Source organism: Strix uralensis, chromosome 6 (assembly GCF_047716275.1).
Source record: "Strix uralensis isolate ZFMK-TIS-50842 chromosome 6, bStrUra1, whole genome shotgun sequence".
Taxonomy (NCBI): Eukaryota; Metazoa; Chordata; class Aves; order Strigiformes; family Strigidae; genus Strix; species Strix uralensis.
This window is the reverse complement of record NC_133977.1, coordinates 10,844,446-10,988,624: the sequence shown is the minus strand read 5'-3', so window position 1 is coordinate 10,988,624 and position 144,179 is coordinate 10,844,446. Positions and strand designations below refer to the sequence as shown.

Here is a 144,179-nt window from a genome sequence, read left to right as displayed (position 1 = left end):
ATAAGCAAGAAGGCGAGAGCACGGTGCAGTCAGTTACACCACAGACATGACCTATCCAAGCACTTGAAATAAGAGTTACTGGCATGTTTTCACACTTCTGGGCAGCCTTCCTGTGTGCAGGACTGACACGCTCATTGCGAGCTCATGCAGCTATTTGGCTCTAAACCCTAAGGATTAAAACAGACCCATGCAAGGCTTCCCCTCAACGTTCTCAGGTGTGCATAACCATGGTCCCTGTACCTGTGCTGCCTGCCCACCTCCTCCTCACCAAAAAACATCCTTCCTAACTGCTGCCAGAAAATAGTGCTGCAGTCGCCCTCACCTCGCAGCCATCTTTTGCAGCCTGGCTGATGACTGTCAGCACTTCTAAGGAGCTGAAGATAAATGAAGCGAGGGCTTTCAGCAATGCAATAGTGCCACAACTGCCCAAAGCAAGCTTTCCTTGCCCCACTAAAGGTGTGTGATAAAAGAGGCCATAACGCTATAGCCGTAGCAACACAAATCCAATGTCTTGTGTCTGGAAAGCGTTTGCAATAATATGGATGGTGTCATTAACCGCTTGCATTTTTGGACATGCTAAATCATCCCAAGAGCTCTGAGACAGGGCAAGTAGAAGAGATCCTTTTTTTGTTCATCTGGAGGTGAACACACACACACACCCCCCCAACACATGTGTTTATTTCACTACTGGAGCCCTGCTGTGAGGATTATCTGTGGTCAATTGCTTCATCAGCTGCTTGGGGACATGCAGGCTACATCAGCCACAGCATTGAAGAGACTGCATGACAATAAGAAAGAAAGCACAAGTTATCTTGAGTGAGCTAGTCCGTGCTCTCCAGCTGGTTCCAAGCCCCAGCTCAGAAGGTCACATAGCTGACATATCAGCCTGTGAGTCATCCCCCGATACTGCGCGTGTCCAGCATAACTCATGTGCTTTGGCAGCATCGAGGAAGGTTCCTTCTCCTTTCTTGCTGCTCAGAGTCAGTGTTGCCCTATGGAGCATACAAGATGGTAAAGCCACCAAAAAACACATGCATGGCAACTTGACCATCTTTGTACTTGTCATCACCTCCTGGAGTGGCAGCACCAGACAACATTCATACGGCAAACATTACTTGCAAAGCCGTCTAGATGGAGACATATGTATCAACACAGCCAAAATACACCTACCTACACCAGAAATAAAAGGTTTACAGCCCAGGTCAACTAATTGACCTACACTTTCTGAATTCACTGCTTAAATACCAGAATGTGTACAGATCTTAGCCAGGCTTAAACAACAGACATATTCATGAAACACTTGGATCTCTGGTCTACACAGCACTGTGGAGTCAGGCCCATCAGGTAATACAGATTTCATTCACAGTCTGCACCATGACACCCTCTGAATCTACTCCCTAACCAGACAGTCAAAGGACTGGAGACATGACTGGCACCCTGACAGCACTAAGATATTGCCAAGTGTCACTCCATCAGATGGGTGCTCAGTCAAAGCCACCATTCTCCTTCAAAACAACCATTTCTGCTCAGGCTGGCAGGTACAAGAGCTAAAGCCACAGCCTGCAGCAGCTGGCTGGAGTCCGCTGGGAAAGCAGGCACTGAAGACGCACAGAAAAGTGACAGGGTACATTAATCACAGAGAAAGGCAGCCAGAAGGCTTGGATGCAGTAGATCTTCTGGCGGGAGATAGAGCAGAGGAGTTCATGAGCAGGGGAAGAAGAAAAGAACAAAAAAGAGACCATGCAAGTACATGTGAAAATTAGAGCCTTCAGACTAAAGTCAGGCCTGAGCCCCCTTAGTTTTGGCTAAACTTAAACATGAAAAAAATGCATACATCAGAAGGAAGACATGTTGTTTCAGGAACAAGGACGTGGAACCGATAGATGAGAGAAGCAGAAGCGAGGTGAGACAGGAGTGCTCCTAGCTTGCCAGGCATGACTCCATCCTTTCCAGACAGGCACTGCCTGTGGAGGAACCTGGAGGAACAAATGCCACATCTGGAAGGAAAGCTGCCTCGCTGGAGTGTGCAACAGCACCCGGCATGTAATTTGTCAATATAATGACGATGAAAGGATTATGTTAATAGGCAGGTAGCTATAGCGAGAACAGAGTGACACAGATCATGCACAATACATCTTTCCAGATGCAAGAAGGAATGGCCATGGTGGTTGAGCTGTTTGTTGACCATACAGACAGATGTTTAAGAAAAACATTTTTTTTTCCATGAAGAGCAGAGCAAGCAATACTCTTACATTTTTTCTGTCAGGGTAAGGTATTGGTTTTCCACAGCATTAGGTTCTGGTGACCACCAGCTCAAGCAGAGCTGGGATTTTTCTTCTGCAGTGAAAGAAAATATATCATACATTTCAACTTTTAGCTAAAAGCTGTCATCCTGTAACACTGGATAAAGTGCTGCAAAATGCCGAGGCTGTTTCGTACCATTGCAGAGGTGACTCATGCCTATGAAGGCTGTGCCAAGCCAAGAGAGATGCTAAGCCGTGAGGCTACTGGACATAGTGCTCAGTACGTGCCCCACCGACTTGGGTCGGTTTTGAGGCCTGTTGCAGGAGCAGTGCTACCAGCAGGACGTCAGCAGCTGCTTCTGGCCATCCTGGCTATCAGGTTAGCACTGTGGCCAGTGCAGCAGCTGCCCTGGGCCTGCTGCAAGCAGCAGCACTACCTGCTGAGCACTTTCCAAGTGTTTAGAGACCACCATGCCAAGGAGCTTGCAGCCCAAAGTGTTTAGCATCTCTGGTGGACACCAGAGGTGCATCAGCTGTTTCTTTTCACCAGCAACACAGGTAGCAGCTCCCAGCCTGCATAGCCACGATGGTCAAGAGGACAGCGCAAGTGGCCACCACCATCACCCCAACAGACACTGCTGTTTGAAAGAGCATGAGTTGAGTGGAAAAAATCAGCCCAGACGAGCCTGTGAGTCAAAGGCAAATCATACTGTATGCCTGAAACAACACATCTGTATGATTGTCCACTCCAAAAAACTACACATTATGTATTTAGGGATAGATGCCATGTGGAGAAGAGTGGTTAGGAAAAGCACACACAAGAATCACACGTTAGAAAAAAGATGCTCAAGAATACTTTTTTGGATACTGCAATACTTTCAAGAGGCAAAGCTGAGGGTTTTAACCAAGGCGCATACAAAGGAGCTTATACCCTGTTTCCTGTACTATGCGCTAAAGTTACTCATTAGCAGTTCACTTTCAGACATGAGGACATTTGTGCAGGGCAGGAATGTATGCTTGTTTTTATTTTCTCAGTAGCATGTAGCTTACCTCTGAGGAAGATCAATTATTAACTCCAGCCCGCGATGGAAGTGTACAGGTTTAACCTTCCCAAGGGACAGGTACCTGATTGTGTTTCTAGAACTGACAGGTTGTGGTGTGGCTCGCTCCCATGCAGGAGGTTAAATACCGGCACGCAGTGAAGCACTCCCACTGGGAGAAAGAACACCGCACTAAGTACTGATGGGGATAAGATAGGGATTGATTTAATTTAAATTCAGATTTTTACAGTGTTAATAGAAACAGTGTTGTGAAAAAGAATTTATTATTCCTAATTATTCCTAGGGCTTAGGTTTTGCTAAAACTGTTAAGTGTTTTTGGCAGGGTGCAATGTTCCTGCACCTGTGCTCAGTGGGTGATGTTTCAGACCTCTAAAGAGCCACTTACGTACATACGTATTTAACGTGGGGAAACATCCTTGCACTTTGGAAGACTGCTCTTGAAGTGTAACTTTAGGCTCATTCATCAGACCTAATTGAGCTCTGGGATATCAGAGGTTTCTGCACAAATAAAGTTTTTCCACGCAGAGCAGTATATATATATATGTACCGTTTTATAGTGTCCATCTTTCAGTGAGGGGAGCTGTGGCTGTCATTTAGTAACACCAGCTTTTTATCATTACCACATAAAAATTATCCCAGCTTTACGGTTATGTGACAGAGTAACATCACCCATACCTAGTAACAGCAGCGGCAGCAGATGGTACATGAGTGCTCTCATAAGCAGGTTTCACATGTTACACAACCACTTGCTCTCAAGGTCTATTCTGGAGCTGAACCTGCTACCCCAAAAGTCATAACCAGGTTCAGAGGCCCTCTGACAATCTGCACTAAACACCTTCCTCAGAGGTACCTCTCCCCTTCAGGGAGGATCCGTTTAACTCCAAAGCAGGGGGGCTGATCAAGCGCTAAATTCCTGAAGCATTGGAGGTCTCTGCGCGGTGCTGCGGCCTTCAAAGTTGGGCTCAACACCAGGTAAGATCAGGTGAAGCTCTTCTGTTGGGTGACCGACGACATACAGCAATCTGGCAGTGGTTGCTCAGTTTTGGCCCTTCTTTTCTAAAACAAGCAAGGGAACTTCCCTACATCTGCTCATTTGCAAATTCAGTTTCTGTCTGACAGTACATTTTACTAGCCTGAGATTACAGCACCAAAGGGAGCATAAGCAGAGCTGGGGGCTGGAGTATTGCCACGATGCTCTGATTTGGGAGGCTGCTTTCCATACAAAAAAGACTTTATACTCTCCCACCAAGGCTGCATTTCATCCCACCCCATCCCAGCAAGCCCTCTGCAACCACTGCCTCACAGCTGAGATGCTGAAACCCAGGGGAGTCACATGGCTGCATGACAGACATTAGCAGATCTATTCAAATTGATTATGCTTCAAACAAAAATGGTGCTATCGATGTCTATTTACATTCAGGTTTCAGGAACATTTCATAACCATTTACCCTGTTAATTAAAAAATGTATTGCCTTCATTGCTGAGCCAGCAGTCTTTGCAAAGTGTCTTTGCTGTCTCTCTAACATCTCAGGAAGGGACCTGTGGCACAAGAAAAGGAGCTATTGGCCCGATTTCCCCTCTCAAAACCATTGGGCTGCTTGGGCATGTCTGCAGGTGGTTGAGGCTCTTATGGACCGCAACATGACTGGTCTGTCCCAGGAGTCAGAGAGGACAGCTCAGCCTGGGGGATGGGATTACAACCAGGAGCTACAGCCAGGAATGTTTTCTAAACCAGGGGAAGGAGCTCTCTCCATGCAGCTGAAAGTGCCTGGTAGTCCAGAAGGTGTTTATAGCTTCCAGCTGAGAAGAAGTTAGCTAAAGTACCAGTCTGCAATAGAGGCTCTGCACTGGCTGTTAGAAAGGAGGCTCCTGTTCAGGCAAACTTGTAGATGTTTCTTTGGCATGACTGCACATACTCCTCTTCAGAAGAAAGCTGGTGGCCTCCTTCACACTGAAGTTTTGCAAAGTTATTTAAAGGAGTGTAGTTTTTCTGGCCATCTCTGCAGACTCCTTTCTGACACATCACCGCGTTGCTTTATGGATTTCTCTGCCGAGGAGAGGCTCGCCAGAGAACTGCACTTTCTGGCAGCTCCCTTATAAGGCAAAGCTCCAGGCTCAGCTGGGTTTAGCTATTCCCTTAGTCTTTAGTCTTCATTGCAAAAATAGACCTGCGCTCTCGTATCCATTGTACCAGTGTCAAACGGGAAAGAAGAAAACAGAATTCCTCTTTTTTTCTTTGCTAAATGCCAGCTGACTTCACCATTTACAAAAAAAAAAAAAATCACCCCACCCCCCAAAAACAAACAGTGCAGAGAATGTGTAATGTTTGTACTATTAGCTTTGCCCACCAACAATAGCTTGCAAACTCTTCGGCGCTTGTCTCTCTATCACATGTTCATACAGTGCTTAACTCGACAGAGCTCTGCCCCTCATCCCTGATCCCTGGGCATTACAGTCATGTAAGCATTACAGAAAATAGGGAAAGTCCCATCAAACAATGCCCTGCAATGACTGGAGTTACCAGGAGACTGGGATGGGTCCTTACTCATCCCTCCCAGGAGCCCTCTCACAAAGGGTACCAGAGAATCAGTAATAACACACACGCCAGCCCAGCTAACTCCCTTTTCAGCCTTTAGCCAGAAACAACTATTGTCTCAAATCCAGGGACTGCAAAGAATTCAAAGACAACAAGCACTTCAGTTACTGCAGTAGCAATCCCGAGAAGCGAAAGGAAGGGACAGAAGAATGTTCAGACAGTGAGTACATATATAAATATACTACACTCAAGTTGGAAGCCAGGTTTAAGCCTGACTGTGGTTGTGCTTGAACTGATAAGGCTCAGCCCAGATCTCTTGAGTCCTAAATTTTCAAAGGAGCTGCAGAGATGTATGTTTGTACTTGGTTCTGCACATGATTATGTTGCTCTGGGTGAAGTTATTCATGTCAACTATCCCAGTGTGTTTTTCTTAAAGAAAACCTATTGCCCAGATCCAGTTTTGGGCACAGATTCAATGAATGATTGGAGCAAGGTGACAGAGAAGAGGATAATCTGCAGCAGGCAGGGCAGCTGAGGACAGCAAGCCGGTGGCCAAGAGTATCTTTAGCCTTCAGCCTTCTCTGCCTAAGCAATGGGCAGAGATTACTTTGAGACAGCAAAATAAAAGAATTTATCATTTATTTGTAAATGATTAGCAATATCCCTACTGATTTTTCTATATGCCTGCCATTGGTCTGCTTAAAGGTTGACAACTGGAGCTACAAATGCAAGTCACCCTGCTCTGCAAGGCAATTGAAAGCAGTCATTGTGTGCTCCTTAGCTTGCAGATGACTCACTTCCAAAGCTGAAATGCCATTAGTTATGTGGTGGTTTCTCAAACCCCAAGAGCATTCAGTTGGAATATGTCACAGGAAAAGTAGCCATTTTAACTGGAGGGACGAGCTGAAATCCCTCACCTTGCAGATGCTGCCTGCTTTATTTGTTACCTGCCTGGTAGAACATCACCTTACTAAGCATCGTTTCCTTTTTGAAGAGACACTGATGAGCACTTTGCAAAACCAACGCCTAATAGACTGTCCCTCCAGAGTCCTGTGATCCTTTTTCCTCCCCAGCCACACAGCTGTGCAGCACGGAGGCCACGCTGCCCACGTGGGGCTGGAGGAGAAGGGCTGCCTTCGTGCGCTCTGGTGGCAGCGACACGTGAGCCCTGCTGAATGAGTGCCTAGACATGTGCAGAGTCAATGGGGGATTTACCACTCCACCCAAAATTAATCTCATTATAATCAAAGGTATTTGTACATCAGCATGCGCTTCACTGTAGATAACAGCCAGGGCTACTGTGTTACGGGAGGCTTGTCTATCAAGGCAGGCAGCGTAGTATTTCCCATCGCTTTCATGGCTTATCTTATAAATACTATTGCAGCAATCAGAATGAAGGCCAGGAGATCATAAAAGCTACTGGAAGACAACATAAATATTTTTGAATGGTAGGTTTGTAGTGTGAAGAGAAGAGTTGTGGTGCACTTTTTTCTGTTTACTTCCTTGAGAAGTACCACCATGCATACCACAGTGACGGCTTAATCCAAAATAACGTTTTTTTGTGCGTGCGAGAGGAGGAGGAGGAGAACTGAGAAAGGAGCATGCTGTAAAAACAGCGCAAATGGGATATGCAGAAACAAGGGATATTTGTGGTTCTTCCACAAAGTCATTAAGCAAAACAAAATAAAACCTGTTGGAACTAAATTCAACTTGTTCTGAGCCAATCTCCCTATTTCCTCCTGCGCCTGCCATATCCAAGTTACTTCTCCATTTAGCAGCACAAGGCATAGCCCTTCCCTACTCTGACAGCCCAGGCTTTTCACCACATTTCACGAAGTTTGAGAACTGGCACGTTACCAGTCATGGCCACTGACAGGGATCTTCCATCATGAAAAACCAACCAACCAAAAAAACCCATCAACCATAGAAAATGTATCAGTCCCAGCATTTTCCTCATGCCACTGATGTTAATTATGCAAGCAATAACACTACTGCTCAAACATCCCAACTATATCAGGCACTTCCTTGCTGCCCTTCCCCTGAATGGCTGTTTACTTTGCAAGTGCTGGAGGGCAAAGATCTGTCTTCCAAGGCTTTGAAGTGCTTAGCACACTGTTGGCATCGTATAAAAGTATTGTAGAATATACACAAGCATATACCCGCGTAGATTATTAAAGTTGTTGCTGTATTTGCTGGTTATTTTCCCGTGCAGCAGTTATCTCACTCTGATTTATTATAAGCTCATTATAGGTTTATAAAAATGCAGAGGTGATCTAGCAAACATAAGCAATTAATAATTTCCCCGATAAATATAATCTGAGAGAAGAGAGAAAGTGCTTCATTTTACAGGACGGGTCTAGGAGAGCAATTAGAGCTGATGAGAAAAGCTGTCCAGAAGCACAACCTGCAGGTGTAAGCTGATACTGCACTCCAGGCTTCAGGGCTCAAACTGAGCTTATGCTTATGGAAAACCAGTTTGTTCATGAAGGTAAAGCTCTCCTTACAGGATAAAAATGGGTTACAGATGTGAAAGGGATACAAGGTCCACAGTTCCCGGGGCGTAGCATACAAATGCACCCTCGCAAGAGCAAAGGCCTGCTGCTTATGCTTTCTGGGGAAGGGGCTGAAGGACGATTTTTCAAACCAGTTATGAACACAAGCACCAGTACTGGGGAAAAGGGCAAATGAAGGTTGAATCGTCATATTAATGATTTTTCCTTTAAGTTCTTTCCTTGAAGTGAATTAGGCACCATAATTTGTAATACCACCTCCTTCTCCCACAAGTTTTAGAGTCCAAGCAAGCATTATTGATGCCAGATACAGAGAGGATAAATGGCAAAAGGAAACGTGGCTTACCTCCAGGTGAGGCTCCTGGTTTTCAGGGAGCTTTCTGAGTAGCTCTGCACGCAGCCTGCTCACCCTGCTGGCTACCCCTTCTGTCTCCATCCCCTTTCCCACAGTGATTTCACATGAAGAAGTCCAAACTACATATTCCTGCATCCCCAGGATATGACATTTATTACCAAGCAACACCAAGAACACCCCAATGGCTTCCTCCATTCCTACCAGCATTCCCAGGGTAGGTGAGCTTGGGCACGACCCCTGCAAGCTGCTGCAGCCAGGGAAACCAGGGGCTGTAGGGCACCCACCCATCACGGGCAGGGCTGTGGCACCAGGTTGCCATGGTTATCCAAATCAGGGATGGGGGAAGAAGAGGATAGATCCTGGCGGTTGCTAATGCTCAGACAGCTGTGCTCTCAGCTGTGCTCCCTGGGGGTCATACACCAGAAACGAGGGGTCCTTTCAATTCCCCCCTCCCTGGGCAGATTATCTCCATCAGTTTTCTGACTCCCAAATATATGAAAATTGCAGTATCTGTCTTGAAAAATGCAGGCGTTCCGCCACTCCAGAACTAATGAACAAGGGTGTCGCTGGTCTGACATCTCTAAAAAAGCATGATTTTCAGCTGCATAGCAATTTTTCAAAATTGGCTCCACTTGAGAGGTTTCAAATGGGATGGGCAATGATCGCCTACACCTCTTCAAAATATCATCCTTAATATTTGCCCTGTGAAGACCAGATTCAATTTGCAGACACTTATTGCTCCCAGGTAATTCAGTCATGTTGTTAGCAGCAGGTCTGTGTGCTGAAATCGACTGGAATAACTATTTCCGAATCACTGCAGACATTTTGTTTGGGTATAAAGGGAGCATTATTTCCCTGATTCTTTTTTTTTTTTTTTTTTGGGTGGAAAGTCATATGGAGGCAATCATCACGCAGGCATCTGGGAGAGATTCCAGCACAGAATCAAAGAACGGGTTTTTTTTGTCTGTTGCTATTCCGGTAATTTTCTTCATGTGGAAAAATCCTGACAACAGTCAAGCTTGCAGTGTTGCTTACCTCTTAGGGTAATGGAGAGGTGTCACATACAACCTATTTTAGATCTTAGTCGTTTCAGCTACACACACGATAAAGTCATTCTGGTAGGCACACAGATCTGGTAGAGATTTCCAAAAGCACTGGGATCTCCTGTGGGAGTCCTCCCGGTCAGGCAACCTCCCTGACTTCTGCAGATCCCTCCTTAGCAGCTCATGCATCACTGCTCCTGTTTTCAGAAATGAAAACCAAGATAAAGATACCATGGGAAAAAAATTAATGAAGATTATAAAAAGACAGGAAAGCTGCCTTTTTATAAAGTATATATATATATATTTCCTTTGCACTCTCCCTACAAACCAGCAGGGTGTGCCTGCAGACCAGCTTTCTTACACATACACTTTTTTTTTGCCTTAAATGATGCAAATTCTCTTCTTTATGCATCATAGCTTTCTTCAGTCAAAAAAAAAGAGGCTATGCACGCAATTCAACTAAGAAAAAAGGATCATCCTTGCTGACACTACACTACCTCTCTGTAGTTTGTCACTAAGAGCACAACTAAACTTCATCAATATGTAAAATGAGCAGTAAGCTGAGAAACGGAAATCACCTTTGGTTTTCTAATAAATGTAAAATACTCTCAACCTCCTCTTTACGCTGCCTGCTCTTAGGCAGCTCAGCTTGGCAGCCTTCCCACCAGAACCTCTAAAACTAGATTTCCTGGGAAGGCAAACGAGGGCATCACAGCTCCTTCTTCTGCCGTGGTCCCCCCAGACCCTGCTTAGCACAACTAAATTTAGCGAGTTCTCTGGCTCACGGGGTTGAGAAGGGACTGGGCCTCTGTGAAGTGCCCCATCAGCAGCACAGCCAAAGCTGCCTCCAAGAACCGATGCAAACATTGAATTGCACCCCACTGAAAGCTAAATCTACGCAGAATAATACTTTTATAGTATCAGGCAATTTAGTTTACTGCTGAGTGAGATGCACAAGGAATTGAGCTGTCCAAAAAGACACAAGAAATAGCATTTTAAGCCATTTAGAAGCACTTTGTGCAGCTAAAAGGAACGTCTGATTTTTCCCTGCTGCTGCACATTGCAGTATTGTGCACATCACTCTGTGAATTCACCTCCACTGACCCAAAAGAGCTACAGCTGGCATTTGATCTATTTTTGACACTAATGCAAAAAAGCTGTCCTGGATCACTAGTGAATACCATCTGCTCTTTGCAACTGAAATGCCATCAATTCACACACCAGGGCCAGGAGCTGCAAAAATAGCTAGTCTAAAGTGAGATGCCTCAACCCATATTTAGGCACCTGCCTGACTTCCAGGGAGAGCTGAACATGCTGCAGCTCCCATTAACCTGAACCTGAATTCAGTGTCTCCTGCCATTGCAGCCTTGGCAGTGTCCTCTGAGTTTCTCCAGCCTGGGGACTAGCAGAAAAGGACTGGTTTGTACTAAATACTGATTTAACAGTCTCGCAGATGAGTGAAATTCTCCGAAGACTCCAGACAACTAAAGTTTGAAGTGACCAGATTGCTACTGACTTTCCATTTCTTAAGCCAGAACTACCTTTTAGCTCAGTCACTTAAAAAAAAAATAAAATCCTCATCTTATGGCAGATAATAAAAGACAAACTCTGGTTTTAACATTTAAAAGGTGGAAAATGCTTTGCAGAAGCGATGGGAATGCTATGTTAAATTTGCAGCTACAGTCCATTGCACCCTATTTCCATAAAGTACCTTCAGCAATGTCCTTGTACCTACCACACTGATGCACCATATTCATTTTCTTCTGAAGCGGACCAGAGAAATGCAGTCTCATACCTACCATGTAGGTCCAGGAAGACATTTCTGTACCAGTGGAGATTTGGCATTTATTCAATGCAACATAAAAATCCTGAAGCTATAAAAGATGTTTTCGCTGTATTAGTGACTATCATTTTGATGTGAAACCCGCTTTAATGAATACCTGACAACTAAACCTTTTAAAGGAATGATTTCATTTGACATGAATGCATTCAACTGCTGTTTGTTGAAAGATATTCTTCTTAAACAGCCAGCCAAAGAATAGTGACACTGTAAATCAAGGGTTTGCAACCTTTGTAGCACTCAGGACCATGTTTGAAACACGTCAGTGCACTCAGGGCAATACTGGATTTAAGAATAAGCTTAGGGGGGTTTGTATAAGCAGAGAGACGCCTTCAGCAAGTCAGTATTTGCTATGTAGCCAGAGAGCAGTCCTCACCACAAACATTATCAAGTACTGTACACAGAATATTTTTTTTCAGCCAGCATTTTTTTTTTTTCCATCAAATGCAGACTGACAAGTCAGTCTCCATGGGCCAGGTGCTCACCGCTGTCAGGTCAGGTCTGGCAGCCTATAATTCCTGCTCAACTTCAGCCTCACAGAAGGATGGAGGAGAAAACCAGCATGTAAATATGCCTTGCAGCTCTGTGGCCCTTCCAGGCTCTGCAAAATGTCATTCAAGCACACTCTGACTGAGTGGGTCCCTCCTACACCAGAGCTGTCCACCAGATTTTTGTTGGGACCCATGGAGGTTAGCAAGCTTGCAGTCATGGGGGTCTCCACACTCCTACTCTCCACCACTACTGCCTTCCTCCCGCAAACGCAGCAGGCAGTTAAGGTAACATAGAGGGCAGAGGTTGCACAAAGCTGATAACATCTTTACAGCAAGATGATAAAGCATAAAATAAAATTTGGTCATGTTCAAGAGCTGTTTCGATGTGAAAATACGGTCACTTTTCTTTATGGTAATGGCATTGAACTATGTTGCATTGGTTCACATTCAGAGCAGTTTCTGTTGCCAGTGAAATAATCCGAAGTTTAATTAGTTTAGGGCTGGGTTTTTTTGAAAGCTCATCTTCTGCAGAATCAAGGAAATCTAACATCTAGAGAGATACGTCCTGTACACAGAAGTGCCTCGGACAAGTACTTTCCAACCTGCCAAAATGAGTCAAGAGTACTGAGTATATCAACTCGGAGCACCGAGAAACCCCGTACGGGCAAGCGGTAAGAGATGCATGCTTTTCAGAAAAATAAAAAGCCACAAAGCACATCTTGTTTCTAAAGGGCAGCCATGCCTTTTTTTTACCAGCAGGTGTCATATGGAAATAAGATGTCGTCTCAGCTGACACTGCATCCCCTGCCGGGGGGGCAACAAGCCTGTCTCCGCGGTTCAGGGTGTCTGGGGTACATGGTCCTATCGAGGAGATAAAAGGAGTTATCTTCCAGCTGGGCAAGGACCGTGATCATTCACAGATACGTTACATCCCACCGAGGGGACCTGGGTAGCGTTTCAGAAGCTGCCCTCACTAGGCAGTTCCCTAACAGGACACACCACCCTTCTTTCTCATATGAATAATTACTGATATAGGGCAAAGATGTCTGACAGCTGGCACTTAGCTGCTTCGTTAGGGGCATTAACATTACCTTACAGATGCCTTGTAAATATTTTCCAGGAAATATTGCTATTTTGTGCCACTTCATCCTGCATTGCTCTTTGCACTGGGTCACAGTCAGGTCCTACAAGCTGCCTGGTGCCAGGCTGCCCCACTGCCCAGCCCAGCATAAATACATGGACAGGGGATTTTAGCAGGACATGTGAGAGTGAGGGTTTGAGTGGTCTTTCTCTTTGGAAGCACTGATATTCCCAAAGCATCCCTTCCCAAGATGTGAGCTGTGAACGGTGAGCAAAAAAATACAGGCAAATAATGATATATCATGGCAATTTCTAAACTTTGAGTAAACACTATCTAGGTCATTTTTAAAAATACTTCAACAGCTGCTCTCACTCAGTGAGATCCTATGGAGCCCAAATCTCTTCTCAATCACCCCTTCAGAAACACTGTGGACCTCAGCATGGTTGCAGAGCAGCTACACTAATCCCCACCACTTTCAGAGCATCATCTCCTGGGCGGAAACCCTCGTGGGTGTGTGCCAGGAACTCGCCCAAGCCTCTACCACCACCTGCACTGCAGATTCCCCTGCTCCCGAGGACTTTGCACAGGGGGCCTGCAAAAGGTGCCCCCAGGTGCACCACGAGCTGGGGCACCTCAGTGACAGCCACGCTGTGGAACCTCAGCTCTGCGGGGGAAATCTTCTGTTGGACAGCAGCACCAGGACAAAGGGAATTTGGCCCTGAGTAAGTGCCTTCAGCTCTCCTGGACCAAGGAGTGACAACCATTGCTTTGCCCAAAAGGAGAGACCTGAGCTTTAGTTCATTAATACCCAGAAAGCAGGCATCACCTGAGGGAACATGTAAGCAGCTGCTGGACCACAATGTCTCATCTGCTGAGTGACTAGGAGTGAAGCAAATCAATACAATTATAACTCTATTAAATATAAACATTATAAGTTCATAAAGGCAGGAGTCTTCTTGAATTATGCCATGTTATCTTGCTTTGAAGATAGGTTTTGCTTCTAACTGTGCTGCCAGAAATCTGGGCATCCTTTCCAGAATCCATACAGCCTTGTATTTTGTTCCCCTCCTGGAAAAAATACAAAGGAGGGGATAGGTGCTTCATAGAAATCAATTTTCAACAGCCCTGTGAAAGTGTGGGAGTACAAATGTCTGACATCCCCCTGCATAGCTTGAAGCATTCTCAGGCCCATCTACCTCTCGCAGGCTCCATCAGCCTATGCTAACCTGAAATACCTTGAAATAGAAATGATTCATTTGTAAGAACCAGTGGCTAGCATTTCTTCCATCAACCTTCTTTGAGCAAGAGAAGAGACTTTCAATAAAATAAAAAAAGACCGAGAAAATCATGAGTTTTAGTGAAATGAAATGCTCCAGCAAAGCTTTAAAACTTGAAAAGCATGAGTTTTACTGAAATGAAATGTTCCAGCAAAGCTTTAAAACTTGAAAAACATGGCTTCTACTGAAATAAAATGCTCCATCAAAGCTTTAAAACTTAAGAATAAAATAGTAGGGTGACCAACACGCTCACTACAGCTGGTGGAAGGAAAAGATGATAAAAAGGAGATGTAAATTTCTGGCCAATTCTCTACTCATTGGTCACAGAATTTGTTTTCCTTTCACAGTCCTCACTAGACATTGCCGACACTTCACCCGGACTTTCCAAGCATTTTCATTGCTGGATTATGGCACCTCTTCCTCACGGCTGAGCCATTCTTCAGTGCAGGAGTAGCAGTGCTGGTTCAGGCATGACCCAGCACTTGCTTCAGCTGAGGTTTAGGTTGCCAGCCCTCCTGTGGCCATCACCTCCTCTTCTCTGTGTGAGGCCAGCCTGACAGGAGCTGGTCCTTCGCTCTGTGTTTCTACTACAGGACAGCTTTTTCTCCCTCCCTCCCTCCCTCCCTCCCTCCCTCCCTCCCTCCCTCCCTCCCTCCCTCCCCTTCTCCGTTTGGTGGGTGGGTTACCAGTACAGACTTCAGGAAAGCAAAACACAAGAGATTTGTGCTTTGCTGGCTCTGAGCAAGCAAACAGCCCAGCTTGAGTAGCATAAGCAGCACAGAAATGTGCGTGGCCCTAGCACTGCTCTGCAGCACTGGGACTGAAATGACCCACACTCATTTTTGCTGGAAAAGAAACAAGCTCACAACTGAAGTCATCATCTCAGGATGGAGATGCTCTATAAGGGATGCAGGGTGGGATTTCCCATGTGCACTCACAACACACCACAGGGGAGAGGAGCAGACAGAAAACACTCACACAGATGCGTTTGCATGACCCTGGTGGCTTTGCTAGAGTGCTGCATGGCCACATCATTCACATCATCTCACCATCCATCTACTTCCCCACCAACTATTTCCAGCTCTCCCTTTCCAGCCCTCATTCATCCTGGGTCCAACACCTCCAGGAGGCTCATGCTAGGGAACACATCCTCGTGCAAGTCCACTGCAGTGACTACAGGCAGCAAGCAAAAACCATCTTCCTCTCCCAAGCATAACTGACTTTGAAACTCCAATATCTACCAATGCTCAAGAAGAGAGAAAATAAGAAACTTATTTAAATAAATGAGTTCACTCTGTAAATGCAATGTGTGGCCAAACCGGATCTCACAAGGCACACGGAGCTGCTCCTCAGCCAGTACTAAGCATATCAGTAGAGGATATTTGTTCAGAGATAACAACCCTGGGGAGCAAAAGCCAAGCCTTGTGACAGGGCAGAGATAAAAGTGATTGGAACTGAAAAAAAAAAAAAAAGAGAAGGAGGAAAAAGGAAAAATTGGAAGAAATTAAATGTCATCTTTTTCAACCACATATTAATGGACATTGAACAGAGGCCAAAGTTACACTGAAAAGCAAACTGGGTTTGCCTTGAAGCTGTCATTTACACTGTACTCTGACATATTTTTGCAATGACTGAATATTTTCCTGTGCTTTTTTCAAGTGTGACACCATCAGTGAAGGGACTGGCATTTACCCCTTTGCAGGGCCCTGAGGACCCCTCTCCGCTTGCTCAGAGGGTGACAGAGTGAGAAGGGAGGCAGAGAAGAGGCCCACAAGGCCAGGGCAACTCAAGTGCCCCTCTCTCTGAAGCCAAAGAAGCAGGACAGGCGGTGGGACCAGTGGACTCTGGTAAAGTGTTGCACCAGATGAACTCTGTTCTGCCATTGTCATCCTTATGAATCGTGGATGGAAAGGCACCAGGAGGAACATGGCTGTGTTTTGCTCCTCAAATTTCAATTTTCTTGCAGAAAGACCAGACTACTGGTGTGCTGATCATGATTTTCTCCATTTGAGTCTTTCCTGACCAAAACCCAAACTGCCAGAAATGTGGCCCTGGCTGCTGCATATAAAATGACTTACCTCTCTTTCCCTTACAGGAGGGAAAGTGTTATCATTTAAAGCATTTATTTTTTTTTTTTGTACACTTAGGTGAAAAAACCCTTGTTATTCTTACGGTTTTAGCTGCATGTGTCAGAGCTTCTCTTGTCTTGGCCAAGCTAATCTTCCTGCAGTCAGTTTGCTCCCACAGTCGCTTGGGTCCCAGTGCTGCAAAGCCCCTATGCATTAAACACTTATTACAGACCATTAGCTGCACTGACCTCTTCACATGCTCAGTGTTTGCTGCAAGCCCAGGGCAGCTGCAGCCAAATTGCTTGGCTCTATCAGAGCTCTGCTGGGGCAGGGACAGTGCCTGGTGGGAACGAATTCACCTTCCACATCCATGGTGTGTCACCCCTCCTGTTTCCACCCATATTCATCTCAATGCTCCCTTCAATTATAAACGTTTAAATTGGAATTATTTATTTTTTCCCTAACCCAAAGTTCCCTTTGCCTGTGTGGCACAGGGAGTGAGGGGTGATCCGAGTTTTGCCACCATCAGGTCCTTCTGCAGCTACTTGGCAGGATAGCACCAGGGAAGCCCCGGCAGGAGACCCTTCGATCTAGGAAAAGAGATGAGAGGGATGGTTTGCTATCAACAATTTCCGAAACATTAAAAGTCGAATGCTTCAACAATTATGCAATTATGACATTTAGCAGAAGCAGCATAAAAATAATACTTGCTTACATTTTCTTAAACAGAAGAAAAAGGAAATCAGTGTATTTTTTACTGGAAAATAATTCGTGCAAGTTCACAGAGGAAAAGCACTTTCTTCTTGCTCCTCCCCAATTGCTGACTGTAGCTGGTCCACTGCTGGGTGGTGGTGGGGGGACAGCAGGAGCAGCCCCTTCCCCTGCTCCCTCGGGAGGCGTCCCCCTGCCTGTTTGTCTGCACGGGGGTCTGTGCCCCCACACTGCACCCCATTACAGGGAACCACCAGGCTGAGACAATACTCCCCACTGCCCTTTTTTGTGGCTTAAAATAGACACAAAACTCACTGCCATTGAGCTCTGCTGCCTTGGAGAGCCCGTCAGGCTTCTACCTGGTGTCCCACCACCTTCTTCCGGAAAATGAAAGTCAAGGGAGGTGCTGACCCTGCTGGGCTGTGGGATCCCAGTACTAAGGGAGCCTGAATTTTTAAAGATCTCAGGGATCTTGACACCATCCCCTGAAGCACCTGGACAGATCCACAAGCTGGTCAACATTTTGACCAAACCACATGCAGTATGAGGTGAAAAACCAGCATGGCGAGAGGCTGCCATTCACTGTCATCCCACGTGGCTAAGGGGAATGGCGAGAAAAATTATTTTCGATTTTTAACCGATTCAAGAGCCTTAAAGACAAAAAAGACAGACAGAGGCAGGGAGTGGAGAAGCAGCCAACAGCGGCGTGTGGAGGTGCTGCGGCGGGGGATGAGTCAGGGTGAGCAGGCCGGGGCGAGGGCCACGTGTGGGAGTTGGGGAGCAGGGACGCGGGCAGGCACAGCCCGGCGCCAGCACCGGCACGGCCCGCGGGCCAGGGAGGCTGCCTGCCCGGCCCGGCGAGCTCTCGTGCAGGGTCCTTGCCAAACACATCTTCTTCAGTTGCCATAAGGAAAAAAAAAAAGTATCATAATAATAAAACCTGATTTTACACAGAACTAGAAAGCAGAAAACACCGCTGGTTAATGGCTCCAGGCTCCATCCCATGACCTGGACCTTGGGCAGTTTTGCAGTCATCTCAATCTGGTTTTAAACCTACACCACTTCTCCCATGAGATGCAAAACCTTCCTGCCCGGGTGCATGGCCACCACAGCCCAGCCCCTGGGACAAAGACTTGGGAGAGCAGCCCTGGCTCCGGGGAGAGCCTCCAAGCAGGAGAGGGCTCAAAACACACAGCCCTCAGCCCCTTTCAAGTAGCTTTCCAGATTGAGCGATCATTGTAATTAAAACAGAGTCAAGTGTCATGGCAGAGCAGCAGCTAAATTACAGGTCTGAGAGGTGGAGAAAGGCGCGCATCTGACTGCCTGACAATCAAAGATGGTAAATGAAACTCTGAGCCCTGATACGCTGTAATTGCACCCCAATCCAAGAACAGACAGGCATAGAAATTTGCCTCCAAAAAAACCCCATGTTTCAATTTAATGTCTCTCCCTTTTTAATGCATAGTTTGAAATATAAGTATCTTAAATTATGATGGGTGATACCTCTGTAGACCAGAGATTGTTGAAAATTAAAGGGAAAATAAAAATTCATATTCCATGAAATTGCTTGCAGGCAATGTCCCAGAAATTGCAGCAAGTAAGGTGAGCACCAGGGTGGCTGAAACTGCCAGAGTTTCAGCTCACCTCCGTACAGGACATCCGTCACCCAGCCTGAAAGTCTCCCAGCTCAACACCGGGTGTCTGTCCTTCCTGCTGGCAGGGCTAACCAGCTGTCAAGGTATTGGGCTGGGCAGTTGTTTTAGTGAGACCTTGTTCAGCTGCAAAAAGCAGATTGTTTCACCCAGGACTTCTCTAGAAACGAAGTGAGAATCGGGCGCCGGCGGTGGCCGTGCACAGCTCTGACGACACTCAGCAGAGGACAGTGTTGCTCACACGCGCTGGGAAATGCTGCAACTGCGTGGGCAGCGTATGCTACAGTGGACGCATTTAGAAGCACTTATACTGACACTTTTAAAAATACATTAATTTTACACATCTACTACTTCAAGAGGTTGGGGTTTTTTTAAAAATTATTCAAAATAACACCCTTTCTCCCTGCTAAAATGTGCTCTGCGTAGCAATCAGAGTGAAGAGCAATCCTTTGGTCCCTCGTCTCTGCAGAACATCTCAAAAAAAAAAAAAAAAAATCAATAAATTATAAATCCTCCCTTCCACGGAACAGCCATCTGCTTGGAGAAGGAAATCCCCACTATACATGTCTCCTTGCAGGGCCAGCTGATGGGGGTGCAGGGCAATAATAAGTATTTACCAAGCAATATCTTAAAAAGGACCCATAGATGTTCTCTATTAAAATACCACTGATAGACACAGATGGTTTCCACCTGAAGTTAAGAGGTTTTCTGAAGCACGCAGGTAATCCCAAACTAGCAGATCTGCACAGTCTGGAAATGTGCAGGAACCCACTTGTAGGGCCCAGGAGAACACCTCTTCTGGGAGCTGTGTTTTGGAACATGAGATCCTGAGCCATTTGCCCCCGTTGGCAGCAAATCTGATTGCAATTCATCATTAAATGCAGCAGCACTTAGGGAAATATTTCGCTCTCATCTCATTTTAACAGAATGGCAAAGCTGGGCTTGCGGGATGACTTTTAAAATTTTTTCCCCCCAAACCACTCAAAAATTGCTAACAGACTCGAGTGAGTTGGTACTATCAATTAAGTCAGTGGCACTGTAACATAGACCAGAAGCTTAACCATCAAAAGCACAGATGTCAATCCAAAACAGGTATCTGGTACTGTCGCTCTCTCACCCAGTTGATGTGTGGAGATTTAGCTGGGTGCACAGGTTTGTGGCTGCAAGCTTTGTGTTTCCTTCATCACTTATTGAATGAGGCTTTATTAATTTCTTTATTTTAATCAGATTTCTCTCATGCCACGCCGACTTATCAGCTCTGAGTGGCAGGGCATGAAATAGCAATACCTAAAAATAGCAGCGAGGAAGAGTCTTGCTCCACTTCCCGCCCAAAAGCTCACATAGGGGGCTGCCGAGAGGTGGGGTCCTGCGGGACGGAGTGGGCCAGCTGGTGTAGTACGGGCCCTATTGCCATCGCAGGGGCAGCAAAACCAATAGCGAAGGAGCCAAATCCAGGTCCTTTGGAGGCTCTTAATTGCAAGCAGTTTGCATTCACTGCAAATGCAGATATACAGCCCAGGAGCAGGCTTTCTAGACTGGATTACCAGGGTCACATCACAAGTGGGATCCAGCGCCAGTATTTAGAAGCGATAGCAATGGGCACCATAAAAAAAAAACCACACCAACTTCAGCTTTTCTGTGAGCTCTGGGCATGATCCTAGTCCCACAGAAGTATGTGGGCGTTTTGCAACCATTCGCAGTAAATGTAGATCTGTTCTCCTCTCCTTGTTCCCTTACCAGCTCTGCTTGGCATCTCTTCCTCCTCCCGGCTTTCCTTCCCCAGCAGGAGTTCGCTGGGGTCAGTGCCCGTGGCCCCGGGCAGGGCTCCACCACCGGTCCTGTGCCCTCCTCAGGGTGTGCACGGTAGCTGGAAATGAACCAGTTTCCAGCAAGCAGCCACCCAACTTGCCTCCTCCATCAGCAGGGGTAACTGGCTCCCGGAGTGGAGCATCCAACGGGAAACACCTGCCGGCCCCCAAGCTGCCGGGAAGGAACTATTAGGGAGCGCTACATTTGCAACCTGCGCCTTTAAATTCATTTTACTATTACAGTCATTTCGCTAACTACTTAATTGCAGCCATCTATCTGCGTCTGTCTCGGTCCGACACCCACAGATGCCGCCGCCCGCGCAGCCGCCCACGCCAGCCCACGCTCTGACTCATGCTCCGAGCCGTTGTCAAAAAAACCCCGCTCCCTGCCGAACGCAAACGCTCTCTTCAAACGTGTGCTGCTACTTTGATCTATTTCCATAGATTCCTGTGAGTCATCTGATCTGTCTCTGATCTAAACCCAGTAGACTAGAGCCTACATGTATGTTGTTTTGCATGAATTTGACTTGCACGGAGGGCTGACCCTGCTGTAATGCACAGGCATGCGAGAGCTGGAAGTTCCTAGGAACTTCTTCCAGGAGTCAATTGCTTACTTATCCAAAAACAAAAGCAATTATTTCCTATTAAAAAGTCCTATTGTGTTCTAAAAAAAAAAAATAATATATATATGCATCAGGGCTAGCATTATTCTGAGATATGAGGTCACAGTGATGCTCAGAAACCCTTCTCATCGGAATGCCTTGCAGTGCCTTATCATGCAGCCTTTTCCCACCCCTACCAGCTTGATACCCTCTCCCTCACTTTGCAGATGGCGACATGGTGGTGCCAAACCTTAACGTGCCCGTTTCAGCAGGAGTGGGAGCCAGCCTGCCACTAGCAGCACAGCTTAATTAAGGCAGCGGGGATGATCAGTCCTGGGCACCTCAGGGGTTGTGCAATTTGGCTGCTGCCACAGAGGAAGGCAGTAATGACACCCAGGCTACCACCGAGAGGCCACGCTTGTCAAGGATTTCACACCTACTATCTGGCAGATTTGTGGTCCCTCATTATCCCAAATCCTGAGACCTGTGCTCCAGGGGTACCCAAATTCCTCCCGAGTGGGTATTTTCACCTAGTGACCTATCCACACATATCACTTGTGGCTGAATCCGCGAAAGCCATTGGGGAACATTTCTAAGCCTACAATCTCTTCAAGCCATGACATGGTTTGGGGGGACACCGACAGGGGTAAGTGTGGATACTCAGGGGATGCCTATTCCCACCTGGAGGTTGTTTGCCAGGTGATGCCAGCCTGTGCCTGAGCTAACCCCCTTGCCCCTCTGCTCGCAGCGGGAAAGACTGCTGGCCATGCCTGCACTTGACCTTGCAGATGTACCCTCTGCAAAAATTGCTGCTAAATCCACCGTTATTATTCTCATTGTCACAACCTCCCTGTGTGCAGCAGGCAGGCAGGATCCCTTCCTGAATGCTTCACAGGCATGTAGCAGATGGTGCCTGTCACTAAAAGCAAATAAATGCTTTGGTGCCCTGATTTATCTGCACAAATACCACCTGAATTATCAAGGACAGGAGGCCCAGTTAGAAATGCCTTTCTTAGTGGATTTGCACTCAGTGGTAATAAGAACCAAGCACACAGAGTTCACGCTTTTACAGGGTGTATGTTATATCACTATCAATAGCTTATTTAGATTTGCACAGATGCATTTGAAAAAAAAAAAGAGAAGCCAGATGGGTTTCATGAAGTTGTCACAAGGATCATTACAAGACATGCCTAAAATGCTAAATATTAAGAAGAAAACTAAAGATGTGAATCTTGGAGCCTACACCTGAGCTTCCTGAACTTGGTGACAAAGCTCCCATCATATCCCTGCAAGAAGAGGGCTGCAGGCATGCAATTAGGGATGGGAAACCCAGGGCCAAATTGCTTCCTTTTGCTCCCTGATATAAATCCAGATTAACTCCCTTCTGCACATCAGATTAGTAACTGAAAGCTGAATCTTGCTGCTAGATTCAAAGCTCCCCAGTGGCTGAAGCTTAGGCTCACCCTTTTATTTTCTCCATCCATCCATCCATCCATCCATCCATCCATCCATCCATCCATCCTCCTAATGGATCTCAGCATTGCCATGAGACCTGGCACCAGCAGGGTAGGGGGGTACCTGTGCACATCCATCTCCCCCTGCAAAGTGCAGCCCAGTTGTAAAGGAGCCCTGGGAGCCAGAGGTTTATTTAAATAAAATCATCAAGGCCGGGCACCCACTGCACCCGGCATGTCTGATCTCAGCTCTCCCTGGCAGCCGGCAAGAAAGGTAGCACCATATCTGCCAGCCGTGCATCACGGCAAGCACTGCGTGGTGCATCACGGGGAATGCTCTGCTGGGGTGGAGTGGGATGATTATTATTTTAAACATCTTGGACTAGTGAAGCATGAATTTCAATCAGAGAATTTGTCACAGGAATAACATCCACATCAGGTGGGTGACCAGTGCTTACCACAAAATACAGCTGTGCCCCAGTTCTGGACACCCCAAAAAGTGACAAAAATAGGCTGAGCGGCCCGAGGAGCACAGCAGGACTCAGCAGCCAACGGTAACACCCCACTGGGCGTTTTTTCCAGGAAACCTATAATTATGTAGCACTTCCGTACTGAACAACCACTTCTCACTTTTTTCCCTGCTTGTTTTTGTTCATTTTCTTTCATTTTGTTTTTGTTTGTTTTCAGGAGAACCGGGGGAGGAGGAAGAGAGAAGGGTAGAAAAAACATTGCGTGATTTGATTTCAATTGCATTGCACTTTCCCCGTGCTTTTTTAAGCTCGATGGGAGCAATGCGTGCAAGTCAGAGAGAACAGCACATTTCACCAACCTGAAAAATATTGCCTTGGGCCTAACCCAAATTTTCACCAGCTTCACTGGAAGTTGAATCAAGTCTTTTGAATAGCCAGAGCTGCAATCTGTGATACCAGGGTTTTTTAAGAAAAAGGTATTATATGGCAACTTACATCTCAACAGTCTTAAATATTTTTAGTGCGTTGATGGCCATCAGCACTGCTGAGCATCACGCTCAGAAAGCAGCACGCAGCCCTTGCTGGTCCCTTGCAGTGCTTCCGAGAGGGAAGCAGTAAAGCAATCAAAGCTCAAGAGGGAGACTTTTTGTCTTCCAGGTCTATACATTATATGCAATGTATTACTAGAATCAAAAAGAATCATAAAAACACATGGCAACTGCCCGTTTTCCCTTCTTACTCCTAACACATCAGCTCTAAATGATATACCCTAGAGGAGCTGCAATTAAACCATGGCTGTTTATTCAATTATTTCCATATGCGTCTTATTTATTTAAGATCAAGACAAATACTACTCGCATGCCTGCTCAGCCGGCATTAATCATCTCCCGCATCCCGGGCTGCTGGGGATGCGGGAGGTGGAAGGAGCATGAGAGCCACGCACGTGGGTGGGCACGGAGGTGGGTGTTTGCCTGTTGGAGCAGGGGTTTGGATCAAGCCAGAGTGAATGTTAAAATTCAGAGCCTTCCCAGGGTCTTGCACAACAATCCCTGTTTGATTTTTTTTTTTTTTTTAATATCTTTTCTTTGCAATCAAGATGGTTATTGTTGGGGTTTTGGGCTGAACCTCTCTTGGGATGAGATGAGATGTCTGTTTCTCTTTGGTGGAGGCTCACACATCTGTGGTCTTTGAACACCTATTTTCAGGCTTGCCTCTGCGCCACGGCTGTAGCATCTTGGCACTCGACTGCTCTCACCACGAGCCCTCCCCCTCCATTCAGAGCCGCTGAAAGCGCCTTGGCCATGTCTGAACGGGGGAACATTTCTTCCCACACACTACGGTGCAGGGAGAAAGCTGTATGTCAAGAAACAACATCGGTACTGCGTGCAAAAATCCAATCAATGTAGCCTTTAACAACGCAGGCTCGTAAACTTGGGCAAGGCTGGCACAGCTCACGGCAGGAATTAAATCAATTCGGAGGAGTGAAAATACACTTGTTGGGAAGCGTCATGCCGTAAAAGCCACTGCATCACTCCACAGAGGGGAGGCAGCCCACAGACACCTGATGCAGGGACAGGGGTTATGGTTTTCCCTCCACTGCTAGCTCTCTGTGTTCCCCCCAGCCACTGACTCTTAAATCAGCTCAAACCCTTTCTTGAACATTTATTGAGTTTGAGAGCAACTAATTTCACTTTGAATGTGGTCCTAGTCTACTTAATTAACATTGATAAATCCCATTTCTAAACACAGGCAGCCAGAAAGGTTTTTTTCACCAACACTAGTAAACCTGATTACAGTAAACCTGATTAAACACTCCTAAATTAAGCACCTCTGTTAATCTGTGTGTAGCCACACCCAAGAGTCAGTCCTTTAGATTAAACCCCAGTGGCAGCGTACACCTTATGGAGTATTAGCCCACCTCTTTAATATCTGAATGCTACTTCTTATTTATCTTAGAATCATAGAATCATTTAGGTTGGAAAAGACCCTTATGGCCATTGTGTCCAACTGTAAACCTAACACCATCAAGTCCCCCACAAAACCATGTCCCTAGGTGCCACATATCTTCTTACTTCCCACCTAGTTACAACAGCAAGGAAACCCATAACATCTCCTACTGATGTGATACATGACCCAGCTGTGCCCACAATGAATTAGGTGGCTTTTTAGCTTGGCCAGCAGAACACTCCCTTTGCTGCGTACCCTCTGCCATACTCAGAGTGTGAATTGGTATTACAGGACTGCTGATGTCCTGCTGACATGAAGATCAGCCTCACACAGGACAAGCCGACAACAGGCAAAGCTCACACAAGCAGCAAAGCAAAAGCCAGTCTCACCCACCTTTACCTTCTGCTAAGGACAGCTAGTAACAGCAAGGAAGGCTTTAATCTCTCCAAAGCCTTAGGCAGTATGATAGCATCCATCCTCTTGCATCCTCCCTTCTCCATCCTTCCCAAGGAAAGTCCTCAACATAGTAAAGAAGAAAACAGTTCAAAATGTAGCAACTGCTTAAATATGCTTTTTGCCTTCTTTTCAGAAGGGAAATTTTAGCAAAGACCCTGAGGTGGGAGCCCAAAGAGGGACAGGCTGCATCCCACCCTGCCCAGAGGAAATTTAATCAGCAAAGCCCCCGGAGGACAGGGGCCAGCTGCTGTCCCTCTCCCAGCTGTACCAGCACCACCACTTTGATTTCAGCTGAGGAGCTAAATGTAAAAAAAAAAAGGAAGAAAATGGATGCATTTGGTTCCATTCACCAAGCAACAAAAGAGTGGTGTAGGTATGGCAAATGGGCATCCAAGGTGATGTGCAGAGGAAAAAGGGCCTAGTGCCTTGTCTTTCTTATTTGAAATACATATAAAGAATAGCTTTAAAGGATTGTTCTTCTGTTTTCTATTTAACAATGGAAAGAAAAATATAAACTCGGCGTTTTTGCCCTCAACCACAAAGACTGCAAATTTATTTTGGGAGAAAGCAAAATGGCATCTCAGAGCCTAACACATTCAAGACTCCAAGTGCTCCAAAAATAAACCTGAGCATCACAAGACAGGCAGCACTGTAAGAAGGCTCTGTGTGGGGATCGCCTGCCCCTGTCAGAGCAGATTTCGTGAGGCTTTATAGCAAAGTCGTGTGGTGAGGACTCTGCTGTCTAATCCGCAAAGCACACCTGATATTGTAGGAAGAAATCTTGGATGTACTCAATATTCACACTGTCAGACAGGGGCTCCAAATAACATCCGGAGCCTTTTCTAAAGAGCTTAAGAAAAAGTGAGTGACTGGGGAAAGAAGGGAAAAAAAGGAAATAAAATACAGGATGACACTTAGACGTTAGATGTAACAGCTAACAAATGGCTTACTTGCTACCTGTAGAAACACGTCTGTTGAAAAATACCGGATCAGTTGTCTCCCACTATTGGAGGCTCTGCTGGACACCTTGTTCTTAAACAAAGCACAAAGTAAACATGGTCCCTATGGCGGAAAATTGATGGGGATTTGTTCCAACAACGGAAATGGATCATTTCTGGAATTAATAGTCAAAATCAATATAATGCTATATTGGGCTATAAAATATGCATTGGGTTTCCTGAGTAAATCAGTGTTTACACAATGTGAACAAAGGGTGAAAATTCTCTAAACACCACTGAGGAATCAGCTCATTGGAAAAGCCCTGTTTTACAAAGTTAATTTGTCATTATCAAGTTGGTCTTGATAGAAACTCTTTGATGTATTTCCTGCACTCCTGGAAGTTACCACCATTTTACAGGGACTGAGTGTCTACCAGCCCCAGGTGCAATGTATCACGGTAGACAGTCCCAACAAAGAGCTGTCACTCCTGTGGGGAAGAGTCAGAGCATCCCACTCCCTACTCCTCCTCACAGCCCATTCGTCAGCATGACATCCCTACCCCTGACAAAAATACAGAGGCGAGGATCTCTGCTGAGTCCCAGTACAAGGCCGAACCGCAGAGCCTCTGACCCTCACAGTTTACTCTTTTTGCACTACTGAAGAAAAGGAGGAGGGTTTGGGTTGCAGGGTTTGGCTCCGGCGGAGCAGCTGGCTCACGAGCCAGCAATTTTTACCGCAGGGTCTCCTCTGCCTTTTCTCTGTTGAAGTAGATTTGTGTAGAAATGATGATGCTATTGTTATGGGCAGATGTTAATAGCAATATCTACGCAAACAATGTAATTTCAGATGCTATGTTAAGCCTGGATCCCACAAACTTCTATGCTTCTGAGTAGGGTGAATAAATATGCCTACGACTCTGTGGGATCACTCCCCTGACTTGCATTTTATCCTAAACCCTGGTGAAATAAAAGGTACTGTCACTTCCACTGCAACTCAATATTTAGGCTTTGTGGAAAACCAACAGTAAATCTTTAGATTCAGTGGAATGGCTTGACAGGGGGCATTATCCAGCATCCCCTGTCCCCGGGCACAGCCTCTGCTCCTGGCCCCGCTGTGGTGAGGAGCCCAGGGGTCCCCGGCCTCCAGTCGGCCATGTCAAACATGGCAGGCTCTGTGTGGGCACCCGGGGTGGTCGCTGCTCCTGCTCTGCTTTTCACCTGAGCTTTTCTGTTTGGGAACACTGTATGCTCATTAATTACTACTCTGAGCAGCGTGATAGATTGGGACGGGTTTAGGCTTTGGTAGAGGGGTGAGGGAGGAACAGCGGTTCGGTGCGATCCAGCTTTTGCGATGTCTGCATCTCTTCCCCCTCGCTCTGGCGGAAAACAACAGCCGTGACAAGCGGGGGTGCAGCATCGCCCGCTGCCTGCTCCCACTCGCTTCAGGAAGAAAACAGCCTGCTCTCAGTTCCTCCTCGCTTGTGTCGGCTTCCAGCAGCACACCGGGCTTCCAGCGAGGTAGGGAAGTCCTGTCAGCCGAGCAGGTACACCTCTATATACGTGAGGAGGTCATAGATTAAACATCAATTCATTTCCAAGGACGGGTGTTACAGGAGTGCTTGAAGGGGTTGCAAATTATCATCGTTGCGGGATGATGAAGTTCACCTGCAAGGAGTAACTAGTCGTGAGCAGAGACTGCGTGTCAGAGTCACTTATTTGCTATTTGTTTCTCTGGATTTCCACAATACTAAGGCGGCGCCCATCCAAAAAGCTCTGGGCTCAGCGCCATTATTTAAAACACATACATCCGAAGTTATCCACCCCCCAGCAGCCTCACCCCCAGCAACACCCAGCTGTGAGCTTCAAGGAGAAAAAAAAGAAAAGAAAAAAGAAAGAGAGAAAAGCAAGAAGCAATCCCGGTGCCTGAGGTCACCCTCGGCCATCACACCCTTCTCTGGGGGGAGCAGGACCTCCCTATAATGCCCAGCTCCTCCTATTCTCTCTGACTGCAACTGGGCACCGAGTCAGGACACAAGGCAGACCCCAGAACCTGGCATCAGCTAACCGCACCACCACGGCCTTATCCTGCAGCTGGACTTAGCTAAGACCTCCTCAAGTCCCCTCAGGTCACAGGGATGCGGGTGGTGATGCCAAGAACAAGGATTGGAAACAATCCTGGTTTCTGAGCAGTTAAATCAGGACGAGAGACCGTCTGCAAAGAAAGGGAGAGCTTTTTCTCAAGCCAGGAAAGGGAACAGTGCCTCTTAATATAGCAAGGGGAGTAATATAAAAAGAGTTTTCCCTATCTCCCACCTCCCATCCCTCCTACAGACTGATTTATTTTAGTGCCTGGCTACACCCCGGCATGCAGAAAACCATTAGGGTTGCCAAATGCCTGTTTCAGGAGACAATTTACATACACAAAATAATTAAGGTTTTATTTGCTGCTCCCCACCGGAGCACCTGAGGCTAAGGCTGGCCAGAAACCCTGCTGTCAGCTCCTGAAGTTTCAGCTAACTTCATCAGCTGGCTGGGAGCAGACTGTGACTTTTGGTTCCTTCCCCAAATCCTGGGAAGCTTCTCTGGTCCTGCCTATGTCTCTGAGCATGCTGGTGGTGAGGCTGAAGGACCAGGATGCTGCGGGACACAGGGAAGGGCCACGTCGAGTCCCTGTCTGTCCTGGCAGCCTGCGAGGGGATGAGTGGGGACGTCCAATGGGCCGTGGCTACACGATGCCACGGCTATCTGCAACCTGGACTCGTTGATTTTGGAGTGAGGAAAGCGAGACCCCAGCTCCAGTGGGCCAAGGAATCCTCCCTCCTACACCAGCTTTCTTCAGCATGGAGAGACATTAGACAAAGCCGTAAAGACCACGAAGTCATGTATTAAGACCACAAAAGCTGTCTGCATGCAGTTTTGGAAAAAGCCTGAGTAAGTAAGTCTCTCTTGGGAAGAAATCCTGCAGCTTCCCCGCTTTTTAATGATCACTGGCATCCCCCTCCTAGTCCCAACTAGGGGGAAGCTCTCACGTTGTCCCCTGACACAGAGCACATCTGCAAGAGCATCTCTGCATCCCAGGTGGCTGCGTGCCAAGGACTCCAAGCTAACAAGAGCCGTTTCTTAATTTTTGGTCAAACTAAGTATTTTTCATCACAAAGGCACTTGCAACAGAATTCACTTGTTGATGAAACATGCGTATTGATGAAAATTGTCACTTTATAAATGCAGGATCCTCCATTAAAAAAAAATCATTCTTATTTTATGGAGTTTCCTTCTAATAATATTATTTTTACCTATTAAATTACATGTCAGAGGTAGTTATTGTATCATGTCATATTATGACAAGAATAATAGTTGAAATATTCTCATTTTATTTTCCATTACAATCACAAAGAACAGCTGTTATCTGGTACTATTTGAGACATCTTTTCTTTGTTCTAGATCAAAGTGGCTCCTGTTTGTGCCCTAGCAAAGCCGTCAAACCGTTTTGTTACAACACGAACAAGAGCCACTTTGATCTAGAAACAAAGGCAAGGTGGTTTAATCAGTATCAAGCCCAAACCACTCTTAATTAAAAAATAAAAAATAAAAATTGTTGAAGCTCTTATGTCATCTTATGATGCATCAGTAATTGTAAGGCACGTAATGTGCTGCCTTCACAGGTATGACATGAAAAGTTGGAGTGGAAAAGGATCCCAAGGCACTAATCAAATTTGGAGATACCCAAACAAATTTTCCTCAAAATTCTATAAAAAATCAGATTTTTCCAAAATTCCAATTTGTGGAAAACTGAAAATATTTGGGTTTGTTCTAATTCATCAACTATAGATTATTTCCTTTTGTGACATTTCATAAGAATCCTGAAATCTGATTTATACCTCTAACACTTGCTGATTTTCAAAAACATCATCTTCAAATAGCTTCTGCTAAAGCCTGATTTGTTTAGCAATGTGTTATCACATGAATTCGCTGAATTCTTTCTGAACCAGCAGATCTCCATGGGCCCAAAAGGCAGATTTAGTGAATCCTGAATATTTCAAAGGCACGTTTCAGTTTCATCAGGAAGGTCCCAAGATAAATAACCTAAGATTTTTCCTTATATTTATGATACATTTAGACTAAAATAGCAAAATAAAATTATTTTTATATCAGAATAAAGTCTTTTTATATGAATTGCATAAAATAAACTTTTAAGAAGTCAAAAGACATTTCAGAATCCTTCATTTTTAGATTATAAAATTACAAGATTAGAGATGAAGTAATATTCCCTTGGTTTTCTCATCAGCTTTACTGGCCATCTCTTTCACTGAATAGGGAAAGAAAAAGCCCCATCAAGGCCGCTGTGCGGAAACGTTTCCTCGCTGGAGGCTGCAGTGGCAGCAGGAGAGGTAGGAAGGACCATGGGTTTAGGTTTTCCTCTGGAGAACAAAGGTCCTGCCCTTGTCCTGCAGGGCATCTCTGCTTTCCCTTTTGTTTGCCACCCATCAGCCTTGATCATTACTTTTATTTATGCAGACTTAAAGCTGTATATTTTAAAGGACTATTTCAGCACTTCAGCAGATGCAAAGCATAACAGCTGGATATTAATGCAACTTGGCATCACAACAATTCTGGAGCTTTTTTTTTTTTTTTTTTTAATTAACACTTTACCATATTACAACAAGGAAACAGTTTCTCTTCTTTTATCACCATCATAACCCTGAGCCAAGTATTAAATAAGATTTAATTTAATTAGTTCTTATATTCTCTTCTCTTGCAGGATTATTCAGGGTTCTTACCAAGCTCCCTTTCTCGCAGGGAGATAAAAATCCTGCTGATGGTGGTGGGAACACATCAGACACCTAATTTACATGCGAGACGTGTTATTGGGTTATGAAAAGCAGAGATATTTTCAACCAGTCCTGCGGTTCACCTTTTGCTCTGCCATGCATTCACAAGCTGCTCATCTCTACATGCTCTTCCGCAGTCCATGGGGATGTCACCAGCATCAGACCCCATGCTCAGCACCACGGGGCTCATCCCACCTTTGTGTTGCTCTTGAGAAACTAAAGCTTTGAGCTGTAGATTCAAGGTTTATATGCTGGCATCCCCTTATCCCGCTGGCATCACTCTTCTCCCTTATCCCCAGCTTTTCTCTGCAGACTAGATGAGCCAGTTTTCCTTACCCTTGTGTTTTGGAGGAAGGATCAGTGGTCCTAGGGAATGCCCCCAGTCTTCTCTTTAAGCACTCTCCTACTTGGATGTGGACCTCTGGCATTTTCAGCCCCACTGGTCATTTGCATCCAGAAGGCATCCTCCCAGCTTGTCCATGAGACTGCCAAGTAGGACCCCACCAAAAGCCTTGCTGAAGACAAGGACTAGAGCATCTATTGCATCCTCACACTTCACCATTAAAAAACCTGAATTAATTGTGTGGCTGATGTGCCCCAGCAGAGCTACAATCCATCTATCAAGGGCAGGCTTCCACTGGGGTTTGAAGACACGGAGTCACTGCTACATGTGCTCAAGGTAGAAACCGACAAGGCAGGACCTCAAGGGATGGAGCTGCCGGAATGGAACTGCCTGAGGGACACGGCTGCATGAACATGGGTTGGAGCAGGAGCGAGCTTGAGTCTCATCCCAAGCGGGAACAGCTGTGAAACGCCGGCTGTGCCTCCAACGCAGCCTCCGACGGTCCCGGTGCTCACTCGAGCAGTAACAGCAACTGCGAAGGATGCTGCTGAAGGGTTTGACACCACTGATGTTTTGGCACTGCTAACTATGGCTCGTCACCTTGATCTGTCCCCTGGGTGACTGGGAGCAGCAACACACATTGGGCAGCCCAGACTGGACCAGGCTTTAGAAATCTTGTAGATGTTTTTGTTTTGGAGTGGGCGTCTCATCCTTTTGAGGCAGTAATAAATAACCTAAATGTTGTGATTAGTCATTTAAAATCAATTGACATTGACAGCCACAGCCTGGATGGAGCACAGAAAGTGAAGCCTCTGCAAGGAGCCCTTGGGAAGGGGAGGCACAGCCTTATGTCACACAGATTATCTTTGGGAGTAAAAAACTGTGCCCTAAGCTTATTAGCTAGGCAGTGACTGCTCCACAAAGTACATGGTTCCAGCCAAAAATGGAGAGCATCACCTTGAAGCAGCAAATTAGAGCAAAACCCAGAGCCTCAGGACAAATGCACCCAAGAGGATGAGCAGTACCCAACTCTGAAGGTTTTGTTCAGTCCAGAGCAGAAAACCCATAAACTGAGTCAGGCTGCTCTGCCATGAGTCACATCCGCCGATATCACGATAATCCTGCCAGCAGGCTTGCCTGGGTGGGGGCTAAACCCTGCTCGCTGCCGGCTGCCCTCCGCGCCCACTGCTGGCTCTGCCCTCAGCATCTGAACTGCCTGTGACTCCGAGCGCACTGCCTGTGGCAAAACCAATAGTGATGCTCCAAAAGTAGAGCGAGGAGAAGTTTTGGCCACAAGCAGTATCTGGAGGAGACATCGAACGGCAGCAGCATCTCTGTGAGGGGAAGGGAGAGATTGATGGGAAGAGCAAGGAGGGGGAAGAAGCCTGGGCAGGAGTGGGTGTCTGGTCCAGGTACTGGCGACAGCGTGCCGGGAGGCTTTCGAGTCTGCGAAAAGCACTCTGTGAAAGAAAAAAAAATCATTCGAGCAACAAGGTGAAAGGTCTGGAAAAAGCGGCGAGCGAGAGGGAAGGAGGAGGAGGAAACGTGGGCACAGAAGTAGGTGGTGCCACATAGCAAGTTTCTGATGTAGCCGGGAAAGGCATCCAGAGCTCCCGATTCCCAGTCCCACGCCTTCACTGGGAGACCATCTGTCCTCTCCCGGGGGGAAGGAGCCCCCGGGTCAGGCGAGAGCGCTTTCCTCATCCCGTGAAAAATAGCAGGCGGCACCAAGCCTCGGCACGGCACTGCTTCATGGGGTTCCTGCCCTGGCAGCTCCGCTCCAAGCTGGGGCTGTGTCTGCTGGTACCCACTCTACGGGAGAGCAGCATCCCTCCTCTGGGACCTGTCATGCTTACCTGCCTCCTAAAATGGTGGCTCAGCAGATGCTTTAAAAGCATCAGATGATAGCTCTCATTTTTTTTTCCCCGGTGCACAGCCATAGCTAATCCAATTCCTCCTTCTGGAACATTTTCAAGGGGGTTTTGGGTTGGGCTTTTGTCTGATGAAAGATTGTCTTTCAGGAAGACAGACATTCCCCCAGATTCTGTTGAATACAGACTGTAGAGCAAAGCAACTAAACAGCTCAGTGGTGGTCACTTTTTTTTTTTTTTTTTCCCCTCCAGCCTTCATTCAAAGCAAAATTTTAACAATTCTGAATAGTGATTCTTTTTTCCTGGTATAGTTTGTGGTTGTGAGAACAGGCACAATATTCCCATTTCCCTAAGTCCTGATGCTCAGGCACCACTGGAGGAGGGCTCACAAGCAGTGTTGGGAATGCCTTCGGGCCTGTCTGTGCTGCTCAGCTGCAGCAAGGGCATGTCCCCATTGCACTGACTTCATCCCCTGGAGCTACCAACGCCCCGCAGATCACCTGCCCTCGCCCTGCCTGCGCTCGCCACGGCAGGTACCGGTGCACCGAGCCATGGGGGTGACCTGCAGCAGCTCCCGAGCAGGGAGGACACGGTCCAGACAGGCCCTTCAGGAGAGTGCCAACCTACTGGCATGATCAAGGGGAAGCATGCTGGTGGCCTGCGTGTCTCCGGTCTTGCACACCATGTTGCCCAGCATGATCCAGGAGACTTCTCATCTTGAGCTTTAAAAAAGCAGCGAGCTGTAGGGGATGCCTACACAGATACTGGAAGACTTGGATGCACGCACTGTTAGGTGCACATGGCTTCTCATCATCAGCTCCCTCTAGGTATATGAGGTTAAGTGTCCAAGATCAGGAGACTGAAATATTGCTCAACAGTTCTGAAAATCAAGGTGTAGCTTGTCCACAAAGAACAAAGCATCTCTGATAGGTAGTTTAGGAGCACCCCGTGGGGTCAGGAGCAGGGTAAGCAGTGGCAGGTAACACATTCTCCCTCTTCCCCAACGTGGCTGCAAAACTGCCCAGAAGCCCTTGGCAACAATGCATGTTTCAAAGTGCTTTGCAAATGTCACAACCTGTGAGGAGCAAACTATTTAACAAACAGGGTGTATAGCAGAGGGGTGGATGGCTAAGCCCAGCCTTACTGCCAGTCAGGGAAAGGCCACAGGGAAACCCGGGGGCCTTGGACCCCCGTCCCCCTGTGTCCCCTGCCAGTAGCACACACCTCCTGGGCGCACAGGGGTGCCAGCAGCTCCTTGCACAGCTGCAGTGAGGAGCAAACCAAATCACTCTCCATCCCATGGGAATGCAAACTTTTGACATTGTTCAAGAGGCCCCATCAATGTAAGCCATGCATTTACATGTCTCTGCTTTCTGCCTGTGAAACGCTGGTGCCAATTTTGCTGTGTTACCAGTAATAAACTTTTAATGCCACGTATTCAGGATCCCTTGTTTGCCCTGCAGAAAGTTTCTCTTCATGCATCAGACTCAGAGAACAAAGCATGGGCTGTTTAGCCGCAGGATTTAACCACCTGTTGTAATACTTCGTTGATCTAATCTTTTGTTTTAATTAAAAGCCTTTCAGTTTGGTTTGCAGGTTTTTTTTCTCCCTGCACCAAACACAGGCTTGCCACCTGCTTCACCGGCTCCATCTCAGCCATGGAGTTCACATCAAACCTCTTTGATTGCCCCCAAATGCATGGAAATGCCTCAAAAAAAAGCCAAGGCCACCCCAACAAGCATCCAACCTGAGACCCAGCACTGTCCAGCCACTGCTTGGTGCAGCAAAGGGTGAAATTAAATGGCTGCAGTTAAGCGGGGAGCCAGCAAGGTGTTTTGCACAGTGTCCACTGCTCTTCAAGCCTGCTAATCTCTATTTGAAGAAACTAACTGCCTTTGGGAAACGAGATGGGATCCCACTCTGTGGGCACCCAGGGGATTGTTTTGGACACCAAGAGAAAGTCATTTGCATTAGGATGAGATTTAAACTTGGTTTCAAGCACAGACATGAATTCTTCTCTATCTCATAATTAAAACATCTACAGTTACATCAGAGATCTCCTGCAATGGATGCATACTTTAAAATGGCCACTTTGAATAGCATTCCAACTTTTTTCATCCACAAATTTAAATAAAACCCAGACTCCACCAGCCAGAAGTAATTTTTGGCCTTTTGAGCAGGTCACTCCAGAAAAGGAAAATCAGCAAATATGAAAATGAGATTTCAGAAGATGCAGAAAAGAGAAAAATCCAGCTGCACAGATGCCACCCCTGATGAAGCCATTCCCCAGCCACTCATGACAGCTCCTCGGCAAGAAAATACGATCTGCTCTCCCTCCCATTTGCAATTCATTGTTTCTATCAAGCTTTAAAAGCTTTTCTTACCTCTCTGAGAAGTACAGTGATAGCCCCTTAAAACTGGCCACATGCTTAACACACAAAAATCATTTGAAAGCTCTGTGTTCACACTATTTCTGGCATTTCACCTTTCAATGCTAGCAATACAGCAGGGAATCCTACGCGGCCCCAACCAGTCCTGTGGAGTCATCTTCAGTTAATGTGGCCACCACCGCCCACAAGAAAGAAAAGCCAAAATATTATCTAAGACTGCAGCAAGGCTTTGGGCATACCAAACGGCTGCAGTTCTCCATGCCTTTCTCCCTGCTTTGGCAAGAGGTGTATATTAAAAGCCAAGACACCTCTGGTGCCACCACCATCCACGGTATCCAATGCTCTCCTCCGCTTCCCCAAAGGCGGGCTGCTGCCGAGAGCTGGTGGGCCTGGCCGGCGAGGCAGCCGGGGCACAGCGGAGACAGCTGCTCCGTGCCATGCCACGCTGTGCCGTGCCGCCAAGACCTGTCAGGATGCGTCACAACACGCGGCGTGTCGTGCCTCACCGCTCCGTCGAGCAACAAGCCAAAAAAAAAAAAGAAAAAAAAAAAAAGATTCGGATCTAATATGTGAGTGGGCCGGTATGTGCAAAAGAGATGAATATGAAGTAAAACATGCTGGATGCTACAGTAATAACCGGGCGCACGCGGGAGAGGCTGGAAATGAGCCAGGGAGGGGAGATACGAGAGGGATGCTGCTGAGATCAGTCAATGCGTGGCGGCGAAGCTGAAGCTCCTGAATGAGCGTGAGGTGGATCCCGAGGCTGCTGTGCGGGTGTGAGGCTGACACCGCTCCACCGAAACCAGCGGGAGCCCTCAGCCACGTCACCCCCAGGCCGGGACTGTGCCTCCTCCCGGGCTCAGCCAGGGAGTCACCAGGCACCCGGGGACTTTCATTTTGTGTATGGGGAAAAGGCTGGGTTTTGTCCCTTAGGAATAAGGCGGTTCTTATACACACACTGGGTCCAGTAAACTGCGCTGCCCAGCACAGAGATGAGTGACTTCAACAGGTCCTCGAGAAACATAAGAAAGTGTCTCCCATTATTTCTGTGTTAAGGTGGGGGACCCAGCTCGCACCTATTTTTACAGCACAGCGATGCTGAACCTAAGGGCCCCTCGGGTAGCAACTTGGTGTCCATGTACATCCCCTTTTGGGGACAAGAGGGAGGAGGGCTGAGGTCACAGGCAGGTCCCTGCCACCGAGCAGCATCCCAGTGCCTGTGGCCCCGTGTCCTGGCCGTCGGAGGTGGCAGCGGGAGGAAGGGCTGTCTTCCCGAGATCCTGTGGGTGTTTGACACGGCCCCTTTTCAGCAGTCACACATTTACAAAGCACAAACTTTTAAAGGCATATGGATGAGTCATTACGGGGTTTCAAAATGCGTAAATATGATCACGTCCTAATTCGGTGTGTCACCAATGAGCTACCCTGAATCTGTGGGGTTACTCGGCTCTGCAGAAACCTCGGAAATTCCTGCCCAACCTTGTGATGAAAAAATTCATTTGCATTTGTGTCACTGCAAGCAAAGAGTTAATTTTTTTTTTTTTTTTTAAATTTTGGCACTGGATTTCAATGGAGGCTTATGTGCAGTTTTACAACCCAGTACTGCTATGTTTTGCACCACCAATTTACAACTGAATAATAAGTAAACACAAGATTTTTTGGCTACATAGGATTTTCCAAGGTGATTAAATAATTTTCCAAATAGCTCTGAGAATTAAGCTGTCTCAAATCCCCAAGGTAATAGGAAATTAACTGCATACACACACGCTCTAAAGATATAGGAGGAATTCAAATTTACTGAGAAGTAATATAAAATATTTAAAAAAGCAAACAAAATTGAATAAACCCCCTTGCAATGTAAATTAAATCTACCCGAACCAGGAGCAACTACCTTCACTGCAATGGCTCCTCCGGGGCACTCCACATGTGCACCAGGCTCTGCACAGCCCCTGCTCCACCAGAGACCAGCACAGATGGTGCACGTCTCAGATGAACATGCTTTAAAGACCTCTGAGTATTTTGCTGAATGGGCAAAAGCATTCAGCAACCCTTTCAGCATCTCCAACTGCAGCCACCCATACCAAGAGCGGTATTTTTTGTGGACTTACCCAAAGCACAGGGAGTCAGGAGCATCACAGATTTGGCTGGGGGGTGGTTTTGGGGTCAGCAGTTGTCTGGGACACCATCTGATGACCCAAGAACTCAGCAGTAGCCTACATTAGGGCTTCCCAAGCTTGTCCATAGTGGGAGCCACCTCCACCCGCCTCCCTCAGCCCTGAGGCTGCTGCCTGCTGGAGTTACACAGGAGTGGGCAGCCAGCCTTGACCCATCTCCTTGGGTGGGAATGCAGCCCAAAACCATGTGAGAAGGGGACTCGCCCTTCACGAAGGCTGCAGGTGCAAGCAATAGGGCAGGGTGAGCAGTCCCTGGGTAGGGACAGACCTTCATCCCAGCACAGCTGGGTGGCCAGGCAGGGGGAGCACAGAGCAGCCGGAGGACGGGCTCTGGAAAGCCATCCCTCCTGAGCAGCTCGAGGAAATTCATATTTCATGTTCTGCTCCTTCTCTGCCCACGGAGTTCTTTCTCGTGGTGGTGCGTAGGTGTATGTGAGGGATTTATCCTTTCCCCACTGAATCACTGCAGCACAACATCTTTTCAACCCTTCTGTACAGCAGAAAAGAGCCTCATGGCATTTCTCCTCATTTTCCTGCTTAAGGAGACAGTCAGCAAGCTCCACAGTGTGACCCAGCTGCACCCCAGCTCAAGGCTGGGAAGCAGCCTGACCCCTCCTAGCCCCAGCAGAGGCATGTCTGGGGAGCAGACAACCCCCCCTCCTGTCAGCTGGCACCCCGAAACAGCAGCCCAGCCCGCCAGCAGCCAGCATGAAGGTGCTAGGGATGCTGCTGCTTCTTCAGCTGGAAAATGGCTCCACACTCAAGGAAAAGAGCAGAGCAAGGGGGCCTGAGCATGGTGTGCTCTCCCCACCACCTGAGGAACCCAGATCCAAGCCAAAGCATTACCAAATCCTAATTACTGCAGTAATGAGCGTTCGTGCTTTAACTAGAGGCCGCTGGAAGACATTTCATCACAATGCCTGAACCTGGTGCTTGTGTATGAGTTTTCTGTATTTCAAAAAGAAAATGTGGAGGAAATGAGTTCTGCAGCTGTTTTGTGGGCAAAGCCATCACCATGAGTAAAGACACGGCCATGAGCAGATGCTTTCCCTGCTGACCCTCATATAAATTGCTTATTTAGAAAAAGACACAGGAGCTTTAGGCAGGTAGCCAGCAATAAAAATTTAAACCACGACAAGTTTTTTTGGCTGCATGAGAAATAAGTACCTCCTAAAATTTCAAATTACGATTAATGACCCTTCTATAGTAGTTGTTTAATCCACCAGTGCTTTCCAACTTGGGAATTCACAGCATTACAGTTCACAGCACCTTGACAAGACACTGAATGTCGTGGGCCTGACACAAGCCTGTGGGCCCTAGTAGGACCCTGTCTGCCCAGCATCACTGTGTTTTACTGAGTATCAGTCAGTCACTGCTCAGCCCAGGTCAAGTTAGAAAAAATAAATATCTAAAGAGTTTTCCAATTATACCTGTGTGCAGTCTGGAAGATCAGTAACTTGTGGCATATTCTGTCCCATCCTTGAATTTTCAAGACAACAGTGCCTAGCTCCTTCTTTCCTCCTCCTATTTCCTCTCCCAGAATAGGGCAAGATCACCCTGGAAGCGCAGAGAAAAAACAGCAAACATGAAAAGCCATTGGTTCTGATTTCCCACATTTAACCTCCTCTGGGCTGGGAGAAGGCAGGAGGATCGCACCCTCCTCTGACCCCATCGGGCTGAGTAGATTCTCCCCTCTGCTTTGAATCACACCTGACTTCTATTGCCATCTCTGCAACATGGATGTTTTTAAAGGGTTTTGGTGCGGTTCCCCCCCACATCTCTTTGGTAGTTTTGCTCCCTGGTCTGTTACACCCCATCTCCCATTCAGTTTCTCTCCTCCAACAATACCTTAGCACTTGACTACCGAGATGTGGGCTACCATTTAGAAAGTGAGTTGACCAACACAACTGTGGAGGGCAGCCATAGGGCTGGGCAGCGATGCTTTGTCTCCTGAATTCCCGAAGACCACTTACAACTGCCTAGTATTACCTCCTAGCAGATCTACTGTTTGCATTCCTGTGCAAATACAAGCACGCACAAAAGCAAGAGCACAGGAGATGGAGAGGGCATTAAATAAGACTGCCAAGCTGCAGACCCTTCCTGGGTTTCAGTTCCTCCCTCTTTGCCTTGGCCCACTAAATCCCCGTAGGCTGTGCACATAACAAGGCCACCCATAAATGAGGATTCAACCACAAGAGCAGGAAAAGGCTTCCTCCAGTGAGAGCTGCCGTTCAAGCTACTCCCTCCTCCCCTATTTCCAGAAAATTAACATCTCCATTTAGAAAACACCAAAAAAAAGGAAAAACCCTGGGGAAACTAGAGTTCTCACGGTGAATTTTATTTTGTAAGCAACAATATAAACATGTGAATAAGAACAGGCATCATTTGCAGGGCTGGCCTTTGATCCAGAGTACCCTGAATCTAGCAACCCTTCAAGAGCAGATGAGGGCAAGCCTTCACCTGCAACTCCAGAGGCTAGCCAAGTTGCAGTCCACCAAGACCTTTGTCATGGAAAGACCAATCCTTGAATATTTGCTATTACCAAATGTATGTGCAATCTTGGAATGTACCTCCCACCTCCCCCCACCCCCCCCCCCCAGGTTAAAAAAAAAAAAATCATACAGCTGCAAACCAGTAAAAAAAATTGCTTCCAGCTTATTGAGACTGAAATGGCCTGTTGGACTATAAACTGAAATATCATTCTAGAGATAACCAACTGGTCGTGACACAAAGTACTGTATTTACAACTCAAAAATATAACTGTTATATACTTTAATTTATAGCAAATTTAATACATTAGTGTTTACAAAATAAATTCTGGACTCAACTGAAACAGCGTGCTGCTTAGCAAGTTCTTTTTCCCTCCTCTCACTTCAACCGTAGAGACCAGCAAGCTTAAGAGCTTCTTCTGTGATCCACGCACAACTTTTTTGATCATGCCAGATGTTGAAAAACCAGAACATTTCCTGCATCTCTAAAGTATTGTTGCTTGGTACCTTCTACCACTCAAGCTGTACAGTTCAAACTTTAAGCTGTCCTTTAACAAGTTCCATACACATCTCATGAAAGCTACTCAGATACTAACCAGGGCACTGGCTAACGTTACAAACTGAAGAAATATCTTATCCATATTACTAGCTCACACAACAGGAAAGAGGAAATAACACTACACATTCAATCTCTTATTTCTAACAGCAAAGCTGCGAACTCCATTGCTTAAAGTAAGATACTTCAGTAAGTGAAACAGTACCATACAGTTCAAGAAACATTTTTTTAAAAAACAAACATTTTAATAGTATAAAAAGTTGTTTACTGGTGTTTCTACTATAAAGCTTTGTTCCACAAATCAAAAGTGATAAAATAATTAGATATGTTTACAGTGATAAGAGACTGCAGTGTAGACATTTCAGCTCACATTTTGCTGACCATTTCAGTACAACATAGACTGTGACTGAATCGTTAATACACATCTATGACACAGAGCAAACTGCAGACATGAAGTGCACACCTGAATATGGAAGTTTACCCACTGGCATGGTAACTTACTTTCTTCAGCCCTCTCTTTCCCCTCCAGAACATGTTGTAGGCAAAAACTGTATTCAGAAACTGAGGCATATAACTATTTTGACTGCAGGAAAGCAACTCTTATTGAGGGAGTTGCACAGCGGAAAAATGGATGCACACAAACACACCATGGTAAATTCCAAAGTTATATGCCGACTAATTCTCCTTAGATAAAATGACATCTGCAAAAGTGAAAATGTACAAAAAATAAAAACCGTCAAATAAATAAAGAATACAGATGTTAATTAATCACATATATAAAGAAACGTATTGGCATACTGTATGCAGTATACGGTATATTCATAGAATCATGTGGGCTGGACAGCACTTAATAAGGAGTCACATGCTAAAGACATAACTCCTTGTCTCTCTCCTCCAAAAGATCTTATGGTTTCTGGATATCAAGTGCAACCTTTTACACCGATGCATAAATCCTGCATCATATTTCATCTTTGCCACCCCTAGGATTCTTCTTTTTTTTTTTTTTTTTTTTTTTAAAAAGATCCACAGAGAAGTCCAAAAAGTTATAATGGTCTGAATCACAATTTTTGCAGCCCTGTCCATGCTACTTGGTCTCTTGGGTTTCCTACCAAATGAGATTTTAGTAATTGTACAGTGTATCAAACCATAGTTTTTCCCAATGAAATGGGAGCCAATCATATGGACTCTTCCATACGCTAATGGGCATTTTCTACACTCCGGAACTGTAGGTAGGTATTATGCTATAAGTGTGTTACACAAAGGCTGCTGAAACCATTGAAAGTGATGTAACAATAGTTAAGTGTCAAGTACGTCCGCTATAATACAGAATCAGGGTCTAGGTCTATCAAATGCTATATCCACATAACATTTTAAACCATGAAATATTTTATGCATTTTCCTTTTTTCTACAAATATTGTTGCAAACTTGCTGTTAATTGTGTCACGAGGTTCGCATTCCTAATTCTCCAAGGATTTTTAATTCAAATGTTTAACAACCATATCTACGCTAGGTACACTTAAAGTAGACATTGAAATTTCAAGTAAAATGAACTGTAGCCACATCTACTGGACTCAATACACGTCCCGACATCTAGATTTACTTTGATAAGTTATACAAATACATAATACATTCTTAAATAATGAAGACCCACAATATTAATTTGTGAGTCTTCCCACGTTATAAAACCACTTTTACAGGAATGTTTATCCACCTGTATTACTGTTTTAGTTTGCAGTGTCTCTTGCTTCCCTGTTTCCACAGATTACTGTACCAGTTCTTAGGCTTTGGCTATTGAAATCTCTTATTTGAATGAGGCAACACTGGTTATTAAGGCTGGTTTTTTTCTCTTGTGAAGTTTCATTCTTTACTATGACACCGTTTTCCAGAGCAGAATGACTATCTTGTGTCTTCAGGTTCTGTTTTTATGACCTTCCTTTCTATGTTGTTAAAAGCCGAATGAGGAAAATCCTTTAATATACCAAGGCCTTCTGCAATAAGAAAAGAAAGGTAAAAAAAAAAAAGATGTTAAAAACACTGCTTGGAAATAAATATATTCTGTTCTTAATTCAAGAAAAAGGTTCATGAAACATACTGAACACTAACAGTCGAAGCAATAAATTCTGTCTCCTCCTACGGGGCTTTAACCCAACTGGGTTACAATCACCTCAGTTACATTGCAGTGATGACAGAGTAATCATCACTGATTTATTTCAATTCTCTCCAGGAGCAGGGCTTAAAGGAGATGCACTCTTCACTTGCATTTTGAAAGGGAACTGGTAAAAATCCCCAACTAGAAATTTCACTAAGTGAATTATCACTGGGATTGGGACAGACTGCAAAAAAGGTGAGCTAAGGTAGCAATATACCAAAGTGAAAGATGCAAGATACCGCCTAGTCTTCAAAACAACTACTCTGCATCTTGTCTTTCAAATAACCTCTTTCTCACTGCATCTTCCAAACTCAGGTGGGATTTTCTTATTATTCCTAAAGTTGCAAGAGTCTCAATAATTCCTGGCTTTATCTCAGTGCACCAAGTATTAAACTGAAACGACCCATATAGATTTCACAAAGGATTCTTGCTGTCTTCTGTCAAACTTAGGAGGAGTCTCTCCCATGCAGAGTCTCTGCATGACAAGACTGCCAGTGAGCAGAAGTCAGTGAATGGGAAACCCAGTTCAAGAGACTTACAGCATGACTTGGTTCACAGTACAGAAACAGTGCTAGGTCCTTATAAACCAGAATAAAAAGTCTTTCTAGAAAAAGTCTGATTCCTTTATATAGTGAAGTCATGTTATAATCAGACTGCATTACAATGACAGCAACAGAAGTATTTAACAGCAGTAGTTCAGGTCAATACTGCTCTCTGAGGAGAGACACATGTCACAACTTGTTTATCTGAACCTAGTTACTGCATCCTCTAAGATTTTCCCAAATAGTATTTAATTTGATTCTAGATTAGCAAGTAACACTCCTCTTGAAGTTTTGTCCAAAGCCTTGATTAAAAGGTTACACACAAAGCATGCCAGACTGAGCTACTAATACACGATGTCTCTGAGTGAAGAAGCTAGTAAGTTCATCACAGGCTTTGTAAGAAATGGCGGGTAATTTCCAAGGGACAGCACTAACCCGAGGACTGGGACTTTGCCTCACCACTGGGGTAAAGCCGGATCAAATCACTGCACAGGGGTTTTCCAACATGCTGCTCTCCATCAAGTGAAATGTGCTGCAACTGTCTACTTGGCAGATTTGACATTCGGAGATTCAGTGGTCTTTCACCTGGAAGTTGTTCACAGTGAAACATTGATTCATTAAAAGCAAAGCAATATTAAAAAACATGTAGAGACTTAAAGACATACTAATTCTATCAGCAAAAATGCATCCTAAATTCCAGCTGCTCAGGGAAAATTCCTAGCAAAACAATGCTTAAGTAAATATGCTGCTTTGCAGACTATTCCACAGGCACTGCTAGAAAGGGACACTCAGCCATACAGAAAAAAAAAAATTATCTCTCATTCTGCTCAGAAAACCCTCTGAGATCCTAAAAATTCCCACTCCCACTGCACAATGGATAAATAGCATATAGAAGCTTGCACTATCAAGAAGAGATGGATCCACACACCTAATTCTTCGTGTATACTTGTGTACCGCATCACTTGACCAATACACACAAATTAAAGCCTATGTTTTAACGCTTACTTACACTGATTCCCTCAGTTTCTCCCTCTGCTGCTTCTCTTCCCCCCCCTTAAACAAACTAGCTCTTAAACAGATACAAGAATTTCTGGTTGTATTTCTTGTGTTTATAACATTTTGTCTCATTTCACAACAGTAAAAAAAAGAAATCCAAACAGAAAGTGCTGAAACAAAACAAACACTCCTAAAATTAATTCAAGCTAAGGAATAGCCAGTTGGTAAATCAAAGATAACCACAAAATGGTAAGCTTTCTGAAGAATAACAACCTCCTAAGAACATCATTAGAATCTGCTTAGTTCTAAGTAATTTACATAGCCAGCTCCTCAGGTTTTGTTTCTCAGCTGCACAAACAGGTAAACAAAAAGGGGTACCAACTACATTATCTGCTTTACTTAAAATTTCCACAAAGCAAGAACACATAAAAAATGCAACATTCTGCTCTATTTCCAAAGTTAGGATAAAGCTAGAGCCGAGTTCTGGCCTCAATAATAGTGCACCCTACCTTCTGCCCTGCCCACGTTATCCATAGGGAAAGCAGTTTGCCCAGACACATTAGAGTAACAGAGCAGAATCTGACTGTACATCTGATTATATTATTTACACTGTATGCACTTCAGGGCAGAGATCTTGTCTTGTCCATTCAGTGCTCAGTGTTCTATCCTAGATAAATAGCACCACTGACAAAGGTTGCATAATATCAAATGCATTTGCTGGCAGCAATGCCATGCCTGCAAGCTACCATACCTTGTCCATCAGCATTGTCTAATGACATGCCATTGGGGCTGTGCTCTTCTGAGTTTTGTCTGTAACACCCTGTGGAAAGACGTCTCTCTAATGCAGCCTGGTTGCAAAGAAACTCCATCTGTTTCGCCATCACCTTTTCCGACTGCAAATAAAGCAAAAAAAATTTCTCTCTATATACATACATACAGCGAGTCAAAACACGGGGGAAAAAACAATATCAGATGATAAGACTAACAGCCTAGATATAGTTTTTGTTGACTCATATGTACAGATGTGTGCTTTACAGTTTCTTCAAAACTATCAAACAAAATATTTTTGCACCCATAAAAGATTTTCATACTGTACATCTGAGTCACTCAAGAATACTTAAAATGCTAGCTGCTGTAGTTCATCCACGCACAAATGCAACATTAAATTCTGTGCTTCAAAAACACACAAAAACTGCTTTCTGCACTTTAGGACTGCAGGTTATTTGAAAAGAATCTCAAGCAAAGCAAAAAATAATGTCTTAATTATCCAGTTAGGTCTGTTCAAATACACGTCTTCAGAAAGTATTCCAAAAAGTATTCCAAGAGCAATGGCAACATCTGATAAAAACTTATGCCAAGATTTCACCAGACATCTTGGAATCTTTATTTTAGGAAACATCACTACACAAGCTTAAAAATCTGCCATTCTGAAAGTGTAGGATGACAGTATGTTTGTGGGGGATAAAGGTGTGAAATGTCTGTCTAGAAGAAGAACAAGACCTATACACCTCTAGAGAGTGAAACTAAACAATGCAGTGCAACGTGGGAGGAAATGGCGTCTGAATGTTTGTCATTGACTTTAATGCCAAGAGAATTCTAACTTTCAGTATAATCTTGTTCTTGAGAATGTAAATAAGCATCTTGTAAAAATAAAATCACAAGTCAAGAAAGTTGATTTAAAAGAGCCACAATGAACATAAGAACAGAAAATGTACAAACTTAACATCTACGACTGACAGGAAAAAATTCATTTCTCTTTCAGGTAATGACGTAAAAATGTTTCAGCTAGTACAGAGGCCTATTGATTGCAGAGGACTTAACTTTTCTCGGGAGATGATGAAAGCTCTGACTTCCCACAGAACTCTGCTTACTCAGCACAGTTCAACAATTTACAAATACAACGACAGCATAACAGACCAGCAAAATCTGAGCTTCTCCAGCACAGTGATAACCCTGACGGCAGCATAATGACATGACTGATATTCACTTACCCTGGCTTAGAGCTCACCAGCTTCTGCAGAAGAACACTGATAGCTCAAAGCTTGGTCTTGGGAGGTAGGTAAAAAAAGAAACTATTTTCAAATAGTTTACTTTCAAGTGTGCTTTCACTTTGCTATTCTGTCACTCCTGTTACAACTTTTGAACTGTAAAATAATTTTTAAAAAGAATAAAACATTTCTCACTCATGCCATCTTTGTTGTTTAATTGGGATAAACCCATAATTTTACACTGCGATGATGCTTCTGATCACCATAGAAAAACCTGTACAGTTGCAGATAGATTTAAGCTTAAAATAAATCTCTAGTCCATTGTTATGTAGCAGTGACCAATGAAAACTTTAAAGCATATACAAGATGAAAATAAGCTTGCCAAAATCAAGTTAATTTAATCATTATATGACATCAGAACATGTAGCATAATTGCTTTTTGATGTATCACAATGAACAGATTTGTATGACTGTACACTACTTTGTAATAGAAGAAGGTAAAAGACAGGGTAACACATCTAGTCTCAGAAAACAGGAGTGTAACTCCTAAACGTAATCTTACGTGAAAATTCGGTGACTACATTTGCGCAAATCAGCTATACAAAATAAATTTGTTGCAACTTAGCATGAAATCCCTCTTTGGCAACAACTGGCAGTAGAAGATGCGTATTTTGCCTCAAGGCTGGGATACACTACAGAAAAGACAAAGAAAGAATTGGAAACCTATCTTCATTTATAAAAAACTTTCTGGATACTCGAAAACACTGCACTTCCACCAGGCTAGATGTTATTTAGAAAGGCAATTTATCCTCTCGGATCCAGAGGTTCACTACTTCCTAAATATATTGGCCTTTCTTCTTACAAGAAACGTCAGAACTGAGGACTCCAAGATCGCCTACTCTATTTCTCTAGACTCAGCAACTTGAACTTTCCATTTATAGCTAATAACGCAAGTAACACAGCACATACTGTACCAATAGTACCCTACTTGCTCCCAACAGGCAATCACGTATTTTCAAGCCTACTACACTAGATCTTACCTCCTTGGAGCTAAGAAGGGTAAAGCTGTAGCACTGTGTCAGAACAGTTTCAGAAGGTAAACCCAAATTAAGAGTGATGCAATCACAGTTAAGCTAGATAGCTTTTGAAAACTGACAGTAATTACTTTAGTCATCAAAACAATACATTGAAATCGATGTACAAAGACATGGCCTGTGTTATTCACAGTGTAGCTGGTTTACCTGGGAATTAAGAGCTGTTGAGTCTTCACTCTTTCCTTTAGCCAAAGCAAGTGGCATTTTGTCTTGCTGATAGAGCGTCTGGACTGCATCCTGGAAATCAGGATAACCATCCTATTGAGCACAAGAAGAAACCAAACACCAAGAGGGACATATTACTGATTTTTCTTCACCCTCTCTGTATACTCAAAAGAAAAAAACCCACATTCCTGAACTTCTGTGAAAATTCTGAACTGCAATTTACATGACTGTGTTACCCACCTCATTTAAGTTTGTGCATAAAACAAACACAGCCCCTCTACAACTGCTATATATCTAAAATGGCATACACAGACAATCACATCTCATCTCTCACAGTTTCAGGTGAATCCAGACTCCAGTTTAATGTCACTGAGATTAAACTAGCTTACATTCAGCCCTGCCAGGCAGATTTAGGCCCATGGCTTCTGCCACTTGTTACATACAGCAGCTTTGAAGATTCTTCAGAAATCAAGTTTATATGTAGTCGAGAGTAAGACACAGCAGGTGGATATACTAACCTTGAGAAACTGAGCAAAACCTCCAGAAATTCAATGTATTTCACACAGAACCTATGCTAGTATCACAGAATGAAATACCACCATTTTAAAAGTAGGGTAGCAAAGATTTTCTATACTATGGAAAACCATGATTCAATAATTCTTTCAGTCTCAAATGCTTATGACATGCAAATCTCTTTTGCAGCTTGCATATGTACCAATAAAGCAAATAAAGTTCCTGTGAAAGCCTGCCAGACTCCATTAAAATAAATTAATCATCGAAGCAAAGGTTCAAGATGAGGAATTTATCCTGCTCGGCATTATAGAATAGAAGAACATCCAGAAATGTTTACAAAAGCACAGAATAGGTGAGTCTGTTAAAATGTGAGAGAAAGCTAGAGATCTCAAGACAGATTCAAACCTGAAAACAGTGACATCTGTCACTGAGGATCCGTAGACCCAGGTACCAAAACGTACACCAAATTATGTATATTTTCCTTGTGGATTCTAAAGGCACATGCATGTAAACAATAACATTTTTGACAATAGCTAGATAAATGGGTTACAGCCAAGAACAAGAAAAGCGATCTTTCAGAAAAAAACACAGGGGAAGGACTACAAGGTTCATGCCATTGGCAGGCTGCCCACTGACCTGCAGAGCAGTGGTCAGACTCACCTCAGTTGGCCAGACCCTCAGTGCAACGTAATGCCAATAATGCTATTCCTTATGCTCAGGAAAAAAAATATAAATCTGTCTGAACACTGCATATTGCTTTTATCCACCCAACATACTCCCTGAGGGAAAAAAATAAACATGATAGGTATGCAAAATTTCATAACCAGGTAAATCGCCACAAAACCTCATCCTCTAGAAACAAAGGCTTTCCAGCACATTTCCATAAGCACTGACCATTTTCATAGTTAAAGCTGAATTTGGGAGAGGAGAACGATTATGTGTAGGAAGATGAGAAACTGAATACACAAAAACCTATCGCTCATGATCCTATTTTTGCAACAAAACAGGTAACACGGCTCTTTACAACATATCTGTGATTGTTTGCCAATACAAAACCAAAGGCTGTCTGGCTGTTTCCTGAAAGAGGGGCTGGCTGCCCATTGCTGCCTGTTGCCGTGACTGTCACCCGTCAGTCACGCCGATAACTCTCGGATGGTGATGCAGCTCTGGATCGCCTTCCCGGCACCCTTCCCCACCGCTGGCTGTTGTCCTCCCCGCTGCCTGGCCAGTAAGGGCTGAGGAGAAGCAGGCTGGGCCAGGCAGGACCTGCTCTGCACCAGCTTTGCCTGGAGACTCCTTTTCCCTCTGTGGTCAGGAGGGCCTGCTGCATGCAATGCAGCATTTTTGTTTTGCCATGCTGCTGCTCAGTTGTTTTTCAAGCAGCTTCATGCAGCAGATGTTCTCAGTCCCACATGTGCTTTTTCGCTCCCTCTAATGACATTTTTCCTATGCAAACAGTAGCTTCTACTGCTTTTGCTGGTTTTGTGAAAAACACAAATCCCACACTTCAACTGGCTTTCTTTTCAACCGTCTCAGCAATGGTGGAGGTGGGCCTTTTCTCTCCCTCCACCCATACCAGCACCAAGGGAAGATGCTTCCTCGCAGCCTCCGCTCAGGTCTTCCTGCCTGTGCCCCCTGACTCCCACTGAGTTTTGTGAAATCAGCTTTTGCAAGCTTTCCCCACCCCTCTCCTTCAGCAGAATGGAGACACTGACGCACGGAAGAATTCCTTTATACCACAGGAAGCAAGAATATTTTTAAAACTCTCTTTCTTTGCTCTCTTGGCTGTTTGCACTGACTCTGAAGGGGATCCTTGTCAACACCAACACAAAGCAGCAGCGATGAGTAGCCTCTCCCTCCATGTTTTCTGCGTGATATACCTGTGACTTATTTTCTTTCTAAGCTGGTGCTGCAACAGCTCATTGTTTTGAGCGGCGCTGGTACCGAGTCATGAAAGATGACAAAATAAGGGGTGCCCCCGCCCCGCAACACCTGTGCAGGAGAGATCCTTGCTCTGCAGGAGGATGCACCATTTCCATCCCTATTCGCCTGTCTTGCTCTTTGTCCAGAGCAGATTTAGGAACTACAACCCCTTTTTTACAATCTGCTTCCAAATCCCAATTCACTCCATTCCCTTTTTCACTCCCTCCACACCTTTAGTCTGTCATTTGCCTGGAGTTTTTTCCCTTCTCCTCTCTACACTTCACTCCCACAGCTCGCCCACCCACTCTACGAATAAGAGGGGGAGAGCTCGCAGGGGAAGAGAAAGGCTTTTACAGGTAATTTGATGTAATTCATGGCATATTGTTTCTTTGTAATGCTTGTGCGAGTTTCATATTCATGAAGAGGATAAATTTACAATGGTGGCTGTAACCTGGCAATGTTGAAGCTTGCACACACAGCTCTGCTAGCTCTGCTCAAGGATGACCTTCAGAGTCTCTCTGAAGGTTTTTTTTAAGTATTATTATGTTTCAGGAAATTAACTCATCTTTTTTTTAAGTAATCTTTTACACTATGCAAACAGGGTGTGAAGTCTTTCCAAATTCAAGCACTAGTATTTTAGACCACACTTTGCAGACACATTAATGTCTAATGGGTAAAGGAATGGTGAATCAAAATACAGAGTTCAGCCATAAAACTGAAAGGCAAAATGACCTTTAAAAAAAAAAAAAAAAAGACAGGTAGTTACAATAACAAAAAAATCACCCATGTTCAGATCCTCTGCATGGTATTAGCATGACAGTGAGCTAATAGAGCCACAATGAAGCATTACAACTTTAAAAACAGGATAAGGAATTCTTATCCAGAACAGAATGAAAAATCTGCAGCTTTTTTCTACCATTTTCATTTTTACCTCCATCTTTCTAAAAACACACACCCCCAGTCCCCAAACTACTAAAAAAAGGACTTTTTTTTTTTTCAAAAAGCAAGCCCCAAGAACCCAAAACACCACATGTAAAAGTGATCTACTATGTAATACTACATCTTTTAAAAATTTCTTTAAAGAAAAGTCCGGGAGTTACAGCATACCTTAGAATCCTAATGTACTGAAGTAATGGCTTACTCCTTAGAAGACTCCCAAACTTGTAAGGAAAGAGACATTTATGCTGATAACAACAATGGCTATTTCATAATTAATAATGCTATGCTATCAAATGAAAGATTATTTTATTTAGTTTAATTTTCAATTTCTTATTCTGAGAAAAAGTCCTGTCTGCAACAGTCATTTGTATAGTTAGGACATTAAATTTTCACAAGCATTTTAAAATATGATTGGTAATTTTAGAGAAAAAGAAAACCAAGTAAACATCCTTTCTCAGAACTACTGAACTAAAAACTGTCTAGAGAAAGCAGACCTTCCAGACTCTTTAACATTTCACCATGCAGAAACTAGGAGAATGTACATCTCCTAAGGCTGTCCAGATTTCCTGCTCTCCAAAAAACCTAAAGTTTCAGCCTGTATTTTTCAGAATTTTCATTTCACTTTTTCTTTCAATGAAGATCCTGTGGAAAAAAAGTACCTCCCTTGCAGTGTGTCATTTTAGACACTTGCTCATCATCAATTATTACTGAATGAAGAAGAAACTTCCTAATGTTGAAATCTAATAGTCAGTGAAATACTATTTCAAGCAGACAAGCAGCAGCTCCCTTCCAGCTCTTACAAATTATGACTAGACTGGACAAAAGAGGGGAGACTCAAGCGACCATCCTGCAATGTGTTGGTCAAGGCAGATAATGGTGAAGGTGGATTAAATGCAGCTTTCCCCTGTTCTTTTTTTGTGGATCAAAGAACTAGCATAGGTCAAAGCAAATCCCAACACATGTAAATTACTGACGTATCAAAGCTACTAGTAAATTCTCAATGCACGTGTATATTTTGTATTATATAAACTCAAACTACAACTGTACGCAGACTGATGGAACTTAATAAATTAAAAATACTAACCCCTCTATACCTATTAAATATGGCCTTTTCAAAACTTAACTGCTCTCACTGGGGTTTACCTCAAAGGAAAAGCCTTTGTAGAGGTAACAAAGCATGGCACTCCTGAAAAAATGAAAGCCTTACATTTGGTGCATCATTCATCACAACAATAAATGAGCTACATATGAGAAGTGCATTCCAGAGTATGCTGCTACTTTCCTCTACAGTGAAAGAATATATCATCTGTGTCACATACAAACCTAGCTCAGGCCTAGCTGACGTTCTAATGCACATTTAACCTACAGCTTTTGGAGTAGACAGTACAATAAAAAAACCCCACAACACGAAGGACGAGTTAGATACCCACATAACAGTGAAACAGCGATTTGTTGAACAAATAAATAAAATAGGAAGATCTGCTATTCTTATGAGGTACATAGGTGTATATATATTTTTTTAAGTTATTTTTTTTTATTAAAAGTTACTTTTCAAAAGGCCTCAAATTTACCTTCCAGCAGTGGTAGCTGAAGAAAAAGGTAAACTACATATAAGTTGCACCTGCACTCCTAACAAGAAACTCTCAGCATCTCCCTAAGCAGCAGCATCTTGTGCAGGTGTATACATTAGCCATGTATACATGTGCTTTTTACACAAAAATAATTACAAAAACCTGTAAATTAGTAACTACAGGCACAACCATTTGTGTTGACATATATAGCTTTTAGTTAGCTTTTGACTTTTCAATATGATCAGTCTTATACTTTATAGCACAGTCAGAGACGGCTAGTATTCCACCATCAAACCTTATCCAGAAGTCTGGATTCTGGACATGATCAAAAGTTGACTCAGGTGAATCAAGCAAACCCCACCTCACACTGACTTAAAAGCAGGAGGCCTTATGGGAAGACACTTCCTATAGCACTTGAGCTTATTCTACCACAGGAAGTCAGTCAGTCCCATTCCTCCCCCTCCTACTCACTCAGAGTGCAAAACACTGAGTGTAACTTCACCATTAAGCAAATCCTACTCTTGACCCCTGCTCCTACAGGTTTCTCCATCAAGCATGTACATTTGCAGAGACAGTGGTGATGTTCTCCCCCTCTCTCTCTCTCACACCCATCAACTGTCTGTCAAATGTTTTTCTGACAAATTTCCTTAAGACAGATCCCTTCAAAACAGAAGTGAATTTTAGCATGCATAGGTCAAAATACAAGAGCCGCAATACTGTACCTCTATCTTGATTCTCTTTGGTGACAGCTCATCTCTTTCTCCACATTTAGATCTAGAAGAGAAGACAGTAAACAGCACATTAACCCTGACCATCAGAAATAATAACGAAAAACAGAGTCAAGGAAAAAATATAAATCAGGCAAGAACAAGTGAGATGCACAGAAAAAGCCTCCAATTCACTTGGACATGGCAGTAAATGTCACTCAAGTATAGAGGAATACAAGTGCCTTGTGTTGTTTTTCAAAAGTGTCAAAAGACTCATGCACTCTTCTGAACAGAAAGGAAAGCTACCTGAGCACACAGAATTACAGAAATGCCTCTGGCACTGATCACCCAGAATGGATGTATAATTACATTAATCACTGTGGAAGAAAGGGGAGCAAAGGAAAACCATAAAAAGCTTCTAGAAGTGTAGGAAAATGTATTTTGAAAGAATACTGCATTACATATGAGGGAGTTAACATTTAAAAACAATATATAGAAAGTATCAAGACTTTCAATCTTATTTATTAATTCCAAAGTTTTAATTGTATTTAAAAGCTGTTAAGCCTTTGTTACTGTTTCATAACAGCAGTTCATTTAACAGAACAGTAACGACTGAAATGAGGACTCAGCTTTGGTTCCTTTAAAGCAAGTCTGTGAGCCACTCCCTATGACCTTATCTTTTTCCTTCCCTGCAAACTAACAAGTCAAATCTGTATATGGAAAAAAAATAATTGATACATTAAGCAGCTTTGGCTACTCTGCCTATTTACATTAACCTTGAAATACACACATGCCTCAAATACTTGAAATGTCAGCCTCTCAGATGCCTCTCAACATGCACTATCATCACAAAATCCGGAAAACTAGGGAGCAAATAAAAAGGTAATTCAAGACAGCTAAATCTTAGCAGTTTGAAAGCTTCACGACTTAAATAGCATTTTCCTACTCTCCTCAGAAGAGCCCTTTGCTAGCTAGAGCAAGAAGGAAGCGTCTCTAATGCTTCAAAAGAAATGCTATCAGACTGATTAGTTCCCTGAAAGCAAAGGTCCTCTGAGTTAATTAAAACCTTACTTGGTGGTCCTGTAAGTATACTTGTATGTGACTTCTCGAGAGATTTGCCGAGCTAGTGCGAAGAGTTCATCTCTCCTGGTCAACAACGCGTTATCTTTTACACACAGCTGAGCGGCTGCTTCATTAACTGTTAGCTGGAAATCAAACACAAAAACAGGGATTCATGATTTTGCATACTTTCACCCACTGTGCTTGTAAAAGTACCTGTTATTCTGAAATAATAAAAAATTTCAATTGCAAGTAAAATTACCTATAATCGTATACTAAACCCTGGAGGGTTTCTTCAGTTTATTTATACCCTTACTAAGCCAGGTAAGCTCCTGGGAAGAGAAAAGATATAAATGTGGTTGGTGAATTTAATGTCCTTTAAAAGTAAAACGTTATTGTAAGACTCCCTCAATGTGCACTGCTTGTGCCTCATCCCAGCATTAATTAAATCTCAGCATAAAACAGTAGCTCTGAACGTTCACAGTGTTTGGCTCCCAAAGCCTGGTTTACAGGGAATACTATTTTTATAAACGCAATATGCCCAGGACTTGGGGAAAAAAAAAAAAAAAAAAAAAAAAGAAAAAACCTGACAGTGTGGGTACAGATGGCTTTCCCTGGTGAATACAGCATAAATTCTATAGAAGGTGATGGTTTAAGAAACGATTAAACTTTTTTTAGCTATGTTTCTCACCCTCGTGTTTGTGAAGACTATCTTCAGACATGAATCAAATGTAACTTGTTTCAAGGATGTTTTCCTGAGCCTGCCGGGACACATTTCTAGTGCCTCTGCTGCTGGCAATAGCTTCATAAAGACGGGGAAATAAAAGAAAGCCTTAAGTTAAGGCTCAAAATGGTTTCACAATGCTCTTCAGAAGCCTACAGGAAGTGGTGATACTGTCATGAATTACACCAATAGCGCTGTCTGAAAAGCCTGTAGTCAACAGTATGGCCAAACAACAAAATTATTAATGCAATGAGAGACACTGAAACTAAGATGCTGGACAGAAGATTCCCTGCTCCCTCCACAGTAAGCAGGGGCTGAAGAGACATTTTCACTTCTTCCTCAGCTGAAGAACAGCCAGCACTTGTAACGAGGTGTAACAGCAAGAGGCCAACAGAACACTACAGGTGTTTCTTCCAAAGTGCCCACAACTCCTCTACTCTTTATTTCTAGAAATTAAGCTGCTTTGAATGGGCTTGGCTTCTTGCAAATGAGCACAGCTGCTTCGCTGCTACTGTCAACAGTATGTTCTGGATCTGTCTCAGGCTAGCGAATATTACAAAGCAGCCAGGTTTTGCGCAGCACAGTCAGCATATTCATGACGGATGGAGATGTGCCACCCCCAGCGCTTGATCTGGCAGTGCAAAGAGCAGCCGCAGTTCAGCACGCAGGGTTACGTGGCTGAGGATGGGCAGGACCGCACGCGTGTGACCTCAGACACCACAAACACTGCTCGTACAAGAAGCGCTTTTCGTGGAAGCGGACAGAAGGTGTAGCTGAAGACAGACCACCGGGTCTGCAGTTAAATGGTGTCTCCTGGGAGAAGGCTAAGAAACTCGCACCTTTACCCAGCTGTCTACCACACTGCAGAATGTTACTTGTGAATTAAATCAGAGGCCAGCAACTCACCCAAAACACCGCACGCTCCATCCCTGAAGGATGGAAGCTGTCCCAAGACATGAACAACACACAACCACGCTGTCCTTCGCCACAGTGCTTGATGTCATCCAAATTAGAAAAAAGTACATTTTGCCTAATGCAACATTTGTTCTCCAGGGAGGCTGAAAAAACAAAAACGTCTAGCAGAAGAGCTGAGAACTTCTCAGCGGCCTGTGCCTGTGCAGTATTTCTAGTAAAACCTCATGCAAAAGTGCTGTTCCTGATATTTGATAAGCATTTTTTCCTGTGTTTAGCATAAAAGCTGATCTGAGTAGGGCTTTTCCTGCAATACCTGAATGCTAATCAAAGTGCAAATACATCTTTTTAACAGGTGAACTAGATATGTTGCCTGATCCTTTAGTGTCTGCACAGACAAAAAAAAATAATCTCACAGATCAGATGTATAAGGGTGGGAAGTTTAGGTTTAATCTATGAAACATCTCTAGGTTACTACATTCCTACAATACGATGTAGTAAAATAACAAACTATTGCCCCTTAGATTGGAACAGTTGTTCTACAATGTCTATCTTTTCAGAAAAAAAAAAAAACAGGAAAAAAGATACAAAAATAAAATATTAATACAATACTAATTAAAAAAATTACCACCCAAAGCAGGCGTTAAATTCTGTAACAGTGATAGCTATTACTTTGCTGAGGATTAATAACATGGCTAATGCTTACAAAATAATTCGAGATATTTCTTATCCCTCAATAAAATGTTGAGAGGTTGCAAAGAGCTAAAATGACTGAAAATGCCTTGGGTAGTTGCAGGCAAATGCTGTTTATTCTAATATATGAGAAAAGCCAAATGTTTGTTTGTTTGTTTTTCCTGGTCACATCCAGACTTACTGAACTGAAGTGTATCATGGCTTCCTGCCTTTTCAGGAGGCATAATACTGCAGATAGAAAGTGTACCATGGCTAAAAATAAAGATTCTGTTTGCTGGATGCCTTAATGATATGGAGCAGCACACAACCATACAGGCTCTATGGAGAGGATGGGTATATTCCCATCTGATGGGGTTGCTAGATTCCCCCACTAAAAAACACACAATTAAATACCAAGCCCTACTGTTCTGGTGAGTCAGCAAAAGAAAAGGAAGAGACCCAGCTAGACGAAATTTATTATACTCACATTTCTTATTCCTGTTTCTCACACTATTAAATGGATTTTTTACACTATTAAACCATTTTTTTTCAGTTTTATAGGTATCTAGACAAGCACTGAAATATTAAGATGCAAATTACAAATCTGACTCAAACACGCATGGGTCACCAAGGTCAAGAGCATGCCTTGTACTCATCCCTCCTCCAGACCAACTTTAAACATAAAGTGCTCTCCATGCTTGAAAAGCTGTGTAATACCAAGACAATGGGATGGTGTAAGGACAGTATGTTTATTAGTTTTGGAACGTCTTTGAAAGATTCTGCATCAGATTTTATGCTAGATCAGTGCCCTATGCAGATAATCCTATCAACAGCACACACCTCCACACCAACTCAGTGTCCACAGCTCTCACTGGCCTCTTAATGGCTGCTCAAGCCTCGTGAAACACTCCAGTGTTCATACTGAAACAGAGAATATTCTCACTAATTCACCACTAATAATTCCATCAAGTTTGATTTTAATTTGCATGCAACTACACTCTGCTTGAGGAGCCAGAGATACTCTGATCTTTACATTAAGAAGCTAACCACTGCTTAAGCTTTTTAAATTCATAGTGAAGTTTATTCAGCTGTTCATTGCCAGCTGCAAGGAGAAACCTTGAACTGTGAGGAAGAATGACAGCCTTGGAATGTATTAACATGTGCAGAAACAGTCTCTGGACAAGCAGAAACTTACCTCCCTGGTTGTTTAAGGTCCTTCCTTCTGAGCAGCAAATTGTTTAAGCCATCAAAACCAAAAATCCATTGAAGGTGAGTTCACAAAAGGCAAACTCTGGTTTAGCAGATTTTAAACAAAAAAACGGTCTCGTTGCTACTATTTGTATATTTGCTGCTTTAAAATGGAGATGGAGAAAAAACTGTTCAAGACAAAACTTAGTGAAATCCGGCCTCTTTAAGCAAACAGTAAACCAATTATGAGCAAATTCTTCTTGCTTGCATGTGTGCAGTTCCCATCAAGTTCAGCGAGGCCCCACATGCGTAAGTGAGGCATAAGTCAACCACATACTCCTTTGATGTTGTGCCCTTAATCATAATAGCGATAGAAATATTTCCTAAAGCCAAACCATGCTCTCATTCCATTTTTAAACATGGTTTTACAATGATGTAGTAAAGATCTGTAGTGCAGTACTAAAAAAAATTAACAAGGCAGAGCACTGGTCCTTTCTTCCAGCTCTTTGCTACCCTGCACCCTCAAACTACCACCCCATTATTCATTCCTCCAGCTTCGCAGAGCCACTCCTGAGCCTACCACATGCCTGAGACAAAAGGTGCCCCCAGTGCCCACCTCCCATTACACTGCTGGATGCCAGGAAATTATCCTACAAGACATCTGCCCAGATTTCAGAGTATTTTCTGCAGCTGCTGTCCCAGAGAGAGACTGCGAATGCTCACAGCTGTACACATTGTACACCTTGACTACATCCATCCACAGGTGGGGAAAACCCCCTTTCTCCAAATCCTGACTCTGCAGCAACGTACACAGGGCATCTACACAATTAATCCTTTCAAATCCTGCCTCCACCTCATATGCAATTTGTTCTGTTATGGGAGGGACTTCTGCAAGGTCAGGGGAGTAAGATGACATCTGCTCTTGCACACTGGATGAATTAATAGACTATAAGTGTTCAACATAAAGCCACAAAGCACATAAGTGAAAGCTGCACAACTAAAACTGTGTGGTAGAAATGCAGCTGACTAGTGACAAGTTCCCTTGGAAGCGTCTCTCCAGTCTGTAGAAAAGCCCTTGTGAAGTCACTGCTGGTGATGTGCAGTTGCCTTATAAATGTAAATACATAAACAAAAATGTAAAGAAATACGCCTTGTTTCCTTCTGCCCTTCTACTCAGAAGCATAAAGAGAACCTAGTCTTACGCTATGGATCACACACCTACAAAACTTCTTCTTGAAGCGAAAAAAGGCTAAAGCCAGTACAGTTTTTTTGGCACTCCTGTAACATAAACATTGCCTTTCCTTTTGGGAGCTAAGCCTTACATGCCAAATTTTAAATCCAACTGAAATTTTGCAATCACTGTTAACTGTGAAAATGCTGATACAGCATTCATATCAACAGTGTTTTGGCACTGCTTTGAATTAATGTTTGTTCTCCTCTTGTACTGTACTTTGGCACTAGGGAACTATTCCCCACACAGACACACCTATTGCGTTACAACATATGCAGTGTGAGCCTCAAGAATGCCAGAAGAGAAGCAAAGGAGGCCCGCATGGACTTTTAAGGACAAGAGGGAACAGATGCTACACAGGTATTAAAGGACAAACCTTCAAATTACAGCCACCCATCAATACTGGAGACGGTCCTTTCCCCTCCTCCTCGCATAGTCTGCACTTCACTTAACCTGCTTAAGACGACTGTGCCCAAAAAACCCCACAGGTTGTATAATGAAGCTTCACCCCAATTTAAACACAAAAAAATCCCACACCACTGGGTTTAGGGACCTCATCAGCAGAAGTTTTTTTACCCCGAGGGCACAAGCTACAGAGCAGGGTCTCGAGGTGAGGGAAGACAGCAGAGGGTAGTAACCAAGCCAGGTGATCCTGTTACCAGACACAAGCAATTTTAGTTACTGATCTTCAAAACAACCAGTCTACTCTCAAAGCTGCAAGGGAATATCAAGGCAGGACTGCTTTAAAAATGTGCCGAATGCCTAGAATCCCAAGGGCCACATTCAGTGCAATACTGGTTTGCTACTTCGGTGCCAAACTGTCTGAGAGGCCACACCAGTGACCAAGCAGCCTGATGACACCAAGCTGAAATCATCAGCGCGCACAGGCACACACCCACCCAAGAAAGCATATTTCTGCTGCACCCGAGATTTCTATCCCAGGGCAGGAGTGCCTACAGCTCCTGCAAGACACACAACTCTCGTCACCCAGTGAGAAGTGCCCGTACAAAAAGCACAACCTGTGAACAGCATCTCATAAAAGGTGCAGGAGCCGGGGAGGAAGCCCACTGTCGCTCAAGGTGTTTTACCTCGTGGAGGGTGAGATGCTTGCCATCCTTTCTTTTCGAGTCAAATCTGCCATATATTGCACTGTACTTCCTGATCTCCTCCTCTTTGTGAGGGTCCTCGTCACTCATCTCAAAGATGTGACCAATCATCTTTGCCAGTTTCTTATTTGTTTTCAGTAACTCCTTGACTTCATTGGAGTCACTTTTGGGCAGGGAGGGAACCATACGTTCTACGCATTCAGCAACTGACAGAGCAGCCGCGGCATCCAGGGTCTCACTGTTTTCCTTTGGTGAAGCTGGAGAGCCAAGGTCAGCCGGGGAAAGACTATGTTCGCTCTCTGTGGTGTGGTGTCCTTGCCAGAGTCTTGGTTCACTGCCGCTCTGCAGCGATAAGTTCCCCACCACATCGGATTTGCTTGCGCCCACGCTTTGCACACACGTCGTGGCAGCACATTTTGGTATCTTCAGGTGAGGCTCTCTGGTGCTGCTGTTCCTTTCGTAACTGCTGCAGGATATCCCCAGCCATGCAGGAGACCCTTCCGGCAGCTTATATATTGGAATGCTGCTGACTGGTAAGGAGGTGAGAGGCTGGTTAAAAAGACCAGGGTTTGTGACCCAGTCCCTCAAAGCCTTCTGCAGCCGTCGGACATGAAGTGGCTTGCTGGCCATGCCTACGAGAGCCATTATCTCCAAAAACTCCTCTTCACCTGCTTCACAGAGCTGCTGGACATCATCACCACCCTGCTGAATGAAGGCATCGAAGTAGAATAAGAGATTTGCTTTTTGTAGTATTCGATACAGCTGCAATTCCCCAAGGGTTCTGGGTAGAGCTGACGCCATCACGGATGACAGACCCTGCGAACAATGAAAACAGAGAGAAGATGAGCACCAGAACGCCGATGTCTAGATGCATTCCCCCCACCGCCCATCCTTCCATAAGGCTGTCAACTCAGAGGACAGGATTTCTTTCTCTCATTATAAGAACACGTATGGAAATGAAAAAAGGGGTGAAAGCTCTATTTTTTGACTAGTTAATGGAAACATTTGTGAAAAAACAAATCAGCAGATAGTTGCGATGCACCTACAAAAAAGATGATTCAAACACGAAGCCAGCTTGTTTTCAGCATTCCCACTTCATGTTTGTTCCCAAGAATGTCATTCAATATTGCTCACTGCTTCTACTTGACTCTCTTTTATATCTTCAGATCAAAATGATCACAAAACACTCCGAAGAATTACTGAATACTCGAGCCCCTGAAGAAAAAAAGCTCATTAGTTTCAATTCTTCTTAATTCTCAAATCATTTCCCCCCATAGCAGTGTGGAGGACTGTAAAAGGAAAGCAAAGAAGAAAAATGCTTCACAGAACCCTAGAGGATTAATGAAGCTGGACCAGTAAAAGGGTGTTTCAGAACCAAGTATTTCAGTTTTCCCCATTTCACGTAAAAAGGATCTAATGCGTCTGCTGATCTTAATTACGGCAGCAACATCCACAGACAAAGCAAAAATTACTGATGGATTCCAACACATATAGCTTAAAAACGTTATTTTGAATTCACCTGCCCGTTCCATTTGCCAACAGGCCTGCATATCGTTGATACTTATGACATGAAACACCATTCAGCACTACAGCAATTGCACTCTAAGGGCTCCCAACAGACAAATTGCAGCAGCGTTCTACCCTTATGGCTGCAGAAAAAACATTCGCACAAGTTTCAACTCCATAAAACCCATTATCCAGAGTGATCCTGCAAATAATAAACTCTTCAGAGAATTCTAAGATCTCACACACACACCTCTTCACTCTACGATGGCTTTCACAACTACAAGCGGATAATTTCCAGTATTACTGTATTAAGCTAAACCACCAATCAATAAGGTCTAAAGCATGTAATTTATAGTTGCTTGAGGAAGTAACACAACTAAAACGTGGAGCTGGTCTGCTAACATTACTCTGGCTCGACTATCACACTGCACTTTAAAAAACACACATTACTAACCTAAAAATCAGCACTTACAGAACGATCTGCACACACTGGAGGGAAACTATTTGAATGATGTGCAACCCCTCTCCCCCCAAAACTGCAATGCAAGAATCCACGTATGCTCAGGGGCACTGGGAGACTGGTAATCAAAAGTAAAACTAAGGCAGAAATTATTTTTACAATATGTACTTCTGCATATTATTTTTTTACAATATGCACTTTTTCTTCAGCTACTCAAAATAAACATACAGATGTAACAAATGGAACTCAACTTCTATTCAGGAGGTATCTGAAAGACCAGGCTTTTGCTACAAAATTTTGAATAAACGCCACTAGAGAAAAATAAAATTAGGAGGCCAACAGAAACTTTACAAAAATATATGTGGCAGCTACAGGATACCTACAAACAATCTCTTCAGGAAGAGATACGAGCCCTGGAAAAACAAAAAATACAAAAAAACCAAAGCCACCAGCTGCACAGATCATTCTTTACATGCCGGTATTTGTAAAACAGAACAGACAGCAATAGCTGTTTAGATCTGAGCAGCCACCTCAAGGAGCTGCTGGTGAGCTCAAGAGCTAATAAACTGCACACTTTGGAACTCAGGGTGAAACTGGAAACATTTAAGAGCTTTAGAAATACAGTTTAGCTTTCAAAAATAATAGTTAATTGCAGAAAAACAATTAAGTAGTGTCTCCACTAAAAGATGTGAGAGGCAACAAGGAAAATCACTTAATGTAATCTTTTAAATGGTATATATAATTCTGTATTTTAAAAACTGTCATTACTTCACATCACTTCTTAGAAAAATCCTCCCATTACATACAAACTTTGACAAGACAAACAAAACTAACTGCTTATGGTTTAGTGGCATTTCAGTAAACTGTTCCTACCCTCCCATTTCAAATGATGTTGACTTTCTACCATGAATACCACAAATTAACTTATATAACTGTCAAAAGAATGCCCATTTGCTCTGAATGTCATTCATCTTAGCACAGAATCTACATAAATCTACATAAATGGACTTTGTGCAGAGAGCTAAACTGAATCCCGGGAGGACAGTGGCAGTGAAATTACACACAGCGCAAGGGCTCCAGGCAAGGCATGGAGCTCATTTTTCCAGCCCACAGGCTGGAACAGCAGCAACAGTCCAGGAGCAGTCTTTACCTAGAGGCTTCTAATCAACAAATCTCCTCATGACAGATAGAACTGGATTAATATGTACTACGGAGGCGTCGGTAGTGAGTCCACAGTTCAGACTGCGTTGGGATTTGCATTTAAAGCAAGACTTCAATCCCTTTGTCTTGTACTTTATAGACCAATTCTGTTTTCCAAACTTAGTACAGTAACTCCTGAGAGGGCCACGCAAATTTTCCATTTACGATTGCTACCAATTTCTGCAGAGAAGGCATTTTCAAACGCTCCTCCTTTTGACCTCTTTCTCCTCTCATTAAACAGCGTTCCTTCTGCACTCACCTCAACGACATCCCAAGTATGTCTAAACTTTTACAAGGGGAAGGCTCCCTTCCCCTTTCCCAGACAGCCTCACCACACCACCAGCTATGCTGCTTTTCCAGACATTACAGGTCCACTCCACTGGTTGGGCTCAGCTCACAGCCTACAAAGGCAGGAACACAGGTAAGCTAGTCGACCTGCAGGAGTAAGATGAGGCTGACTTAGAAGAGGACAAGCAATACACAAGGTTTGCTGAGAAAGCAGCGCAGCACTGCCTGAATCAGGAGACCGTTAACCCAGAGGACACACGGCATTGCTGTTGCTGCCTGGCTCTGCTTACCTACCTGGCTACAGCAAAGCCTTAGCACACCCACTCAAGTCTCAGCGCCTCACATCTTTCGGGTGACCTTTAAGCTGCATCTAAGAGACCTGAAGCACTGCTTTCCACCACTGCTGTTCTCATTTCTCAGTGCGGCGGGGGCCGTGCTTTTGGGGCAAAGGGTGAGCACAAGAAGAGGTTACGCAACGAGACGAAACAGGGCGAGCTCACGGCCAGAAGACTTGTGCGTGCTCCTCACGGGGCAGAGCACCTCGAGTGCGACCCTGGGGCACCGCGTGTGTTCCTCCTCTTCCGCAGCGGGCTCCATAAATCTTAGCCTTTCTAATCTGTGATCCCAAACAAACCTGGTTCAGGAGTAACAGCCTGGTTGTGTCCTCTGGCAAACCCTAAAGCTAACCAGAATGATCTGCCGCCTTAGGAGCGAGCAAATAGATCTTCTAAGGTATGGCCAGCTGCAAACCCTGTTACAGCAAAAGGCGGGAACAACAAAGCTGGCATGGGAAGGTCTGCAGGAATAAATGAACGCTGCGATGGCAGTTCAGCTGCTACTTCTCCCCCTTCTCTGTTCATTGAGGGCTCTCTCATCCCTCTGCTCACCAGTAAGGAGTGTGGGAACACGCAGGGAAGAGCAGCTGTCTTCTACATTTTTCACATATAGAACAAACAAAGAAGCTAGGAAATTCCCCGTAACAGACAAAGCTGTTTAAAATACATGCAAGGTTGCATACTGTTATAGCCACGGAAGAACCAGTTAGATTTTCACTCAGCCTTTGCAACCCACAACCATGCATTCTGATTTTTCCACATTACCTCATTCACATCCACAGCCTATCACCCCACGCGCCATGCCCTCCTCTCCAAACGCTGGATGTCACCTTAACTCTGACCACAAACATAACTCCTAGGAAAAAGGGAAACAAAAACCACAGACACACCACACAGCACTACTAAATATTTGTAAACAACCAGTGCAGGATTCACAAGCTGCTCCTGCAACCGGCTCCCTCTATCAAGACAACCGACGGTGGCAGCAGCCCCGCTCAACATCTTTCACGGCAGGAAAAAACCTTCCCGTTCTGCCTGGTCCGAGTTCAAAGCTGTGCGTTTCCCGGAGGTGGCGGGAAGATCGTGGCTGCAGTAGGCAGGTGGTGGATGCGAGTGAGTCTTGGGAGAAAGAAGGCTTGGGAGTTGTGGGATGTAAGCACAGGGCAGGGACTTCACTAGCAGTTTTCCTGCTTTTTAAGGATGCACTGGAAGTAAAAGCAATTGAGCAATCCTAACTGATTTTTAGAGATTTGTATTTCAGGTGAATTATATTGGAGCTGTCACCAATTAAATTAGGAATACACTCCAGGAGAAAGTGCGAAACATCACATTCCTGTATTTTAGGCAAAAGTGATTATTTCATGATATATCTTGATCACTTTGGGCGTTTTGAAAAGTCTCTGAAGACAAACCGGATTTGGATTTGAGAGCTGGCTGCTTTGCATATTCATCACATTTTTGCAGCGTTTCCAAAGGACTTTTAGCAGAAGAAGAAAATTACATGTAGCTGCAGAAGCGAGACTTCGCAAATTAAATAGTCTTGTCTAGCTCTGAGATGTGCCAAAATACAACCTATTAAGTGAGTTTCACATTCAAATACAGATGCGTATCTCGCCGCAACTAATAAGAAACTTGAAACGTGCAAAAAAAAAAAAAAAAAAAAATCGCGTAAGGATAAAGAAAGAGGCCAAATACTTCACGCGTCCCACCCGGGGAGGGTGACCCACGGTCCCGGCCGCCGCCGGCCCCGGGAGGCAGCACCGGCCCGGCGGGGCTGCGCCCCCACACCAAGCTGGCAGCCTCGGGGCCGCTTCTCCCTAAGGGCCACCCCGAGGGGCGCGGTGCCCCCGGCCCGGCCCGGAGCCACCGGGCCCGGACAACCCGCCACGTCCCGCCGCCGGGCAGGAGAAGGGGGGCGAACCACGGCGCGGGGGGAAGAGGCGGCGGAGGGGCACGGCAGCACACTGCCCGGGGAGGGGGGGGGGCAGCCGGTACCACGGCGCCGCCCCCCCGGTACCCCCGCGCGGGGCCGGCAACCCGCCGCCGGGGCGCCGCCCCCGCCCGTCCCGTCCCGTCCGTCCCGCCCCGCCGCCCCCGCTCCGCGGCAGCAGACGCGGCAGGGACGCTTCTGTACTTTCCGCCCCCTCCCCCGTCCCCCGCCCGCGCCGGATCTCTCCGGGAATCACCCACGCGCGACCCGCCCGCTCCTTCCGGCCGCCCCCCGCGGGGCCGGCACCGGGCTGCCCCGGCTGCCCGCGCCCCCCGCCCGGCCGTCCCGCACGTACTCTGCAGTAGGCTGCCGCCGCCGGCTGCCCGGGGCTTCCCTCGCTGCCGTCCCGGGGCCGCAGACTCAGCCCCGCCGAAGTTCCTGCCAGCGCCCCCCCCGCCTGCGCGCCGCCGGCCCAGGCTCCTCCTTTCCCATCGACGGGGCGGGTGGGCGAGCCGGTCCCCGCCACCGCCTCGCTGCCGCCGGGGGGGCGCGCGGCCGCCCCGCGCAGCTCGCCTCGTCGCGGCCGCGCCTGCCGTGCGCGGAGGCCGAGCGGGCGGGAGGGCGGGAGGGAGCGGCCTGCGGCGCCCCCGCCCCCCCCGGGCCCCGGCCCCGCCGCCGGCCCCCGCCCCGCGCGCGCACACACACACACACACACACACACACACACACACACACACACGCGCACGCACACGCACACGCCGCCCCCTCCCGCGCGGTCACATGGGGAGATCCCGCGCGCGCTCCGCCGCACGCCCACGCGCGGCCGCCGCGTGACGCAGCGCCTCAGCGCCTGGCGGGGGCCGCCGCCGCGCGGGGGCGGCACCGGCAGCGGCACCGGCAGCGCGCCCCGCCGCGGCCAGACCCCCGACCCCAGCCCGGCCCCCCCGCCCCCGCCCGGACGAAGCGCGGGCCCCGCTGGAAAACGCCGGTTCCAGCTTCCCGCGGGGCTGGTGCCGCTGCGGGGCGGAGGGAGGCGCAGCGCCGAGGCCGGCCGGTGCGCCCGCCAGCCGGTGCGCCCGCCCGTCCGGGGAGCCCGACGGCTGGGTGGGCCCCTGCCGCGCCGGGGGGCGACGGAGGCGGCAAGCGGGGACGTGGCGGTGGCAGCAGAACTGCAAAGCAGGCTGCGTGGGGAACCCCGAGCTCCGCCAAAACACGAACCCGGTAACAATAACGATGCGGTGAAAGGCTGGAGAAGGCCACAGGATCTCGGTGGCACGGGCCCGCACCCGGGGCTGCCCTCCCCGCGGGCTGCAGGGGTGCACCGGCCACACCGCTGCCCCCGGGCCGGGCTCTCCGCGGAGGGTGACACCTTCCAGCCAGCCACCCCCTGGGCTGGATGCTGGGGAAGACTCGCCGGCCGGAGTCACCCATCACCCGGGCTGCAGGACACCCGACGTCACCTCTCAGGGGTGAACACCTTCCTCCTCCTCCTCCTCCTCGCCCTGTGCTCCCCAAATGCTCCAGCCAACAGGTCTGGTCGTTAGTCACGCGTGAGGCGCGGTGGGAAAGGGAGGCTCTGAGGCCACAGTCCGGTGTTACCACCTAAGGGTCTTGAAGCACCCCACGCCTGGGAGCGGCCCACCCCTGCTCCCGCCGCCCCGTGCCCGCCATTTGGGAAGCATCCACCCGAAGGCAGGACACCCGCCCACCCGGCGAGGAATGGGGGTACGCGAGGTGACGGTACGTCGGGACACGAGGTGATATGAGAGTACATCGCAGCGAGTGGGGTGCGTTTGGGGAGTGTGGCAGGTGCCAGAACTCAAAATGGCAAGCAGGAGCAAAGCCGATCCTGCTTTTTTGCCCACCTGAAGCCATACTTCACTAAGCTGCCTTTTGTTCTGGGGTGCAGCAGTGATACCAGCTGATGGTGACACCTCGGGGCACTTCAGGCGATGACGTCCAGGCTCTCTATCTGCAGCCTTATGAGCTCATCTCCATTAGCCGTTTGATTACCCAGTGGTAGATATTTCTTCTTTGTAAAAACCTGACGTACAAACTGTAATGCGACCATGGGAAATTGAATTCTTGCTCCTCCCAGGAGTCTTGGTGAGGCGAGGGTCAAAACTTGGTCCCTTTTTTAAGATGCTGTGTTTTCATTAGAATTTCTTATTTTAGGTTTTTAAATCTGTACACAATACAGACATACAAAAATCCATACAAAATATCAAATCTCAAATGGAGTGAGGACAGACGATACCATGTATTTAACAGATGGAGACTAGATTCAAATATGAGTTTTTAATAACGTAAATCATATTTAGTGCAAGTAATAGAAAAAGGATTAAGGGGGGGGGGGGGATTAGAGAGTGAGGGAAAAAAGCCTCAATAAAATATGCTTGTCTTGTAGGCAACATCTGACTCTTCCCACAGCTGGGAACACCTCTCACACAGGGTTTCTTTTCAGGTGTCGTTGCCTTCCAATCAATAGCTTGGCTATCGGAAGGCGGCGTTGCAACTCGTGGCTGTTTGTCTGAGCAGGGACCGGCCAGCCGAGAAGCTGAGTCGCCAACTGACTCTTTGGTAACCACGTCCAGATAAAATCGAATTTCTTTCTGTTTTTCAAACAGAGTGAAAATACCAGCTTTGTACCATCTTAATAATGAACCTATGGCAAACCACCATCACAGAAACTACATAAATACATCTAAAAATTAATGTGATCTAGGAACAAGTTTTAAAGTTTTTCTAAAGATGCAGGACTGCATGCTGTAGCTAGGGAAATTCAAGCATCTTTTTTCGTATCATTTTTATTTTGTAACACCTAAACTCTAAAAACTTGCCTTCCTGTGTAGGGTATTTTCCAATTTTTTGATTAGTCGTGACCATTGAGCTCATCGCTTTGCGTTAGGCCTGTTGGCAGTGCTGTGCAGCCTCCCGCGGGGAAGGGCGCTGGAAGGCAGCGAGGCGGGCACTGGAGGGCTCACCCAGCCACACAAGGCCCTTCTGTCCGTCCCCTCGCCTCTCCCCTGCCCACGCACGCGTGGCACGGACGGGCGGGCGGCCGGTGGCAGCCAGGGCTCCGTCTGCGTTGGGTACCCTGACCGAGAAGCAGGCACGCTGCTCTTGAGGCTGCTGGCAAATCCACGCCACAAATCAGCAGTTGCCCAATCCTGAAATCATCCCGCAGGCGAAACTGCCGCTGACTGTAGGGAAGGGACGTTGCCCGAGGAAAAATACCTGTTGCCTGCAGAAACGGGCAGCACCCGCACCTGGAGCCCCTCCGCAAAGCAGAGGCACGATCAGCCCAGCTGTTGCCTGAAACTGGAGTGACTGTGGTTGTCTCCTCAGCTTTGGGGTGTGATCCAGTATCCCGACGGAGCAGACGAGGAGGTAGAGGCAGCTTTTCTCCCTGGCATGCTGTGGTTCCCATGAGAAAACTCAATTGCACATTGCCCAGCAAAACCACAAAAATGTTCACAGCGCTGCCTTCTCTCCTCCCACTCAAAATGTTTTTGCATATGCCTCTAGGCACTACAATCATGGTAATTAAAGCTGTAAAATATTATTAGTATCACACTTCTATAGACTTTTCGTCCTAAATGCTTTATATACTGTGCATCCCGTGCAACAGAAATGCAGCCACTCCCACGGAGAAAAGGAGCAGGGATGGGGCACGTCAAGATGGGAAGTCAAATTTTCCCTGGGGATGCTTGATGCAAATCCCTTCTCCTGCAAGAAGCTCCCAGGACACCTCTGAAGTCCACCCAGGGCAAACCCGTGTGCTGGGACTGGGGCAGAGATCCTGCACATCTGGACCTGTGCATGCCTGTTCTAGAGAAAGAGAGACTAACATCACTGCTTCGGAAACATGCAGATGGATTTGCAGAGGTGCTCGTGAGACTTAGCTGTGCTTCTGACAGCTGCCAGCAAATGCGGTGTAACTCAGCCCTGTCCTGGGCTACAGAATATGTCATGACAGATGTAGGAGAAGGCTGAGTACACTGTAGCCCCCTCTGCGGTGCGTGCTTAGACCAGGAACGGTGCCGTATCTGCTCCAGTCTGGCATCTCACGCTGGGGAAGAGGAATAGGACAAACGTGCTCTGCTGTCTCCCTTCACCAGTAGATCTGAGAACGCCGGGCAAAAAGCCAGAAGCAGCTGATGAGACAAATTGAGACTTCCCCAGCGAAAAGCAGGGAAGTGTTTTTACAGTGTTTTTTAGCACTGTCCTAGCATTAAAATTTAAATACTTTCCTGCCCAGGTACTGTTTCTGCTTACGTCCCACAGAGGACAAACCAGCGCCGAGTCTGATCCCTCTCCCAAATGTCCTGACACCTGGAGGTAAAAGTCTCCTTCAGAAGATGTCTGCCTTGCGCAAATGGGAAGGGTGGGATGGAGAGCGTTCTGGTAATCTTATAGCTGTTTCCATGCTTTTATATTTTTATTTTGAAGTGGTTGTAGTGTACTGAGAGTAGGTAAGTGGAAGCAAGAAATTGTAATGCTAAGAAAGTAAATAAATCAGGTGGATCCAGTGGTAGAGGTAGCAGAACAAGACAACCTCTGTTTCAGACCTCCTTTCTTTCCTAAAATGGTTGCAAGCTAGGGAATAAATGCACAATTTTAAGACCCTTACCTAGCGTGAGGATTGTCTAGTCTGATCTTCATGACACAGGCCCTACAGAGTGCTGAAAAACTTGTGGTGAACATTCAATGTAACGCACAAAGAGCACACACACCCAAATAAACCCGTCTGACCTTCTACACATGCTTTTTATACCACTGCGCTAAGGTACCTGGGTGGATATCATTAGAATTCTGGCCAATTACATGAAGTGATTTGATTCCTCGAGACCTCCAAAGAACAAAAAACAAGTTCATCCGTGGCACGTGCAGGTTTCCAGGCAGACATGTTCTGCTGCACCTCAAGGACTCCCTGTAGCCATTGCTGTTTAAGCAGCCCTGCCCCAGCGGGCTCTGTGAGGAAGGTGACATGCTCCGCCACGGAAAATTTGCAAGGCTGAGCAGTATGGGGCATAGGGAGGTAAAGCACAGGGTTAGAAAGGGGGAAGAGATGTGCTGTCACCTCTACGGAGCAGGGAGCATCTCTGCAGAAGCGGCTCCTTCCTTCCCTGCTCAGCGCACAGACCTCGCCGGTACAGTCTGACTCTCTGATGTTCTGTCTGATCAAACAAAAAAAGATTGGAATCACACATGGCATAGGGACACTTTCATAATATACAGAAAAAATCTGCAGATGATCAGTTCTCTATTTCCTCAGACTCCCCAGATTGCAAGATTGACGAGGAATCCGAGTAGGATACGAGTGCCACAGAATCAAAGGGAAAGAAAAAAAATAAATCAGCAGCGAGCAATTACGTTCAGGGAGACAAGACGGCAAGTCAGACCCAGAGGCAACTCCAAGGCTGCCAACACAGCAGCTGGTACAGCTCCTCGAGGAGCTTCACGCAGAACGTCTCCGTGGTCGGTCCCCAGCCTCCCCGACTGCCACCGGAGGAGCGGAGGAGGAGGAGGAGGAGGAGTGGGGCGCAGGGGCGGAGGTGCCACCTCTCCCCCTCACCCCAGTCTGCCTCCTTCTAGCAGGTCACATCTGCTAGCTGGCGTGCAACACACGCAGAATTACTGCTAAAAATGCATGTCGAAACATATTTCTCAAGGAGGTTATTAATGCCTGTGAAGAAAACACTCGAATTGTTCACTGTTAATGGAGAAGAGAAAAATGCATTGCATAAACACAAATTTTATTAGCTGTCATTGAGCAGGCCGCAGGGTCTAGCGGCTGGACCATGTTGCCAGGGCCAGACGGCTGCACTCCCTTTCTGGGTCTCCTCTGCCAACATCAGACAACTTACTTGACCTTGCAGCACCTCAGTTTCCCCATCTGGAAATTAGGATAACGATTTGACTGCTTCCTCAGTGAAGCAATTCTAGATCTGCTGATGAAGAGTGCTGGGTCAGAGGCAAGGATTATTATTTAACATCATAAATATTCATACCGTTGTGCAACGGGCAGGACTTGCTGAACAGACGACAGCACTTCTTAGAGACCATGCCTCAGAAAGTTTACAGTCTCCAAAATACTAGACCTATAAATTCATCCAATGCAAAGAAGAACAGATATGGAGCAGGATGTATTTTTGGCAGCTACAACACCTGACTGAATACATGGTTGGGAAAAGAGGTTTGAAGAAGTTTGTGTGCTTGGTGCATGTAAATCAGAAAGTGACTTCAAATGGAAAGGACAGTACCCCACACACACAGAAAGCCATGCAGGATGGGGTGGAGAGCAGCTTCCAGAAAAAAAGATACTTAAACTTGACAGGAGGGTGAAAACCAGGAGAACGGGGTCAGGGCTAAGTAGCGGAGGAAATTATCTCATCAGTGTGGCAAGTGATATCTTTCTATTGATTTTCAAATGAATAGATTTTATGGCCAGGAGCAACTGTTTAAAATCATCATAGTCTCACCTCTTGTACCCTGAAGATCAAAGAATTTCATCTAGCCATTTGAATTAGATTAATCCTATGTAACTAAAATAGCGCACTAATTATAATCAGTTGGAGGATACAGATTCATCAGAGAGACCTGTGCAAGCATACTGTTCATAAAACAAGGCTTTGCTGAAACTTTTCATTTAGTCTTTGTCAAAACAGGCACAAACCTGGAAAATACTCCCTGTTAGAGCTGCACCTGTGTGGTGTTTTGGCCATGCCCCTTTCAGTCCCTCGGGAAGCAGAGGTCCTGCTGCCATGCTCCTGTGAGGCACAGACCCGAGCGGTGCGTGCTTCTACAGCCGACGGGCAGTTGATAGTCAAACTGGCAGCTGCTTGTCTGGCCACCACACACACCACCACACCATTTCATGGAAGGGTGAGAAGGTACTGGTGCTCACTCCACTCCGGTGTCACCTAAGCACTTGGGGAGAGCTGGGCAAAACATGTGATAGCTGGGAAATGTGATGAAACATGGAGCCCTGGAGGAACTGAACATCTTCACAGGTTCAGCCTGCGTCTGACAAAGAGCTTCATCTGAAAAGCACAGAGAAGAGGAGGAACAACAAATTCTGAGATGTCAAAATACAACATTTCAACATTTTCAAAATAGCAGGGCTGAACTTGCTGCTTTAAAATGGCCCGTTTCCGATAAAAAGCACCCCAAAATGTAAAAACAACAGCAACAAAACAAAAAAATGGGGAAAAATTACTTTTGTGAGCTCAGTACGCCCAGTATTGTGATGATGATGGAATCATCATCTTGGCTCAGACTCACTGCTTTGGTCAAATAAAAAAAATACAGACACAGGTGTGGCAATAGTACTTGGAGTTCAGGACACAATTTTACTTCTGTGCCTTTCAGCTACAAAACCAAAAAGACCATTCTTTGTCCAGTCCTAATGAAGATATGGGCAGGGGGCAAAAAAAGTGAGAAAATACACTAACTGCAAGCATATCTAGCGGTAGGTTTGTTAGGGTGAGGCCTGTATGAGACCTCTATGAAGGGGCACAGGAATGCATCAAAGGACTTGCGACCCTCCCTGTGTGGTTACCACCATCAACGGCTGCCGATTGCCACCCCTTCCACGCCAGTCCTGGCCCTCATCCCAACTGAAGCAATCCAGCAGCTGAAATAATAGCAACTGGTGGAAGCTGCAAACCCCAAAAGCTCAGGAGTGCAACAAGGAGAAGCTTAAAACCACCCCCTTGAGTTGCTGGGTATGGCCAAGGCATTGCTCAGCACCCTCCTTTGGGACAAAACTGGTTTATTATTTAATTCTTGGTCTGTAAAAATAGCTGGAGCCGGCAGCGAGAAGGGATGGCAGGAGCCGGCAGCTCTGGCGTGAGCGACAGCGCGCGTGGCACTGCACCTCCGGAGTGGGAGTTTGGCTTCCCAGCCAGGCGCTAGGATCTCATCAGTGGCCCGAGGGGGTTTTCAGTTTGTAACTTTAATCTTTTAATCTGGCTCTCTCCCCGCGTGCGTGGGCGAGGAGCACGAGGTGGTGGGTTAATCTTCTGACGCCTCTTCCTCGCTTGCTGCTTGCTGTGCCAGTGGACCCACATTTAGGACAGAAGATGAAAATCAAGATCACGAGGCAGCAATGGGCCAAGGGATCATCCCGGGGAAAGGGCTTTCAGCAGACGAGGAGACAAGGCACCCCAAATTTCCTGAAGACAAGACAAGTTAGGGCCAGCAACAGAGGCCTGCATTATGTGAAGGTGGAGACCTGAGCACCTGGCAATAATTAAGAAATTGTAACGTGGCTATAAAAATACATAACTGCAAATGGTGGTGCGTGCTCGCAGTTGAGACCAGGATGGTCCTGCCTTTGCAGGTAGCCAGCAGCGCCCTCCGAAAACACCCCCCAAGCACAACATGCCAGAGTCCTCACAGGAGAGCCTGGTGCATGCTTGCTCTGCAGCTTGGTACAAGCCTCTCACCACTGACATTTAAAGCTGGAGGGCAAAATCTTGACCTTGCAGAGATCAAAGAGTTATTCACCACTTATTTTGCCATGGTTAAGCAGACATTTGAATCCATGCTGAAGTCCCTTAAAAAAAATAAGCTCGCTTTCACATGCACCATGTACTTGCATCTCCTGAGCTCCCAGTACCCTTATACAGCCCCAAGTGCCTAAATGTTAGATGCATGAATTTAAATAGTCAGTGCCTCAGTTTGTCCATGTCTCAATGACGGCTGAGGGTTATTCACATCACAGCATTTTGGGAAGCCCAGTGCTTGCAAAGAAGCCTGAAGGCTACAGGTGAACGCCTGTAGGAGAGGGGAGTGATGATTATCCTTCAGGCCCTTTTTCCAAGTAAGGAGAAGGCTTCTGCGCCTTCCAGCTCCTCTCTTGGCAATGATCTGTGTGTAGGCAGTGGTCATAATCAGGAAGTGCCTCCTCCAATTTACAGCTGGTGGTACCACCTGTGCCTCTCCAATTCCAGCCAAAACAACCACCTCCTCAAACCCACTTGTAAGGAAGGGCAGAGGATCCAGCAATGACAACTCAGAGGGAAAAGCAAGACTCGGGTTTAAGTGCTGACATTTTCCCTAGACATGTACCACTGCTTATCAGCAGAGTATTTTCTTTCTCCCTGTAAAAACAATTGCAGTGTCTGCTGAGAGAAGACAACCCTGCCGTACCACAACAATAAGTAACTGATAAGTGATAGGGCAGACATGGAACAACAAGACATTCAAATTTGCTGGTCCAATGAGGGACCAATGTACACGTCTGTGTGGCAGCTGGAATGGAAGAAAGTGGAGTCATCACTTCAAGTCTGTCAAGGATTTTCTTTCTGGAAGGAAAACAGTGAGTTAGTAACTGCTGGCGAGGAACAGAACATTTCTGTACAATTGAGATATAGCTGTATATATGGGAGTATGTATATACACATACCTCATTGGTATTATCCTTTTGTCCCCTCCAGCAGTTTTTGATTGCCAGGTCCACCCTGGCCTTTCACCTCGTAATGGCTGAAGCCATCTCCCTACTCGGGGAGCATCTCAAGAACCAGTTTTGGATTAGCAGTCAGTGCTTTAATCTACTCCAGACCTTGAATGGAGCTCTTTTACTTTGGGAACTGGAAACCTGAGGTGATTTTAAATTACAGAATTTTGTAAGAATTACACCTCTGGTGAGCCAAAACCCATACCAGAAAGGGAAGTCTTGCTATTCACATCAATGCAACCAATGGCAGGGCTTCCATGACTTCCATGGATGAGAGAGTCTGGACAAAAAGACCAGAGGCCACCACCTCATGAGCTGTCATTCATTCTGGGGGGCTTAATTTTTCCAGATATATGTCCCTTGTGCAGCATATACTGTGATCCTGCTCTGGTCCTACTCACAAAACTTAGGTTGGCTTCTCTGGAGCATGCCAAGAGGCACTGATTTTCAGATTTACTAATTGTCTGCATTTCCAGTTAAGCTGGAGCTGTGGGTGCCAAAACCTCAAGAGAGTCACTTACCCTCAGTTGCAAATATCATTTCAGCCTTTCTAATGCCACTGGAAAAGTAATAACCTTTTGAGAAGATTTAAGGGCACTCTAAAAGCTATGTACAGAAAAAACAACAGGATCAGAATGAAAGCCAACAGTTTCTGATATCAGATAAAACACTTCCTTTCATCAGTGTTTTCTCCTTTTCATTAGCTATTTCTTTTCACCCACTTTCCATAGCCTCAGAAAGTTATTTTTGAATGAGCTGTTTGCTGCAGATTTTCTGAAGAGGCCCAACCATCTACTCATCCTTGAGAAAGTACCTTGCTGCTGCCTGGTCCTACAGTTACTTGCATAGGAACCTAAAGCGGGCAGGTTCTCATCTTCCATTTAGATTTTGTTTTTCAAATGGACGATGAAAGCAGAAACATTTCAGCTGTACAGCTCCATAAAGCTTTTGATCTGCTGCTTTCCCAGTCCAGCGCCATAGTGACAAGCCAGCACAGGGAAAATCCACTGCACAATAACCAAGAAACACACACTTTGCATTTCAGAGAGAGTGCTCTTCCCATGGCAGAACATCTGTTCAAAGGTATGAAGCGGGCATCTTGCTGTCTTTTAAAGCAGTCCTGCCACAATGTCTACAAGTCACTCTTCTTAGGAAAAAGGAATTTTATTTTTTTCTGCTAAACTCTGTTCATCAAACAGATCCCCACCACCTGTACCTGCTGAATCCACACAGCATACTCCCATCTCCTAAAACTGCAGTTGTCAACAGGATCCAGCACAACAGTTCTGACCCACGCTTGGGATATCCTGGTGCTACTGACACACAAATAAACCACAGCTTTTCTTCCTCTAATCCACAAAGACAACTGCTCACCTCACATCCTTGCATCAAAGTAAACCCTGCTGAGACAGCTGGAAGCATCAGCTGGATGCATCACAGCATCACCGGCTCTGACAGCCATGACCAGTCCCACGGCCACCTCCACTGGATCCAGAGCAAGGAGTCCCACCATTTTCTTCTTCTGGCTCCTTTCTTGAGGTACAGCAGTAAATTTTGTCTTTTCCTACTATATGACCTAGGTGGTGGTGCCTCAGAGAGCACCAGTGATAGCTGGATGAACTGGGACAAAGATTAGCCTTGTGAACTGTCAGAAAGCAACTGGTGATCAAGAGAGACATGTGAGACCTGGGATTTAGCAACAAACAGACAAAAGCAAAGCCTGCAGCTTGCTTTCCTCTGCGCAAGTTTGACATCAGTGAGAAAGGTCACATACAGGTATTGAATGGAACTAAAATACATGCAGAACCTCTTCCAAGGGGTTTGCTAAGAAACAAAGCAGAAAAGACATGGTCACCTTTGAGTAATACATGGACAGCTGCAAGGTTCACTATCTGCCAGCTTTTCAAAGACAGAACAATATATCATCTTCTCAAGGTGCTGATCCATCTTAAGGTGATGATTACTAGAAGGGCTGAGAGCTTCATCTCTTACCTAACATTTCCTGTAATGAAACCCTGTTTTGACATGCTTTGATCTTCCTAAACTTTAATCATTTGGATTAAAACTTTCCATGACAGGTATTTACCTCAAGTTGATTTTTTAAAATCAATACATCTTTGTGCCTGTTTTCAGAAGTTTTATATCAGCATCCTCACTGTACAAGGCATTAAAATTGCTCAGTAGACCCACTACCTGCAGGAGCAGGGGTAAGTGGGTCTGGTGTTACTCCACAAGAAGCAGAGAGCTAGAGATGTTACATGATCAGATGTTTTTGACAACAGATGAAATTTTTGTGGGAATGAGCAATTTTGCTCATTCCATAAGCCTTTTCTACAATGAGACTTATTTTTAGCATTGGCAAGACCTAGCTCATTAAGTTAACATACACGAAAGATATTTTACAATAAATTAGTATCGCAGTTCATGTGTGGAATTTTGCAACCCTCTGAAAGCAGGACACGTTTAATTTTACATGAAAGGATGTTTTAAGGCGGTTATTGACCCTTCACATGTACTGTTAAAGGGAAGATCAGATGGCAGATCCTACACAGTGGTGAGGAATAAGGAAGAAGCTGAATGCCCAAAGGTTGCTGCTAACTGTACAATGCAGAGATAAGTTGATTAGGCTCAAGAAAGCTTGGTGAGCCCTGCTTTCCTCTCCCCTGAGGACCAGGGTTTGGGGTTCCTTGTTGTATGGCTGGTGGCAGTGATCTAGCTCTGAGGGATGTCACCAAAAACATTGTGTGCAGTTCTAACTTCATGACTTACAGTGATTTGTTTCTTTTCTTTTTTTCCATTGTCTTCTCTCCAGCAGGAACTGGTTAGAGAGAGGATGAAGTGACTGTGGGAAAGAAAAAATGTGTGAAAATGGGAACCCGAAAAAACTACACCATATTCCCTCAGCTAACAGCCAGTTTAATCATACAGATTTTGACCATGTAAGCAATGAAAAATAATGGTTTTCTCTCAATTTTTTCACAAAATACTGGCAAAAATGGCATGTTTTTCCTATTATTTGATTTTTTTTTTTTTGGTGCCAAAAGTAACTTCTGACCTCCAATAATACATGCTCCAAAAACAGTGACTGAAATAGAAAGTGAGACTTTCTCTCTGATTAAATGCTCTTATGGTTTATGGTCACGTAAGACCCCCTGCCTAGTGCTTTCGTTCAGTTCCTTCTCAGTCTTTAGAATTTCCTGGCCAACAAGGAACACAATATCTGGGAAATCTGACAACAGCATTTCAAGGAAAAGAAACTAAAAGGAGAAGGATTTCAACAATTAGAGTGGCATAAGAAATAAATATGGGAAAAAAAATTGAAAGGCCAACCTAGCGCTTACCCACAGATCCCAGCAGTGGTTCCAGGCAGGATTTATTCTAGCAATAAAAATAGGGGATACAGGTATCCTAACACTACAGAAGTCGCAGCAGTGGTAGAGCCAAGTTATACGGACACGGTGTCACCTCCTACCTGCTTGCCTGGATGGCTCCGGGCACGGAGCAGGTTCTGTGGGATCACAAATGAGCAATTTTGTTAACAGAAGATTTGGGAGCAGATGAAAGCTTGGGTCCACCATCCCCCAGAATACCTGCCAGAGAAGTTGAGCTGGTACAGGGTGGGGAAATTAACTGTGGTAGATAAAGGAGTGGTATTAAAATCCCCATTTGCCTGGAGCAGTAAAGAAACCAAGAGAAGGAATAGCAAGTCTGCAAGGGGTACAGCTGCATGCCGCTCCTTTCTGAGTGTGAGCTGCAATACTCTTACCTGTTGAATTCATGCCTGGGGAATTAGAAGCTGGAGGAAAACTAGGGGGTTTCATTTATATTTTCACCAATCCATCATGCAGCATTCTTTATCTGTGATTTAATAGCTCTTTTACCATTCGTAACTTCTGTGATTTCAACTACATGGAAAAATGTGATAGGATTTTACATGACTCACAGGTCTTGTGAAATATTTTAAAATGGCTCATCTTTCAGGCTTTTTAACCAGATTGAAGCAGAGTAAAAATGCGAATTCTGAAAAATGGCCTGGACACTGAGCTTCCGTAAAGTATACTTTGTGCCTTTTAAGGCAATTTTTTTCTGAACATACAAACTGTTCTGGAAAATTTGGCAAATATCTACCTGATTGAGCCCGCAAAGGTGTGTTTCTACATTCTTGGGTACATTCTTACATACCTGCACAGAGCTTCAGGCTTTTTTTTTTTTTTTTTTCCTTTAAAATCAAGGCCAAATCTTCAATCAGCAAAGTAGATCTGCAGATCTGGGTTTACAAAGCCAGTGAGAAATATTACCTGAAGCTTGCATACGTGGTTACTCTGCTCTCAGCTCTGCTGCCACTCTCAGTTTCTGAGACCAGATTCTCAGCTGGCATGAATCTGCAGAGGGCCACCAGAAATCTGATTGCCAGGGATCTCTCACCTTTATTATTAGTGAGCAATTGCCATATGGATTTTCCTTTCCACTTAGCTCCAATCTGCTTGCATCCTTTCTCCCCCTCCCTTACCTCATTAGTGCTTATGACAGAAAGGCAAGTAATTGCCAGGACCTCTTCAATGAGAGGCAGACTAAGCACAGCTGCAAACTCCTCCTGCCTTTCTGTATGCATTTTTGCAGCACAGATATTCTGTCTGTTGCAACAGCGATGCTCTGTGCATCACAGGCACTAAGCCCATCTCCTGTTTGCTTCCTAAGATGCCAGAGCCCATGACACCCTCTCAAGTTGTGTGTCCTCTTCTTTGATCTTTCCATCCATCTCGCTGGTCACAGGAACACAAGTTTAGAGCTTTCTCGTTTTCAAATGCCTGCATTGTTCACTGCATCGCCAACCTCAGCCAAGGGCTCGGCAACTTGCCCTTGGACAGAGAGGCATTGTAAGGAGGGGATGGATTAAAGAGACAGCAAGAGAGAGCAGAGGCACGTCCCTGGAAATTGTCCTTCAGTGTGACTTTGAAAAAGAAAACCTGTGACTGACACACAGAGTAAATAGGTTACAGGCTCCAAATAGTGGCATCTGAAAATCCTGACCTTTCCCACAGTGGGGAGAAGTGTTGTGCTGCTGTTCCGAGTAACTCCTCTACAGGGCTTACTAATAACAACAATTAGTAATAATGAGTTACAGAACAAATTTGGGTTTCTGACTATCATTCAGCAGGGAATGAAACATATCACAACTGTCTCTTTTAGAAGTGCTGGGAAAACTTGTCATACTTAAGAATGAAAGTATTAGGCAGATGTGACATTTAATATCTGAACTGCCATCAGACAGGAAATTGCATTGTTAAATTGCATTGTTACTCAAGTTAATGAAAAAAAAAAGAAAAATTTGACAGTGAGCACAAGGGGACAGCTTCATCTGTAGTGCAGCTCTGTTTGCTGTAGTCCCCCGCATCTGTCGGCAGTTCCCATACCACAGCATCCCTCCAGCAGCAGCCCTGTGGCTGGGAATATGAACAGCCTTCAAGCGGGGCTCCTGTATGACTCCATCAAACATGCTGCAAGATCCTAGGCCAAACTACATGGGATGACAAACCAAACAAAAACTATGAAACTTTCCAAACCAAATGAAAGTCATTGCTCTTTCTTTTTTTGTTTTCCTCCCCCCTAGACTCTTGTCTCTGAAATGTCTCACTGTGTTTGCTTCAACCTTTCTGGGCTGAAAAGGCTGTAGCACAAGAAGCATCTACAGATGGACGGACTTCGTTCTGGCAGAGTTGGATGGAGCAGGAAGGAAGTTAATGGGGAAAAAGTTTCACATTTCAGTAGACAGAGACAAGAATTTCTCTATAATAAGACAAGATTTGACAGAATTTCTTGCATTTTAAGCTTTGCATGACTTTCTTAATAAAAGACTAAGCTCCCTTTCTCCTTCTGACACGGTGCATCGTGCCTCAGATAAAATCCCTTTGAAGAACAGCATGCACACACAGTATAATCTGACATTATTCCAGTGCTACAGGGAACATCTTGAACATAATTGCACCACATGGAAGTTGACTTGCTATGAGAAAAACACACAAAAAAGCTTTCACAACAAATCTGTAAACACATTTATGCTCCCAATAGCCATGATAAATCCAATTAAACAGCCAGGGTTTGTGCTACAAACTGTCACTAAAGGAGTTAATGCAGTTTCTGTGGCAGGATATATACCAGCTTTAAGCAAGAAATCACAGTTCCTGGCTGCCTGAGGTTCACAATTTTGTAGTCAAGCCTCACTTGAGAGGACTGGCAGCCAAACCAAGACTCTTTAGGCCCAGCTCACGCATATCTCATCCATGGTGGTACTGCATTGCCTCACCCTCGCTCTGCCTAGTCCTGGCATCGCCTTCCCTCTGCCCCAGCTAACTCCTTTAAGATGCTCTAATGCCTCTTCCAGCAGTGCTGGTAATAGGACCAAGGCCATCAGAACAAGGTTTGCCTGGCTTTGTTACCAGCATAATTTCATTTCAGGTATGATGCTGACACTGGCAATAACAAAAAGTACCAAAAGTCAAAGAGGGTCCTCCAGATCTATGTGCCATGCTCCACACGCACCAGTAAGCCCCATTTCAGGATGTGACACTACAGAGAACCAGTTGCAAAAGCACAAGTCTTAAATGCAAAATAACTCGTTTGCCAAGGTGTTGTTCAACTTCCTCATGGTTGTTAAAAAATGTAGTTAGTGCTAATAGCACACTTCTAAAAAGCCATTTTAGCAGAAGGCCTTGTTCTAGTCTGATGTTCTGCTCCCGATACACTGAAAGCATACAGCTACCACAGAAGAGGAATTATTTCAGCCTGGAATTGAAGATTTTCTTTCCTGCAGATGCCAGTAGAGAACAAAGGAGGAATGCTGTCTTTGCACTGGAAAGAGCATGGTGTATTGCAGCATCAGGGAACGAGAAGCTCTGCCCAAAGAATGTCTGCTGCTGAGGGTCATCAAGCAATGCATGGTGAGGTTTTGCACTGGCTACCTGTTAGTGATGCTGAAAATGAATACTACTAAAACCAAAACCAGCACACTATCTATACCATTGCTCTGCATCAAAATCACAAAAGCAATTTAAATCTCATCAGTATTTCGCACGAGGGAGAAAATTCTATTTATGAGTGCTGAGAACAAAAGTGGCAGCAGCTGGTGCAGATGCCCGCTGAAAGCTGGTCCCAGCTGCAGCACCACGGTGGAAACCCAGAGTGGTGGGGGTTGTCTCAGCACTCGGCTCCATTTCTGAGCATCCTAACCACACACTAGCCATGTAGGTAAGACTTCAAAGCTTAATTATCTTTCAGATAAAGTGAGTGCAGTGAACCCACATGGGTTCCACCCTCCAGCTGGAAGAGGGTGAGGAACACTCTAGCCATTGCTCCTGTGCAGTCTCCCCATTGCTATTTTCCCCCAGCTGCCAGTTTCTGTGCATACGATAGGTAACCCTTTCACAACGCTCTGATTTCTGCTATTCTTCTTCCAAGGTTTCAAGCCTTCATTTTCAGTGGACGTAGCAATTGTCTCTCTGAAGGCTGTGAGGCTATGACTCACAGCAAAAGAAACTAATGTAACACCCAGATTGAATGTACAGCTAGGAGGAAAAACCAACAACAGGAAACATTTACAGACAAATACATGCCTACATAACATTGGTCAATGATTTAGAGCATTGCAAGTTTTAGTCACTTAGAGACGCTTTAAAAGCATCCGATTCTCAAAAGTGTCTGTACCCTTTCTCCAAAACATTCTTCTAAAGGCGTCCCACAGCCACACAACATCAGTTCAGAGAACATGGGCATTTGGGGCTGGAGGATGCCGTTGCCAGCGGCGAGCAGGGTGGATGCGAAGGGCGGGAGCAGAGCTGTGCCACAGGCGGCGGTCACCCACCGGCGGAGCAGGATGTTTCTGAGCCTCTCCTGGCCTGACGCCAGCAGGCACTACTTTTTCCCCTCCTCTTTAAACACAACCACGGATGTTTTTATTCCTGTCCCTTCTGCATCCACGTAACTGGAAAAGCCATGATCTTCTTGCCTTACACAAGGGCTATAGAGGCATATATACGGACAAATTAAGAAAGGGACAAGCATTAGCTGTGTGATTTTAGCCTGTTGAGTTTCTCTGGGCATCTAAATTGCTGAAGCCACACCTGTCTGGCTTAGACATCGTTCAAATGTTTGCAGAGCTGCTGGACATCTTGAGCAACAGTGATGAGGTTCAAGAGCTTTATGAGTATTTCCAGGTGTGCCTAAGTTGTTTCTGACCTCCTTAGACTGCAGTCTGTTGGGCTTACGTAGCTGGCAGGATCCCCTGATGTGTTTGGTACTTGTAACTTCTTTGAAGCAGAGAACAGTGTTTGCCAGCTTGCCAGTTCTGCGGTGCGTCTCCACACTGAGGAAGCTTGCTCAGAGCTCCACACACCAAGGAAATGGAAGTATGATACGAGGTTGGTCATGAGTAGACAGTAGAAACCACAGGGACCAGCCCAGCATCTACTCTAACTTTCCGAAGGTGGTCTCAACCCATGGGTCACGGTGCTAAATGACACAGTACTGTGAAAACAAGCTGTCTCCCTGCGCAGCATACATGTCCTTCCCCAGTCTCAACTAGCCAAGAAGAAATTCCAGCTCTCACTAACAGCTTGCTCTGCTAACGGCGTGGACAGGGCTCTCCTGCTTTTTCACACTTTGGAGACGTGTCCTGCAGTCAGGAGCAGCAGGACTTTCACGCAGGCTCGGCAACATCCTCAGCATGAGAGGAACCCCACCAACTCCAGCAGAAGCAGAGCAGCAGGACACAGACAGCGAGGTGCAATGCTGTAAAGCCCCAGGACAAGTCCTATCGCAAGGGCATTTGGCAACTACCTTTGTTGCATTTGGCACTGGATCAGAAAATTAAACCCTGCTAGTACTTTGAAGAGAACGCCTCTCTCCTCGGCTCACCACCCCATTTCTTTAAGTTATTCTTTCTTATCCTGTCAGAATAGATGCCAGAACTGGAAACACTCACGTTGCAAGGAGGATGGAGTGGGGAAAAGTATTACTTTATGCTTGTTTCGTTCTTTGACTCTCTTGCAGCTTCTCTGGCAACTGCCAGAGACAGGAGCCCAGGCTTGTTCAACCTTTCATCTGAGTCAGTATAGCAAGTCTTTACCTTCACTTTCCAGCTGGCATGAAAGGGGAAAAAAAGCATTTGTACTCTGCTGCAGTCACCGTCACGAAAATCCTGCTGTTGTCAGTGAGAGCTAATACGAATGCCGGGAAAGGCTGAAACCACTGCGGCGGGGAATATTTGTGAAGACCTATTTGGGGCACATCCTGCATTCCTCAAGTGCCTGCAGGAGCGGTCCTGACTAGCAGGGGCAAGATGACTGTACATCCTGGCTCTCCCTACCTAGATGTTCACACATGCACCAAGTATCTCTTGCTTATTGGTATTTTACAAAAGATAGCCTTTTAAGCAAATTACCTCGTTGTAGGGAAAGAGACTGGCAAGCTGCCTATGGGTAATGTACAATGTAAATCCATTAATCAAGCAAAGCCACTGAACGTATCTCTACCCAATCCTTCAATAGCACTTATTTCTTAGTCTCCCCTGTGTTTATATTTAGGGAGGAAAAATGCAGCAGTCAGAAAAGTCTGAGTTGATGAGGAATAAAAAATAGTCATTACGCAGCCTATTTGGAGATGCATAGAAACTTTATAATGAAGGAGGACTGTGTCTGAAAGCAGGAAAGGCAGAAATTTAAGACCACCAGGCATGCTGGGAAGGGAGGGGATGCATGCCAAGCTGGCATACTTGGCCAGTAACAGGAACTGCACACCAGTGGATTTCACGTGGGTGTGGGGTGAAGGTGTACAGTGGTGCATGGGTAAGCAACGGCAGGCTGCAGGAAGAAACGGTCAACAACCCAGGCCGGACAGCCTGTGAGAGAGCAAGGAGATGTTTTAGGTAGCTTGGAAGTGCCTGGTTATGGGTGTGCTAACAGCCGCCAGCCTGAGCTGGACCCGTCAGAGCATGCACACAGAAGAAAATAGGAAGCAGTAAGACACCCAAAAGCTTGACAGGTCGAATGGCAGCAGGGAGCCACAGGCTACCTTTGTGTTGTACCTGGGAGCTGTAAGAGAGACTGGCCTTCCTCGCCTTCCCAGTCAGGATGGCTTAGGCTGCCCTGCCTTTCTAACCATTTACTTAGTTAATAAAGCCAATGACAACTGTTCCAAGCACAAGCAGGGCTGGCCCTGCCAGGGCTCTCCTCAGCCCCATGCCGGGCAGTGCCTGCGCCGGCGCACGGCTGTGCCCCACGGGGCTAAGGCAGCAGGTCCCTTCAATTCCCCTGTCCTCCATCCCTTTGTTAAGGCAGGCTACCACCCCTCTTTAAAATTTCTGGGAAACATTTCCTCATGTGAAGCCTCACAAGAAGATTTCCATAAAACAACCGGCTATTAACAAATTACTGGAGTTCAGAGCATCAACATGAAGGACTAGGTTCTGAGCTGGTTTAACTCTGTCACTGGCTTGTGCACAGGCATGGTTTGGAAGAGGTGCCTACCAAACGCACCTGCCTGATGAAAAGTCCTCAATTGTCCCTGACCAGTGTAATGGCACACCAGCAACTGTGACGGTGTTCATGCAAAAGTGTGATTACAAAGCAACTGGAAGACATGCTCGGAATCTTCTTAACAGAAAACAGCCTCCTCCGATCTAAAAGAGCTTGACAGGCTCCTCTGACAATACAGAGATTAATCATGAATGTAGTTGAGCACATCAGGGCTAAAATTTAATTTCAAGAACCACTGGAAAGAGAATAATTCTTTTCACATTTGTTTTACACCACTAGCAATTCATTCTTCCAAGAGTGCTTCGTCAAATCCCAGGACAATTACTAGAGGCTACTGTATAAATATAGTAACAAGCAACAACAGTTAATATGAACTTGAATCTGAAGGCACAAAACAGGCATTTATCCATAAACAAGAAATTGCTCCCGTGGCCTCTTTACAAAACCGTACCACCTCCTGTGGTTTCTCATAGCAGACACGGGGCGGGGTTGACTTTATTTGTCAGTTCTCTTTCCTTCCCAGGAACTCAAGGTTTGTTTTTGAACCAAATATGGAATGATGTTTTTAAGTTCATGACACTGGGTAAGTCCTCTGTTTCTCCACAGGAAGGATGCAGTAACAGAACTGGTCCGGCAAGGTGATGACCTGCCTGTCTGTAAGCGGTGAGGGCTGTTCAGCTGCCAGTGAAGTCCTGGGTACGTGTCTGAGACTATCAGTCAGGATGCTAACATTAGTGGTAGGGCTTGGCTTTTGTGATGTGGTTCTTTGCCAGCTAAAGGCTGGATTAGGATCACCAATCCATTTACCACAGACCATCCGTTATCAAAAGAAAGCAATAGATTTAGGTAACTACTAAGCTAAGCCGCATATAAACTATTAGCCCAAGAAGCAAAAGTGCTAATTTCTGAGCCAGCATGTACAACCACATGCTATTTTCCAGCATCTCCATCCACCAGCCCAGTCCACCCTTCACACATCTTCCCCACCACACTGGCACAGACAGGGGCTCAGTCACACCAGTACCACCATCTGCCTGTCCTACATCCAGCAGAAGCCTCTCACAGGAGAATATAGAACTCTAGGATTTTATTAGTAAGCAAATACCCAACCATAAATGGGCTTTTCCTTTTCACCGTACTAGATGTTATTAAAGAGTACCAGCTCCTTTCACATTGTTTGCTCTACCATGGAGCCTCCTCACAATTTTGGGACCTTTCCCCACAGATAAATCCACGTAAGGTATTAGTACCTGCACAGCACCACAGGGCAATCTCACAGCTGCTCTCAGGCTGCATCCATGCTTCTTTAGATAAGTAACAAGATCCCTTATGCTTAGAAGTGGGGGTTAAGAAGCCCTTGAAAAATGAAGTCTATAACATATTAATCAGAGCAAATTTAACATAATAAATAAAAGCTCGTGGTCAAAAAAACCCCTGTGCCTCTCTATTGCAGATTCAAAGCAAAGGAGGAATCCAGTCAGATTTGTATCACTGCTTCCTGGCTATATAAATAGCTGCAACTAGCTTGCTAAAAATAAACCAGATAAATATTTAAGGCCCACTGCTACTTAACTTGCTGTTGTGCTTACTTACTTACTGCTTACTGTTGTGTAAATCAGGAAAAATGCCAATGAGATCAATGAATTTACACCAGAATACTTTGCTGAAGTCAGAGGGAGGGGACTGTGTTTCCAGCAACTGCAGACAAGTCCTTCCATGAACACTTCACCATCGGCTGACTGAGCTTTCCTTCCTCCTGACCTACAGGTCCCTCTGATGGCAAATGGAAAAACAAGCGTAGGGTTAAATGCCACAAAAGCTGCGTAAATCGGAAGCCATACAAGAAGGAAAAGGCTGCTTTACTCAGAGGGGTTTATCTAAAAACATTCAGATTGCACATGCCTGACCCCCACCAGTGATGTAATGGGAAAACGTGTTATGGCACATAGATTTTCAAAAGCATGGGCAGCTAGAATAAGCTAGATTGCACTTAGATTAAATAGCCAAAGGTTTCAGAAAAAAGAGCATGATGAAAAAATATGGTCCTTTTGCCTAATCCATAAAATAGGACACAGGTAACCTCTAAAAAAAATAATTTCTCTCGTTCATTTTTAAGCTTCGCCTGAACAAGGACTGCAAAAGATATCTACTACCTAGAGCAGTTTAGAAGACAGAAATATTCCTAGTAGAGCAGTATCTAGCTCAGTATCTATACATGTCAAATAAAATAGCGATTACCATAAAACTACTGGAAAAATAAGTAGCTATACTTTTCTTTTGTAGATCAATTTTCTACCCCAAAAATAACCGAGTATTTTGCCCGTGAAATACTTCAGACTAATGCACTCCTGAAAAAACAGCTGGAGATGAACAAAATAATCTCAAATGGCTCTTCTGTCTAATTTTAACTCTAAGAGACCATTTTGCATCAAATAAAAAGACAACATAATGTACCTGATAATAAATCACATTATTTGCGAGGGCATTTATGGAACACGAATTATTTGTATTACTGGAATAAACATTCAACAGAATCCACCAAAACATGTGAAACTATTTAAAGGGAAACACAGTAGTTCTCCATCCTGAATAAACCAAGGCAAACCCCCCCCCCCAAAAACCTGTGCTTAAGTACATGTACGTATTGTGTTATTCTGATTACACGGGAAAAATAAAGACACAAAGGCTGCCTGTTTTGCTATTTTTTTCTTGCTTTTCCAGGAAACCAAATATTAAGTACCTGGCTTACAAACCTCCTCCAGCAGTTGATCCCACTTCCTTTGACGTTCACCTCCTACGAATGACACAATCCAACGCCCACGTGTCAGCTCTAAGAAAGCAAGAATGCCACAGCTTCAACAAACCCCCATCCACTTGAGGCCGGCCAAAGAAAGATAAAATTCCCTGTAACTCTGCAAACAGATTATACCCATTGCTGACATAAGAAGGGGGAAGGGAGAGCAAAGGGGGAAAAAAACCCATTTAAATAAATCGGAGGAAGCATCCTTAGTCATCCAGAGCACATGTTGAGATTTTTAACAGCACACCTGGAATTAAAAGCCTCTATTAGCTCTGGTTAGAAAGTACACAGTAGGCTGCAACTGGGTAATGAGCATCACCTTGCAGGGTAGGAACTGGGACGCCGAGTGCCTTGTCTGCAGTTTGGGTGTGCAGATACTGCAGGAGAGAGGCACTGTCCCCAACAGCACTAGGCCCAAGGTAGGCAAGGCTCTGAGGAGCACGGAGGACCTCCCCATCAGCGCCTCACGCAGCTGTAGCCTACCTCTATGGCTGCACAGGCCAAATAAATCCTCAGCAGTGAGTAGCTGAGGTCTTTGTGGAAGAAAAAGGATTCAGCAGCACAAAGAGGATTTGGTATCACATCTAACACTGCAGTCAGCTTTTAAGCAGCTAGACAAGGGCATTGCGGATGCTATTAAGGAGCACCTCAGGGGCCAGAGCATATTGGGTGGCATAACCCAGAGCTCCAAAAGCCTGCGACGAAAGCGCACACTGGGGACGAGGCTCCGTGCCGCTCACCTGCCACCCTCCCAATTACTAAAGCAGCAATTTGTGGGAAGCACGGAGCTTGAGAGCCCTGCATGCTGCATCCCGGGAATGTGACCTGTTCCCAGTACCACCAGCATCGCTGCCTGCCACAGTCAGGTCTTCTCCTTAGCTCTCCCAGCCAAAAGCTTGTCTCACTGAACTCTCCCCAGTTTACAAGACCTGGGAAGGACCTGGAAGAGCTGAGCTGTACCTGTAAGCGATCTCCCCCTTCTCCCCTGTTTCAAATTGTATTTGTGAGCAAACAGTTAAAAGTACCGCCTTTAAGCTCAGAACCCAAGCTTTCGCCTAAGCAACACCACCATTTGGGAAGTCAAACAAATGGGAAGCAAGGAAAACGCCACATAATTACTCAGAGCCACCCTGGAAGGAGGGCTGTAGTGAAAGCACCGAGTCTCTTTTATTAAGGATTTCTTACTGCGGTAGAACACTGCCTAATAGCTGCTGTATCCTGCTTGAGCGAGTACGTTCTCCTCGGAAATCAAGCAAAGGTTTCTAATCGTTTTTGACAGAGTGCGGTCCCCTAAAGCTACATTTTCCATCTGATTCATGCTGACTGACTGTAACCCTACGACAGTTATTGAAAGTTAATTAGCAGTGAAGTGCAAAGAGCTCTAGGAACGACAATATAAGCGAAAACTGAATGTGGAGTGTTCCCTTCCCCAGGAAAAATACTGTCAAGAAGGTTAACACAACAGAAAAAATATTGCAAATTGAAAAATGTGAAAGGGATTCTTCTAATAACTTAGCTATGATTGTCCCTTGCTGTTTAAACACAGAACTGAGAGGTTACATATTTCTAAGGGTTATTAGGGAAGCAGGTAATCATAAAATGCAGCATTTATTTCTTCACCACATTTGCTAGAGAAAGAGCCCGAAAAGTTATATAAAGACAACACCCAAATTACATAAAGACAAATAAAGATATACATCAATCGCTGCTTCCTTTGGAGACTGAAGTTTGTCAGATGTTGCACACGCTATCAAATCCCAACTATTTTTGCCCTTGTTCTCCACTTCCTCAGTACTTGCAAGGAATAATCCACAGTTACATGCAAGCCCAGCCAGCGCCGAGCGGGTGTAGGAGGTGAGGCGAGGAGAGCCGCAGCCCCACACCACCCACTCCCCACAGATGTAAGCGCTGAGACAAGGTGCGAGGCAGTGGGCAGCCCCCTTCAGGTGTTAAAAAAGCCCATCCTGGCACCTCCAGGAATTGGATCCAGCTCTAAACAATCAAAAATAAAACCAAAACCATGCAACCTTCATGCAGAGAAACGGCATCATCTTATTGTAGCAAAGCAAGTAGGTTGGAAAGGCCAAATGTAGGGCTCAGTATAAAAATAGGCATCGGTGATGCCAGAATGCCTTGTCAAAATTGTGTTTATTGATTTTCATAGAATAGGAAAAAAGCTCCAGCCCTTTCCACCCCTGACTGCTGACTGTGACTCACAAGCAATCTAAATTGACTGCAATGAGCAAGCGGGGACCAGGCTGAGTTGGACCTAGCTCGTGTCTTCACAACGCTGACGGGGGAACTGTGCGTCCCGCTCCAGGCTCTTCTTGTGGCTGCCTAGGAAACACAGAAACGCGCTGGACGTTCACCTCCATCAAAGCATCTAATCAGACCTCATTCAGGGAATTCCTCTGGGTGGGCAGAGGGTCTGATGAACGCGTGTCGCTCACGGGCTGAGTTGGCTGCCGGCATGTGGGTGACCTGGCGTGCCCTCGGGCTGGGTGGGGACCGGGGTCTCAGGAAGAGGGTGCGTGTGGAGGCAAGTATTAACCCACCCGTTCGGTTGGGGTGGCTGCCTTGGTTGAGGTTTGGAAGTGTCGCATGCTGTTCATGTGAGCCTTTGTTCTGGACCAATTTATACCCTGACCAGTATATCTACCTTGACCAGGGCAGTCAACGTTTTCGGTCAGCCAGGCAGAGATGACACCCCAATCCAAGGAAGCACTTTTGCTGAGCTGTTACATTCCCATGATTTTTGTCTTTCCAAGTGCACACGCTTAACTCTTCGGAAGCCCTAAAACACCAGTAAGAGAAACGCAAGCCAGACGTCCCACACCAGAAGCGGTGCCTCCCCGCCGTCAGAGGTGCCGAGGGGCCGCACAGGCCGCCGCCCGAGGCCGCCGCCCCCGCCTGCTCCCCCCACAAGTCTTTAGGATAAGCCGGGGCGAGCCCCTGCCCGGGGCCGGTCACCCCGAGCCACCCCGGCCTCCCCAGCCCAGCCGAGCGCGGCCCGGCGCCGGGGAGAAGGGCGGCGGGGGGGAGAAGGGCCGCACCGCCCCTTCCCCGCGCCGGGGCCCGCCCTCGCCGCCACCGTCAGGGGCGAGGCCGGAGCCGGCGGCCGCCACATGAGGCTGGCGCGGCCACCCCGCCGCTGGCAGCGGCCCCCGCCCCGGCCCCGGTCGGTGCTGGGGCCTGGGCCGGTGCTGGGGCTGCTCCTCCTGGCGCTGGCCGGGGCGGCGGGGGGCAGCGGGGAGGCGCCGTCAGCAGGTACTGCCCTTCCCCTCCCTCCCTCCCGCCCTCGGGGGGCTGCGCGGCGCCGGGAGAGCCCCGCCGGCGGCGGCGGGGCAGAGCAGGCCGCGGGCGGGGCGGCGGTCCTGGGGGGGGGTCCCTGTCCCATGCCCGGGCGGGCACAGGCTAGAGGGGGTGTCCTCACCCCCCGTCCCGTTGAGAACAGGGAGCGGGGGGACACGCTTCTCTCCCCCCCCCGGTTCCTCTGGGGTCTCCTTCGCCCCCGGTGCAGCGCGACCCACTGCCCCCTGCCCAAAATGGCGCTGCCCTACGGGAAGGCCGCGGCCGCCGCCTCCCCGGCCCGTGCCCGGGAGCTAAAGTTGTTTGAGGGGCCAGGCGCTTCCCCGAGGCGCTCTGCTGTTTTCTCCTGCTTGTCCCACCTCAGTTCAGTTTCCACGAGAATTTTCTGCTTGGTGGCACCTTGTGGGACAGGCAGGCCCAGCGCCGGGGACTGGCGTGAACAAAGCGGCCCCTGGCGCACGGAGAGCAAGTGCCTGTCGGGTCCCTGTGGGAGGCAGCGGTTGGCAGGGCGGGTCCCAGTGCCGGGGAAGCTGGCTGGTGGTCTGGCTTGGTCCCTCTGGCTTTCTCATAAGCTCGGCTCAGGAGAATGGGGTGCAGAATTATTAACGAGGGCAATGAAAACCCTAAAGGCTATTGTCAGTTGTAGTGGTGATACCTACCTCAGAAACTGCTTCCCCCATTGCCTTGGTGTTCCCGAGTCTTGGGCATCCTCTGGATTCTGCAGCAGATGCTGATTCTCTTCACTGCGCATAATCTCAAAACTTGAGAGTTGCTCTCCCAGTGTGTTCTCACGGTAGCGAAAATCCTCCTGTTGTCTCACAGTTACCTGTTCAGAAGCATCTTTCCTTTGGGAAACGTGATTGTTTCACTGTATGGAGCTGATCTCTCGTTTGAAGCAAATTATTTTTCTCAAGAAAATGCCTTAAAATTAAGGGGAGTAAGAAAATATTTGCAGTGTTGTATATGGAGGACATTACTTTTAATGTGGATGGATAGTTTATCCATAGTGGTAGAAAATCCTAATACATCCTGCAGGGAAGGTGTGGGCAGTCTCAGCTGCGTTGTGGTCCTGCTAGAGTATTGCCATTTCCTAGCACTGATTATCTCGGTTTTAGCCCTGGGTAGTGCCCAGCCTCACCTGCTTGCTGTGTCAGTCAGCAGCGCTTCAGCGACGAATCCTTTTGCAGCTTCATCACTTTTTATGGAAGTGCCTGTCAAGAGTCAGCCCTTGTCTAAAGGGTTGTGCTCCCTCCTGCTGGCTTTGCCAGATGAAAATTAATCAGATGGTTAATTTTTCACAATAAAAATGCTCGAATTTTAAGTTTAAACCAATTTATTTTAGCAGGATCATCTGTGGACACTTTAATTCTGGAATGTCTTAATAAACTTATGTAAGAACATCCACACAGGTATTTTTCATTGGCTCAATTAAATTGTTTAAAAAATAATTTAGCCTAGGTTCAGTTTCCTTATAGAGACAGGGCAGGTTTTTACCTGCAAACAGTATCTCCTTGTCCAGATTGAGACTTCTGCACATATTCATTATGCTGCTCTGAATGTATGACAGTGTTTTAGCAGTTATTACTGAGCTTGGCTTAGACCTACATTTTCTATTCAGTGAGCCAGATGATTCCCTCTGTTCAGATCTGTAATTATTTCCTTTATTCTTCTCTTTAATTATGTTCCTGGAACACTCCTGTAATGCACTGCAGGGTATATTTTACACATGTGTATAGATCGGAATGTATGTTATTCTTCAAAGTTTGCTCCATAAATCTTTTAGGTGCATTTCTGCTCAAAAGTGCAATTCTGAAGATCTTAGGGGCTCACTAATGTTTCAGGAGAGTTAGACCAATTAGCATCCCTAATTAAATGACTTATGTCAAGCTATCAGTGCAGTTGCCTTATTACATGTCGTGGCTGGACTATGTCCGGAAAATTTGTTTTCAAAAGAAGAGTTGTGTTATTTAACATTAGAAACATTTCTGAGGGAGAGGAGTATGCTTTCTGCCATCAGCAGCTGTGTCATGTGCTAAATGACTATTTTAATATGCAAGCCTGTGTACCTGCTCTGACTCCCACAGTTGCGTTCACCATTGGTATAAGCATCGACTCCGGTGGAGTTACACCCACTCATGCCAGCAGTGAATTTGGCCCAGAGGCCCTATTCCAGTGCCATCAAAACACTGACACCGAAGCCAAGGTTTTATGGATTACATTTTCTAAAAGTATCTCCCTAGTTTAATTCTTTTTTTTTTCCCCAAAGGTGTTGCAGTTTACTCTGGAGCCTAAATTACTTGATTAGTAGTCTAATTTGAATTTTCATCTAAATCGAACTGAACATGCTGTCCTGCAGCATAGTTTTTACGTTTGATTATCTGCAAATTGCTTGTGATTCCCTCAGCACAGACAACAATGAAATGGAGAAAAATTACACATTTGTATTTGATACATGCTTAAAATTAACTTTTCTGCCCCCCACCCAGGTAGAAACTGTAGCTTTTTGCAGGAAATGGATGTCATCCAGAAACAGGATGAAAACTGTTATTGCTATGTGCAAAACAGAACCATTCACTTGCAGTACCTTTGGTCGACTCTTCAGGTAAGAGGCCATTTTGGGAATCCTTCAGATATGCAGTACATTTCACATGAACTTTTGCCAGCGAAGTGTATGATCAGTTAGCAAGATCAAAGCAGTATCTCTGTGTAATTAGTAGTTTGAACGGTGTATAGGTAGGACAATGATAAAAACGTGGCATCGTGATCCTCCACTCTGGGTGCAGTGAGGTTTGGTCTCTGTTAGAAAGATGTCAACCAGGCTTATAGTATGATGTCACCCAAACATTAATTTAGTGTTGCGTATTATTTTGTTGCACACCTTTTCTGCTGAGGGGCCACTGTTAACCTCTGCAACAAATGTTTTTGCTTATCACCAAATGCCTTTATAAAACTTTTAAATTTGAGGATAAAATGCAGTTCTGTGACTCACTCGCTGTAGCATACCAAGCCACAGTATAGGAAGTATTAGATCGTGACTAATGGAAAAACAGCAGTAGTTCTTCTGAGTAACAGAGGGTCATCTTACAAGAAACATGTTGAGGGAGCAGCACAAAACAGTGTAAAAATCTCTTAGTGCTGGAAGCAATAATAGCTAAAGACACAAGCTGACTATCTGTGTGGGTCTTTTTTTTTTTTTTCTGGGAAGTATGTCTCCAGACAAGGGAAGGGAACAATTTCACTTCATCTCTGTTGGAGGAATTTGCTCTCAGATACAAGAAGTGGAACATCCCTTTGTTCCCAGGACTGTTTTCCTCAGGAACATGCTGCAGATGTTTCTATGAATGGTCGCAGACTTCAGGTGGTGAAACCCTCCAGCAGTCACACAAGCTTTCCTGGAGTAAATCTTTAAATGCAGGAAGTTAGATTTTTTTTCCCCCCAACTAATTGCTTGCTGACGTGTTGTCTCTTCTCCCAGTAGAAGCCTGTTTTATTACCTCTTGCATCACTTTTTTGTAGATGGGTCTTTGTTGTCTAATAGGCTCTGATCAAGAGCTCACAATGAATCAGAATCTTCAGGAAGATCATCCCATCTCAGAAGAGGGAGGGTGCTGGGAACTAGCAAGAAACCCCAAAATACCTGACAGGAACGTGCTTATATTTAAATCTCTCGTCAGAACATCTTTAATTTTCCTCATCCCACTTCTGTCCCTAACATGAAGATTGCATTATTAACTACAAGAAAAGCAAGTCCAGTTTCTTAGGGTTCAGAAGGGGAATGGGGAAGCATATGAATATCCACAAAAGAAACTGGTCAGTCAAATATTACTGGTTTTGTTAGGAATCTGTGTGTGGGCAAGTGTCATGGTAAAACCAAACCCACCAAGCTTTTGAGTGGATTGAGGCCCCTCCATAGAATTTTGCTGATGTTGAGTTCTCTGAATCACCTTCTAAGACCTAAACAATTAATATATAGTTCAGAAAAGCAAAAAACCCAGTGATTCTGAGCTACTTCTCTGTATTCTGTTGTTTTTAGGTAAAAGTTAACAGCAGAGAAAAGTTCAGGTTTGAGCCTATTTCAGAAAAAAGCAACTGTCGAAATTCAGAAACTGTCTTTGAGTTTGCTGCATGTGCTGTTCAAATCTTCCAGAAACCAGAGACATCTACAGAAACTTTCATAAGCATAAAACAATATGGAGAGGATATTTGTTTCAGAATACAGCCCTTCAAAACTGAACTGTACACCGTGAGTGTGAAACGAGAAAGTAAGTACAAACGCTTTCAGTTTAGATTACAGATAGACTGGTATTGCCAATTACTGAATGTACCATCTCTTCTGTAAGAAGCTTGGGACTTTTCTGTTGATATTTTGTATAATCAACATTTCAGATTAAATTAGTCTAAAGTCCATTTCTATTTTTTTTCCCCCCTTTTTTCAGTGCTAGATGGAAAGCTCTTGTTTTTGTTTGTAGCTGGAATTTTTCTGTTCCATTTTGCAAACAGCCTGAGCAGGTGAGTACTAGCTGCTGGTTTTTGACCTTCTTTCCCAAAGCCTGTGCATCTTTGGTCTGTTTCCTAAGCTAAAGAGGTGGTTCTTTGGGAAAGCGAGATAAGGAAGCTGAACATATATTTAAAATGTCTTCACTTGTGTTTGGACAGATTGGGACATATTTTGGAATGCTGCACTTGATTAATCACTTTGCTTTAGGGTTCTTGTATCCAAGCTTCCTGCAATGGGTGACACCAAAACAATCCTCAGCGAGCAAGTGTGTGGATTCAGAGAAATTCTTTCCCCCTTTTGCAGACCAGTGAGGTTAGCCGAGTGCTAAATAGTGCTGCATGTATAATCAGTGATGCCTTCCTGCAGCAAGAAATGCTTAGGATGAGGTCATCTGCCTCCACCTTTGTGCCAACCTTTCTCCATCGTTCTTTTGATGCACATTTTGCATAGCATGTAAGGGAGGATACTTCTTGTTATAGCAAAACATGTGTCCCATGACTTCAAAGCAAAATGAGTCACAAATTAATTGTCAGGAGGCACCTCTAAAACAAGCAGAGCAGCAATAGGTTTTATAGAGTTAACTCTGAATTAAAAAGTCAGACTTTATAAATGCATAAGCTTAGAAAAAAAAAAACTTGTGAGTTTGTGGAGGTTTTTTTACATTTTAAATTAAAAAAATAAAACTTTGCTTGCAGTACAGAACCCTATCGGTACATAGAAGAAAATGAAATTACTAGAAACTAGAAGGTCAATGAAATCAGAAATAGCATGAGCTTTAAAAAAACCAACACAATCTCCTAGCCTGTAACAACTCCAGTGACCTTAAGTATCTGTTGGGAATTTTTCCTTACATGGATTTAATATCTAAACTGGGCCTGTTAACCATGTAACTACAACTCTTAACTTACAGCTGTGTTAAGTTCTTACTGAAGATCACTGCTGTTTTTACAAATGTTGGCATCTTAACCAATTACAAATTATACTTCTCACCATATTCTCTCTTGTTCTCTTACAGGAGTACCAAGTTCTTTTATCTTTCTGGAATGATACTGGGTGTTCTTGCTCTGCTAGTCTTTGTCCTGTTGACACTTAAAAGGTTTATTCCAAGGGTAAATCTACATTTATAAAACAAAATAATAATAATCATCAACATCACAATATAGGAAGTGAAGAGTACAGAGCCAGATTCTGATCTTGCTCTGCTTTTGTGGCCAGGTAACTCCACTGAAACGACTGCAGGATTTCTTGCGTCAAGTAAATATAATTAGGTCAGAATCAAGTTCTAGTTAGCTTGCTCCTGAGTTTACAGGAGACTGTTGATGTGCAAGAAGAGTTTATTCTGAAACAAATTATTTTTATTGAACTGGAGCTAAGCTTACTTTTGAATCTATGAATCAATCTAAATCAAAATGTAGTTTTATTGGCAACTGGAGCGGATTCTCTTCCATTCACCAGAGACAATTCATTGCAAGGCAGATGTGAATTTTTACTTTTTACAAAGTCCATGCATTCCCACAATATTGCTGAGATATGTTAACTGGAAATACACTGCAGTGGGCTTATACCATGGACAAATACAGAGATGTGGTTGTTCCACTTAGAACTTATATTGTTCAGTTGTAGCGTGCAGAGCACTGTACAATGGAAGTCTAACAAATCATAAGCCCTGTAGGTCTACCAAATATCACATCTAGTTTTGCCTTAAGAGTTCCCTTGCACAATGGTCCTGATTCTGACTTGAAATTTTTTTCAAGTTTTTGGGTTTGTTTTTGTTTTTCCAGCACAGTACCTTCTGGATCTTAATGAGTGGCTGCTGGATGTGCTCGCTCTATTTTATTTACTGCTTCAAAGAGAACATGCAGTGGTTGTGGCTGGAACACAGAAACTACTTATTGGGTAAGAAAATGATCAAAAAAATGTGCTGCAGATTTTGGTTTAATTTAGTGGTTAGATGAATACCTGCCCATAAAAAACAAAATCAAGTGACTCATTTTTCTCCTAAGCCATGGACATGGGAATATTCCAAAGGTTCCTAAATCTACTCAAATGAGTATTTACGCACATTGTATCATTAAATAAGGAGTTTGATATAGTGGGCCAGCAACAGCTTTAAGAGCAGACTTTGCCCATATTATTTGTTCATTGATTTGCCATCACCTGTGTTCCCTGTGACAGCAAAAGGGCAGCTATGCTGGTTTGTATTTTGCTGGATCTAGGAACTGGATGCATAAATTGCTAACTGGATGTGGCTGCAGGGGCTGACAAATCTGCTGATCTGGCACCTGCCTTGACATTCTTGCATGGGGAGAATTCACGTGCAGCTCAGCATTAGCTGAAGGCTGTTCATAGATCACCTCGTGAGCTCATTGTACACTTTTGAAATATAAAACAACATAATGCAGGTATCTATAAGAGAACACAAGAAACAGCAGGCTATACTTCACAGCAGTTGCAAACTTTGTGAACTGATCTAAGGAAGTTTATATGCGTAGTTTGCATCTTTTTCTCCACGTCCTTTTCTGTTTCTACAGGGTATCTTCTGGCTGTTGGAGTTACCAGCTTTGCCACTTGCTATCAGCATGGACCGCTTACCACTGAACTGAGCATAACCTTATTCGCATGGATGCTACAATTAACAGCCTTTGTCTTGATGTATTGTGGTGTCACCATACCTCAAGTTGCGTATGCAGTAATAGCAGCCAGCCTCTGCTCAAAAGGCCTGTGTTACCCCCTCGGTGCTGCTTGTCACATAGGCAGGTTTGTATGTACTTGTGAATGTCCAAGTCCCTGTATCACCAGGAAATACTGGAGCCTGATAATGAAAAAACCCTTACGCTTCAGGAATGACTGATGACTTTCTAGTACTAGTTCATATTTTTACCAAATGTAAAGCTGCAATAGAAAGGGTTTAAAGCCCTGAGACACAAGAATTTAATTATTTTCCATTTGGAAGTTCTATATGTGAGTTTTGTTCTTTAGAGAATAGAGAAATGTGACTGTGCTCTCACGTACAAATGTAGCACCTTCTAGTCTGCAGCATATGGTAATGAAAACATTTCTGTTCGGCTGATTGATTAGACAGTAGCAATAGTGCCTTGGTTTCACGTGTAGTGAGGGAATCTGCAGGTAACTTGTGCTGAATCTTAGGGCTTAAAACAGTGTGCTATCACCGAGGAAGCAGATATTAAACAGTGACAGTCCTTGTAGGTTAGATAGTGCAGAGTTCAGAGACTAAAAACCTGTGTCCACAAAAACAGTGGTTTCCATTGATTTTAGTTTTCCAAGGTTATTAGCCTAGATGTACACGTCTGCCTTGAATCTTTTATCACTGTGGAGACATTACTCCCTATTCCCAGAGCCCCACTGATATTGTGGCATTTGGAATGGGAACTGCTTGCAATATCATAGACTGGTTTGGGTTGGAAGGGACCTTAAAGATCATCTAGCTCCCACCCCCCTGCCATGGGCAGGGACACCTTCCACTAGACCAGGTTGCTCAAAGCCCCGTCCAACCTGGCCTTGAACACTGCCAGGGAGGGGGCAGCCACAGCTTCTCTGGGCAACCTGTGCCAGTGCCTCACCAACCTCACAGGAAAGAATTTCTTACTTATACCTACACTCCCTGATGCAGAGTCCCTCCCCATCTTTCCTGTAGCCCCTTTCAGCACTGGAAGGCCGCTATAAGGTCTCCCTGGAGCCTTCTCTTCTTTGGGCTGAACACCCCCAACTCTCTCAGCCTGTCCTCACAGGGGAGGTGCTCCAGCCCCTGATGGTCTTTGTGGCCTCCTCTGGACCTGCTCAAGCAGGTCCATGTCCTTCTGATGTTAGTGCCCCCAGAGCTGGACACAGCACTGCAGGTGGGGTCTCACGAGACCAGAGTAGAGGGGGAGAATCCCCTCCCTCGACCTGCTGGCCACACTTCTCTTGATGCAGCCCAGGACACAGTTGGCTTTCTGGGCTGTGAGAGCACATTGCTGGCTCACAGTCAGTTTTCCACCCACTAATACCCCCAAGTCCTCCTCCACAGGGCTGCTCTCAATCCACTGATATGTAGACCTTAGTTTACTAAGTATTTTCATTAGCAATATGGGAACAACATGTTTGCTCATCCTTGAATTTGAAGCATGTTTTATCACAAATACAACACTCAATATTCTAAAAAGTCCTGCCAATTTACATCTGGTTTTCACCTTCAGTGCCAGAGTCTTTAGTGCAGACTGTTCCATAGCTGTGGACTTCAACTGAACTGCAGAGAACCAGGAAGAGGCAAAGGCCAGAACTGGCATAACCAAAAGAATAAAAAAAAAATAATTTATTTTTTAGTCCTTTACACATTGTTTAGTTTTGAAGAACATATTGCTTTGCTCTTGTGCTCTTTTTAGATATTGCAGTGTGGACTGGGTTGAAGCTTTTTTACTTTAGGTAGAATTTATCATTTGTTGAAGACTGATTTTTGCCTGCAGCTGAGAAGCATGAACTGTTTCAAAGCAACATATAGGATCAATACTTACTTACCTGATGTAAGCACGTTCAGATCACTCTGAAATCAGTAAGATTTGGCTACAAGTTCACAGAAGCCAGGACATACCTGTTTTACCCTGAAACACTGTAGTTTGTTCTCCATGCGGACCTCTTTTTGTTTTTCACGAACTGATGCTTCTATAAAGCCAAAAAGCACTGAAATACAGCTCTACAAATCTCTCTTAGGAGAATGATAAGGCGCTTTTTTTCCTGTTTCAAAACAGGAAGCAGCAGCACCAAACTGTGAGGCCATGATGCCAGATACATAGTTCAGAGCAGCTGATACATCAAAATAACTAAGAATCTTGCATTATATGTTAAGATCAATACTGATCCCACTGAGCCAGCAAGACCTTTACCACTTAACCTGAACAAGGGCTACAATTCATTCTCGCTTTGCAGGGAAATAAGGAGGAAAGTTGAATGCTGCTGGTTGGAGCAGGTGTTTTTATACAGAGCTGAAAGTTTTATGGGCATCCAGCCCTTGCTTATCTTAACTCATCACAACATTTAAATTGAAAGCAGTCGACAGAAGGGAACAGAACATGGCACACTTTCTAATTGATACCTAATTATATTATACATCGCTACGCAGCAGCTAAAAAAACATCAGATTGTAAACATTTTGGCCTCAGACTACTCAGTTTTGTAATTTAAAGCAAGATTTAAGAGAAGCGATCTAGTAAACAACATGAACAACTCACAACAGACTTAGAGTACTGCTTATCTTCGAAGTTACATATGCAGACAGGGTTTTGATTCAGCCCATGTCTCTGCACAGACACATTTTGCATATTGCACCTAAAAATGGCTGAGCAAGCAGCCATCTATTTAATTCTATGAGATTTTAGTCCATGCATACACAATAAAGATGTGATCCAAAGCTCATCTGAAGCTCATTAGGTATCATTCTGTGGAATTCTACAACTTTGGATAAGACCTAGGGTAAACAGGCTGGCAAACGTGAGACACCTTGTCCTAAAATTTTAATGCAAGAATGTAGCTCGTCCTCTTAAAAGGATAAAAGCGATTAATTCATGTTAATAGCAGGTAGTAGGGAAAAAGGACAGACAATAATTATGTGCCAGAAGACTAGAAATACTGTTTTCATTTCATTCTAGAAAAATGAAGAATCACTTTAAATCAAAGAAGTTAGTGTTTAAATACCTTACTGAAGAGGAGTATCGAGAACAAGGTGAAACAGAAACTATCAGAGCCCTGGAGGAGCTGCGCTCATTCTGCAGGAACCCTGATTTCCCATCGTGGTTAGCTGTATCCAAACTCCAGTCCCCACATAGGTAAGAAAATCTGGCTTCTCTAAACCAGGAAGCACATTGTACAGACACTGTTACGCAGCAGACCCAAATGCTACTTCAGGCACTGTTCCAGGTGCGTTTCTCTTGCATGCACTCAGATGGGCGAGTAGCTTCATCTTTTCGAGTAATCCCACTAAAGATCACAGCCACACTGCTCAAGGATATTACTTGCTGGTGGTATTAAGCCCCTGTTTGTTCCTTCCTGACCATAAATTATTCTGAGAGCATGCAGGCTTTCACAGCTAATTCATGGTAACGGCAGTTTTCCTTAAACAAACTTAAGACAAATAGGGGTTGGGAAGGGTCAGATAAGTGCAGCCAGAAAATCCTGCAGAATATAAAATTAATCATAATAGCAGTATATTTCTGTCAAAAGCAAAACTTCAAGATATCAGAAGCAGAGTTTCACGTATTAGCAAGCCACTATAACTTGGCCCTTGCCACAGAACCAAGTGTCACAATTTCAATGGAACCCCAGTCAACTTGTAATTTAATAAAAAGTTAAAACTAGTTTCAGAACCTTCATCTTCCTTGGATGGGCACACAGACAGTCCCTCTGCCAGGTTTTACAGATTTATTGTTAAATCATTTTATTTTCTAAGCTACTTGCATTCCGTAGCATGATTGAAAGATACAAAAAGTGAAAACTCACTGCAGTATTGTAAAACAAAATACTGCCAAACGCACAAAACAAACAACTGAGACACATGTATTTTCTAGCCATCACTTAGTTAATATAGTTCTTATAAACTGTTCAGTATAAAAATACAAAAAGGAGAACCAACAGAAGTCTGATTTAAAGGTGAGTACCCCTTCAAGCTTCCATTAAGCATGAGAAGATAGTTCAACACAAGACAAACCTGTAAAACGCAGCCAGTCCAACTCTGTTCCCCATTTAGACTAACAGTGCTTCCAAGAAGAGCGAGGTGACAACATTCATCTTACAGAAATGTTAAGTCTAAAATGTAAATTATTGATCAGTTTACCAGAACTCCAGAATGTAGCTGCATTTCCTTTTTCTTACATTTCTCTGATGCTGTCGACACTTACCCAGGTGTCAGAACTGCCGTCTGTTTCCACACGCTTGCCAGAAACCTCCAGCTCCATTCTGTCTTTTCAATGTAGTTGTCCACTGAAAGTAAGATTTGTGGCAAATTGAAATGTGGGGACAGTGCTAAGTTCATGCTGTGTTCTGCCAGACCTCCAGTTCGGCATTCACGTGGAGCAGCTGCAGAACTCCCAGCCTGCAGCTCCAGGTTCACCAAAAGCAGGAATTCTTTGGCAAGACTTTAGCTCAGCTTGCCTGGAGTGTGTGCGCAAGCACCAGAAGCACAGCAATGTAGGAATGTGAAGTGCTCACCATTTTTCCTTTCAACTTACCTGAATTCTTTCAGCCTTTGTCTCAAACATGCTACAGCTTTAATTTATTTTCAGAAGCTAAAGTAGCATCTATCCAACTGTCCAAATGCTTGTTCTGGATTACCCCACGAGTACTGACAAGATGAGAAAACGAAGTTAGATCTTCTTGCTTAGTCACAAGACCCTGCAGATGGCCTCCACAAGAGCAAAAGTTACTTATATAGAATAGACTGAAGACTGAAAAGATAAGGCAGGAAAACAAATCTTCAGGGTCGTTGCCATCCGTTGCCATTTACTTTGTTGTTCAGGACTCCCTAGCTCATGCTGCAGCCTCCCCTCATCTACACTGCTTGTGGGCATGTCCTTACAACATCCCTGCTTAACTGGCAGTGTCCCCTCCATTTACAGTATTTTTTTTTTTTCCATTTCTCAGCTGATCACTTCTCCCTTTAAAAATCTGGCAGGTTTGCAGGTTTTGTTCTGGGATGTCCCCATGTTTCACCTGCAGAAACAAAGGCGCATGATGAGGAATATGGCATTGGGAGCTTCTTCCTGGAAGAGCAGCTCTTTGAGACAAGGGCAGAATCTGAGCAAGATGATCCAGCCAGCTCCATCCATGAAGGAGATGAGGAGGATGAAGATGAAATGCATACACAAATTTCATTTCCATATGCTACTGAGTTGCTCTGAGCTTTGGGAAATAACCTAAAATAAGGAGAGGGAAAACAATTTCATCCTGGAAAGGAAGGATAAAGACTGGGAGCTCACACTTGGTGATTTCTTGTGGTTGCTGGTGGACAAACGTGGATTTTTGAAAAAACTGTTTCCTTTATTACTGCTGTTCCTGATTAGAGCAACAGAAGGAAACCATAGGGACAGTTAAAGTGAAGAGGATTCTCATGCTGTTGGTACTTTAACTGGGGAAGTAAATGTTGTTTATTTCCCGAGCAAGTACCGGCAGCAGCCTGTCCCACCAGGATGCCTTTTTCCCAAGGATACTACCTCTAGAAAACAGAGAATCTGTTTTGGCCCTTTTCATCATCAAGTCCTCTGTGCCTGAGCACTAGAGGGAGGAGAAGCCATTATTAATGCTCTACTTTTACTAAGTACCCTATGTGTCAACAATTTTAATAATGCCATTAGTGTGCTGATAAACTGTTTCTATTGTTTATGAGACTTCTCAGTGCTAAACATCAATAGAGAGTTAACACACTTGAACAAGGTTTGTTTGCTTTTCTGGCTAGGCTTGCTGTCCGTTGGCTTCATTTTGCCTCTCCACATTTAAGATTCCCTTACTCATCAGAACCCTGCCTGACTTTTCACCCTCTGCTTGTATCGTTCTGTTCTCGGTCTCTGCTCTAGTGACACTGCACTTTGTTCTTTCCATGTCTTTGTTTCTTCACATACTTTTCTTCCCTCTTCAACAGGTCCCTCTGCTGCAGCTTTCTCCAGTCCTCTGCTTCTCCATTTCTGACAGCTGCAGATGATTTAGGAGGATTTCCATCCCCAAATGTATTTTTACTATTGCTTTCAATTTCACCGTCACCTTAGCTCAGACAGGTACTGCTGTCCATTCCAGGCCTCTCAACGGCCCACAAAAGACAACAAAGGCTGAGGCTGTTTCAGCTGCTTGGAGAAACTGCTGTCAGCAGAGCCTGAGTGGTGCTGCAACCATGTAATTGGGAATACAGATAAACACAGCTCCACTCTCCTCAGAGTACTCAGTAGTGTGCTCATTCAATAAAAAGCAGAAAGTAATTCCTGGCAAAGCAAGGAGGGAGGGATACCTGGCTCCTACCTCCCTTTCTTTGGGACATGGCACAGGAGATGTGTGGGGAGGAAAAGAAAAGAACAGGGAGAGAAATTTAGACAGTCAAATGTCTTCCACCTTATGTATTAAGCAGTCCTAGGCCAGGGAGTAGATGTCCCCTCAGTTCATCCACCTTCAGAGGTCATTTTCTTCTTTTGTTCTTTAGACTATCCCTATATTCTTCTGTCCTCACCTTGCTGTGTTCCTTTACTGTCTTCCAAACTGCAGAAAACAAAAGACCAGTAATTTTGTCACCGTCCCACCAGGAATTGCCAGAGGTGGGAAGCAGTGAGCTCTCCAGAAGGGCATGTCAGACCAGGATGTATTTGTTTTAAAAGGGATATATTTTCTTTGTAACGTGCCTAATGATGCAGCACAACTTCAGCAGTGCGTGCACTACCATAGTTTCTCATTGTCCATCACTGGACAAGGGAGAAAATCTGTTCCCTCTAACAGTACTAACCACATTCCAAGAGCTCCTCTGTATCAAACAGGGCTCAGAGTTGGTACTTGAAAGCCTTACTTACATGGTCCTTCCTCCTTCCTATTGCTTCCAACTTTGCTTCATTTTAAAAGGAACTCTTCGATTTTACAGTAAAGAGACACTTAACACCCTTTTGTGCTGTAGATTTATAAATACATATGCAGAACCTATAGCATGCTTAGCAGAGAGAAGCCCTGTCAAGCAGGTGATCCAAAATACACTCACTGTTTGGTCCACAACGTTCAAAAATAGCGCAAGAGTTCTGCTGAGGAAGGCCACTAGCAGTAAGGCTCACCTCCAAGAGGCTGCTGCTACCAAACTCCCAGCTAAATTGCCACCCACGCTCTGGAAGTCAGGCTTGGCCTGGGGGGTTCTGTTGCTAGCAGGAAGCTGTTGTGAAAATAGAGGAAAGTCTTATTATCTTTGATGGTTTGGGAGAAGGATGGAAACTCCCTGCCAAACAATGATCTTAGTAGGCTAAAGATTTATTTTACCTTTGCTTGTGTCGCCATTGTGAAAACGAAGTATCTGAAATTATTACAGATTAGTTAAAAAAGAAGAGATGTCTTAATGTTAAATGGGTTTTGCATGTTTTAAAGTACATGGGTTTTTTCAGTGTACTTTGTAGTTAGCTAAGAACTCCTATCCATGTGAATTGAGGCCAAGGGGAGAATCAGATCTGTCCTAGCTTAAACCCACTGTTTTTCTGTATTTCCTCTTTACTGAGGTACTGATAATTATCCTTCTATAAGTACATAGTATGTATTTATATACAATGGCTGAGATAATACTTTACTTAACCAGTATGTTAAACAGAAAAGCTCCCTAAAAATAGGCAATTACATTTTTCAGACACTGTCCCTTTTTCTAAATTACTTAGAACAATACCACGGACACCTACTCCAACAAGGGGAAAAAAAAAATAAATCAACCGACATTTTTTGTAGTTGTGAAGTCCATCATTTGCCAGGGATGGGACAATACTATCCAAAGTAGAGCAGGAAACTACTAAGTACATCCAAGACAGAAGTGCAACAACATATGCGAAAGATGACCACTACTTCAGAGGATAGCTGATACTGACCTTAAAAATCCTCCCAAGCCTGTTCCAGCACTGGAAGCATTTCATAAACAAAACCCACCAAAACCAACTGCTGTCATTCGAGCCCTTCGCCAGCAGTGAGTTTACTTGCACAGTCCTCCTGTGATATATGGAGATTATATAGGTTTACTGAAAGACAATTATCACGTACTGTCCAGCGTTCAGCCAGAAAATCTGGGAACAGAATCTAGATGTTAATCCATTGCCTTAACCAGTATAAAAGCCTTTTTTCCTTAACGACAGATGAGTTACATTTATCTTCTGTTTCATGTTTTTTTAAAAAAGTTAGAATTTGTATTTATTTTGTATTCATGGTACAGCATACTTGATATACTGTCTTGTACTTTCAAGATTTTTTTTAAAATAAAAATATTTTTCAACTCTGTGGTTCTCCTCCCTTTATGCATTTGCTCACTTCAGAACAGCAGGACATACGATAAGGAGGAGCCAAGTAAATTGGGAGTGTTCATGTCCCAAAGTTTTCTCCCTTGGTGCAGATTTAAGAAATGGTAACGGTACATTAGCTGTGGTTGCTCTGAAACAGTGTCCCCTCTGCCCTGACTGCATCTCCCCGAAGGAGCTTGCCGTTCCCGTTCCCCACTCATGACAGATCCAAACCACTGCAAAGCCAAATGCGTAAGGTGATGAGTGAGGTCTGGCAGTTACACACATGCAAACAACAAACCAAAACTAAGATCCCTCCCTGTCATCGCTTTTGTATTCATACAAGTTAAGCAGTTGAAATAGTAAAAATGTAATCGTCCTACACCTAAGATAAAAAAAAAATCCAGACAGATGTATAGGGCAGGTGCAATAGTGCAAATATATTTCGTTAATCAGAAATAGAAATGGGAAGTATTTCCATACAAGCTGACATGACCTGCACTTCGCAGCCTCTCTCTCAAACCTGCTAGGTGACAAACATCCAATTTTGACTTTCACTCATGATGTCCTGCACACTTCTGTATGAGCCCGTTTATGATGCACGCTGGTGTGCATCCTTTACATTCCCCTCACCCCACAGAAGGGAATCTGGGCCTACGGTCAGATTTTATCGTGAAACAGATTTGGACACCATGCAAGAGTAGTTCCCAGGCTCTAGGTTCACTGTCCTCCAGGCACCATCCTCCAGTGAGCCTAGCAAAAGGGCATTATCACTGAATTATTTTCAACTCAAGTGATTATGTTCATGGCTTGCACCGTAATATGAGCAAATATAAGAAAAGTTCAGATTGATACTATTAAATATATTATGGATATTTTATATTTCTTACCACAGTTTTTACAGTTTCACAAATATCAAAACCCAGGTGTACATGTCCATTTTGCAACACAGAATGACTATACAATTCCAAAAAGAGCAGGCATTTCAAATACACAATTCTGAAGTGTAAACACAGTGTACAAGCTCTTCACCTCACAATCCAGGTGGTATGCAGCAGCAGCTGAGGTAACACCGTACAGCATGAACTCAACATATGGTTGGTTTGCCTCAAGATGATTTTTAGCATCCTTCTGTCCTGTCACCTGTTCAGTCTTTAGTTCTCCCCCAAGTTATACAAACATACAATAAATACATTTCTGATTTTAAAGGACACTTAGACAAGTCATGAGGATTTACGTGAGTACAGTACATTTAAGTTCAAGTGCAAAAAAAGTAACTAGTGGCTAGTCGTCGATGTTTCTTTTTATTGTCTATGGTGTTGGTCCCAGGCACCACCAGAACACGGGTGGTTCTAAAAGCACAGCTAAAGCACAGCTACGGGACACCCCCTCAGTCAAGCTAACCCGATGTCAAGGCAGGTAGGAGTGTGCACCCCCTCTCCTGCTTAGCCGCTGCCATCTTCTTACCCCCAACCCTGCGCTGCCGTCAGCCTTGCCTCTGGGTTGCTGTGCAGTCCCACAGCACACACCTTCCCCCGGGAAGGCCTGAACCATCATACACGTCTGATTTCAGGGGTGGTTGAGCCACACTCATTCCCGTAGAAGCTGAGTGCTCAGAGTGCTCAGAATCTCCCGGGAGCGAGCTGTTAACATAAGCAAATGGGCCAAAACACTGTCATGACTAAACCCCCCCCTGCCCCCGACTCCTCCCTGAGCCCAAGGATTTCCCTCCAGCAGCAATTTTCACTATGCACCAGCAACTGAGCTGGCTGCAGTTAATATTGAAAAGCGTAATAAAACATAATCCAAAGTCTTCCAGCGTCTTCTCAATGGGCAAAGTAATTTCCTAAACATACCGCAATTTAGTTACATTTGCTTCCTCCTGAGAATCTCTCACTCTGCTTGATTTCTGCATGAACAACTTTGCCCCTATAATCCTAATCATCAAGATTTTTAGGTGATTCCTCCCTACCCCCCACCTTCCCTAGGCACTTAAAGCTTACTGTTTTCTTAATAAATAACCACAGTAACTACACTGCATTAAATAAACCATTGTATAGATGATGAAATAAAAAACCAAAAAACCAGTGTGTCCATTGAAACCCTTGATCAATCTCAGGTTGTGCAATCTTGATCAAAGATGCTTATCTCAGTACAACATCAAATCTAAAATTACCCAAACGCACACAACCTACGCCCAACTGAAGGGCTGCAAGCGCAGAGGGTAACTTCTTCAGAAGCCTTCCTCCAGCTTTTTTGTTTCACTAAAACACCAGTTCAAAATCTTTGCTTCGCAGAACTAAACCTTTATCTCAAACAAGATAACATTAGCTTCAAAAACATATTCTTTGAATATGTGTGTATTTTACTTAATCCATCACCATAATATGAAGATACGCTTCCTAAAGCTACTCAGTTTCTGAGAACTCTTTACAGAGACAGTTCATGCTGTTTCTATATTTATTGGATCTGATATTTCCTAATAGACTATGCAGGGCAACTCAGTTTCTCTCCTAAAAAGTCTATTCATTTTGTCTTGGGAACAAATTCAAAGAAGAAAATTATCCAATCAAGTCAGACACTCTGTGCCTCAACAAGTGAGGAGTGAACTCCCTTGTCCTACAGACTGCAAAGAAATCTCACAGCACTTGACTCAGCTTTAGCAAAGCAGCCAAGAATTCTTCCTACCGTTAGATCCGGCCACATCACTTCCCTCAAGAACTCCGAACTTTTGGCTTTCCTGCTCATGTTGCTCTGTGTAGTCATATGAATATTCTTTATATAGTTAAAAGCTTGCACTGCATCACATTATGATCATTAAGATGAAGGAAGTCCTACTTTTGAGCTCCTACTCCAGCATTTCCCAGGTGAGAAGCAGAATTCCATGCACTGGATTTGATAAGATGAGCGCATCTCAGGGCCCTGCAGCAGCAGGCTGAGCATCATGATCTGACACAACGCGGTCACCATCTACTTGGGAATCTGATGTTGCTGTAGGCGTTGGTGCTGAACAATTTCTGGACTGCCCAGAATCTGTCAGATTTTGGGGCTGTCTTGCTGAGCTGGCTGATGAAGCACTGCAATTCTCACTGATTTTCTAAAGAGAGGAGAAAGGATTGCATGCAAAAAGTAAGTATAAACACTCACAACACTGTCCCCAGTGGTATACCCCCAGATGCATTCAGGCACTTCTGGAAATTCACAAAGCACTTACTTCAAATGCCCGCAACATAACAAATTAAACTTAAAGAAGCAAAGCAAAAGTAGTACATTTAAATCCGGATGACACTAATAGCAAGCAGACAGTAACTTACCTTCCATCTCTTTTCCTAACTGCACTTTCCCAAGAAGCATGCAAAAAACAAACTTGTTGTGTTTCAAGGGAAAAAAAAACAGTTAACTGGACTTCAAAGTGTTATTTTGACCAAACAATTCTGTAACATTTTTTCATGTTCCTTAAATATAGCTTTCCTCAGTAGTTCCCTCCCTCCCCAAAATACTGCTCAGACTTTCTGAATGGCAGAACATCTGCAGTCCTGATGTATGATTCCATCCAGTCTACTCAAGCAGGCCTTACTAAGGAACGTAAGGGCACATTCCCCAGGGTGGAAACAGCAAGCCTTCACACCAATACCTTTCACATTAGAAGATGATACACCATCTATGATTATTTGTTTTGCACTGAAGAACAGAGAATATGGCAAGCATCTCCCTCTGCTTGAAGGAGTATAAGCAAGCACTAGCAAAATCAAGCCAAAATCTTAATGAAATAAGAAGGAATAATTTTTGTCACTAATACCATTTTCTGTGCACTGACCCTCCTGCCAAATGATCTATTTTCATTTGAAAGAGGCTATTTAACAAATGTAATAGAAGAGCTGGGTAGCCTTTTTCTCATTTCAGTATTTTATTATCACCAGCCTAAAATAAATGACTGAGCGTAAAACCTGTTATGTTTTGCAGAAGGTTTGTCTTTTAGGGGCACTGAAACAGGGATAAGAGATTTTGGAGAACACAGATGATGAAAAATACACTACAATGGGGTCCACTGAATTTTGGCACATCAGCAAGAACTACTTTTATATCAGCACTGTATTTTTACGGGAAGGAAAAAATAATGAATAGACGATGTGCCACAGAGAAGCCAACAGGCATGAAAGCCTTTCTGGCCTCTTCACCATTCTCAGTGAAGCAGCTGGGTGGTGTCCAGCAATGTTGGACAAGTCCCCCTCAGACACCACCCAAATGCAAAACATTCTCTTCTTGCCATGTTCACTGCATAAGTTCTGTGTGATTGCTTTTCTCCAATTTCTCTTTTAAAAGGGGATAGCTTATACTAACCAAGACCCTGAGGGTATTTACCAGTGGGAAACAGTTTCTCTGGACAAATGTCTTTGATGTCAGAGACCCAATGATCTTCAGTGTCACTATAAAAAGCACATTCTTTGACTCAGGGAAGTTCGAAAACAAACAAAAAACCCAACCAACCTAAAGCAGACATGCCTGTAAATATATTTTCAAGAATAAAGACAAGTAAGAAAGGCAGGAGATCGCTGACCAGGTGAAATTCCTACACGCTCTGCTCTGCTGATTCACACTCATACCCCAAATTACCCATTTCTAAAGACAGCAGTCGTGGAAAAAGCATTTCTGTGTTTACGCCTACCGGGTGCATAAGAAGGAACCTCGCCCACTCCTTCCAGACAGGTAAACACAGTGGTTTTAACCTTAACCATGCTGTTCTAAAACCTGCATTGACAGCATTTCCCTACTTTGTTTAAGCAGTATTCTTCAGCTCCATTCTGAAAGGCATGTCCAAAGCATTAGATGATAGTTCAAGATCCAAGTCCATCCAATCACTGATGAAGCTAAAAGTATTAAAAGGTATTTTGGGGGGAGACTGGACAGAAGGGAAATGGTGTAAAGTAAGCATCAGCGATCAGATATTTTAAGTCATGGAATGGCTCTTATCTGGTGTAAAAAAGATTAACTTTGAACGGAAGGCTCTGTATCCCATCAGTAGTTGTCTGGAACACCTATTTCTGCAACAATGTAGACATTTGATAGCATCACCCAAGGAAGCAAAACTAAATAAAAATCACTCCACACTCTGTTAAACAGCTATGCATCTTCATGTTCAATTACCACCTTGTAAATTTTGCAAAATGCATAACTCACAGATTCCAACTAATATGAAAACAGATGTAAACTTAAAGGGAATTCAAGTGTATCCAAGCCTGTAAAACAGAGCCTTTCTATGTCTCTCCCTCTCCTCCCATCTTCAGGAAGATAATAACTTGCAAAAAGTTATTCCTGCTGTACTATATATAGAAAACAACTCTATTTCATGCAGTATTTCAACTACTGTTTCACAACTCTGAATTTACTACAAGCTGACAGAGAATACCTGCCAGGTACTAACAGATTTACACAGCTATAAAGGTTTTCAAGCGTCCAACAAACATATAACAACTTCCTGTACATTAGAAGATTACCTGCAAAGGCTGATTCTCAGGAGTTGGACTGGTTTTGGATAGTTTAACCATCTCTTTTATCTGGTAGACAGCATAAGCTAAGGTGACCCAAGGAGAAGAGCTGATGCTCCAGGCAGGCTTGTTCACATCCTCTTGCTCTTCTTGGTGTTTAGTTTTCTTTAGAGGGAGCCTGGGCTCAGTCCGAGGCATGATATCTTCCGATTGCTGTTGTACAAGGTCAATAGTTGCTATGGGAACAGGACTGGAAGGCACTGGGATCCTTTCTGCCAGCATTGTCTTTTCTGGAGTTTGAAACAAAATAATCACTGGCAAAAGCCAACAAGTTTAAATGTGAAGCAGACAACAAACGTGAAGTGTTTCTTGCTTTCATAACACGGTTATCACTGTAATGAAAGCAGAAGACTGGCACAAACCGCCAGAAGTGAGACACGCCACAATCCAGTTAAGGAAACACGGTGTGGATGTTGTCCTACAGGCAAGGCTGTTCTGCAACTGCAGCGAGGTATATTAGATGGCTGCATAAACAGGAGCAGCTAAAGGCTATGAAGTGGTCCACTTGTTCCCAGCTAACTATTAGAAATATGTACTTTCATGTTACTGGAAATTTTAAAAAAGTCCTTTTCATGTTATATGCAAATTGAAAGTCTTTTAGACCTGTAGCAAACTTCTTTCTCTGCATAAAGCCTGCATCTTACAACTCACTCGTACTCATAGCTGAACACTGTCTTCAAGCAGGAACCATTTGTGAAGTCCCACAGCCTACATCATCAGAACAGCCGTTTCTGATCTTAAAATTTCTAAACCTACTGATTTGACTTAAAGAAGTTGTTTTAAATCTTCACCACTTTTTTTTTTTATTTAAGAAACAAACCATCCCTCTGTAGTTACCATGGAGTTATGCAGTTAGTGAGAAAAGAAGAAGGTTAGAGTGACACACTGGAGAAGACAAAATATCTGTCACAGAGTTTCAGGCAAAGGATGAAATCCTCCCAACAGACATTTACCTCTAGGGTCTTTCAATAATCTGAAAGAGTTTTCACAACTGTCTTGAAATGTCACCCATAAAATTACTTTCATGACGCAACACAATGTGTCTTACAATCTTGAAGAAACAGGGTATTTATATATGAAAAGTAATTAAAGAGATTGTTAGATACTGTTGGTTATTTTAAGTAATAGCTGTACGTTCTCTGCGAGTCTGTAAATAACACATTCTGTAAATTTTGAGAAAATATTTTTTTTTGAGTAGAAATATTTTACCGATTCAAAAGATCTTTTTTCAAAATTGTAAAATCATATTTTGTTTACAGACTCTTTAGATAGTACCGGATATTTTAAGCAATGGCTGGATGTTCTCTAATACTGAAGAAATGAAGAGACTAATCCTGCACGCACTTGACCACATGCTTAGTTTTACTCATCCAACTGGTCTTGTTGAAAGCAACCTAATTACTGCCACACAAAATTAAGATACACACTCTTAAGATGGGTAGTGTGTATTAAATGAAAACCAAAGACTGAAACAAACTAAATAGAATAAGGCAACTAAGAGCAAACTATTCTTTTGTAGGTTCACATGTAATTAACTGAAAGTTGATGGGAAACTGAAGCCGCAAATAACCTTTTCACTTTTCCATTTTTTGCTATTATCATTTGAACAGAGGTGAAGAAAATTCTAGCAAAATAAATATTTGAACAGTTGAGTACAGGCAACTTGATAACCAGTCAAGGACAATTCATTTGATATTCCAGCTAAAGAAAACTAACTTTCATTTCATACTCAAAGCTCATATTGGGAAGTAACATTTGGGTAAAAAGCAGCACAAAAAATTCACGACTTCTCAGAATTTGCCACAGTTTTCTTGTCTTGCAAGAATTCTATTTATGCCAAATCCTTAACTTTGCACTAAGTATTTAATGTCTGGTTAGCCTTTATATTAATAAAGGTGGAGATGAAAAAGTTGAAGTCCACCTGAGGGGAGATTTCTCAGGTGCCAGAACAGAACTGAGGCAGCTATAAGAGTCTGTGTCCTTTGAAACCCACTCTACAATTTCTGGGAGAGGTGGCTTGGACTGGTAGAATATGAGAGCATGCAGTAGTCAAGGTGACCTTAAAGAACTGATGCAACTGAAACGATTGACTACAGCTAAGACTAACCTAATGGATTCCCAGAACTGAGAGGACATACAGGTAGTAAAATATGTTATGCTTTCCTCCTATTGATATCCAAGAACTCAGTGCTGCCCTTCTTACAACAGGAGCACATCACCTCAATTTCTATCGTTGCTCAGGAAAAAACTTCTCACTTGAAAATAGTTTTGTAAAAATCTGAGTAAAGATATCAAACATACAAAATTAAAGCTGCCGGGAGCAGTTTCAGAGATACACTACAGAATTAGAGCTAGTGAAAAAAGGTCTCAGTGACATGAATATTTACCTTCTTCTTCGTCAGGAACCAAGAGCCACTGGATCAGTGCAAACAGAAGAAGAATCACTAAACAAGCCATCCCTATTCCTCTGAATGTGGCAGCAGGACCTGTAATGAGATGATGGGTTTTTTTGAGAATCTACTTACTTAATAAAGTAATACAAGATGAGTCAGCATTATGCGCTCCTTGAGTATGTATTGTCCCATGTAGACTCTTATTAGCTTGTTTCATTACATTTTCCTTCCCCAACACTTCTTCAACAGGCTTTGCAAGGGGTTTTTAACCAAGTAATTAGATTCTCATTTGTTCATAGAGAGGCTTCACAGCATCAACCTATTCTCTCACAAAGGATTCACTCATCTTACTTAAGGATCAGATTGGAGATTTGCTCACACAATACTAAAAATATCTAGGCATTACATATTTAATCAATCTGTAACACTGACAGGACAAAGTCATAAGCAACCTTGTCTGAATTCAGGGCTAACCTTGCTTTGATCAGGGGCCTGGACTGGAGATCTCCTGAGGTCCCCCCCAGCCCGAGCAGTTCTATGATTCCATGATTTATACAAAGTGCATTACTCTATAAAACATAACAATAGCTTAAGCATAAATAAGTTTCAAGCTGGTAGTTCCGTAAAAAACAGAACTTCAATAAATAAAATAATTTGATACAATTTTTGCTTACCGAAGTAATTGACCAGAACGCCTCCGACCATAGCCCCGCATCCTCTGCCCAGCCCCAAGTGGAGACCTTGCAGGATTCCCTGGGCTGACGTTCTCAGCTCTGGAGGCACTGCTGCGCTAAGGTACGAAATACAAGCTGCCCATATAGCCGCATGTGTGACACCTAGAGAGATGAAGCATTGTGAAGAGTACAGGGTCCCGAGTGTACTAACACAACATCAGAGCCACTGCACTTGTCAGTTTGAGCATGCGTTGGGGAAAAACAACAAAATCTCTTCACTGACAAGTGCCTGTGAAGTACAAATCGGCTTTTGGTAATGTGATACTGGCAACCAAGCCACAGGGAGACATGACGACTCCCTCTTCTGCAGAGTCTGTCAATAGCTCTTTCTCCGAGATGACCTCACTTCTCTTCTTGAGACACAGTCCCCGGGAAGACTAAATACAGTCCCTTAAAAGTCTCTCTGCCACATTCCTTGTCCCTTCGAGAGTGACCCGGGGCCTTTGAAATATATTCCTGGATTTCATAAGCTGCAGGCATTTAAAGTATTGATGCCTCTCAGCAGTCTCCTTACTGCCAAAATGTAGGCAGTGCAAAGGTCATAAAAGCCAAACAATATCAGAGATATCCACCTCATTTCAGAGGCAAGATTTAACCCCCTCCTGCCCTTCTCACTGCCCCCCAAAACCAACCACCCCCACTCAACCTCTTACTGAACTCAACACCAACACACTCTGCATTTAGCACTGAATGGTCTGGAGGGGAAAAGCACACAAGCTCCTCGGGATAGGCCAAAGATACCGATTTTCACACCTGCTGTTCAGAGGCAGAGTCAGCGTGCCCTTCCTCCCGCTATGACTGCATCCTGCGTAGGCGCTGCCGCCGCCTCGGATTTCACCCACTCCCGCTCTGGGGACCGAGCACAGCAGAGGTCTGTCCTCACTGCTGTAAACAACGGCCACCTATCCAAGACAGCCCTAACTCCCCAGCAGAGATCTGGGAAGACTCTTTCTGGCACGTGCCTTGTAGATTCAGGGTTATGAACATTTTTTCCTATCCCAGAAGGAGGACAGGTAAGGGGAAAGACAGTGAGTGACCATCAGCACGCAGGAACAGGCTGCAGGTGGAGCCCTCATCTCTGAGCACCTGCTTGGTGAGGTTTTGGTGGAGCGAGGAAGAACAGGACAGAAAAAGGCAGGGTTGTGGGGAAGTTGGAAAAACAAAACAGTTTTGTAGCTTGTCACACATTAAATAAGCCTGAACTATTTTGCCACCCTCAGACTGAGTGGGAATAATTTTTTCTTATTTGAGTGGTATTAAAAATAGTCATCACAGTTTACCAATGCCTAAGCTCTACTGCCTCATTTTTAAAAAAATGTTGGCACAATTGATGATTCAGTCAACATGTTTCTGTCCTCTATACTTGACTTATTAATGAACAGTTGGACACTCAATAATTACTTAGGCATTTAGGCTGAAGACTCACAAGAGAAGAAAACACATGATTTTGTAATACAGAATAACTTGGACTTTTCTTAGTTGTAAAATGATAAATAGCATTGTATGGAATTGAAAAGTTCAGGTACAGACATGTTAGATGTCCACAAGGCTGTTCAATTTCATTCCAAATATAAATAAAAATTTCTTGAGCTTTGGGTTTGTAAAGACCACCTTTATACATTGCGGAGCTGGTTTTGCTAATACTACATTCACCTTGTTGAAAAATAAAAAGCTTACATTAGGATGAGTGTATTTTACCATACCATTTACAGTTTCAGGCTTGAAAAACTCAGATTTTCCATACAAAAAAGCCCAGAGTTTTAAAGCTCGCTGAATATCTACTTTTTTCTAATGCAGACCCATGTATGCACTGAAAATATCAACCAAGAACTATCCCAATAATAAAGCAAAGCTAATCTAATATACATAATGTGGCTTTTGTTCTAGAAAAGTTATCAATTAATATAAAACATTCCATTTTATCAGCTATTAAAGAGTAAGTCAAGTTTTAAAGCCAGGCAAATCAAAAACACATCAGAAATTGTTTGAACCATGAAGCACTATACCACTGTTATTTGTTTGAAAACAAAAGGTCATAACTTAACCAACAGGTTCTTTGATGTTTTCACCTTTACTAGGCAATCCAGATAGAACATAGTGTTCCCAGTTCCTCTGAGAGCAAATCCATACCTATAAACCAGCTTACTTCACTTGCCTTTAAAGGTACAGAAGGTACAGGTTTGGTTTTTTTTTTTTTGTAAGTGTACATTACTAACCTGATTTTTATTGTAATTATTTATACAACAGTGACTATTTGGAACAGTTTTTACAACAACTTTAATAAGAAGTCTGGTCTGGATTACTGCTAAATCACAATTCTTTTAAAAATAAGTTGTTCACAATATCTATATTGTGACATTATTTGCTAAAACCACTAACCACCATTTCACCATCTGAACTATGGTTCCAACAACTAACAACCCTAGTGTTATGCTTAGAATAATAATGTTTAGCAAACTTAGGATAAATCACATATAAACCAAGAGTTGAAGATGTGGGGAGTCAAATTTATTTTGAGAGATATATCCTAATTATTGCCAGTTAAAGACCCAAGCTTTTTGCTCTCTAGACATAACTGTGTTGCTGATCATCAGTAGGAGTCCCTTATAATACTGCTTGGAGTTTGCTGGATAACTGCCAAGTGTCAAGCTCATTTTCAGGTTATCAGTACAGTTTTGTAATTTAGAAAATTATTGTTATCCAAATTGGTGAGCTAGCACAGCTGTTACCAGGGACTTTGGACCACTGCTCTGGAACAGTAAGTTGCAGCTAACTAGCATATCAGACCTTGATCTGTGCAAAATGAACAAGACTGCTTGTGTGTTCGCAGGCTAATGACATATATATACACTATATGCATTTGCCTACAAGGATGTCTTGAAATTTTCAGTTATTAAAGGTTCAGCCAAAGCTATTTTCATACATTGCATGTGCAAGTCAATACAGCATGCAGATTCAAAACTCTAAATTAAGAAGTGAGTTTAAATCTCCTCATTTACTCCTCTGAGAGTGCAATGCACTTAAAAAATCCTCCTCATCCCAGTTCCAGACAGCAACTGAGACACAGCATGGTTCTTATTACAATCAATAGATTCAGTTTGCAGAGTCATCTTCTAGAAATCTCTCCATGCCCTTCAGCACAACACATGGGGATAATCCTTCTATTGCAGAAACACATTAAAAAGAAAAATAAATTCTTTACAGAAGTCAGACGAAACTGTTGTTGACCTTAAAACCCCTCCAGCTGATGGAACTGGAATTTACATAGAATTTGACAGCTTCCTGGAAAAAGTCTTATGTACAGTTACAACAAGGACTTCACCAAGGGATTTAAAAGACCCGTCAACCTGATGCAGTCACATGGCTCACACGGTACCCACGTGTTCTGCACAATCTACTCCTTTTTTGTTTTTAAATACTCCTAACCTTACATGTGCAAAGCAGCTACAAGTCTTACCTCCCTCTGTCAACAAACTCGCTTAACAAAAATAAGAGCTTCCACTTCAGCAAATTTCATTAAGGTGTCACCTCTTATCCCTACTGACAGGTGCAGTGGATGAGTAGGAAAGAAAGCAGAGCCCAAAGAAACAGGATTTGGTAACTGCTGCAAAAGAAATAATGAATCGAGAAGAGATTAAAACCAGTAAGAGCGAGGAGGGAAAATACAGGGGGACAAAAAGAAGTCAACAGTACTTCTGATAAACTTGGATCTCCCATTCAGCAACACTGAATAAGATTACTGGAACCTAACAAATGTAGTGTCAGCGATTAGACACACACAGGGTACCTATGGACTTCACGGGCAGTAACAAACTACGTTAGATGCAGGCTGAAAAGCGCATGCAGAACACGAAGAAGCTTTCAGGGGAGGGTGTGTGTTTTAACTTTGTCATTTGCTGGCTATAAATAACTGCAAATAGCAAGATTAACCCAAGCATACATGATTCAGCAGTGGCCAGATATAGAGAAAGTCTGGCAGATAAATTTATGAAAAAGTATTATTTTTGAAGATCCTTATTTTTTTCTTTAAATCTCAATTACTCAAGACTACACCACACAAAAAAACCACGAAAAAAGCTCCCTCACAGCCTTGCTGTGAAAGCAAACCTACATATTAAGCAATTCATATTGAAATTTCAGCAGAATAAAAACAAGATTCAAAGTAAAAGAAACTTCTTTCTCAGCCATGACTATAGGATGCTTCCGGGCACAAACTTATGGCTGTATTGTTGAGACACAAGTTTCTTTCCTATATTTTGAGTTGTGGTGTCTTTAAAACAGGATTACCTAGAAGGTAATATCCAAAGCTTTGTATTCATAATTTGTTCCCCCTAGATGTTTAAGCAGGCAAGAGTATAACACAGCCACATTTTTCAGGTTTTTTGTAACATTTTCATATTTTAACAACTGGTATGAATGATCAAGTATCAAGTCAATAGTTGTGGTTCAGGGTTTTTTTTAGTAACAAAATTCAGCAGGTTGCTATTGCGGCAGTTTTAATGCAATAAACTGTTTTTGTTAGGAGGGAGGTAAGGAGTCAGGACACAAACAGATCTCCTACATATATGTAGAGGTCTACACAGGGCTCTCCAATGGCATTTTATAACTCAAGTTAAAATCTACCTTACAAAGACTTCTGCAAATAGAGTAGAAGTTAATACAAATTCAAATTATGCTGCACATATAGAAAATTTCCACAGATTATACTTAGAAGTTTTATTCTTCTAGGTAGTAATGTATAAATCCAAAATACTGGCTTTAACAAAGATGGTACAATTATTTTTAAAGGCAGCAAAAACATTTTCTGCACTTGTATTAACCCTTCTCTTGCAAGCTTACAAACCCAAATACTGAAGAAACAGAAAGCAAAATAGTTTAGATTTTTCCTGATTTTGAGAAATGGTACGAAGACACAAAAAAAGTCATAAAATCTAAGTTAGAACAATTCATACTTTAACATTGCAATGAAGATCTCAGACTTCTTTGACAACACAACTTGAAAACAGGGCTCAAGTTACTTTTCATAGACCACACCTCTGTCCTTCTAATTAAACTGGTTAAAGGGCAAGTATCTTAAAGAAGCTCTATTAGCACAAAGCTATTGAAAGAAATTCCTCTCTAGTTATTAAAAAAATTAATTCTACAGTCTAAAGGTATTGATCGAACAATACCACTAAAAAACTGCAAAATATTTTAAGAGACAGAACGATCCAGACTATGTTCTTTTTTTTTTTGTTTTACAGCATCCTTTCATGAACTGCAACCTTTTGCATTTAATGAATTTCACATTTATCACCAAACAGGATTTGCAGTAGGTGTGTACCCAGCTTGTGCTTCTCTTTGTTTAGTTAAAGGGTGTGTTGGCCTCGCACAGTTCTGTTTGAATAAACTGTGCACAATCAAATGCAAACCCACCCTTTTGACGTCAACTATTTCCCTAGATAAACAGTAATGATTTATGAACCTGGGTCTTCTGGGATATTTGTGGTCAAAACAAATAGAGAAATGCCAGATTTTTACTTAAATCATAGCTCATTTGAAAAGAAGATAAATGAAAGCACCTGATCTTTTACTGAAAGGGCATTAGTGGACTGTCTTACCTTGAAGTACCTCCATTGGAAGAACAGTCCAAGCGTTTTCCAGATAGGAGATGTAGATGTATCGAGCAGTATTACAGGCAAGACCAATATAAAGCACTCTAAAGGAAGTAAGGAAAAGAGAAGTCAGGATAGTTTGCACTTTCCTTTTTTGGTATGTTATAATATAGCATACTGCTTCAGAAATCATTTGCATGCGTACAAACAGTTTGCCAGTCTAAGGCATTTGCTCAACACAAAATACATTCTTTAAGTCCTACACTCAAACATAAACTCTCCTCTTGCCCACTCCAAACACATATTCAAACTGAGGCTAAAATTAACACTCTCTTCAACATCCTAATGGAAAAAAAAATTCAAAGGGACAGCACATCCACTGAGCTTTTAACTAAGCTCTGTAGTTCTACAGCACGCTCTACACAGGATTGTAGTTCAGAGAGACCATTTCTAAGCACATTCAACACCCCTTCCAAACAATCTTCTTTTCTAATCATTCAGAGATTCATTCTGCCATTTTAATGTAAGCCTGGTGCAGGCTTCTATTAGATGAATTAATTTTACCCCAATTAATATAAGTTTATAGTTCTAGTATCTGCAAACTGCTCAGAACTACTCTAAAAACACATCCCACAGAAGCAATATGGTTTATAACAACATGCCTCAGGATAAAACTTAACTATCCTGTTGAAAAGCAGCAGATGCTGCATCTCAGAACCAAGAGGAAAAAAAGCTCTTGTAACATTTTTTAAACAATGAAGCACAAAGACTACTTGTGCAGTGCATTTCCCATTGCATGTTTAACCTGATGACTGTTCCCTTCCAGTTTTCAGATTTAACTTAGCTTACCTCTGGGGTGCGTATTCAACCAGCTATCTTTCTCTTATTTTTAGATGGATCTTCGAAACAAAGAATTCAAAACATGGTTTTTAGCTTGAGAAAAGATACTGTTGCAACCTTTAAAGTTTTTTTTTTCAAGGACAAGGATGATTTACTGTCCAAACCTGGCTTCGTGGTTGACCCCTGGGTTTTGCACAAGTGAAATAAATGCAATTGATATCAAAGGTGTAAGCACAGGCACTGTGAAAGGGCTCGTTATTCTGTGATGCTTTTTTAGTTATTCTACAAAAGCAGACCTAGATTTAATTAAATGGTACAGCCACTGAAAAATCTAGAGTAAGATGTAATCATAAAAATGCAGCATCTTGTTAACATTTGAGGTCTCCAAATATACATGTTGACAGCTAAAAAAACAGTACCACAGTTTTCATCATGTCACTGATATCAAAAAACATTCAAAATTATAAAGACAGGTCTATGCATTTCAGAACATGGATTTACAGAAGACAATATATTTTACTTTCAACAAGTTGGGTAAGCTTGCAGGAAGGCCCTCCCACTCCCCAAATCACACGTCAGACCAAGCTGTGTTGCTTCCAGCTACATGTGAGGTCCATGAATAGCTGGTTCAAGCTGCCTTTAGGCAACACAAGCCCAAGCATTCATTGAACAAAACATGGGAAGACATGAAAAAGTTCGTTCTTATACAATAAAGAGAACAAAATTGTTCTTTGCGCCATGCATCATAAATTTCATCTCGCCCTTTAATTAATGGCTTCTGTTCCAAACAAATAACTTCGTTCCTTTCATAGCCACAACTTAATGTAATTCTTATGTGCATTTCTGTCACATTTCTGAAGTGTATTAAGACACATTTGCCACAAAAGGGAAGCAAACATACAAGGTCTGCAGGCTCCTTTCTTCATTCCCCTACTAGTAAGGCCCAGGGTGATGCACACTCTTGGGGATACAAAGGAATCACCTCCCCATATACTTGTTTTTCCTCATCGGCAGTACAATGTGCCCAGCTCTCTGTTTAGGACCAGTCCTTGCCAGCTTAATTTCACTTTTGTCTAGCAAAACCCTTGCCTGTACACCAAGAACTTTCGTCCCATCTCAGCTGTTCCTTATCACAGCCAGACCAGAGCTGTGAAGAAGTCTCCTCCTGCTTTATAGTTTTTCCATCACCACTAATACACTCGACTACCCGTGCTTTTCCACCATGTTGCACTTGCAGAAAGATTCAGATTCAGAGTTTAAGAGCAGCAATTTAGCCAGGTTCTACCTTCTAATTTGTTAGAGTGTGTACAGAGTTTTAGGCAAATTACAGTTTATGAAGATCTCTATAATTATGCTTTTGGAGGGGTACGTCACACAAGAACTTTTGTGTATTTAGTCTTTTCAAAAATGTATTTATAATAATCACTTAGGCTCTTTATTGGACCTAAATAGAAAACATAAGCAGACGTTCCTTATGAACCCTATATGCAATATCCACAGAGACAGAGAAAATATTCAATTTACAGGTTAAACATTTAAAGTACTGAATCTATATTTATGTTAAGGAAACCAAGCTGTTTACAGCCATGACTACCAGCCTTCACTTCCTATAAAAACTCACATGCTGGAATTGTGGTCAGACAAACACATTCAAGCTTAACCTCAAGTAAGAGGTTATTTTCAGAGATTAACATCATCTTCCTAAACTCAATGACAGTTATGAGTGCTTCTACACAGGATACCATTCAACAGTGGTGTCTAAATATTTGATAGGCAGTTTTGTACTCTTTTCCATTGCAATATCCTCTCAAAGAGCTTGTGGCCTTCACCACACTTTCTCATGACTTATTTCTTTTTAACTCTTTAGTTTACTTTTAAATGAGAACCTACTCTGTCATCTCTCAGAAGGTGCCTGGCAGAGGCAAGGCAAAAAATACCCTTCTAACATCTGCAATATGTTAACATCTCTCCTTGTAAATCTGTACAATCCCAGAACAGCTTTCTAGCTGAACCACTGTCATTACTCCAGATCCATCTAGTGACCTGCTAATATGTTAGAAATACCAGCAGCATGTATAATATATGCACCCTTGCAGTGCACATGTGTATGAACACTAAAGCTAATGAAGTCAGAAACCAGGCATTTTAATAAGCATATGGTTAGTATGCTCATGCTTAAAATGCTTGGACAATAATTTGAGTATTAGTTAAAAAAAAAGCTGTGAAAACAGAATAGGCTTCTGTTTGTAAGGGTCTATTGTAAGGGTCTTGTTTTCCAACACATACAATGGTAGAAACAGAAAGCTTTATGAGGACAGAAAAGGAAAACTGAGCTTCTATCTGTTTTCTTGCAGTTCTACAAAGGACAGTCAGTAGGATTTTTTTTTTTCCTGCTACTGTGACAGTGCATGCAATTCTGGTACTCATGACTGTCTTCAAAGAATTGGGACAGGAAGAAAAGATTGAATGATAATGTTCAAATAAAGACTGCTGAAATACTGTCTACATCTAGGAGTCTAACAACACAGAAGAAAGGACTTTGAGCTATTAAAAGAAAATTTTAAAAAATACCAATCCCAAATGCTTCTGGCTAAGACAGTTCCAAGAAGGATACATAGTTGGAGGCTACTGGTTGTTATTAATGGGAGAATGACTATCTGTACTATAAGGCAGCAGACATACAGAACTATGAAAGAACACGAGCTATGAACTCCTACACATTCCTCTTTAAAAAAAAAAGTTTGCCTCCTCTTGAACAAACCATGCATTATACAAAGTTCAAAAAGTACGAGAAGAAAGGCAACCAGAAGGAGACATCTCATAAACTTGGATGACTAAATACAAGTAAGCACCAGAGAACATTAAAATATGACTAATGTGCATTTCCCAGGTGTAGGTATAAATGATGTTTCATTGCAAATAGGAGCTAGCGTTTAAACAACTCAATCTTGATCCAATCTTGGCCTCATAAGCTTAACAGTGGAAGGAAAAAAAAAAAAAAAAGAGTTAATCCTGTACATCATCCTTCTTTTTACTGGCCAATGCTCCTATACCCTTCTATTTGTTTTTCATTCTTTCTCTAGTTGAAATCTAATCCTGGATTTTGTGCATTGAAAGAGCATACCCAAGCTATCTTTAGCTATCAAGATTATGATCTGTTCTCACCACTCCTCCATCATCATATCCTTCCTCCAGTCTCTGCATGCAAGGTGTCATATTTTCTCATACTAATTATTGTCAAATTCAGAGACTAAAAGACTGGCTCAAAGTAAAGAGATCCTCCTTTGTTTAAAGGATGAAAAAGCCCCCATCTTTTAAGTAATCTCAAATTACCGCACTAAACATCTCAAATATTTTTAGTAGAGGTCAAATGAATCAAAAAATTCTTCCCAATAAAAGCAAAACAAAAAAACAAAGAGCAAAGCCACAGAACAGAATGCACAAAAAGAAGAGTGCAGACAGCTTAAAAATACTTACATCTCAATGACTGTATGATTATAAACAGGGCATTTGGAAAGGACATGATGCTAACAGCACACAGAGCTCTGTGCTCAGTTGCACAGAGTACCTGAGTAAATATAAAAAAAAACCCTTTACGACTTCATTAACTCAGAATCACCCCTATCTTTCCTCCCCTGAACTTTTTTTAAGGCGTAGTGAAGGGATTTAGAATATGCAGAAATTAAGTCAATTGTGAATTTAGTGGAAAACGATGTTCACTAAAATGCTGGAAGCAGTTAAGTTTCACTTACACAAGGCAAGACCTATGGGAGAAATCCTGCACAGCCATCTCTCTTCAGTAGCTAACACACACAGTTACAACTAAAGGAAGAGAGCAAGGAACTGAACTGGTAAGCGACACTACCGGGCTGCAACCTCATTCTGCCAACACCCCGAGTCTGATTACAAGGGCATGTGCACAGGAGGTGCTCACCTCGCTTCTTCATCTCATCCTCCTCCCCTCTCAGCACGCAAGCAACACCTTTCCAGGCTACTGTGGGGGCAAAGAACTGCCCCACAAGCAGATGCGGGCTAAAGCAGGAGGTTTTCAGAACACTGCTACTCACAGGAAAAAAACTGTAACATTAATAGTATTTATGTGTCAAAACAGATAATTCTTCAGTGGGTGGCAATTTGTAAAGATCTCTAAGAGAGCTTTGCATCAGTGAACGAGGATGTCTTCTGGAACCATCTGCAAAAGGTTACGGTGCCAGGCATAATGCATGTACTAACATGCAACCCAAATGCAAAGGAAGCATTTCAGAGCATTTGAAACTCCTAAAATAGTAATACAAAACTCCATCAGGCAAGCTATGTAACTGAGCAGGACTTGGAATTTAAAATAAAAGGATTTGCTTGAATTTCACTTTGTAACACAAGGCTAAGCCTGAAATTTCACATTTTTTGTATAGCTCTTTAATGATTGCTAACATCTTACCTGATATGACCAACCAGTTCAATTAATTTGTGGCTGAAGAAGTAGGCAGTCAGCTCAGACACATGACTGAGCACAGAACAAACTCCAAAGAGGGTGGTGGTGCCATTCAGGTCTTCCAAGTGCCAGTAAAGAAAGGTGAATACAAAGCCATATCCAAACCCCATGAACCACGCCACGAAGAGCACTGAGCCATACTGGATACTACACAGCAGTTTTATGAGGTCCCAAAAACTGAATGACTGCGACTGGCTCATACTGGTAGGAGTGTTATCGGAGGATTCGTTGGAGGCATTTCTGTCCACCTGTGAGATTTCTACCTCTTTTCTCTTATTTTCATCTTGCTTGAAGTGCGCATAATGAAATCGAAACTGGGTGGCCACAATTAATGCCATTGTCATCAGAACACCAAAAACAATGAAAACTATCCTGTAGTTCTTGTACTCAGGAGCTTTACATCCTTGACCTTCAATGCCAACCTCTGTATGGGTATAGTCAATGCCAATTCCCACGGAGAGCATGGCCAGCCCCCAGCCCAGAGACCCCCACATACGCTGCAATCCATACCGGTCCCTGTGTTTGCCGAGGTACTGCAGAGTTATGGTGTCCACAATAGTAACGGAGGAAGCACTGAAAAATTCTCCTATTATGACAACCAGCAGAATGAGTAGAAAGATGGCTTCTACTTCTTGTTGATCATAAACGAGCACAGCTTGGTCAGAAGGCATCGGCTTTGTGGTGATGGCAGCTGGGGTGGTACTCAGAGTCGCGTTCCCTGGCGAGACTGGGCTAGTGGTGGTGTTTTTCAAAATCAAATGGGTGCTGTTCTCCAAGACAAACTCCACATCATTGCTCTGTGTAGGTAACAGAAATGTTATTTCAGGATTAGCTGTCCCTGTTGTTTCCAAAGTGACCGGACTAGAAGTGAGCAAGTCTCTCTTCCCCCGAACTTTCAGGGACGCAGCACTCACTGTGGTTAGAGGAGAAGACATTGAGGCGTTCTGCAAAACTGTTGTTAAAAGGCTGCTTGCGTTGGTGGGGTGTGCTGGGGGAAGGCCCTTTGGTACGCATCTTAAGGTGGCTGGTCTAACAAATCCAATCCCCAGGTTAAATAAAACCCAGCATAAAAGCGAAAACAGAAGGACAATCTTCCCTTTCTTGAAGCGATCTGCCACCACTCCCCAGAAGGGAGCACTGCAAAACTCAATAAAGTACCTGATGCCCACCAGAAGTCCACTCTGACTGGGTGACATACCCAGCTGTTTGTAATACACAGGCAGCAAGGGGTAGAGAGAGCCATATGCAGAATAGAAGAAAAAATAAAAGACCTTTGAGATCAGAAGATCGTTGTTTATTTTGACGCAGTGCTTTTCTAACCAATCTAGCTCTTCATCTGGGACAGTGGTTGTCTCCGTCGAAGGGGATTCATTATGTGGTGGCAAGTCTTGATCCTTGGAAATGCCATTGAAAGGATCAGCAAGCACATACTTTCTCTTCTGTTCTTCTTCATCATCGGTTAAAATGGCAACTTTATCATCAGCTGCCATGGTTTACCACAAGGATCCAATATCTGGTGCACTCTCAAGGAACTAGGGCTACCCTGCAAACAAATAAAACATAACATGGTTAAGGTACCACACGGGAACAGATCTGCAATGCTAGTCATCAAGGACAAAGACAGCTTCTAATTTTTGTAAGTGACATTCCTGAGCAATAAATGCAACATCAGGGTGGGGAAGGCCATTTGTCTAGACTAGCGGTACATAGTAGCATCAATAAAAATGTGTTTTATGACCAATTCTGTGAAGTTTTCCTAACAGCAGCTTTAATATTGTACAATAAAATATCTTTCATGTTTAGGACGGAGAATAATTTATATACTCAAAGCTACTGTGGCAATTAAGTGCTAGCATTTGCAAGTCTCTTCTTTCAAGTTGTCTTTTTTCCCCCAAGGCTAACTGCTTTATTTCCAGTATTCCCTACTATACCAAAGGATAGCCATGATTTTGTAATTAAATAATGTAGGTGCACATATATCCCAGGTTTTTTAATTATCAAAACAAATTATTATCTGAAGCTTCATGATGGACTTCAAAAGGTTCATCAATCTCCTCTTGAAACATCATTTTCTAAGCACTCTAAAACCACAGCGGAAATTGGTGGGAGGCTTGAGCTTCTAGGCTGAATGGGAAGAGAGGTAGTTAGAATGGAGATTTAAGATTAAAACAAGGGATCCTCAAAATTAGGATAAAAACCACAAAGACATCAAAGACCTGAGAGCAAAGAAACACAGAGAAAAAATTTAAGTACAGGCCCTACAATGATCTCTTCGTGTCAAATTCTGAAATTGAAGAAAGGTGGATTGGGAGATAAGCGTACTGCAGCTGCCCACACTTATGCTCTGCAGAAGTGAAAGACTGCAAAACTGACAAGCAACACTTAAAAATAAATTCACCACTACCTAGACTGTGATTTGACCAACCAGCTTTCACATTTAAAAACAAATCATTCTAATAAGCTAAACTAGCTAACAAAAGCTTTCCTTTAAAGGAATTAAAAAGCTCTGCCAGCAGACAACCAGCTCAAAATCATTGTATTAGGCAACTATTTTTGTTATATTAATATCTGTAAATTTAACCTAGGAAGATTAGCTCATGTTCACTATGAGAAAGTTGAACATTTATATATTTTTATTTTGTCATCCCTTTGCTGTTCGGATGAGTGTTACTATCACACAGAAACCTTTTCAAAGACTAATATGTGAAAAGAGCATTTTATTCCAGAAGAACCTGAACTTTCTCTTAAGAGCACTCAATTTATGATCAGGAATATCTTCTCTAGGAATTTGAAGTATTTTGTTGCAGGACTGCACTTTATTCCCACTACAAGAGCTCCAGTGAAATCGCAGTCTTACAAAACTTCCCTTAAAACTAGTCATGCATTGAAGCATTCAGTGCCTTTAAATTATTTAATTATAATTCAGAATTTATTTAAATACTGACAATGACTTGCAAACTGATGCAAGGCTAATAACAGGAAAGAGACTCTAACATTCACAAGTACATTAAATTGTTTTTTACTGATCCAACATAAACATAACAGCTGACATAACAAGCCATGGATACTTCTAAAAACAACAGTCCATTAAACTAATCTAAACCTTACATAGTTCAGTGATAGTCAGGTCTAAAAATACCATCATTAAAATCCCAAATACAAGGTTTGTGTGTGGTTTTTACTTTTAAATGTCATTTCAATGGGATACTATCTACGAAGATATCTGGTTTCACTTAGGTTGCATAAAAATCTTGGAACCTTAAATATTCATTTATTCAAGCACAGAAGTTAATCAAAACAATGCCAGCACATACACACAGACTGCTTTTTCTCCTGTTTCTTCAGAGACAATCTGATTTAAAAAAAAAAAAAGTATTTCAAGTGTCAAAAGATTAGAAAAAGTCCTAATTAAGTCATTAGAACAGTCAAATGTGAAAATGCATCTTCTTGCTCTTACCTGCTACCATCAAAAGCCACATGAACCAAAAACCAGCAGCTGTCTAGTTAGCTCCTGAAATTTTTGGTTCAGTCAGCCACATCACCCAACAGTTGGAAGGACTGTGGGTTTTTTGCTCATTTACGGCTTCTATATCCATAAAACAAGTCCTTCTAAGGAGTAGATTAGATCAGTCATCATCCCTGCTTTTATTTTCTTTATGCCTCGCCCTGCTTTGACAACAAAGACTCCAGAACTTGTGCAGGGCCCCACTTATGTCAAGGGGATGTAACTGAGGTTTCAGTGTTGCCAAAACCAGTGTATGTTCATCTATTTACAGCAACTTGCTTACTCACTGTATGAGAGCTTTACAGCATTTAATTTTGAAGAATAAATTTCCCCCCTGGCCCCATGACAAGACAGAACTCCCATTTTAACCACTTGGATATCAGGACAACTTCCTTGCAAGTATGAATTGAAATTACTCTGATTTAAACAACATAGCCATATTCCTTATCCCTATATATATACACATATATATATATGAGCTCTGAACCATCTGATTTCATAAAAATTATACCAAAGGCTTTAAGAGCAATTAGTATTTGATCTTTTAAAATTCAGTTTGCCTTTTTCTATTGGAATGGGACTTCAGTTTTGTATGTTGTATAAATAGTGCGTATATTAAAAATTGTTATACTGCTAATCTTTAAACACTTCAGTTGCTGCATCTTCTTTCCACCTCCGTAACTTATACCTGCCCCAGTATTCATCATTTTCTAACCTGTTGTGTGCAAGGATTAATCCAAAAGATCCACTCCCAGTATTTTGACTAGAACATCTTGGGTTAGAACGCTATGAAAAGTATATTTCATAATAATTTCAGTAAATATTCTCCCACCCTGAGAGTGTTTCATTGAATATTATTAATAACACAGAATATACTCTTCAGAAATATAACAGCATCAAGACTGGTAGGAGCCATATGGCATTCTTTAATGTTTTGATCACTAGTTTGTTTAGCAGGCAGGTTTTTGAAAGTGATTTTATTTAGCAATTTTTTAAATTCTAAAAATAAATGACTGAAAATGAGAAAAGTAACAAAGTGGTATTGTTTCTGAAAAATCTACAAAAAAACTTAGTATCTATGGGGCTTTCCTTCTACTGACAAAAAACCCCATGCCAGTCAGGGATCGGAAGTGCAGCACATCAAACAGATTAAAAAACAGTGTACTTTGTGAGATGAGACTAGTTATCTACTGGTTATTTTAACCATAGTCTTCAAATACCGTATCTTCACTTTGCAAAAACTTTTTCTGGTCCACAAGACAGTAGGAGGATAGAAGACAGCACTACCAGCAAGTTTAAAATGAACAAACAGAGAATAGGAGCGAGGAAGAAAGGTTCAGAGAGTAAACAAGATGGATTTCTGAGTGAATATAGATTTTAACTTGTTTGAAGCAGAAAAGAGCGTGAAGGTTTGATAGAGGCCTGTTGAATGTCATCAGTTCAGCCAGGACAAGTGAGACCAGAGAGGCTGCAGAGTGGTAACGTCACTCTGAAAAACAGCAGTAACAGTTTTGAAGCTATCTCCCCTAAACTTAGGTAAGCGCACAAACATACAACAAAGCCCTAACGTGCAAATCGGAAGGAACTTCTGCAAAGATCCTGAGGAAGCCCCGCAAAGGAAAAGGGAAGAGGTGTAGCAAGCGGACAGCACTGCAGATGGATGTCACAAGGAAGCACCTTGGTCCTCCAGCAGATAAACAAGCTTTTGTCTTGCCACAGGTTTATGTTTCCAGATCCCTACAGAACTCAGAACAGGCAACTGAGTCTTTGTTCCCTCATCATCCCATCACCCCTGACATGCCTACAGTTGAGAAAGATTTAATTAAGACCTGAACTGACCACTTCCCCCTCAACCCATGGTCCTATCGCACCAGCCCAGGAGCGTAAGTCCCTTGCTCACAGCTGCACAGGAAGCTTGTGGCCAACCCGGTTTTCTCAGACTGGAGATTACTCTGCAAGATCACTCATGCTCTGAGCCTGGTGATGCACAAGTGCATGCGCTTCTTTTCACACAGGAAGAATAGACTTGTTAACCACAAGACTATTCTTCCTTCAAGCTTTTCACAGATAGGATTTTTTTTTTTTAAGTACCGGAGTGTATTATTTTTCCTAAATTTCCTGATACAGATTGCTGCTGCCTGGTTTATATCTATTACTCCAGCAAGTCAAAATCCACTTCCAAACCCTTACACCTACGACACATCTTTCATCCAGTCATCTTCTGCAAACAGGTACAGCAACTTTCCTGCAGACGTGTACCTTGAGCAGCTATCTGAGGAACAGAGGAAGAACCAATTGTTCGAAGGAATTCAGCGATGACAACGCAATGGTTATTTTAATAACTGTAACGAGGCTCTTTGGCAAGTAGGGGGAAAGAAGCAAATATGGGTATTCTACATTTAGTTAAGTACCTTCTTGGCATTCTTGCCTTTTATATTTCTTAAATCGATTCTCATTTACCTGGCTCTCCTAATAATTAAGAGGATTTCAAGATCAGAAAGGATAAAAAGCTAATCTACTCAAGACAACCTGACATTACAAGAAGTTCCCTATAAAACAAAGGAAAACGATAATAAGTAAAATAATAATAATACAGTATACTAAAAACTCAGCTTTCCCCTTGGAGTCACTCCTACCAAAACCTTGGAAAACAATAACAAAACACCTCAAAACATCTGCTTTGCACTGCAGCTCAAGGCAGGGAAAAAAAAAGCCAATCAACAGCTTGGACTGTGGTAGCAAATACCTAAACTTCTCAGGGAAAAATATAATGGCACTTAGAGCACAAGACATTTAAACTTCACTTGTAGACCAACAGGAAGTTAGATATGGGGTGAAGAAGTACTGCTGTTCTTAAATAAATTTTAATTCAGCATAAATATTCCATTCATTAGGCTTTTGAGAATTAAAAGTATAATTAAGACTCACAAAGCAGAGCCTCAAAAATCAGGGTTTGGATTTATACTGAATGTAAAAAAAACAAACAAAAAACCCCAGGACAGTTCATCAAAAGACAGTGCAAATGATCAAGAGTAGCTTAACCCATTAAATACCTAGAAAAATCACTGTAGAAGATTTGTTTTCTGAGACTGTATAAACATACTCTAAGAGTAGAATTTCAAACCAGGAATCATTAATTAATCTCTCAAGCAATATGTCGCTGTAAGAACGGAGCAGACTAGTTTGCTGCTTGCATTGTGTGGGTAAATCAACACCAGCCAACACAGCATCATGTCTTATTTTACCCCTTTCAGACTTTCACTGACTAGCAAACTGACTCTGTAGCAAACACATGAAATTCCACATGAAGTTTTCATAAGAACATTTTTAAATCTGCTAATAGAAAACATGCCTCTTGAATAAACCCTTTTCAAAAATCACTAATTATTGTTTGATTCGGAACAGGTCTGTGCTAGAGAAGTACACTGAAAAACTATCCATCTTCCAAAGAAGGCTCACCTCATCCCCCGGCTGGTGAAACTGCCACAAGTGCATCCATTATATCACTCACACACACTATTATCTCCTCCTCAGCCCCCCTGTCTCACTGATCTGAACTACAAAACCTTTGGATCAAAGACTTTCTGCTACAGTATCTGTGCAGAGTCTCTCAGAATTAAGCCCTACATCCATCAGGCCTACAAGGCATTGCTGTAATAAACATGAATAATAGACCACATTTTCCATTTCCAAGCAAGTTTCACCCCTAAGGAACAGCCTGGTGCTGTCACTTGCGTCCATGCCAAAAAGGAGAATGTTACGCAAACAACTTACACCATGACAGAGGAACGCACAGACTTCAGTTACTCTTGCATCACGTTTCCAAACCTCTCCCAGGTAGGCCAGCCTCCAGGCAGAGCCCCTGGAGGGGCTGTCCCCTGCCAAGCCATACAGACCAACTGAGTGAAGGCTGACCCACCTGCTCTCTAAAGGTAAGCTGTCCTCCTGTGAGGCCCCAGCACAGACACCTTTCTCAGAATTTATAAAACCAGGAATAAATCACATTTAGTCAATTAACTTGGTGCTGGGAAATCTATTTGTTTCAAGTCTGAAGTGAGACGTTACTGTTATACCGTTAACCACCATAATCAGGGTTTCCATGAAGCGAAACCACCTCATTCTAAAACACTTAACTCTTAAAATTGCTTTATTTGGTGTTGCTTGGCATGCACTTACTTAATGTGTTGGTCTATAGGTTTTTCTACTTCATTCAATATGCACATAAAACCCCACACACTTCGACACATTTAGTCAATTAGACTGAGAGACTACAGTATGTCTGAAGTATGTCAAGATCAGGTTTATAATAGGTTTAATGCACTTTATAATAGGTCTGAAGTTGCTAAGTTGATACAATAGTGCTAGTATTAACATTAAAGAAGACAAGAACACTATCAGATCCTCATCTGTTGAAAAAAAACCCATTAAACTCACATCTTAGGACTCCTGCTTTCCGCTCATGTTTTCTGTCTAATATGTGCAAATTAAGAAGTCCTAGTAGACTCTATTTTTTCATCAGTTTATTTTTAGTCAGTATTAGACTCCAATTTTTTAACCAGTTTTGAATTTACCAACTACATGTCTACACCGCCAAGGTTTACACTTCATTAATGATGGTAAATAACAAGCGTGCCTTCAATGACAGGCCAGGCGAGCGCCCTGTGTCAGAGCCGCAGTACAGAGCCACCAGCGCAGCCGCTTCCAGCGCTGGGGAGGGACGCAGGCACCCAGCTGCACCACCAAGTCTGGCAGTGGCAGTGGTCTGTTTCAAAACAGAGAGCCCTGCCAGGCAATACCCAGCCCTGGGGACCAGCCGCTGCTCCTGCGGCCGGATCACGTCACCGGTTCACCCTCTCCCATGCTGCTACATAATCTCGGGCCCATTGTGCTGTAGCTGAAGATTAAGATGAATTTTAGGTTGCGTTTAAGTTGTGCCCTAGCACCAGCTATACTAGTGATCGAGCACAGGCTCCTCACATTAGCTTGTCACATCATCAGATTTTCTCTCATATTCTCACTCCACCTGTTTGAATTTTTTTTTTTTTAAACCTGTTTAGGATTTTTACTGGGTTTATGACTGCCATCACAAACACCATCCTTAAGAGGAGGATTGTTTGCTTTTCCCCTATTCCCCAATGGGTCTTTGGAGAATACAAACAATAAATGTCACCTTTGTCCACTATTTATATCCAGGGAAACAAATATAAAAAAAAAAACACAACCCAGCTAGAAAACTAGCATTTTACAATTTTTTTCCTTGGACATTACTAACTACAGTGGACAAACAGACCCTATCTGTCTTAGTAATGTAATAAAGTTTTGGGCAAGTTTTTACTGAAATACTGTGGTGTTCTGTTCATACAACCCCCCTCCTCTCCTCTAAACTCCAAGTTTATCACTCTTCAACACTGCATTTTTCATTAACAGAGCATTTTAAAAAAGAGCCTGCTGTTAAAACTTTAGAGCTGCTGACCAGACATGGGTTTTAAACTCCATCCAACTTTGGACAGAAGAGGCATCTCCAACACCTACGGTACCTCGCACCGATTTCTTAAACGAGCATCTATTCCCGTGCTTGTGTTAATAAACCGAGGAGCAACTGACAACACGCTTACTAAAAATCATCGTTATTTTAAGGATTTAGGGGTTCAGAAACCGAGCGACAGCCACACATAACAGCACGGCTGGACGTGGGCAGCAGGGACAGGCAGGGGGATGCCTGCGCAGAGTCCCCGCGGGACACGGCCCAGCCAGCGGCCACCTCCGGGGACACCGACCCTGTGGCCGATGGCCACGACGGGGGGCACGGGGCGTTTGGCATCGGACGGCTCGGTCGCACATACGCTTCAGCCCCAACGCTGAGCTCCTGGAGGTCAGGCCCAGCATCCCGGTAAGGTCACCGCTCCGCCACAATTAACCTCCGGGGACCTCCCCAAGAGCGAAGCCAGCGCAGACCCGGCCGCCCGGCTCAGCTGAGGAGCAGCTGATCAGCTCCAGCGCGGCGCCGCCAGGAAACCCCTCCGAGAGGCGAAGCGGCACAGCGCGGCCGTTACGGACGGAAGGCACAGGCTGAGGCGAGGGCCCAACGGCAGCATCCTGGGCGGCTGCGGGGACAAGGCCCGCCGCCCCCGGTGGGGAGGGAGCTGGAGCCGGGACCGCGGCCGGGTCGGGGGTGGGGTGCGGGGGGAACGGCCTCGGCTGCCCGGCTCCCCCCGGCAGCGCCGGGGTGCGCCCCAGCCGCCCCGCCCGCCGGCACCCCGCGGGGCCGCAGCGCCCCCCGGTTGGGTACCCGCGGGCCCGCCAACGGGCCCGCCCGCCGCCGGCGCCCCGCGGAGCGCGGGCAGGGGAGGGGGAGGCGGCGGCACCGGGGCGGGCGGCCGGGCGGCCTGCCGCGGGCCTGGCTGCCGGCCCGGCCCCCCGCGCACCGCGGGGCCGCGCTGACTCACCTCGCCCGGGGGCGGCTCCGGGGGGGCGCTCAGCCGGGAGCATCGCAGCCCCCTCCCGCCGCCGCCTCCTGCCGCCGCGGCTGCTGCGGGCGGCGGCTTCGCGCACCCTCTCCCGCCCCCCCCGGCCGTGCCGCGCCGCGCCGTGCCGGGGCGCTGCGGGGAGGGACGGAGCCGCCCCACGCCGCGGGGGGGCCGCGCCCCCGCCCGCCCGGCGCCTCCTCCGCGGCTCCCGGGTCGCCGGCCCGGCCGGGGGGAGGACGAGCCGCGGGGGGGCTGCCGGCCGGAGCGGGGAAGGGGGGTTCTACGGCCGGGCTCTGCTGAGGCTGCGGAGGGCAGGTCTGCACCTATGCTGGGCCGCGAGCTGGGCGTTTGGGGTAAAAATAGAGTTTGGGGAGCGTTCCCGGGCCCCAAACAACCAAGTAACTCGACATTCACGGTGCTTCCTGCTCCTCAGAAGTCCCGAACAGGTATTACAGCATAAAGAATTAAATTATTACCTGTAGTGCCTTCCGCAGCCACCGGCATCATCCCTTCGGTAACAGTGTTTCTAGAATTATACACAAAATTATGTAAATGTTTAAAACAACAACGACATAAACTTACACACCCCGTGTAGTAATTATTCGGGCAGAAAAACGGAGACAGGGACGATAACTCTCTGAGCAACAGCTGAGCCATGTTGCGCTGTCAGAAGGTCAGCCGCGTTAGCTAGAGAAGGGGAATGATCAAGACAGAAAGTGAAAGGCCCACCCGCGATTTGGGGTGTTTATCAGCCCTGAACTGAACGGGAGGCAGTGAAGTTGTTGAGGATGGAGCTGAAGCGCTGGTGTGCTGTTCCCCGGAGCGCAGACTGGGCCACAGTCCAAGCAGAGTCAATAAAGCGAGGAGCCGCCGGCGGCCATCCCTCTCGGCGGCACAGCACAAACTGCAGACAACGTTAACTGGGATACCACAGGACAAATGCACTACTGCTTGCATCTTCTTCTTTGTACCTCCCTTTTCTGAGGGAGGATCCCCCTTTCCTCAAGGAAAAAAACAAAATTGCATTATTTTGTCTAGGGAAGAATCACAGAAAACTACAAGTTTGCATAATTGAGGCAGAGGGTGAGGGGCACCACAGGTGTTCCACCCATTTAATTTGAGTCCTCACCGAACTGAAAGGGACACCAGTCCCTGTGGAAGGCAACGCTCTCTCCAGGTCGTTCCCCTGCCACGCTAATGTACTGATGGGGTGTGATATTTGTGTGTGGCTACGAAGGCCACGGAGGACAGCACCCAATTAAAAGCTTGCCTACCCCTACAGTAAAGGCCTTTCCTGAAGCAGGCAGGAGACAAAAGCTGAATTTCATAAGGGAGATGACCTGGGGCAGGAGAAGGCTTGTTTATCATCTGTCTCTGGAAGGATTTTCAAAACTATCTTCGAGAATCTCCTCACGGCTAATTAACCACAGGGAGAAACCACGTCTGAGGAGACCAGGAGTGCAGGCCTCCTGTAATCTTGCAGAATTCAGAGACAGACAACTATTGGCTCATGTAGTGGGGGTTTTATTAAAAAATATTACTGTAATAAACCAGACGTCAGCTCCAACCAAAATTATTTAATCTTGATGGAGACTTTTTGGCAAATTATTACAAATGCTTTTAGGGAGAACACGTATTTCACATCATTTCCAGCCGTCGTTTGTCAACTGGAAAGGGAAAGCTGATCTTTGTAGTCACAGACTACATTTACAGAAGCTATAAAAGCAGTCTTTCCCTAAACTCTGATAATCCAACGTTGCCCACCACACACGTAAGGCTGTGACCATCTTCTGCAGTTTTGCTTGTATTACCTTTTCTTAGAGCTGTGTTTTTGAGGAGTCACACCCTAATCATCCCCCCTTTCTTCTACTTGGTTTCAGAGGTGGCAGAGATATTTCCTAAAAGAAAAAAATGAAATGCTCTCAGAATGGAGGAATCAAGACAAAATGTGTAACATTTCTTTGCAGGCTGTTGCATAACTTGGTATGTGAACAAGAAGTTACAGCTGAGGACCAGAGTAATGAGAGCAGTAATCAGAGAATATGACTAAAAGTAACCAGAGAATATGATTAATACAGAGTCCTTTACAATGTTTTCTTTATATATATATAGAAAATATCTTTATACATATCTAAAGAAAATATCTTTATAGAAATATATATAGAAAATATCTTTATACATATATAAATATATATATATAAAAAGATGGTTTCTGACTGAGTTTAGAAGCCCAATCCAGTACCGACTGACTTTGGTCCCATAGCTCAGGCTGGGCTCTGCAGCCTCCATTTGGTAAGCATCATAAGGTGAGCGCTGCGAAAAGCCTGAGCATGGAACAGGGCTATTCCAACCTGACAGGCTACTCCAGCGTGAGCAGAACTGAACATAATAGGGCTCTGCATGGTTATTTCTTTCAGTGAGGCTCTGTGTAAAGATCTGGATTACAGCCGGTTAGAAATTCTTACACTTGCTCAGAGAGTTCTTTCTCTGTTCTTTCAGCTATGAAAATGAGGATTAGCAAAAATGGAGAAACTGCTGCACTGCACACAAACTGTCCTAATGTATTTTTATCACAAAAGGTTATATATTTCTAGCCAAACCAGTGTTCAGAGAAAAGGAAATGTAGTTGTAAGCTACTTAAAATAGAAAGTTTTCTATTACAATAGTTGCTAGTATAAAACATTAGAGAAAATAGAAAGCTGAGTCAGATGTAAAAACCATTTAAATTAATTGAAAGATCTCCTTTTTCAAAGACCTCTGGATCAAGCTCTGAATGACAGTAAAATGGGATCTATTAATTTGATATACCAAACAACAATCTTTTTCTCTTAGCTAAGAGAATTCTCTTAGAGTGACACTAACAAATATGTACCTGACCACTGAACATTAGAATATTCAGAAATAATACTTTATAAAATAAATATAATTCATACATACACATGTCATATGAACTCTGTACTATAAACCCACACCTGGGTTAAACTTATCCATGAAACTGAAAGAATACCTGTGGATGTTTGTGGGCTTTTGGTACAATGCATAATGTGACTTTGTAAAGATTTCAATTTATGTGTCCTATACCACTTTACCATATATCACGGTGAGAATAATTGCTAAAAATAGTTACAAATGCCTCACTGCTCAAAAACCAAACAAATTTAATGTTTAAAAGAAAGCCCAAATAAACTGAAAAATTAAAGCAAAGTAGTTATCTTTTAAAAGTAAAATAAACAAAATTACATACAAATACCTGCTGGAACTGCACATTGCTAACTGTAGTAAATTTTGCTTGAAAAGGACTTGATGTCAGCTGACTCAGTGACTTGTTCCTTAGGTCAGAGGAAAAATAAAGCACATACATCATAACACAAAAAACTGTCATGGAAAAAATATTTGGTATGTTATATGTATGATATATGCATCTTGTGCTTCTGATACTTTCTAGTAATGGCAAAGGTAAAGAGTCTGAGCCCCGTCTTATGGAAGTGGTTTCTAGGAGCTTCAATTTTAATGTATAGAAAACCTTTTTGGTTTCTTTCATAAGCTAGAGCTGTACTTTGAAATCAAGAGTCTCTGCTTGACACAAAATATTATGCTGTCCTTTAGCACCTTTTAATTCTGAGCCCAAAAAAAAAAAAAAAAGAGAAACAATGATTTACATCAGTCAGATTAGAAAGATAAATTGAAGGTGAGATTTGTGCTGCTAGGACTTGCTCCAGAGTACAATGAAGACAACAGAAAAGCTTTCATTTCCATCAGACACTTAATATGTTTTGCATAACTTGAAAAAACCTTTTTCAGTCAATCCTTTGCTAGGAGAGGCAGCTATAGCATCCATTTTTTCCTCTTTAGGAAGTTCTTCATAACACGATATTTTGTACATATTCCAGTGTAAATCTGGGAAGAAGTTAAGTCATTATGAGGAATGAAGTGGCTTTTCCCTACTGTTTCAAAGACTAAAAGCCACTATATTACCAGCAAAAGAAAAATCGCAACAGAGGAACTGAGAAGTAGTCATGCAGTGACTCAGCAAATCATACACAGCTGCAAGCAATGTTAATAGTAACCAAGGACAAAATATTCAGAACTGGTAAGACAACGAGCTACCATTGCAGTGGTCTGTCTGGTTTAGCAGGGAAGCAGAGGATTCTCTTCCACTGATTTTTAATCTGACACTTTTGGAAGTATTACATTCATTAGCAAAGAGAAGACAAATCAATGCACAAAAGCAAATACTAGTTACAGAAACTGTGTTTACTGTGACTATGTTTACTGTGCGTGTATATATGTACTTTTTTTCTACTTGATAGGCCTTTTTTATTTTTCCACCTCAGAATTAGATTTGTGTTTGCATGGTATCTGCTTATACAGTAATCAACCTTTCCTCACCCCAAGAATCTTTGCACCCACTGGCAGGGATCAAGTTTGATGTGCGGTGACACTCTCACAAATATTAAATTCCTACAAGGTTGTGTGAACATCAGTGGCTGGTGAAGAAAAGAAAGGTAAGGGAGGAAAGCCCATGGCATGAACCCCACAGCAGGCTCCCATTTGTCCAGGGAATCATTGTTTGTGCCTGAGCAGCAGTTAAGTTACCCTGAGAAGAACTGAGGCTCAGGTAAGGAATAGAGGAGGGAATGGGAAGGGAGAAGGGACAGCTGAGACTTTTAAAGGTGAAAACAAGGGAGCAGATTGTAAAAGTGTAATACCCATACCCATGGGAAATCAAGCTTCATTATTTTTGCTGCCCATAGAGCAAATTGTATACGTTGGGCTGCCGCTAATGTTGATGTGATTGAGTATGTGCAAAAACAGGATGACCTCGATCCTGTCATAAGCTCCACTGCTACAGATTGGAGAGTGTGCAAAACCCCGCTGACTCTGGAGTCCAGGCAGCAACTAGAGGCAATTTATGCAATTCAGCCACTGAACCTGCAATGAATTCTACATTGGCCTGTCTTCTTGGAGGGAGGGAGGGAAGCTTAACTGGCCAGAACTTTGGGATGGATCTGCTTAGGCCTTCTCTTACAGCAGGGTCCCCAGAAAAGACCAAACTTCTAAAAATTAAACAGCCCCCACATGCGCACACATTTTATTCTAAATAAAACCCAGAAATGTTAAAATAAAAATGCAAAACGACTAGGGCAGGCAGAACAGTTAAAAATATGACATATGCACCCACCTCCTCTGCCCACTATGTCCTGGCAGGATGAGTCCTTGCTTCCACACTTGGCTTCATTAACACAAATGTATGTCTTCTACACTGTATTTGGAGTGCACAAAGTAACTATTGAGCCTAACATGTTTTTAATAACTGCAGGTATATGACCGAGGGACAGCAAACTCACCAGTTCTCTCTGATCCTCAGGAAATTCCTTCTGTCCCTTCTGAGAGCAAGGGGTTGAGCAAATACTGGCATTCAAGCAAGAAATTCTTTTATATCATTGTCCTTTATGTCCACAAAAAAACGCATATAGGGTCAGATATCCCTGTTTTCCTAATTACTAGTCACTGACTCGAGGTCAATGGGAATTTGAGTTCTTACCTTTTGACTAAATTAAGTTTCTGGGAATAGCTTTTAAAGGAAATACAATACTACTGCACAGCAAAATATTCCCTGACCAAAACAAATTTTAATTGAGGTTCACTATACTACATATTGAAAGATGATTCAAGAAAATTACTTCTGATTTTACACAACATTATATATTCTTCTCCTTTAATCCAAGGACTAGCTCTCACCATTTATATGGCTAAAAGAATGGTGATAGCTCAAAGCAGTTTTTAACTGAACTGAGTTTTTTTGAATCAGATACAAGCACAGTCATATCATCTTATCTTCCTGATTAAATTCAGGTCATCTACAATGTAGCTTTGTAAACCTAAACCAAGACTAAGACAGGCATTTTTATTTAGTGTATGCAAATGTGATTTTTGATGAAAACTACTCGAGTGACACAAGCAGTGAAATAATCTTTTGTACTGAGGGACCCATTGCACCAAATTCAGGCTAAGGCTACCTGCTGACTTCAGGGGCCTCACATCTAACTCTCTCTAGAGCTTGATTTGCCTCATTATAAATAGGAGCAGTAAATGTCACTTTTCATACAGAAGGGAGTTGCAGTGTTAGCCAAGCCATCTAAGCTCTTTCCCCAGAAAGCAGACTGATCTTTCTTATTTTGTATTTTGTTTCAGGACCTCCAGCATAACTGATGGGTTAATCTGTTTTAACTTCATGGTTAATATAAGAACACCCATACCAGTATCCAAGCGATACTGTTAGTCAAATTCAGTTTCAAGGTGAATTTCAAACAGCTCCCCCTCCCCTAAGTGTGAAAACAATGAGCAACTTACTGATGCCCTACTCAAGTTCTCAAGATGATATCCTAAGTATAGAGAACAAAGGACCTTAGTACTTAAGTATCAGTAGGAGGATTGCCATAGACTTCAGTTACACTGAGATTCAAAGTAGTATCTCTGATCAAAAATGATCATGAAATAAATAGAAACTTTTTAGACAAATAGAAGCACTCATCTATTTTAAATGTGTTTAGGACAGGTAAACTATGTTGTCAGTCATGCCACAGAACAGTAATAGCAGCTTTAATGTTCTCTGATAGTATTAGAGAATAAAG

At 43.9% G+C, this 144,179-nt stretch overlaps 3 protein-coding genes and 2 long non-coding RNA genes across 10 annotated transcripts; 2 read left to right on the top strand and 3 right to left on the bottom strand.

The window, feature by feature from the left end:
- Window positions 1-40,908: 40,908 nt before the first annotated feature.
- NAB1 (NGFI-A binding protein 1) lies at window positions 40,909-66,972 on the bottom strand. Of its 2 annotated transcripts, none has more exons than XM_074872719.1 (8): window positions 66,751-66,972; window positions 60,659-61,492; window positions 54,856-54,989; window positions 53,800-53,851; window positions 48,114-48,224; window positions 45,636-45,777; window positions 44,324-44,473; window positions 40,909-43,185 (listed from the first exon to the last, which is right to left on the bottom strand). In XM_074872719.1, the coding sequence occupies exons 2-8, from the start codon at window positions 61,475-61,477 to the stop codon at window positions 43,094-43,096; spliced, it is 1,500 nt and encodes a 499-aa protein (XP_074728820.1). In that variant the 5' UTR covers window positions 61,478-61,492; window positions 66,751-66,972; the 3' UTR covers window positions 40,909-43,093. The 2 variants fall into 2 exon arrangements, with proteins under 2 accessions (XP_074728820.1, XP_074728821.1); XM_074872720.1 differs by having other exon boundaries at window positions 44,348-44,473.
- Window positions 66,973-73,090: 6,118 nt separating this feature from the next.
- Window positions 73,091-89,176, bottom strand: LOC141945125 (uncharacterized). Its single transcript, XR_012629414.1, has 3 exons — window positions 89,131-89,176; window positions 78,631-78,703; window positions 73,091-73,441 (listed from the first exon to the last, which is right to left on the bottom strand). It is a non-coding gene; the product is annotated as an uncharacterized LOC141945125 (long non-coding RNA).
- LOC141945126 (uncharacterized) lies at window positions 77,306-81,643 on the top strand. The gene is made up of 3 exons (XR_012629415.1): window positions 77,306-77,400; window positions 78,677-78,800; window positions 81,473-81,643. It is a non-coding gene; the product is annotated as an uncharacterized LOC141945126 (long non-coding RNA).
- A 3,091-nt stretch (window positions 89,177-92,267) lies between the features above and the next one.
- Window positions 92,268-107,974, top strand: NEMP2 (nuclear envelope integral membrane protein 2). Of its 3 annotated transcripts, none has more exons than XM_074872717.1 (9): window positions 92,268-92,457; window positions 94,986-95,101; window positions 96,647-96,761; window positions 96,936-97,008; window positions 98,013-98,106; window positions 98,779-98,893; window positions 99,529-99,754; window positions 102,640-102,816; window positions 104,658-107,974. In XM_074872717.1, the coding sequence occupies exons 1-9, from the start codon at window positions 92,316-92,318 to the stop codon at window positions 104,881-104,883; spliced, it is 1,284 nt and encodes a 427-aa protein (XP_074728818.1). In that variant the 5' UTR covers window positions 92,268-92,315; the 3' UTR covers window positions 104,884-107,974. The 3 variants fall into 3 exon arrangements, with proteins under 3 accessions (XP_074728818.1, XP_074728816.1, XP_074728819.1); XM_074872715.1 differs by having other exon boundaries at window positions 96,533-96,761; window positions 105,621-107,974; XM_074872718.1 differs by having other exon boundaries at window positions 92,272-92,457; window positions 96,533-96,761.
- An 861-nt stretch (window positions 107,975-108,835) lies between these two features.
- Window positions 108,836-139,734, bottom strand: MFSD6 (major facilitator superfamily domain containing 6). Of its 3 annotated transcripts, none has more exons than XM_074872713.1 (8): window positions 139,356-139,734; window positions 138,021-138,070; window positions 127,519-129,115; window positions 122,247-122,344; window positions 116,587-116,748; window positions 115,907-116,005; window positions 113,469-113,749; window positions 108,836-111,070 (listed from the first exon to the last, which is right to left on the bottom strand). In XM_074872713.1, the coding sequence occupies exons 3-8, from the start codon at window positions 129,060-129,062 to the stop codon at window positions 110,888-110,890; spliced, it is 2,367 nt and encodes a 788-aa protein (XP_074728814.1). In that variant the 5' UTR covers window positions 129,063-129,115; window positions 138,021-138,070; window positions 139,356-139,734; the 3' UTR covers window positions 108,836-110,887. The 3 variants fall into 3 exon arrangements, with proteins under 3 accessions (XP_074728814.1, XP_074728813.1, XP_074728815.1); XM_074872714.1 differs by lacking the exons at window positions 138,021-138,070; window positions 139,356-139,734 and adding exons at window positions 111,288-111,306; window positions 137,524-137,670 and having other exon boundaries at window positions 110,927-111,070; XM_074872712.1 differs by lacking the exons at window positions 138,021-138,070; window positions 139,356-139,734 and adding an exon at window positions 137,524-137,670.
- Between the last annotated feature and the right edge of the window lie 4,445 nt (window positions 139,735-144,179).

Excerpts from the sequence above, each read along its gene's own strand:
- NEMP2 (XM_074872718.1), top strand. The coding sequence starts at position 92,316 with ATGAGGCTGGCGCGGCCACCCCGCCGCTGGCAGCGGCCCCCGCCCCGG. Across the intron at positions 98,894-99,528 it reads ACACAGAAACTACTTATTGG|GGTATCTTCTGGCTGTTGGA; the intron begins GTAAGAAAATGA and ends CTGTTTCTACAG. Across the intron at positions 99,755-102,639 it reads GCTGCTTGTCACATAGGCAG|AAAAATGAAGAATCACTTTA; the intron begins GTTTGTATGTAC and ends ATTTCATTCTAG.
- NAB1 (XM_074872719.1), bottom strand. The coding sequence starts at position 61,477 with ATGGCGTCAGCTCTACCCAGAACCCTTGGGGAATTGCAGCTGTATCGA. Across the intron at positions 54,990-60,658 it reads AGCATCTCACCCTCCACGAG|CTAACAGTTAATGAAGCAGC; the intron begins GTAAAACACCTT and ends TTTGATTTCCAG. Across the intron at positions 45,778-48,113 it reads CAACAGCTCTTAATTCCCAG|TCGGAAAAGGTGATGGCGAA; the intron begins GTAAACCAGCTA and ends CTTTATTTGCAG.
- MFSD6 (XM_074872713.1), bottom strand. The coding sequence starts at position 129,062 with ATGGCAGCTGATGATAAAGTTGCCATTTTAACCGATGATGAAGAAGAA. Across the intron at positions 116,006-116,586 it reads CGTTCTGGTCAATTACTTCG|GTCCTGCTGCCACATTCAGA; the intron begins GTAAGCAAAAAT and ends ATCTCATTACAG. Across the intron at positions 111,071-113,468 it reads CTGAGAATCAGCCTTTGCAG|AAAATCAGTGAGAATTGCAG; the intron begins GTAATCTTCTAA and ends TCCTCTCTTTAG.